This window comes from Carettochelys insculpta, chromosome 1 (assembly GCF_033958435.1).
Source record: "Carettochelys insculpta isolate YL-2023 chromosome 1, ASM3395843v1, whole genome shotgun sequence".
Taxonomy (NCBI): Eukaryota; Metazoa; Chordata; order Testudines; family Carettochelyidae; genus Carettochelys; species Carettochelys insculpta.
This window is the reverse complement of record NC_134137.1, coordinates 266,868,231-266,999,949: the sequence shown is the minus strand read 5'-3', so window position 1 is coordinate 266,999,949 and position 131,719 is coordinate 266,868,231. Positions and strand designations below refer to the sequence as shown.

General features: G+C 44.7%; 2 protein-coding genes across 2 annotated transcripts; one reads left to right on the top strand and one right to left on the bottom strand.

The window, feature by feature from the left end:
* Positions 1–20,019: 20,019 nt before the first annotated feature.
* Positions 20,020–73,299, top strand: SLC13A4 (solute carrier family 13 member 4). The gene is made up of 15 exons (XM_075001168.1): positions 20,020–20,178; positions 32,091–32,227; positions 33,190–33,371; positions 37,147–37,198; positions 39,585–39,624; positions 40,191–40,268; positions 44,244–44,434; positions 48,391–48,510; positions 56,371–56,472; positions 58,382–58,483; positions 60,475–60,572; positions 65,888–66,018; positions 68,884–69,045; positions 72,061–72,198; positions 73,162–73,299. The coding sequence occupies exons 1-15, from the start codon at positions 20,020–20,022 to the stop codon at positions 73,297–73,299; spliced, it is 1,830 nt and encodes a 609-aa protein (XP_074857269.1).
* Positions 73,300–86,149: 12,850 nt separating this feature from the next.
* STMP1 (short transmembrane mitochondrial protein 1) lies at positions 86,150–99,389 on the bottom strand. Its single transcript, XM_075006776.1, has 3 exons — positions 99,270–99,389; positions 91,623–91,676; positions 86,150–86,834 (listed from the first exon to the last, which is right to left on the bottom strand). The coding sequence occupies exons 1-3, from the start codon at positions 99,282–99,284 to the stop codon at positions 86,754–86,756; spliced, it is 150 nt and encodes a 49-aa protein (XP_074862877.1). The 5' UTR covers positions 99,285–99,389; the 3' UTR covers positions 86,150–86,753.
* Between the last annotated feature and the right edge of the window lie 32,330 nt (positions 99,390–131,719).

Below are 131,719 nucleotides of genomic sequence, written 5' to 3'. Positions count from 1 at the left end.
CCAGTTATTGGCACCCTATCTTAATCTTTTGTTCACATGCATTTGATTAAGCCAGTTTTTATTCACAAGAATGCTGGTTTGTGAAAGGTCACATTGTTATTTGTTTGGGCATTCTCCCCAGAAGAACTCTCACCACCAGTCTATAAAGCTCCTTCTATTATTTGTTGATGGCCCTGAACAGGCAAATGTCTATGTAGAACTGCACGATGAGAGCTTAAATTAATTTAACTATTATACATTTTTCAGTTTATACATGTAACACGTGGCTAAACCAAGCTCCTCTTTCAGAACGTCCCTGAACTTCATAAAGAGTGGAAAAAATCCATATTCGGAGCATTACTTTGCAGCTTGGCTCATTTTTGCTTGTAAATTACTGTGTGTTGTGTAGCGTGTGTCTTCAAGATAATCTTTGCTCATTCAATCAGGGACCAGTCATGACATTCTGTATGAGTTAAGAGATCAGCCCTCAAGTAATGGCTTTGCTGCACCATTCTGGGAACCCATGCTCACACACTGCACAATCTTGCGGTTTACTCTATATTTTCTAGGGGGCATGGGATGGGAGGAAAGGGGAGCACCCATTTATGCCTCCTTAAAAGCAAACACAAACCTAGGTTTTTTTTTTCCCCTTTAATTACACAACTAGGTAATTTTATAATTTGCTCAGAGGGTGCAGGGTGGGGAGGGTGGGAGGAGGGTAATTACCATGAGTGTTCACCCTGCTTTTATTCTATGCTCCTATTCCATTCCCTAGAGTGACATCTATGGGGGGAGACTGGAACTAGAGCATTCAGGAGTGCTTTCCACAGTCAGTGATCCTATCTTCTCCCAACTCCATCTCATCCCCCATAAAAACAACAAGGACTGGGGTAGCAGGTTTTACGCAGAACTGACTTCACAAAAAGGTCTCCCCCTGCCCAGGTGGTACTTTACTGCACACCGAGATTGTCTGCCCAAAGCATCATAAGACTCTTGGAAAATCATCCATAACTACATTGCTCAGAACATCCTGCCACGCCCTGGGGAGTACTATACTTTACATATGATGTGTTATTTCTTTACTGTTCAATTGTTTTCTTGCTTTTATCCCCTGTCCCTGCCCCAATTTCTGTGGATAATGCAGCAAAAGAGAAATACTGTTGTGTCACTCAGACTGCCCTTTTATTTAATATAGAATCATCAATAAAGTAATAAAATTATAACTGAGAACAACTTGACTGTCAGTTGTATTTGCTGAAGGAAGAAACTCCACTGTGGGTATGTGGCAACTTGCAGATGTAACATGCCCCTTTGTCAGGAGCTGCTTTGTTATTTAACAACCCTGCACCATGCCGTCAGTCCAGGATACCTTTTAGTTTGTGGAGCTCCATTTGCACAAAGCATTACCATTAGAGATGGGCAGGAAATACTGTTTTTATTGAGCAACCTATTCCAACACTTGGAAATTCATTTTCATTTTCCATTGTTTCAAAAAGGTAAAAAATATTCATTTTCATGATGCAATGTTGTAATATACAATATATATAATGCATGTAAAATAGTATTAAAATTAATATAATAGACAAAATGAGACAAAATATTTTGCCTTAATGAAATTAAATATTTCGACATTGCCACAATGAAATGAATCATCTGAATGTTCTTCCATCAGAATTGTTGTTAATTAACGTGTTTTGACCAAATATTTTGATTTTGATCAAACTGCATTTTCTGATGGAAAATATTTCTGTGGAAAATATTTCAACCAGCTTTGATATCCACACTGCCAGGACATCTGGATAAGTGGCTGGGTCTCTATCCCTGTAGAATAGCAACAGCCAAGTGATCAGCCTCACAAGTGGTCAGCAGCTCACATAGTTTCACTAAAAATGGATGTTTGTGGCCTGTTGGAGTTAAATAATACATTTGACAATCACCATGCTCTGGCTGTGTAGAGGCACAACCTCCTCTGGAGGAGTGGAAAGCATGAAGCAAATGGCTCAAAAGCCCCATGTGGTATGTGTCCTCCCCCTAACCAGAGGACAAAGAACTATGCTTAGAAACAAAGGTAGAACACAGAAGAGGATAGAGTGCCTCATTTTGGAAGAGAAGTAAGAAATGAGAAGTACAGTTCCCTCACCTTTCCTTCAGCTGAGAGGGAGGGAGGGGCCTGAAATTAGTACACTGGAGCACTCTGACTCCAGAGAGTCCTCCCCTCACAACACCTCTCCTAGACTTGCTCAGACACGTGCTCAGAAGTTCATCTGACCTTCCAGGGGAGAGAAGTGAGCATTATTGTCATCATTATTCCTATAGCTCTCTTCTAGCATCACTTGGGTAAAGCATGGAATATTTTGGCTCTCTCTATCTTGGTGTTCCACCCACTGACTGTGACTTACAAACAAATTTACTGCTCTTCTCCAGTGTGACAAAGATCCATTGTCTTGAGAGACTTCTGTGCCATCTCCTCAGTCATGCAATGGACTGAAACACTGCTCCCTTGTGGAAGTATCATGGCCCAATTGTATTAAATATACATACGGCATCTTCAGAGGTCTCCTTAGCCCATGGAGCAGAGCAGGAACATATGAATATTTCACTGCAGCATCATTTCTCATTCTGGATTTACCCCAGAAAGCTGACCTGCATTATGTGCAGCCATTTGCCTCTGGGAAAAGTGGCTGTAAAAGTCCTGCCTTGTGAGAATGGTGGCCTTTTACATCCTCCGGCACAAGTGTGGTTGACAACACAGGTGCAAGGCAGTGGAGCACATGTCCCTCTCTCTTTAGTTCTTGACCAGAGTGTGCGTGGCTCTCAGATTCTGTAAAGTGTGGGGGTAAGAGGGGATAACTGACCTCAAAGGGGTACAAAGAGAAAGCGAGTTTTTTTCTTTCCACTGTTGTGTTCAAATATCAAATAGCAAAATATCAGATATGTTATCTTTGATGTGCAGTCTCCCTTTACAAGCCCACCTCTCTTCATTGCTGCTGCCCTGTGTCCTTCATCTCCATTCCCTTACTCATTAACTTCTTCAGACATCTGTGGAAGAGGGCTGCAGCCGTGGGGAACGGAGTAATGCCAAGCCTATGGGTGCTCATAGGAGCGCACAGGAGGAAAAATAATTTGTCTTCATTATTGGTTGAGCTAAGCCCCTCTGGCCTGCCAACAGGAGCTCACACCCAGCCTCCCACTAGTAGAGGTGCAGAGACAGCCGGCTGGGTTCTGCATGTTCATTTTTGGCACAGGCTGCCAGTAGGCCTGTCTGGCATCCAGAGGGCATGGGGCAGATGATGAATAATTTGCACCTTTTTTTTGGAACTGCATTTACTGTGTGGTTCCCCAGGAAATCCTGGATACTTGAGATGTGAACAGTCCCACAGACACCTACAGGCTACGGAGGCAGCATCCAGTGGATTCAACGTGCTTCTTACATCTCAAGTACTGTCAGCCCATTCCTCATTAATGATATCAAGCTTAAGGCTAAAAGGCTGAGCTCATGGAGGTCCTCCTAGAGCTGAACCATTAGACCCCTGTGGCTGGGGAACATTAAGTTCTGAATTTGCGTCTGATTTCCAGGGACTTTGGCTGATGTTAGTGTGTACATAGGCACAGATTGGATCACATCCCTTATGAATTAATAACCCCCATGAATGAAACAACAATGATTATGGAAGAGAAAGTATGTTCTATATAAAACAATGTTTGTTTACTTAGCAGCGGTGCCTGGGCCTTGAAATAATCACACGGCTCAGCAACTAAAAAAAATCTTTTCTTTGTGAGAGGAGGTTATTCATCTTCTCAAGCAACCTGATTGGCTTTTGGATGGTGGGCGGAGGCTATACCATTTTCCATCCTCCTTACTGGTGAACTGTAGTTGGACAAGACTTTTTCACAATTTTGTTTTTTTTTAGCTTGAGACTGAGGCTTATCTTTGCAAGAACCACTGCCCTATGAATTCCAAGCTGAAGAAAAAGTAGGGGAAAGGTAAACTCAAAGTTGAAAAGAAAATTATAAGTGGGAAATCTGAACTGACAGCATCACCAAAAGCAGGAAGAGGAGAAAAACTTTAAAAAGACTACTGCATGTTTCCATCCGTGCTGCAAACTGTTGCTACTAACAATTTCCGAGCAAGAAAAGAAAGCCAGTGTGGGAAAACTCAGGCAATAACATTAATGAACAGAGAGAAGAGAGACTTTAGAGCATAACCATAGTGGGAGGAGGGCTGTGCAGGTATCAGACTTGGCTTACCAAAACCAAGACTTACGTCACTGAAAACCAGATGATGGAAGGAACAGGGGCTTTATAAAACAGCAATGAGAAGGCAATGCAGAAACTTCCCTGATTCTGAATAAAATCAATCAGTACGAAAAAGACCACTATGCTCCAGCTTGCATACTTCTGTAGGTTATGGTGTGACAATCACAAGGATATACTCATAAGCCCTACATAAACCTGAAAAAAGGTCAGCAAATTTGACAGCATTTCTTTAAAATTAAAGAAACAGAACAAATCTCTTAACAAAGAAATTTCCAGGGTTGGGAGGTAGGGAAAAGAATTGGCAGGTCAAAGCTGAAGAAGGACCTGGAGCAAAAGTAGGAGCTTCCGCGGAAACCAGACAACTCCAAGGAGGAGAGCAACCAGGGAGTGAAGCATTATGGCACTGGTGAAAGAGCTCCTCAGGGCCAGAAACCTGCTGCTGGTTGTCCTCATTCCACTTTTGCTGCTTCCTCTACCACTCTTATACCCCAGTAGTGTAAGTACACTATTGTTTCTTTTTTTAATATAGCCTGTGCAGAAGATGGATAAGGAGAGTGAGAGTGAATTGCTAACCCTCCTGGACAGTTGCTCTCCAATTAGTGCTGCAGGAAAGTGGGGAGCAGGGGAGGGGAGGCAGGAAAAGGAAGGGACTTAGCAATTATTCCTCCAGGGCAAGGAGCTGATGTCCCTTGGTAGAACGTTCAACATATGCTTTATTTAGAATCAAGAGTAATAGTCTCCATAGCAACAAAATGTGATGTCACAAGCAATGGTGAGGAATCAGGACTGAAGCTGAAAAACTTCTGTTTTCAGGCAAATGTTTTATCAAATACAGTTTTTTAAAACATGACAAAAATTCAGACTATATATGGCAGATACACAGAATTATTTTTAACAAGAATTCTTTAAAAAATTGTATCAGGTATCATGAGGCTCAGGGACTTTCAAATGAGACTGAGTTTTTAATAGGGCAGCTGTAAAAATGCTGTAAAAATTGGAGCCAGGATTCAGTGATAGAAATGTAGGAATGTGCCCAGCATTTACTGTTACATATCAGATCTTGGTTTCTCTAGTCCAGCATTACACTTCTGGCAGTAGTTAACAGCTGAAGGCTCAGAGAAAGGCACAACAGCACAAAATGGAGGAATTGTGGCCGGGGGCAGGGGTGAAGACTCTGGTTTTTATTTGTGACATGGCCATGTACTCCATGCCCTTGGTCAAGTCATTTTAAGTCTCTCTGCCTGTGTTTCCCCATTTGTAAGCTGGAGGATTATAATGCTTCTCTGCCTCATAGGCGTTGTCGAGGATTGATTTGTTAACAATTGTGAGGTACTGAAAAATCTATGGTGATGAACCCCATAGAGATGCCTATAAATAAATAGACATCTGGCCAGTGGTGCAGAACCTTATGTTGGGAGAAATATTCCTTCCTGACTCCTGCTAATGACTAACTCTTCCCCCACAGAATCAGGAGAATTTATTACTATAGGCATAATATTACCGAGCCCTTTTTGTAACAGAGCCATAGCATTGTATGATAAAGAAGATCAGGATTCACCAAATGGGACCATTCCAACACCAGACAGCTTAGTCACTTTTATTGCTCCAGATTTCAAGGCAGAACACTGATAAACTTAGTCAACAAGATACTATTCAAGTATTGTAATGTAGTTTTCATCTGTTGCCCTCTACTGAGTGTAATTCCTCCTTAAAACTCTAAGATTCAATTAGTCCTTCGCTGACTTTTGTCCTGCTCCATTAACCAATGATCTTCTTCTTCTTCTTTTCTGTGGCTATTGTAGTTAACACAGGATTTATGTCTCTATCAGCTGCTGGCCAAATTGACAATATCAGTCCAACACTGGAAATAACATTGGGTTATATAAATTACACAACCCTGCCTAATGCTGCCAGACTCACTGCCACACTCATTCCATTCACTCACTCATGGCCTTTTTCTCTAAGAGGAGGAGGCAGTGCTGGATGCTCTAAACAGACAGCTCAACACAGGGTGCTGATAGGACGCACTAGGATCCAAAGGACATGTTCTAAAGGCCAAAGCTTGTGTGCTTTGGTTCGTATTAGTTCCATCTGTCATGAATTAAAGAAAGGAAACAGACGGGGGATGGGTGAAGCAGGGGAATGATGGTCAAGATGTGGTTTTCATTCCTAGCACCAATCACTGTGATCTTGTGTAAGTCCAAGATCATCAAGAGTCTCTCAAGTTTAGGTACACAGATGGAGAGAGACCTATCTGCCAGCTAGTGCTGAGCACCCAACCTTTGGCAAATGGGCCTCTCAAGCTCTCTCAAACCAGGCTCTCAAAAATCCTGCCCACCCTCAAATTTCACTGTCACTTCTAAAAATCTTGCCTTATGCTCCCCATCTGCAGAAAAGGGTAATGCCTTCTTACTGCCTTGGTCTGGTGGGAGGCACCTTCATTCATGTTTGTAAAACGCTTTGCCATCTTAGAAGATTCTATAATGCTGAACAATGTAATCATCATCTTTAGACAGGAATTGTAACATGACTGCCCACAGTCCTGCCTCTCTTCTTCCACAGGGATAATGGAAGTGGTGCGATCGCCAAAGACTTCTCTCTCTCTCTCTCTATCTATCCATATAAAGACATATAAAATACCACTCCACTGTATTCTCTTCCATGCCTCTCTGCAGCTATGGATTTAACAGCCTCTTTGTGCTCTATGAGGAGAAAAGAGAGGGTGGAAAGAGTTAATACTATTAACACAATCCCACTTCAGTATTACTCACTCTGGTTACCAGTAAATAAATAAATAGAAGTTAAATTGAAAAGATTAGCATGGTTTCTCATAGAAACAAACTATGTGAAAGCATCTGCAGAATAAATAGCCCAAGCTCCTAAGAAGCTGATTAAGTCTTCAGCAGAGATTATCATGCAGCATTTATTGTGAATACTTTTCTCCCCAAGCACCTACTACTCAATTCTTTGTGTTTTTTAAAATAGGTTTTATTCTTTGTTTGGAAATGGAGGACAAACTTGTTTTTAGGAACCAAAAAGCATCCCCACTCACCTCTCCCTCTACCCTGTAACAGATTCAACTTTTTCTCCATCCCAAGCGAATTTTTACTCTTACATGTTTCTTACTTGTTTAGAGACCATAAGCAATGTACTTGTAGCTGTCTTGGTTCCAGGATAGGAGAGAGGCAAGGTTAGGGATGTAATATTTTTTATTGTGACAACTTTTATTTGTGAGAAAGACAGAGGTCTGCTTTATGCCCTGAACATTATATGTTTTTGAAAGAAGTAGTTTAGAATCAACATATCAAATTAAGATTATTTTGGTAAAGACCATCCTTAAGCTTTTACTTATTTACTATAAGCAAAACAAAACACTCCTCCACCAAGATGCTCACTGTTTCTCCCATAGGACTTTGCAAAGTTGACTCCATCAACCAAGGATTAAACAGAGACCGGGAGTGGCTCGCCCCTTACAAAAGCAGCTTCTCTGTCCGGGGTCTTGATATCTCCACATTAGACTCTGACAATGGGCCCACATCCCCCTGTCTGAACAGATCTTGTCAGCTTTGGCCCTCCCTTTTACTGGGACCCCACTTTTTAAATACCCCCCTGGAAACCCCTTCACAACTCAGGCACCTGATGCAGCGGGTCTTTGCCCACAGAAGCTTATGCTCCAAAATATCTGTTAGTCTATAAGACGCCACAGGGCTTCTTGTTGTTCTCATAACCTCTAGGTCCCTTTCCACTGTACTGCTGTTTAGCCAGTCAGTCCCCAGCCTATGACAGTCCTTGGGATTCTTCCGCCTCAAGTGCAGGATTCTACACTTCTCCTTGTTGCACTGAATCAGATTTCTTTTGGCCCAATCCTCCAATTTATCCAGGTCACTCCGGATCATATCTCTACCCTTCAATATGTTTACCTCTCCCCCTAGCTTTGTGTCATCCACAAACTTGCTGAGGGTGCAATCCAGTCCCTCATCCATGTCATTAATAAAGATGTTGAGCAACACCAGCCCCAGAACTGAGCCTTGCAGCACTCCACTTGAAACCAACTTCCATCCAGGTATTGAGCCATTGACCACTACCCAGAAGTTAACTAATAAACATTTCAGAACTACGTTAAATGTCTCCTGGGTGTTACACAGGTTCATACATTATATTATATAAGTGTACAGTGTTCTTGTTGTCAATAATGGGGCTGCACTAACGAAGGAGTAAACAGAGTTGTATTAATTTTAATGGAAAGAGATTGGAAAGATCCAATACGTGTTAAATGTAAAGGGGGAAATTTGCCAACAGATATTTTTTTAAGCTTCTAAATATAATTGTGAGCAATGGAGACAATAACAAAGAAAACTATAAAAATGTGTTTAGTGTTTAAGTATTTTGCATTACTTTTTCCTTGTACATACAAGAGATCCTTTTTCATTTTTTGCCCCACATTTTTGCTGCTGTCACGGCCACATCATAGGTGTAAATCAGTATCAACATGCAGATCAACCTGGCATCTTGATTTATGACTTGTGAACAGTTCCCATTTTTTCCAAGGCTGCCCCACTCAATCTATAGGACTGATCCAAAGCACTTTGAAGTCACTGAAAGTCTTTGGATCAGGACATATATTAGCCTTTCCATGAGATTATAACAGAGAGGTAGCCATGTTAGTCTGTATCCTAACAAAAGCAGCCCTGTAGCACTTTAAAGACTAACAAAATAATTTATTAGGTGATGAGGTTTTGTGGGGCAAACCCACTTAGAATCATAGAATCATACAACAATAGAGCTGGAAGAGACCTAAAACAGCCATCAAGTCCAGCCCCCTGCCCTAGACAGGACCAAACCCATCAGAGCAGCCTAGCCAGGGCTTTGTCAAGGCGAGACTTAAGCACCTGCAGGGATGGAGACTCCACTACTTCCCTGGGTAGACCATTCCAATGCTTCACCCCCCTCCTAGTGAAAAAGTTTTTCCTAATGTTCAACCTGGACCTTCCCAATCGCAACTTGATACCATTGTTCCATGTTCTGCCATCCGTGACCACTGTGAACAGCCTCTCTCCAGCCTCTTTGCAACCTCCCTTCAGTAAGTTGAAGGCTGTTATCAAGTCCCCCCTCTGTCTTCTCTTCTGTAGACTAAAAACAGTCCCAATTCCCTCAACCTTTCTTCATAGGTCATATGCTCCAGCCCCCTAATTATTTTGGTCGCCCTCCGCTGGACCCTCTCCAGTGTATCCACATCCTTCCTATAATTGGGGGCCCAGAACTGGACACAGTACTCCAGATGTGGCCTCACCAAAGCCAAATAAAAAGAAACAATCACTTCTCTGGATCTACTGGCAGCGCTCCTCTTGATGCAACCTAATATGCCATTAGCTTTCTTGGCTACAACGGCACACTGTTGACTCATGTCCAGCTTCTCGTCCACTACAACTCCTAGGTCCTTTTCTACAGAACTACTACTGAGCCAGTCGGACCCCAGCGTGTAACAATGCTTGGGATTCTTCCAGCATGAGTGTAGAACTCTGCACTTGTCCTTACTGAACCTCATCAGATTTCTTGCAGCCCAGTCTTTCAATTTGTCTAAATCACTCTGGACGCAAGCCCTACCTTCCAGCATATCTACCTCTCGTAGCTTAGCGTCATCCGCAAACTTGCTGAGGGTGCAATCCAACCCCTCATCCAAGTCATTGATAAATAAGTTGAACAGAACAGGACTCAGAACTGAACCTTGGGGCACTCCACTAGAAACTGACCGCCATCCCAACATCGAGCCATTGATCACTACCCGCTGGGCCCAACCTTCTAGCCAGCTTTCTATCCATCTTACCGTCCATTTGTCCAATCCACATTCCTTTAACTTGCTGACAAGAATATTGTGGGAGACCATATCACAAGCTTTGCTAAAGTCAAGATAAATCACATCAATTGATTTTCCCCTATCCACAGAGCCAGTTATCTCATCGTAGAAACTAATCAGATTGGTCAGGCATGACTTGCCCTTCATGAATCCATGCTGACTATTCCTGATCACTTTCCCCTCCTCCAGGTGCCTCAAAATGACTTCCTTGAGGAGCCCTTCCATGATTTTTCCAGGGACTGATATAAGACTGACTGCACTATAGTTCTCTGGATCATCCTTCTTTCCTTTTTTAAAGATGGGCACTACATTTGCCTTTTTCCAGTCATCCAGGATCTTTCCTGATCTCCATGACTTTTCAAAGATAATGGCCAAGGACTTGTCAACGGCATATGCCAACTCCTTCAGAACCCTCGGATGAATTAGGTCCAGGCCCATGGATTTATGTACGTTTAGCTTTTTTAGATAGCTCCTAACCTGTTCTTTCCCCACCAAAGGCTGTCCACCTTCATCCCACAGTGCATCACTTATCGCATTAGTCTGGGAGCTGTCTTTGTCCGTGAAGACAGAGGCAAAGAAAGCATTAAGTACTTCAGCTTTCCCTACATCATCTGTCACTGGGTTACCTCCCTCATCCAGCAGGAGCCCCACGCCCTCTCTGATCACCTTCTCCTTGCTAACATGCCTGTAGAAACTTTTGTTGTTATCCTTCACATTCCTCACGAGTCGCAATTCCGGTTGCACTTTCACCTTCCTGATAACTGCCCTACATTCTTGAGCCATACATTTATACCCCTCCCTAGACATCTGTCCAAGTTTCCACATTTTGTAAGCTTCCTTTTTGTGCCTAAGTTTTCCAAGGATTTCCCCAGTAAGCCAGTCTGGTCTCCTACCATATTTTCTTCTCTTGCTGCGCATTGGGACAGTTTCTTTCTGCACCTTCAATAGGGCTTCCTTAAAATACTGCCAGTTTTCCTGGACTCCTTTTTCCCTTCATGGTAGCATCCCAGGGGATTCTGCCCATCAGGTTCCTGAAGGAGTCAAAATTGCTTTTCAGAAGTCCAAGGTGTGTAATTTACTGCTCTCTTTCCTTTCTTTGGTCAGGATCCTGAAGTCTACCATCTCATGATCACTGCTTCCGAGGTTGTCACCCACCTCTACCTTCCCTATTAGTTCCTCCCTGTTTGTGAGCAGCAGGTCAAGCCACGCACGACCTCTGTTCGGGTCCTTCAGCGCTTGTACCAAGAAGTGATCCCCAATATTCTCCAGAAACTTCCTGGACCGCTTGTGTACCTCCATATTAGTCTCCCAACACATGTCAGGGTAATTAAAGTCCCCCATGATAACGAGAGCCTGTGATCCAGAAACTTCTCTCAGTTGTCCAAAAAAAGCCTCATCATCCTGATTTGGCGGCCTGTAGCAGACATCAATCACCACATCTCCAGTGCTGCCTACACCACTAAGCTTGACCCATAGATTCTCAACAGGCTTTTCTCCCTCTATATACTGGAGTTCCAAGCAATCATAGTTCTCTCTTACATACAGTGCAACTCCTCCTCCTTTTCTCCCTTGCCTGTTCTTCCTGAACAGTTTATACCCTTTCATGACAGGGCTCCAGTCATACAAGTCATCCCACCAAGTCTCTGTTATCCCAGTCAAGTCATAGTTCTTGGACTGGGCCAGGGCTTCTAATTCCTCCTGCTTGTTCCTCAGGCTTCTGGCATTGGTGTACACTCCTTGAGATCTGGAAATAGTGCTGTACTGGAAATGGTGCTGAAAGTGAATTGACATAACAATTATATAACAGAGACATACAGAAAAAAAAACTTGAAATGAACACTGACAAATCAGATACATAGGACAGAAGAGAGGTGAAGGGTGGGATGGAGGGGTGAGAGAAAATTACTTACTGCAATAGTAAATTACATAACTTGCCTGAGATCAGTGTGAATATCAAAGGTGGGGAAGCTGTCTTTGTAATGTGGAAGGTAATTGCTATCTCTATTAAGACTGAGTCACAAAGTATTGAATTTGAACATAAACTCTAGTTCACGTTTCCCTTTGAATTCTGGTGGTAAAGCTCTGTTCTTTTAAAATTCATATTATCATGGGATTGTGTCAAAGGGTGACTGATCTTTCAATTGGTGCTGGGTCTAGCCCCAGCTATGGCACTCTTAGGTTTGAGAGAGCTGACAGCTTCAGTGGGCTGCCCAAGAAGGTGGAGGGGGGGGCATCTTTGCAGCCCCAAAAGGGGTGGGGCCTCAGTGGAGGGATTGGGGCCAGAGCAGCCAGTCCACAGTAGCAGCAGCAGTGTCTGGAGCCCAGGGGTCCTTTGAATTGATGGGCCCTGAGGCAACCACCTTCTTTGCCCCCCTCCTCCCCGTCCCTCAGTGGGCCTGCTGAGCTCACCTCCCTAGCTGTAGAAAATCAGCAGTCAGCAGAGAGGCAGAGTGTGGTGGTAAAATGAGGCTTTGGCGGTGATAAAAACAGAACTCTTGGAATAGCCAGGGGACATGAGGCACCACAGCAGCAGCACTAGAACCTGCTTGCTGTGGGGTGGGAGAAGCTGACTTGAACCATGGCAGGGCAGCTGTGAGGTCCCTTAACAAGGGAGAAACACTGCATATGCTACAAATCATAGAATACTAGGACTGGAAGGGATCCTGAGAGGTCATTGAGTCATGGCAGGAGCAAGTACTGTCTAGACCATCCCTGAGAGACATCTATCTAACCTGCTCTTAAATATCTCCAGCGATGGAGATTCCACTGCCTCCCTAGCCAATTTATCCACTGTTTGACCGCCCTGACAGTTAGGAACTTTTTCCTAATGTCCAACCTAAACCTCCCTTGCTGCTGTTTAAGCCCATTGCTTCTTGTTCTACCCTCAGAGGCCAAGAAGAATGAGTTTTCTCCCTCCTCCTTATGACACCCTTTTAGATACCTGAAAACCACTATCATGTCCCCTCTTAATCTTCTTTTTTCCAAACTAAACAAGCCCAATTCTTTCAGCCTTTCTTCATAGGTCATGTTCTCTAGACCTTCGATCATTCTTGTTGCTCTTTCCTGGACCCTTTCCAATTTCTTCACTTCTTTCTTGAAATGCAGTGCCCTGAACTGGACACGATACTCCAACTGAGGCCTAACCAGCGCAGAGTAGAGTGGAAGAATGAATTCTCGTGTCTTGTTCACAACACATCGGTTAATGCATCCCAGAATCAAGTTTGCTTTTTTTGCAACAGCACCACACTGTTGACTCATATTTAACCTGTGGTCCACTATAACCCCTAGATCCCTTTCTGCCATACTTCTTCCTAGACAGTCACTTCCCATTCTCTATGTGTGAAACTGATTGTTCCTTCCTAAGTGGAGCACTTTGCATTTGTCCTTGTTAAACTTCATCCTGTTCACTTCAGACCATTTCTCCATTTTGTCCAGATCATTTTGAATTTTGACCCTATCCACAAAGTTGGGGCAGGGCTGTCCAGTAATTTACCCGGGGGAAAGGATATGAGCCTGAGAAGCCAAAGAAAACCTTGTATTTATAAAGCCTCAAGCAACTGGCCACCAGGAAAGGGCCCATGACTTCAGGGTGTGAACGATCTCGATGGGAAAAGCAAAACGGAGCTGAGAATGACAAGGGCTGCCACTTCTGAGGTACAAAAAGAGACATCTGAGCTGAGCCTGAGCCCATGAAACTGGATAGCTGCAACTCTCCCAAAGACTGACTGTAAAGTCTAAGTACATTTGGTGATAGGTCTGACAAACCGTTGACTTCTAGGTTAATATCATTACATGGATTGAGCATGTGACTCTGGCCTAGACTACATTTAGCTTGTCTCCATGGATTACAGAAAGTGGGTTAATTCTCGGTTCCACACAATGTCTTCTGTCTGTTCACTCTTCATTTTGTGTAGGATTAAGTGGTTACATAACTTTTTTAACTTGAAGCTAATCAAAAATTTCTACTTATTGTGTGATCATTTCAAAGTCATTCACAGGTACAACAAATAATTCAAATGCGTGTTTCCCTGGGGTTTCTAGGTTTGTACCTCATTGCTCATGTTTTAGGTTTGAAAAGAGAGACAAGGAAGAGGATTGCCATGTGAACAAAGGACAGTTTCCATCTGTCTACATAGCTAATAATTGCAGTGAGCCATCTCCCAGGGTGCATACTTCATTAACATCAGTGAAACTTTGTCTGACTCTGGCACAGTCTGAAAAAGAAAACTTTAGGCTAGCTCCAATCTGTAGCCTTTTCAGTGCATGACTATGAATAATAAATGCTATGAATATCATTCACTATATGCTGCCCTTTCTTCATTCCCAAGTATCCTCCCTTCCCCCTTCTGCATCCCAACTTTTCTTTTCTAGAGTTAATCCTAGGTTTCCTGCTCTTGTCCTGCCCATCAGAATTTTAACAAACAAAAATAACAAATGGTCCACCTTAACTATACTGTCACTGGGAAATGTACAGTTAAGGATGACATCATTTATAGCTTATTTTGTGGCCTCCTACCAGGTATTTAAGAACTACATGTCAGGAGACAGAGAAAGAGCGCTTTTGAGATCAGTCTGTGTTTTTCTGACATTCCAACAAGTTTGTAAGGGAGAGATTTTTGAGATCAATGAGTGTGTGGCAAGAGGCAGTTGCTCAAATCAGTGTTTGAGAATCTGCATGATGGCTGCCTCTAGCCAAAACTATCACGCTCATGAGCCACAAACTCACACTTGTTACAGATTTCTGTTTTAATTATTGTGTAGCGCTACCAAGGAAAAGGGAAAAAAATGGTACCATCCCTTAATCTTGTAGAACTCATTGTTGTCTTGCATTCTGGGGTACAGAGAATTGGCAAGACTTTGATAACAGTAGATTGTAGCATTGGAGATAGCTGGTCTATCACCAGGTAAGTACCTTTCCTGGGCAACCCAGATGGTTTACCACAGTCTTCCAGTTTATTTTGCAAACAGATAGCGCGGTGGCAGGTTTGTATAATTTTGGTGGTGCATAGAAGGGATCCAAGTCCTGTGCCTCCTCCATACTTGTCTTGTAAGCTGATGCAGGGGTGAGGACTCTGGGTGGAGCTCAGCTGAGGAGTTTGTGGTATAGGTGGGGTGTAGCGCAGATGAGGAGTTGGTGGTAGAGGAGTGGGATTAGTCTGTAACACAGGGTTGGGAGGTACGGGATCTGGCTGGAGGTACGGGCTTTGGGGTGGGGCTGATGGATGTCGGCGGGGACTTAAGGCTAGGACAGAGGACTGAGGTGTGGGGGGAGGGCTGCAGGTTGGAGTGGGGTTTGAGGAGTTCATGGTGCAGGAGGGTGCACAGGGCTGACGCACACAGCTGGTGTGTGTGGGGCGGTGAGGGATGAGTTTGGGATGCAGGTTGCCCCAGGGCTGGAACCACAAGAGGATTTCTCCCAGCCCTCTTCCCACCAGCAGGAACAAGCTCCAGGGGAGGAGACCCCTCTACACTCTGGCCAGACCCCTAGATGGAAGAGGAAAAAAGGCAATTGCCTAAGGAGCCAGGCTATTTAAAAGAGCCCAAGGTCCCTGGCCACTCTTGAAATAGCTCTGCTTGCCACATGGAAAAGCATCTCTTGATTCAAAGATGCTTTTGATGTGCCACATGCAGGTTCTGGGGTGGCTGAAGCACCAGAGTCGTTCCCCTCTGAGTAGAGGCATATCAAAAGTGTCTTTCAACCAAGAGACACTGTGGTTTTGCAGACCAGGTTGGGTCAGCCTGGGTGCATCTGCCCTGGGCCTCCTCTGTCAAGTGGGGGTGGGGGAATTCCAGGGCTTTTCTAGGTAGAGGGACTTGTGATCATGATCGAGGGAGGGGGTTGAGAGTGGCAGCCAGCCACTGTCCAGGGTGCACCTGTGGGGGAGGTGTACAGGGTGGCAGGTGGGGCTGAGGGAGAGGCCCAGCCCTAAACATTGGGGGATCCAGGTCTCCATGCTCTGAATATTGATGGAGTACGGGCACCACAGGCTCACATAACTCACCACTTGTGAATAGATGTGCTCGTCTTTAATTTCTGTGACATTCAGCAGAGTTTGCCTTAGTCTCAGTGAGATCTGCTTAGAGTTCTGGGACTATCTCCTGAGGACAGCTGAACCAGTTTAGCCCCTTTTCTCTGCTCATGCACTAGCTTCAAAAATAGATGGCAATTTTGACAAATGGGAGACCAGACCCCTAGCTGGTCTGAGCTGATAACGCTATGGAAATTAAAAGATCTCTAATTGTTTACACCAGTTACAAATCCTGCCATGTTAATTATTAAAAATTAATCAGTGGCTGATTTATATGAGACTACAGTAAACCCTCAAAATCTCTTCCCCACCCACCCTGGCTCAACCCCCCAGCCTCACACGACCCACTCAGCATCCGCCCAGCCCTGCTCACCACCCACATGCGGTTCCAGCTCAACTGCCCCCCGCCAGCTTCAACCCCCTAAGTAGGACGACCATATCCCTCTGTCCCAAATAAGTGACAGGGAGATATGGGGGGGAGGGGCAACTCTTCCCAGCTGCACCAAGCCCTGGGGAAGCAGCAGCCGCTGACGCTCCTGGCCCTGAGTCCTAGGGAGGTGGCAGCCCTGGGCGCTCCCACCCCCAGCTCCCAAGGGCCTAAATATGGGACAATTCATCCCCTTTAAAAAGTAAGTAAGGCCTCTTTTTGGCATCCCAAGTACAGGACCATCCCACCCAATACGGGTAGGGGTCCACCCTAACCCTCACGAGCACACCCCCATGGTGGCGCTGGCTCAACCCCACCACACACATGTGGCTCTGGTTCAGCAGCCCCCCCCGCCCCAATGGTACAAACCCTCTACACATGGCCCCAGTTTGACTCTCCACCACTCTGGTTCAACCCCCATCGCCCCCCGCCCTGGTTTCAAACCCCTGTGGCTCAGCTCACCACTCTCATGTGTGGCTCTGGCTCAACCTCCTCCCCCAGTTCAACTGCCCCCCCCGCCTGCAACTCTGGCTCACCTCCACCCCGCACACCCCTGCAGCCCTCACCCATCCATCCCATGGCCCTAACCCACCACCAGGCTTAACCGTCCCCAGCTGCCCCACCAACCCCAAGACTTACCGTTCAAAAAACTGGGGAAAGAGCCACCCAATGACTTATCCGAAATTCAGGGTATGCGAGGGTGTGTGGGAACGGAACCTTCACATAACGTGAGGGTCTGCTGTATTTCATCCTATGGATTTTTATATAATAACCACAGACTACGGCTTTGCGTATTCACGATTCATAATCTCCTATGCAATTTGTCACCAAAGTTACATTGCATTATTTCTGCTCCTGGACAAGATGACTCCCGAAACAGCAAAGAATTTTCAGGAGGTTCCATACACTCTTCCAGCCTAAATTATTGTGTGAGTTGGTGGATATCTGTAACACTTTCTTTTTTTACAATAATTATTGTACGTAATAAATCCCTGGTGGAAAAAGTAATAGAAAGTAAAGCTAATGTGACTTGAATACTCTTTAAATGAACTAGCAGTTTTCAGTCAAATCAAGGTTAGTGAATATTTGTTGACAGTACTCCCTGGGCTCTAGTTATGAGCCACACGCAAGTGTTTCTTTTCTGTAGTTCAGCATATCATACCATCCAGACTTCAGCCCAAAGAAAATGTTTACACAGATTAGTATCTGTCATTGCTTCTATTTGTTTAAAAATTTCTGCCAGAGCTTATTTGGCTGCCTTGGTTTAAATTCTCTCAGAGGGGTAGTCGTGATAATTTGTAGCTTTACAAATAACATGCCATCCTCTAGCATCTTAGAAGCTAACAAATGTATTAGGTCATGAGCTTTCATAGGCAAGACCCACTTATGAATGGAGTAGAAAAATAGAATCCAGGGTTCATACAGCAGGTATGGAAGGGGTGGAGAAAGGAAGAGGGTGTTGGAGAAGGGCTACCTGTCACTAGTAGGACCAGTTGTTGAGGCAAATTAAGTACGTTGTGTCCCATTCTTGTGAACATCAAAGGTGGGGAAATTGTCCTTGTAATGCAGAAGATAGTTAAGATCTCTGTTCAGGCCTAGGTTAAATGTATCAAATTTGCCAACAAATTCTAATGTCTCCCTCTGTAATCTTGTGGTAAAATCCTTTTGTAGACAAACGGCTACTTTTAAATCCTTTATTGAATGTGGTTAACGTGTTCCCCTATAGTTTTATGTGTATTCCAATTCCTGAGGTCAGATTTATGTCCATTCATCCTTTAGTGCAGAGACTGCCCAGTCTGGCCCATGTATATGGCAGAGAGGCATAGCTGGCACATGACGGCATATATCACACTAGTGGATGTGCAGGTGTATCAAATCCTCATTGCGTTGCTGATGTGGTTAAGCCATGTGAGCATGTCACTTGTATAGATACATGGACAGAATTGGCAAAGGGGTTTGTTGCACAGATAGGTTTCTGGGTTAGTGTTCCTGTTGTATGGTGTATAGCTGCTGGTGAGTATTGTCTTGAGGTTGGGTGGCTGTCTCTAGGAGAGGACTGGCCTGTCACCCCAGGCCTGTGAGAGTGAGGGTTTGTGTTCCAGCATAAGCTGTAGGTTGTCAATGATGCGCTGGATGGTTTTAAGCTGGGGGCTATTAAGTGGCGTTCTGTTAATTTCCTTATTGGGTTTATTATGAATTAGGTGACTTCTGGGTACTTGTCTGGCTCCGTCAATGAGTTTCTTGATTTCCCTGGGTGGACAATTAAGTTTTAAGAATGCTTGATAAAGATCTTGTAGGTTTTTGTCTCTGTCAGTGGCATTGGAGCAGATATGGTTGAATAATGTAAACTAGTAGTACCAAGCTGCCATTAGACTGAGTCAAATTCAGATTGCTCTGCTACAGTTGTCTATTGTCATTGGAAATTCTGGATCACATGGGAACTAGTACACTGGAATAACATGTGTATGTTTTATTTGGTTCTTAACCTTAACATAATACTGACTTGTGGTAAACTCTCTATTGTAAGGTTTCACTATTCCATAGCCTGGGACTGGGTTGAATTAGAAAAGAGACGTTTTCTCAAATTCCAATGCAGAATTTATCAAAGTTGCAATATCACTACTGGCAAGAAAAAAAAACAAAACAAAACCAAAAAAAACATAAACAAAAGCAATTGGGTTGTCTGCACTAGACTGGGTAAGAATGGATGAGATTACAAATTAATTATAATACTCATGGCTTATGAATCAGACATCTGAGTAATGGAAATACTGACTTGAGACTCAGCAGACTGTAGATTAAATGGCAGCAATTTGAAGTGATCATTCAGTAAATAACAGATTTTTGATTTGGCTTCAAAATTATATATTTAAAATTGAAATGCTTTAAGAAACTGAACAACCTCTTTCATAGTTACTTTTTATGCTCCCCTTTTTACTCCAGAGTTGTTTTCCTAATCCTTTGACATCGCTATAGTCCAGGGGTCAGCAACTTTTATGAGGCGGAACGCTGAAATTTGACCTCTATGTATTGTCCGAGTGCTGGTGATACTTTGTAAAGTTACTAATAGTTCTATTTACAACAGCTTCATTAACAAATAAATTAAGAGGCGGAGATTTACTGTTAAGGAGGTGGTGGCATGGCTTTGAGCAAGCTCCTGGCTGCAGGGGGGAAGAGGGGTGGGGCTGAGCTCCCACCATGCATGCTGATGAAAATCAGCTTGCATGCCACTCTTGGCACCCATGCTGGGGTTGTGAACCCTGCATTAGTCCATAAACTCTTACTAACATCCTGCTCCCTTTTGGAATTTCCCCAGTCCCCCAGTGGTAGCACACCATTTAGTTCCAGCTAACTGGCTATTTGGGAAGTCTCCATGATGCAGTCCCCATAAACTACGCTGAAATCTAGTCATCAGGAGCTGGGCCCAGTCTCTGGACACATTTGCAAAGGCTGATAGAATTGTGATTTGAGCGATGTTTATCCTTGGTGATTTCTCCCCACAGGAAGCCTCCTGTGCCTATGTGCTGATAGTGACGGCTGTGTACTGGGTCTCAGAAGCGGTACCACTCGGAGCTGCAGCCCTGGTTCCTGCTTTCCTCTACCCACTCTTTGGAGTCATGAAGTCCAGTGAGGTAGTCCAAAGTATACTTTCTATCACTTCTTACTCTCCTGGTCATTTGCAGCTAATAACTCTTAGGGGAGCAAGAGGGCTAAGTGCCCTACACATGTGAAAGGTAGGTCAACCATTCAGCTGTAGAAGTGTAACCCGTTGTCGCTCCTCCCTGGGTTACCCAGGAGCACGCAGCGCTCCGTTGTGTGTCTATGCGCCTGACAGGTTCAATAAGAAAAGAGATCCTGAGTGTCCCAGTGCTGATGTTGGATAGTTGGGAATCCCCCTTTCCACCCCTGATTTCTAAAGCTCTGTAAAATAGTGGGGCCTCCACCTGGCTGGCCTCTGTACACACTTAATGGTGTGCCTTGGGAACTGCCAGGAAACTTATTTCAGTTATAATCTGGATTTAACTCCCAAACAGCAATTATGAGAAGTATATGACTAACAGACCACATAAGAACCAACTTACACCTTTACTTAGCAACTTAAGGAGACAGGGTTGCAGATTACAAATGAATGAAATGAATTACCAGTATACACAGAAATGAATGAAACATAACTAGCATGTGCACTACCATCCCACCCCAGAGTGTACACTCTTTAGTTAGCAAAGTTACGGTTACTGGCTTGCATTGGCTTGCAGCTGTTGCATTGGCATTGGCATGCAGCTGTTGTTTACTGGATTACATACACCTTGGCGAGGGTTCTGCGTGTCAGTCCAGGCAAATCAACAAGCAGACCAGGCCCTCTGTCCTTGAGCTGGCCTCTGCAGCACTTGAACAGACACAGATAAAGTTCCTTCTCTGCAGTGTCTCTCATCAGTAGGCTGTAGCTCCCCAGCGCAGTTTCTGGCTGGAAGAAAACTTCGCGCTTGCCCTGAAGCAGTCTGTTCCATCAGCCTTAACTCTCCAACAACAGGAGACAACCGTCTTCCTTTTCAGCCTCTCCAAAAAGCCCCCTTTCCTTTCCAAAGCCTCATGGGAGTTGTAGTTTCTAGAGCCAGATTGCCACACACAGCGGCAGCTAGAGGCTCCCACATACTGATGGGCCTACAGAGAGAACACAGTATGATATTCCAGAGTGCAGTCCAGACCCATGAAGTGCTGTGGCAACCCTGCCCTGCACCCTTGTATGTCTCACGTTGCTACTGTAGTTTCCAAGATGGATCACTCACAATTAGTTGGCCAGTGTGCCGGTCATAACCAAAGTGTCTATGTGTAGTCAGAGCCCTGCTCCATCAGCTCTGATGCCAGCAGTTTCTCAGCAAACACCAGTCACGTACTGGTTTCCACCAGCTTTGGTTACTATGCACAGAGTGAACCACTACATACTCTGAATTTTCCCACAAAACTCTGCCACTGTCCACTGTCCAGCCTTCTCCTGGATGGTTCAGATATCCTAGGCCTGTTGCTCCTTGAAGGGAATCAATACACAACAATTTGCTACCTTAAATGGAGTCACCCATCCAATTCACAGTACTGGGTTAATTTTAATTAAAGAATAAAACAAGTTTATCTATCTATCTATCTATCTATCTTAGAGTGTCTGTGTGTCTGTCTGTGTTACATTTCTTCAAGAACTCCCCTTAAGCCATAAGAGCTATGATCACAAAACTTGGCATGCAGCTTCCTCTTACCCTAACTTAAACCAAACTCAGGGTTTGGTTGCACCAGGGAAATGAGAAATGCCTGAAGTCCCAGGATTTCCCGGGGCATTGAAAGGGAGGGGGAAGAAGGAGGAGAGAGACAAAAGGGAGGGTCGCAGGCAGGAGGGCTGTGATACTGAAAGGGATCACTGGGGGCAGCTGGAGCACCAACAGAGAGGCCAGCAGGGCTGGGGCTCTGCCATCTTGCCTGCCACAAAGACCAGGTAAGTAGCTCTCTTGCCCCAAACCCAGAGCCTGTCACCCTCCATGGAAAGCCTACAGGCTGCAGAGAGGGCTGCTGGAGTGGGGGATTGATGGAGACCAGAGCCAGCCTCCAGTACCCCAGCCCCCTCTCAGCTAACATGCAGCCCCAGATCCTTCCTGTCCAAGAGGAGTCACTGGCAGGGAACACTGCCCTGGCCCCCTGGGAAGACCAGATTCTGTAGCAGTGTCACCTTCACTGTCACAGGTGGCCCTGGTAACCCCGCTCCCACCCTCCTGCCCCCTGTCATGAGACCTCTGCCCTAATTTCTGCACCTCCCACCTGCCTTGACTTCTCCACCCCACCACCTGCCTTGAGCCTCGTCACCTTGAGCTCCCACCAGCACTCTGCCCTGAGCCAACCGCCCCACTTCTTCTTACCACTGGAGCCTCACTCCAGCCTTCATTTTTCTTGTTTTTTTTTTTTTAAAAATACTATCATTGAAAAAAGCCTGTACACTTTCATTTATTTTCAAAAAATGCGTTAGCTGAAGAGCTGAGCAATGCTGGGCAGCTCTGCTATTCTGACTACAAAAATACATTTTGAGTACAAGTGAAGATGCATTAAAGTCAGAAACAGTTACAAGAAAAGTAAAAATAAAAAGGAGACTTTGTTCAAAGTGAAGTTCTTACATGTTTTCCGAACATCGCTGGCACAGCTCTAAAGCTAGGATCTGTTCCCAGAGTCTACAGGATGTTTCTTTTATCTCCTTCGATGGCGCAGAGAGCTGGATAGGGACAGAGAACTTGGGATGCTTTTCTCCTCACTTTTATAGTTGTTACCCTTTGAAATGCACCTTCCTGAGAGTAACTCCAAGATTGTTATTTCCAGCTGAGAGCAAGGAGACTGATAATATAAATTCCCCTTAAACCTGCATGGGAGCCCAGGGCTGCAATGCAGAGAGGTCTCTCTCTAAGTCCTGACTGCCGCTGCTGGTGGAGGAGAGCCCCACCCTGCCAGCCCCAGCATTGAGCTATTATGGACAGGGGAAGGAAGCCCTCATTGTCATCCACAGAAAGGAGCTGCCCAGATAAGCCCAAGCCCCAGCCCCCTGTCAATCCCTCAGCCCCTCCCCAAACCTAGAGCCCCCATCCTGCAGCCTAGACCTCTCATTCCCAGACAGAACCCTCGCCTCCCAGCTCTGAGCCCCTCAAACCCAGCTCCACCATACAGCCTGCAAGCCTAGTCAGAGCCCTCACACTCTTGTACCCAAACCCTCTGTCTCAGCCCTGAGCTCCCTCCCCCACTCAGAGCTCCTTGGCACCATAAAACAACTTCTTTTTTATGTGCACCAATATGATGATGATGCATTTCACATCACCTGCTTGTTGTACATCACCTCTACATTGCTGTACATAAGAAAATTCATTCACTCGGGGTGGAAAAAATTAAAGGGAACTCTGCTGGCAGGGATGTGGCACTTTGCTGCCATTTGCTAAGATGCAGACCTGTGTTCCTGCCAGCTTTCCTCGCTATGGCTCATCAGCTTTGACAACAGCTGGCTGGGGGTTCAATTTCTTCCTTGAGAAATAAGTTTACCTGCTTGCCAGATTTGCCTGGTAAACACACTTCAGTCATGATTTCAGGTTGTGTTCCTAACTGTGTATATAATGTTGTTAAGTGCACTTGATCATGATAACATGGATGGGCAACTGATTAATTTTCAAATGATACCTTACATGAAATATTTTGTACAAATATTATTACACCTATTGTGCAAATACAGGGGTGCATTGCTTCATACAGAGAAACACAGGAATGTCCAAACAGAAGCAAATGATTGCTCCATGTAGTCCAGTGCTGTATATTACCAACATTTTTTAGAACCATCTGCTTCAGGGGAAGGTGGAAAAAGCTTTGTGGTAGGTAAATTTGGGATAATGCCCTAGGAAAATTGCCTCCTAAACCTCAATGCCTAGAGGCCGTCTGATCCCTGAAGTAGGAGGACACCTATGCCTTCCAAAACTGATATTAATATTTACTATTAAAACTCCCTATTCTTGTGACTTATATAAATGTCAAATTTGTTTGAAAAGTCCCTCTAACTTCAACTTCAGGGATATCTTGTGTCAATGAGTTCCACAAGCGAAGTGTGTGTTGTGAGGGGGAAAAAAGGTATTCTCTTGGGGTAGGTCTACACAGCAAAGGTATTTTGAAATAACAGCCGTTATTGCAAAATAACTATTCTAACAGATGCATAACACAACCACTGTTTTGAAATAATTTTGAAATAGCAGATACCTTATTCTGAAGTTGGTAAACCTCATTGTATGAGGAAGAGCACCTATTCTGAAATAGCTATTTCAGAATGGGGGCTATGTTGACAGGGAATAGCACCTATTTCGAAATAAACTGTAGTGTGTCCAGTGGATCTATTTCAAAATAGGCTCTGTGTATGTAGATGCCGTATTCCCAAATAGCTAAGCGCTATTTCAAAATGCATTTTTGCGCGTAGCAGCGTGATTTCAAAATAAGCTGTTCTAGAACAACTCTTCCAGAATAGCTTATTTTGGAATAAGGCTACTGTAAAGACATATCCTTAGATCCATTTTAAATTTTCTTCCTTTAATCTTCATGAGTCATCTTGTTCTCATATTGGCTACGTCTACACTAGCACACTACGTCGAAGTAGCCTATTTCGAAGTAAGAACATCGAAATAGGCTACTGCGACACGTATCGTCTACGCATCCTCCAGGGCTGGTGCCGTCGATGTTCAACGTTGAAGTAGCGACAGAGAATGTCAAAAGGAGCCACCCCGGAAGGAAATGCGGAGCGTCCACACACACAAGCACCCTCTTTCGAAGTAGGGGGCCAGGAAAGCCGGCAGACCGGGTCACAGACTGGAATAGCCCTTCCAGGGCAACAGCAAGCCGCTCCTTTAAAGGGCCCCTCCCAGACACACCTGGCCTGCACAGCACGAGGTCTGCGGAGCAGTAGCCACTCTCTCGCAGACCAAGTCCCCGCAGATATGGACACCCAGCAGCAGCAGCAGCAGCAGCAGCAGCAGCAGCAGGAAGAGGAGGCCCTCCAGGTAGTCATCCAGGGGGCAAGCGCCCTGCTAGGTGCTGCCCGGGAGGCCGCCCAGTGGTTCCTGCCAGAGGAGCCCTCCCCGGAGGCAGACGGGGATGCCCCTGACCACCAGCGTCCCCTCTTCCTCCCCCGCCGGCTGCTCCCCCACCTCTGGAGCCACACCAGCAGCTCCGAGTGGTGGGAGCAGCTGGTCATGCAGGAGTGGGACAACGATATGTGGCTCCGGAACTTCCACATGCGCCGGCAGACCTTTCTTGAGCTCTGCCAGTGGCTCACCCCTGCATTGAGACACCACGACACCCAGATGCAGCACGCCCTCCCCGTCAAGAGGAGGGTCGCAATAGCCATCTGAAAGCTGGCCACTCCAGACAGCTATTGCTCCATGGGACACCAGTTTGGAGTGGGAAAGGCCACGGTCGGGGCCATCGTCATGGAGGTAAGGAGGCCCGGGCATGCACCCACTGGGGGGGGAGGGGGGCCAGGTATGGGGTTGGGGAGGGAGAGAGGGGCCGGGTATGTGTCTGGGGAGGGAGGGGCTGGATGTGGGTCTGGGGAGGGAGGGGCACTGAGGAGCGAGAGTCTGGGCAGGTGGGGTACCAGGGAGGTGCCCGGGAGTGGGGCCTGGGGGAAGGGCCCTGGGGCACCCTGCACAGCCTCATGGGAGCCTGTGTTCCATCCCCACAGGTGGTCCGTGCGCTTAACACCATGTTGCTCCAGAGGGTCGTCCGACTCGGAGACCTGGATGCAGCCGTTGCCGGATTCACCTCCATGGGGTTCCCGAACTGCTTCGGGGCCCTGGGTGGGGCCCACATCCCCATCCGTGCCCCAGACCACAGCAGAGGAAGATACATAAACCACAGGAGCTACCATTCCGTGGTCCTGCAGGCCATGGTGGACAGTTGGGGCCGCTTCCAGGACGTGTACGTGGGCTGGCCCAGCTGCACACACGATGCCCATGTTTTTAGGAACTCAGGCCTGTGCAGCCAGCTGGAGGCAGGGAACTACATCCACCAGAGGGAGATCCCGCTGGGGGACACCATCGTGCCCCTCTGCCTCGTGGCGGACGCGGCCTACCCCCTTCAGTCCTGGCTCATGCGCCCGTACACCGGCCACCTCAATGCCAGCCAGGAACGGTTCAACGCCTGCTTGAACCACGCCCGCCAGGTGGTGGAGAGGACATTTGGCTGTCTGAAGGGCTGCTGGCGGTGCCTCCTTGCCTGACTGGACTTCAGCCTCCAAAACATCCCCCAGCTTGTGGGCGTGTGCTGCACGCTCCACAACATCGTTGAGAGCAAGGGGGAGGCTTTCATCCAGGGGTGGGCGGTCAACACCAGCATGGGCTTCCCCCAGCCGGCCACCGCACCCAGCCGCCAGGCCCACCATGAGGGGGTACATGTCCATGAGGCCCTGTGGGCCCACTTCGATGAGGGAAACCCCTGAGCACCTCCCTGGCCTTCCCCAGAAGACCCCCCACACACACAGCCCACACACCACCCCCAACACCTGCACGCTACCCCCCCAACAAGCACATGCCTCCAGCTTTTTGCAAAATAAAACCTTTTTTTCCTGAAACCTGAAAACTTGTTTTGTTCACAACAGAAACTGCAACCACTATACGAAAAGGGGGACAAATATGTACATGGGGGACAACTATATACATGGGGGCCCAACGGATGGCTCGGCCGTTGGCCCATCAGTCCGGGGTGGGGGTAGAGGGGTGTGACCCCCGGCAGGTATGGCTCGCGACCCCATCCCCCTGTCCGCGATCCCTGGCGTGGCCGTCTGGGGGCTGAGAGGACCAGCAAGTACGGCCGGGATGCCTCCACTGGCCGGTATTCAGCCCCAGTGGGCTCTGTGGAACTTGCAGGTGGCGAAGCAGATGGGGCGGCAGGCGGGGCAGCAGGCAGCGAGGCCAGTCGGGTGGCAGGCGGTACGGCAGGGGGTGCCTTGGGTGGAGCAGCAGGGAGGGCAGCCCGGGAGGCAGAAGTGGGTGGGAGCCAGGCGACAGCCTCCCAGATCGACCCGGCTATGTCCCGAAAGAACCCCATAAAGTCCTCCCATGCCGCCCACTGCTGGGTGGACTCCTCCCGGTCAAAGCGGAGTCTCTCCTCCGCCACCTCTGTCTGCCGCTGGAGAGCTGCCAGGAGCTAGGGATCCACAGGGGCCATCCCCAGAGTCTGGCGGTGGTGGGACCATCTTGCTGCCCTTGGGGGTGTCTCCGGGTGCTGGTGATGGCTGACCTCTGGCGGGCTGTCGGGGACGACGGAGGGTGCCTGGCTGCCTGGGGTGTTGGATGCTGCAGCTGGAGAGAGGGAGAGAGGGAGGGGAAGGCTGTTAGTCCAGTGCCCTGGCCCGTGGCCCGTTCCCCCACCCCCTCTTGGATGCTGGGTCTCCATCCCTGTCAGTGGGTTTGATGTCCCTGTTGGCTGTCGCCATGGCATTGTCACCCTGCCCCCGGGGTTAAGGCTGAGTGCTGTCCATGGGTGTGGGTGCTGATGGGTGCTGATGGCCGTGCCACCATCCTGGGACCGTACTGTGGCTGGGCGTTTGTGGGATGGGGTCCGCTGGGGGGGTGTGAGGCTTCCGGTTGTGTCTGCTGCCCCCGCCCTGTGGCCCATGGGTGTGTGCTCTGTGGGGTACGTACCTGACCATCCATTGCCGTGGTGCTCTGGGAGGGGAGGTTGATGAGGAACCCCCCCCTCACTGCTGGACCCCTCCTCCGCTGTCCCGAGGTGGGGCTCCTCGGGTGGGCCCCGGGGTGTGGGGCTGGCCTCTGGGCCAGACACTGGCTCCAAGGCCTGCTGGGGCTTGTCAGCCATGGTATCAAGGGTGGCCAGGGGGAAGGAGGTGTTCTGGGGGTCCAGGATGGCCCTGAGCTCCCTGTAATAGGAGCAAGCAGTGGGGGCAGCCCCAGACTGGCTGGCAAAGTCCTGGGCCCGGGCATAACCCTGCCGCAACTCCTTCACCTTACTCTGGATGTGATTCGGAGTGCGGGCAGCGTGACCCAGGGTGGCCAGGCCCTCGGCCAGTCGGGCAAACGCTTCTGTGTTCCTCCGCTTGCTCCCCATCACGTGGAGCACCTCCTCTTCACCCCAGAGCCCTAGCAGGTCTTGGAGCTCGGCCTCCGACCAGGAGGGGCCCTGCCTCTTTTTGGCCCCTCACTTGACTGCTGGGGGTGCCTGGGTCCCCTCAGAAGGGGAGCCCTGGGGGCGCTCTGGGGGCTGGCTGGGTGCCATGGCACTGGGTAGTCGGGTCGGGGTCTGTAGAGGGCATGCAGGGCTAACACGTGCATGTGCTGCTGCCTGCACGCTCTCAGCTTCCTGCCACAGGAAATCCAGGTCTGTGGTGCTTTAAAGGCTACTGCACATGGGGACCATAGAGCCCCGCAGGGGCTGGACAGAGTGTCTCAACCCCTCAGCTGATGGCCACCATGGAGGACCCCGCTATTTTGAAGTAGCGGGACGTGGATCGTCTATGCACACCCTACTTCAATGTTCAACGTCGAAGCAGGGCGCCATTCCTTATCTTCAGATGGGAATAGCGACTTCGACGTCTCGCCTCCTAATGTCAATTTCAACGTCGAAATAACGCACAGCGCGTGCAGACATGATGGGTGCTATTTCGAAGTTGTGCTGGCTACTTTGAAGTAGCCGGCTAGTGTAGATGCACCCATTGAGACTGCGGACTTCCATTCAGGTGATCTACACGCTATATAGGGTTTTTCCTTTGCTCTTGTTCTCAGTGAGTCAGCTTATTAAAACACAAAGCACAGGCTTGTCTACATGAACTATGCGTACAGAAGCAAGAGAGCCATATCCCTCACTCATAGCATAGATGTAATCTAAATGCAGTACAAGGCCTGAATGTAAATTGCTACAGTGAAGCATACAGATAGCCTGAAACTGCTCTTCAAGTGTGAGTGGCCCTAGAGATCTCAGTGATGTAATAACCTTGTAATCAGCAGAGAAATGGTTAACCCTGTTGACATGGAAAATTAATTAATTAAACTGTGAGGTTGTTTTGCTCTTGTTATACAAACTCTTTCTGCTGCTTACTCCTTTCCAAGGGCCAAAAGCCCCAGCTGTACCCTATGCAATTGCAAAGCCCCTCAGTTTTGCCTGACTTCTAAATGGCTGCGCATTTTCAAAACAAAATTCTGCGGCATGCTGGCGATTCAAATATGTATGAGCAATATACTACACATCAAATTTAATATTTCATTCAAATTAGATAACTACAGGAAAACTCAAAAGACTGCTTTATTCATTTCTCAAAAACAAAAAGAAAAACTAACTTAAAATAAAACAGATTAGCTGAGGCCATTGAAAAATTTCCAGTCTGTTGCACTGGCGTGACAGGGAACCCAGGTTCTTGCAACACAGTTTACACCATATACCACTCCAGGGCTGTTTATGCATGTGTATTTTATTAATTTCTCCAGAATGCTTTTAAAGGGATAAAGGGAAACTATTGAGTCTTTGTTTCACTGGCTCACTAGATCCCCTTTCATTCAGTCTAAGAATATTTTTATTTAAAAAAAAATGATGGGCAAGGTGTTAATGAGGGAGAAAGTCATGAAAGAGAGTCAAAAAGGTGATATTGAAAAGTTTTTGGCATACCCTTCACCACGATGGTCAAGTCCCTTTCTGTCACCATGTGAATTTCTTGCAAAACTAAAAATACAAAATTATTTTATAACTTAATGTAGCACTTTTCATGAACAAAAATACACAAAAGTGATTGATGATTATTATCATGAGATAATCACTAGTGTAAAGAGGTAAAGGACAATGAGAGAAATCTTGGTCCTTTTGAAGTCAGTGGCCATGCTGCCATGCATTTCAATGGGCTAGGATTTAACCAGGTGTTTTCAAACCCTAACCCTCCATTTTGTGAAAGCCAGAGTTGGGCTTTGGGATAAATACTGACCCATTCTTTTAACTATCATGTCTTTGGGATCATTCCTACAAGAAAAGAATGATTTTAGAGTGTAATTGCTGGCACGTGATTGCTAGCACCTTTTAAAATCCCAGTGTAGGCAGGGGAAGTTGTAATATTAATTGTTATTAATTAATATTAATTAATTGGTTCTTGTAAACCTTTTACTGTGACTCATGCACCTCATCTAGCTAACACAGGGCTCAGCAACTGCCGGCACAGGTGCCAAGAGTGGCATGCAAGCAGATTTTCATCGTCATACAAGGCAGGAGCCCAGCCCCGCTCATCCTTCCCCATGCAGCCAGGAGCTTGCTCAAAGCCAGGGTGCCTGTGGGTTAACAAAAGACCAGCTAATGGTACCACCCACCACCTAAACAGTAAAGCTCTGCATCTTCATTTATTTGTTAATGAAGCCATTGTAAGTAGGACTATTAGTGACTTAAAAAAGTATCACCAGCACTCAAACTGTACATAGAGGCCAAAAGGTCAAATTTTGTCCCTCCTCCTCAGAAAGGTTGCTGACCCCTGAGCTAACATGTTAAACCACAACTTGCTCTGCCTGCATTAACTGTCACATTTTTATAATACACCCTTTTCTCTACTGTGGAAGATTCCTTTGACTTTGTTGAACTAGCAATGGGAGCTGCAGCTGCATAGCATATCTGAAAACCATACTATCTACAATAAATTCTTTCATATCCAGCAGTCCCAGGACTGGGAGGTTGCTGGATATTCAAATATTTTGGATAATAGAGAAGTATATCTAGCAATGCATAACACTAGACAAAAACAAGATTAGATATTAAGAAATAAACAGAAAAGTATGCAGAGTACTTGATTTACAAATAACAGTATAATTGTACACTGTGAACTTATACTGTATTTGCTGTATTTATTTGTAAATAAACATTATTAGTTAGAACATGTAACTAAAATTTACTGATGGTTAAAATGCTGGTTGTTTGAGAGTTCTAGATGATAGAATGCAGGATATGAAAGAGTTTACTGTATTTATATGAGGCAATATGAATTTAGATGCCTAACTTCAGATAACTAATTCTAAAACATTAGACTGTAGGGACTTAATACAGCAAATCTGTAGCTGAGTAAAGAATTAAACTTAGGTATCTTTGCTATCATTTGTTGTAATTATGGGGAGGCAGGATGGACCAGTGGTTAGGGTACTAGTTTGGCACTCTAGAGACATCGACACAGTTTCATACTTTTCCACAAGCTTCCTTTGTGACCTTTCAAGGAGAAATGAGGCCACAGTTTAACTCTAAATATCTTTTACCTAAAGCCGCTGAGAGAGTCTGTGACAGAGTAGAAAGTTGAGGATTATTGTAGAAGCGTTGGTAGCAACGCCATAGTTACATTTGCTTGGAGATTTGCTCTTAAATCATGATTCAAACCAGCTTTGTTTGGTGATGGACATTTGTCCCCAAAATGTCCAGAAAACTCTTCAAAGAGCAAAGGCATTTCCTGTGTAACTGTTTTTATAAAATAGCTGCTGATTTTTATGCATGCTTCTTTTCACTCCCACACACACAGGGGCATGATCTGTGATCATTCCGTACCGATATGTCAACCTATACTTGGTTGGGTAGAGTCAGTACATCTCTGAGGGCTTTCTGTGATTGAATTTTAGCCTTAGCTTTCCTTATGCTTAAACAGGATACGAGGACTTAAGAGTTAAGTGGGTAGGTGTAGAATTCCCAGCAGAATGAGCACTTGAGAAGTTTTAGTAGGTAGAAATCAGAAGGAAATATGTCAGTTTGGGCCTAATCTAAACATTTAACAGATGACAAACTAAACCTCGTTCACAGAAGTAAAAGAAAATCACACAGCATCTCTCAACTTCCCTCAGGCTCTCCAAAACTGAGACACCTCGCTGACTGGCGGCCTGATACATTTTAATTTATCAACACCAGAAGAAAAGGACTTAAGATATGGTGTTTTGACTCATAGTTTCTCCATTAACTCCACTTCCCAGAATGCTCTCTGCAAGTAACATTCCCTCTGTGATTGCTTATCTTCCACTTGTCTTTCCTGCAGGTGGCTGCTGAGTATTTCAAGAACACAACTTTGCTCCTCATGGGGGTGATTTGTGTGGCAGCTTCTGTTGAAAAGTGGAATTTACACAAGCGGATTGCTTTGCGTATGGTCATGATGGCTGGAGCAAAGCCCGGCATGTGAGTGAATCCTTTATGATGCTTTAGAGTATTAAAGGATATACTTATCAAGTTTGAAAATAAATAAGCAAATATTTGTTAAATCTAACTTTGTACATGCTTCGAAAGCAAATGCTGTCATTGCCTGCACTGCATTGTACTTTCACAATCAGGGCCATGTCTACACTAGCACAAAACTGCAAAATGCCCATGCAAATAGCCATTTTGAAGATTACTAATGAAGTGCTGAAATGCATATTCAGCACCTTATTAGCATGTCGCCAGCCACGTCTCTTCGAAATTGCTGCATTTTGCTACTGTGCAGCTCATCTAGATGGGGGTCATTTTTGAAAGGACCCTGCCAACTTCGAAATCCCCTTATTCCTATCTGCTGAGTGTGAAAAGCAGCAATTTCGAAGAGCCGCCGCCAGTGGCATGCTAATGAGGCACTGAATATGCATTTCAGCGCCTTATTAGTAATCTTCAAAATGGCTATTTGCATAGCCATTTTGAAGTTTTGTGCTAGTGTAAACATAGGCCAGGTGTTCTAAATCAATCCTTGATGATCTTTTCATGATCTGAAAGTTTATGAATTTCCCCATCTTTCTGCCTCTTTTGTCTTTTTTAGTCTCTCATCCCTTGACATAATACTCTCTGTTCATTGTGTTCTAACACTTACTTGGTTCTTTGGTCCCCTCTCTTCCCTCCTTGACTGTTGTTTGATGTGTACAAAATACACAAGATGACCTTCAGAATTTCCTGTTTTAATATTATGAGTTTGTAGTCAAGACTGAAATGATGTAGTGTACTGTACAGGTCTCCTGCACTGGAGAGGGATTTCAACTGGATGAAATAGAATATATTTTTAAGTAACAAGGATATATAATAAGTAAATAACAATTAATTAATTAAAATATTAGAAAATGGGTCACATGAGAAGTTGTGAAAGTGCACCCAGAGGGCTGTTCTCGCCTATGTTCTAGGTTACTACTCTGCTTTATGTGCTGTACAACCATTTTATCCATGTGGCTTTCCAACACCTCCACCACAGCCATGGTGATGCCAATAGTGGAGGCAGTACTACAGGAGTTAGTGAAAGCTGAGGAGGAGCATGAAGTCATCGATACTGAAGGCAACACCATTTCTGAAGAGCGGGATCCAATAGGTATTGGATGATATCAGTAATTCTCCTTACATTCTGAAATACTGGAGATCTAATCCTGGTTCTGGAAATCAGCATAGATCCCTGGAAACGAGTGAAGCTACATAATTTATACCAGCTGAGAATTTGGCCTTGCTATCTATTTTCAAGTATTGTATACAGCAATATTTATTTTATAGCCTGAGGGTTGCCATTCAGGAGAAGTGGAGTTGGGAGCCCGTATAGCTGGAAGGGAAGCTGAGTTGAGGGCCTCACTTCAGGGCAGATTTAAGCTGTAGTTTATGTGCAAGATAATTGTAGTTCTAATTAGTTCTAATTAGATGGAAAGTTTGAAGGGTCTGTGACAGGACTCAGGCCAGGTTGTGTGGTGCCTTTAAATGTACATTTCTAGATATTCACATTTGGATTTCTTTTGCATTTGAACTGTGAACTTCCTCGACTTACAGTTCTTAGTTTTGAAATGTTTATAACATCCCTCTGATGTACTTTATTTACTAGATTTATTTTCAGCATAATGTTTGCCTGTGAATGTCCTCATTTTAAAATGAAAAAATTTGTGCATGAACCACACTAAACAAGTAACTCCAACCCAGTGTCTACACGTGCCCCTTCCTTTCGAAAGGGGCATGTTAATGAGCAGGTTCAAAAGATGCTAATGAGGCACTGCAATGAATATGCAGCATCTCATTAGCATAATGGCGGCCATGGCAATTTGAAAGTGCGGCTTTTCGAATTGCGCACCGCCCGTGGAGATGGGACCTTCTGAAAGGACCCCCCCCCCAGTTTTCAAAAGCCCTTCTTCCTGTCTGGTGATTGGAAGAAGGGCTTTTGAAAACTGGTGGGGGTCCTTTCGGAAGGTCCCATCTCCACGGGTGGTGTGCAATTCAAAAAGCTGCACTTTTGAATGGCCGTGGCCACCATTATGCTAATGAGGTGCTGCATATTCAGTGCAGCACCACATTAGCATCTTTCAAACCCTCTCATTAACATGCCCCTTTCAAAAGGAATGGGCTTGTGTAGACCCAGCCAAAGAGAATGTTCCCAGGTGATATTTCTGTTGATTTCAATATATGAAGTAATGACCTTAGATGTGGTATTTAATTCTAACCTTTGAAGGGGTCAGATTCTTTGCTAGTCTATGGCTACTTTACTTGACTTGAAAATGGCCCAAAACAACCAGAGCATACAGGCCATTTAACCTGCATGTACAGCTGCTTTGTTTCACTGGAGCTGTACAAAAGTGTTTCAATTTACCTCTCCCTTTTAGCTTGCAAGTATCACTGCCTTTTCCGCCTCCCTACACACACACATCTATTTCCCGTACTCCTCTACATTTCCTGGATACAGACTTGTATAGACCCTAATTTCTCCACCCTCCTGGTCTACCTGTTTAGTAGATCCGGTGCAACGTATTCTTTTGAATATTTAGACCTAATGATCATTTTGTGCCATTACTTTTCATAACTGAATGTTTAGCTGTGACAAAGAAATCCCCCCTTTTCAATATGGCCCCTGTCTCTTACTGCTGTCAATGAAACTTAAGCCAAAACTGCTCTCAGAGCAGACAGTGGCCACATATGCTTTCTGGAGGCAGAGGGACTCGATGCCATTAAGAACAGTGACAGAGAGGGAGAGATGGTGTTTTTTTCAAAATGGCCAGCCACTGCGGACAGCTGTCTCTTCAGTTCTACCTAGAATAATGAGATATGGAAGAAATTTTGAATGAGGGCCAACTTTTGTAGACTTTCTGAGCTGAACATTGTGTCTCTCAGCCCCTGCTGAAGGAGAAATGTTCAGTTATAAAAAATATGAAGGGAAATGACCACAATCTTAGAGCATCAAATAAATAATAAAATTGAATATTTAAAAATAATAATCAAGTGTAGCTTGTGCACAAGATTTCAGTACATTTTAACAGTATGGGAAGTTCAAAGAGTGGGTTGTTCTGATATGAAAGTAAGTAAGAAAAATAAAAAGTCTAATATTGGGTGCTGACTTTTTAAAGATCCCACTTTTACTTTCTAAACTAAGATATTTACTTTGAAGTTCTTACCACTTACTGTAATTTGGGGCAGGAAACAATGGCTGTGTCTACACTTACCACCAACTTTACTCCTCAAAAAGGGAATTCGAAGTAGCACGGGCACTTTGAAGTGCCCATGGCTACACGCATGCCAGCACTTTGAAGTTTGATGCTTCGAAGCTGTCGCAGAGGAAAATTAGCCTAATGAAGTGCTGCGTATTCACTGCAGCACTTTGTTAGTAATCTCCCATGGCCCTGATTACCTGGCCCCCTTCGAAGTTGGGGGCAAGTTTAGACACAGCCAATGTGTTTCAAATGAGGAGCAAAGAGGGTGAATTTTTGCTTTAAGTGCAAGTGTTAATATTAATAATGGCAGCCCCCATCCATGCTTCTATAACACATTACCTAAAGTTCTGGATCATCTGCATCAGAAAGAAGATAACTAATTATGCCACATCTGTGGGAGTGGAGGAGGACAAAAATAGACAGGGCATAGCACTCTCTTTCACTACAGGGCATACTTAAGTTTGTTGGGTCTCTTAACTGCTTTTCCAAACCTTGACATGTTTGGATTTTTTGTAAGTGTAACTCTAACTCTGAACTTCCTGGGTTTGTAATGTTTGGTCCTGGGCTAATTTACATCATAGCACTAGTTTTTTTTTAACACTTAAGTTACTGAAACATATTTTCAACCTCAAGTCCCTGTTGATATAGTATTTTGTCTGGCTATTAATAATGGAACATGCTTATTCAGCACTGACATACTTCCAGCACACAGAGGCAGGAAACTAAAGGTGGAGATACACATCTCACAGAACTGGAAGGGATCTCAAGAGGTCAGGGAGTCCAGGCCCCTGCCCTGTTGGCAGGACCAAGCACCATCCCATTTTCTTTTTAATCTATTTGCCTCAGGTCCCTAAACAGCACCCTCAGGGATTGAGCTCATAACCCTGGGTTTAGCAGGCCAATGCTCAAACCAGGTGTATTTAAGCTGTTTTGGTATGAAACAACCTCCCTTCCCCATGCCACCACTATAAGTAGACAGCCAAGGGAGTTGATCAAAAGTACAACAATAAAGTCCCTGCGGCCTATGGGCAGCTACACAGTACCTCCATGATGCTGTGTTAAAGCCCCCATCCCATTCTGGCATGACCCTTGTGCAATTCTCCACTTATCAGCTGAGGTCTATTTCACCCCATGTGCCACTTGAGGGAATGTATGGGGACTGAAAATCCCTTCTTTTGATTTTTGGATTTGGGGGTCTTCCATCTTAGTACTGACTATATCCAACCTGGCTTAGCCTCCCAGATCTAAGACTGAGGCTGTACACATGTGGTCACATAAGGTATGTTACTGTTGGGTCTTTATTAGCCAAAGTTAAATAAACAATAAAATATGGAGTAATCATAGCGCTATAGAAGACTAGGTTTGGAACACATCTCAGAGGACATCCAGTCTAACCACTCACTCAAAGCAGGAGCAACCCCAACTAAATTTTTTAGTCAGCACTTTGTCAAGCCTAGCCATAGAAACCTCTAAGGATGGAGATTCCACCACCTTCCTAGGTAATTCCAGTGCTTCACCACCCTTCAGTAATAAGATGATGAATTAGGTCTGGAAGTAGAAGAAAGTGTTTATGGAAACAGTTCTAAACTGAAGCCAAGGAAAACAGCTCAGCTTCCATCTCTGACACTCTCTCTCTGTCTCTCTCTCTCTCTGTCTCTCTCTCTTTCTTCCCTCTACCCATTACTTTAGGTCTCAGTGAAAAACATGGCCAAGTTTCAGTGGAGCTCATCTTCACCAATGAGTAAGAATGAATCCTGGGCATCACTACTGGAGATTTGAACCTATGCAAGTCGCAATGAGATGAACACAGGATTGGCAAAAAGAAAGGGCAAACAGAAACTCACAAAAGAACATTTTAGATGTGCTTGAAGGGAAAACATTATGTGAGGAGTGGGGTTTGGGTGATAAATGTCCCTATTTTATAAGTGTATTCTCTATGCCATTATCTAAATCATTGGTACAGATACTGAACAGAACCCATTCCCAAGTTGATCCCTGCCAAACCCCACTCAATATACCCTTACAGCATGACTGTGAAGCACTGATAACCACTCTCTGGAAATGGTTATCCAGCCAGTTATGCACCCACCTTATAGTAGCTTATAATAGCTCCATGTAGGTTGTACTTCTTTAGTTTGTTAGTGAGAGGGATATAAGAAATGGTGCTCTCTGCTCAACATTCTACTCCTAGAACAGATTTGATACTAGACTGAAATAGCTCAGATGCCACTCTCAGGCTACGTCTACACAAGCCCCAAACTTCAAAATGGCCACGCAAATGGCCATTTCGAAGTTTACTAATGAAGCACGGAAATGCATATTCAGCGCTTCATTAGCATGCGGGCAGCCGCGGCACTTCAAAATTGACGCGCCTCGCCGCCGCGCGGCTCGTCCTGACGGGGCTCCTTTTCGAAAGGACCCCGCCTACTTCGAAGTTCCCTTATTCCCATCAGCTCATGGGAATAAGGGGACTTCAAAGTAGGTGGGGTCCTTTCGAAAAGGAGCCCCGTTGGGACGAGCCGCGCGGCGGCGAGGCGCGTCAATTTCAAAGTGCCGCAGCCGCCCGCATGCTAATGAAGCGCTGAATATGCATTTCCGCGCTTCATTAGTAAACTTCGAAATGGCCTTTTGCGTGGCCATTTCAAAGTTTGGGGCTAGTGTAGACACGGCCTTATTGTTATTGGACTGATTTCCCCGAACTCCCTCTCCTGCCTTTTTCTTTTTACTTTATTGTTATCTGACATGCAGCTGTGCTGTAAAGCATCAAGCTCCAAATGGGACATTATCCAATTAACTTTAATTTATCCAATTTTCCAATATTATCCAATATCCAACATTATCCAGTTTATGCCATATTAGCCGTGTCTACACGTGCATGCTACTTCGAAGTAGTGGCACTAACTTCGAAATAGCGCCCGTCATGGCTACACGTGTTGGGCGCTATTTCGATGTTAACATCGACGTTAGGCGGCGAGACGTCGAAGCCGCTAACCCTATGAGGGGATGGGAATAGCGCCCTACTTCGAAGTTGAACGTCGAAGTAGGGACCGTGTAGTCGTTGCGTGTCCCGCAACATCGAAATAGCGGGGTTCGCCATGGCGGCCATCAGCTGAGGGGTTGAGAGATGCTCTCTCTCCAGCCCCTGCGGGGCTCTATGGTCACCGTGTGCAGCAGCCCTTAGCCCAAGGCTTCTGGCTGCTGCTGCGGCAGCTGGGGATCCATGCTGCATGCACAGGGTCTGCAACCAGTTGTCGGCTCTGTGGATCTTGTGTTGTGTAGTGCACCTGTGTCTGGGAGGGGCCCTTTAAGGGAGCGGCTTGCTGTTGAGTCCGCCCTGTGACCCTGTCTGCAGCTGTGCCTGGCACCCTTATTTCGACGTGTGCTACTTTGGCGTGTAGACGTTCCCTCGCAGCGCCTATTTCGATGTGGTGCTGCACAACGTCGATGTTGAACATCGACGTTGCCAGCCCTGGAGGACGTGTAGATGTTATTCATTGAAATAGCCTATTTCGATGTGGCGACATCAAAATAGGCTACTTCGATGTAGGCTTCACGTGTAGACGTAGCCATTGAAAATGATAACCTAGTAGTATATTTTGTAATGGAAAAACTAGAAAAGTAAGATGAACTTAGAATGTATTGGAAAGGTAAAGCTACAAAACTAATTGGAAATAAAATATTATTCCCCTGTATAAAATTAAAGTGTTGTTCAGTGGAGGAAGTGACCAAGACTGTTATTCCATGAGCCAGAAGCCACATAAAACAGATGTTGGTCACATTTCTTTAAGGAGCTACTGGAAGATACCCAGATGCTATGATAATGAGGAAGGTATAAAAATAGACATGTTGGGTGTTTTCAGTGATTTGCTCCACTGTGATAATGACATTAAAAGTTTAGTTCCATGGAGGTGGAACCCCATCATCATAGTGCTAGAGATAGACGTTTGGAACAAAGTGACTCTTCCCATGTAGCCAGCTGAGAGGTCACTTGAGACATCAGAATAAGTAGAACTTTTCACAGATTCAGCAGATCCTAGTTCTTATTCAGGTGCTCCATCACCTGCTCTGAACATGTGCCTTTTGGGATAGCAGAGAAAACATAACTAATTTTTTTTCTTTGTTTTCAGTGCTGCGACCACAGATTTCAGCTCCCTGGTGCACACTAAGGTATTGTGATAGGCAGAACCTATGCCATGTGAACAACACTCACTTTAAAGCAGGAGTGATCAAAATGTGGCTCACAGAGTTCTCCAGTGTGTATGGCACACTCTTCTATCTTTAGCGGGAGGTTGTCCTTGTAGAGTCCATACATTACAGCATACCGTGTGTTAGCTTCAGCCTATCAGCCTGGCTCCAGAGATCCGGATTTGGGCACTCCTACAGTAAGGGATGGTCAGTCAGCTAGAGCACTCTACTGGCTGGCTATTCTACACCTCATAAAAGCAAGGTTCAGGTGCCTTTTGTTAGGTTTATGCTGGATTCTACTGTCAAAAAGTTGCCATGTTGCCAGAGTGAGGTGAGCTAAGCTGACAATTTAAATTCTAAGATTTTTTAAAATAAAAATACCTACTTTTATTTGATCTGCTTTAGTACATAGAATAAGTGTTCAGACAAATCACAGGTGATTTACTGGATGAGTTTCTGCCTGAAATATTTACAAAGCACCCTTGAATGTGCCTCCTGGAATGAGAGAGAGATTATTGTCTAATCAAGGGGCATTTGCCTTCCTATAGAATATGAATGGTGTCCACATGATAGCCAACCCAATCGGAACTGTAAATCCCAAAAACAAGGGGCAGCATCTACCTCAGGTAAGAGGTGGTAGTTTTCTGGAGGAAACAAGTCTGACACATTATTCCAGCTTTCAGGTGCTTATCTTCTCAGCAGCTTCCCATGCAATCTTTGCCCCTACACGCTTAGAACATTCGACAGTTAGATCTATGCTGGTTCCTGAGATGGCTTCCACTTTTGGTTTCTCCCTTTACTGCCCTGTTACATCTTCTGTGTTTCTTTGGCATAGCTAAAAGTTGAGAGGAACCCTTTTCATAGAGGTGTGCCTGCAAGGTTATTTCCATAGGCATTTAGAATCATATATTCCACAACGTAGCTGTATAGTTTCCATTTCTGTTTTGCTTTTCCACTTAGTTTCCCCAAATATCCCTCTGAAGGTAACTCTATAGTTTTGGCATAGATCACTGACTAGAGTCAAATGTAAAGCAGCAGAAACAGTTGAAGCATCTTGTAGACAGCCTTACTGTCAGTCTTCACTCCCAATATCCCTGAACTTCCTTTCTTTTGACAACCCACTACACACACACTCTCCCTCCCACACACATGCATATAACAGACACTTCTGCCAATACACCTCAATCCTGATCTGCATTTCCTACTTCTGATCTGGGGCATGCCTGTGTTTGGACTTTGGCTCCATGTATGTCCTGCTTTTATGCCCAAACAGGTCCCAGCAGAGGTTAGTCACCAATTAACACATTTCCTTGTATGTATGGTTTGAAATAGATTTTGACACAGATCTTTAGAAAAGCTACTGCGTGTCCCATGCAATTCAGCTTCTTCTCAACTCAAGGCCACATTCAGTGGTCACGACCAAACTCGTTTCAGTTTTAAATGGGGGTTTTCATGAGATAGGCTACAGGAAGATTGATTAAACCCATAGCAGCACCACATGCCTTAGGAGAACACAAGCCCATTACAAGCCAACAGAATTTTACTGTTGCAAAAGAATCCAGATTCTGTGCTGCTGGTGCCTTTTTCCTGGGCCTACAGTAGTCTTTTCTCTTTCTCCCTTCCCTGTTCTGTAAGTGTTAGGAATCTGGGAGTGATAGCTTATCTTTTCTTTTTTAATTTAATACCTTGATTTCTCAGAATCAACCACTAGTATTGAATCTTCTTTGTATCACTCTGCTTTTTGTGGCCACATTTTCATCTACCTTTTTTTTTTTCTGGCACATATGCTAACAGCTGTGCAGTAGGTATCATAGCTAACTATCTTGCACCTTCCCTGCTCCTAATATTAGATTTCAAATAAAGGGTACCATACATTGCCTGGAGACTTCTAACATGCATCAAGAACTGTATGTTCTAAACACTAAAATAATAGCATTTGCTCCTCCAAGCTCATAAAGATTTCCTGGTATTCAGATGAGATCCCACTGAGGGCTGGAACAGAGCCAAACTCTGCTCAGAAGTCTGATTATGGTTTATCCTGCATTTTGGTTTCTGATCAAGCAGTTTGGAGTTACTGTACAGGTCTCTAGTTCTGATCCCAGTTAAGTCCCATGAGATTAAGAGTTGCCTGCTCTTACACAGGCAGGCTATTTATTTATAACCTACTGGAAGATTTACCCAGCATTGCTTGGGTTCTTTACTCATTTTTATTTATTTAAATCATTGCCCAGGGGTGGGTCTGGGGCTGAGGGTTTCAGTATGCAGGATACCCCAGGAAGAGAAGGCTGCAGCAACTCGGGGCCAGGTCAGAATCACAGAATCGTAGGGCTGAAGGGACCTCAGGAAGTCATCTAGTCCAGCTCCCTGCTTCAAGCAGGATCAACCCCCACTAAGTCATCCCAGACAGGACCTTGTCAAGCCAGGACTTAAAAACCTCCAGGGATGGAGAATCCACCACCTCTCTAGGCAACACATTCCAATTCTTCACCACCCTCCTGGTGAAATATTTTTTCCTAGTATCTAACCTACACCTCTCCCTCTTCAGCTTCAGACCATTACTCCTTGTTCTGCCATCTGACACCACTGGGAACAGTTTCTCACCCTCCTTTTTAGACTTCCCCTTCAGGAAGTTGAAGGCTGTTATTAAATAACCCCTTTCTGTAAACTAAACAAGCCCAAATCCCTCAGCCTATCCTCATAGGTCTTGTGCTCCAGCCCCTTAATCATTTTTGTTGCCCTCCGCTGAACCTGCTCCAATACATCCACATCCTTTTTATACAGGGGGGCCACAAATGGACACAAAATTCCAGATGTGGCCTCATCATTGCCGAATAGAGGGGAACCACTACTTCTCTAGATCTGCTCGAAATGCTCCTCCTAATGCACCCTACTATCCTGTTAGTCTTCTTGGCTATAAGGGCACACTATTTACTCTTATCCAGCCTTTCATCCACCATAACTCCTTGGTCCCTTTTCATCATACTGCTGCTAAGCCAGTCGGTCCCCAGCCTATAGCAATGCTTGGGATTCTTCCATCCCAGGTGCAAGACTCTATACTTCTCCTTGTTGAACCTCATCAGATTTCTTTTGGCCCAGTCCTCCAATTTATCCAGGTCACTCTGGATTCTCTCTCTACCTCCAATGTATCTACCTCTCCCGCTAGTTTTGTGTCATCTGCAATCTTGCTGAGGGTGCAATCCAGTCCCTTATGCAGGTCATTAATAAAGATGTTGAACAACACTGGCCCCAGAACCAGTCAGTGGCACTCCTCTTGAAACTGACCGCCATCCAGGTATTGAGCCATTGACCAGTACCTGTTGGGCCTGACCATCAAGCCAGCTTTGTATCTATCTTATAGTCCAAGGATCCAATCCATATTTCATTAATTTATGAGCAAGAATGTTGTGGGAGACCATATCAGAAGGTTTGCTGAAGTCAAGGTATATCACATCCAGTGACTCCCCAAGTCCACAGAGCCTGTTACCTCATCATAGAAGCTAATCAGATTGGTCAGGGAGGACTTGCCCCTGGTGAATCCATGTTGGCTACTTTTGATCACTTTCCCCTCTTCCAAGTGCTCCAAAATGGATTCCTTGAGGATTCCCTCCATTATTTTCCCAGGGATTGAGGTAAGACTGACTGATCTATAGTTTGTTTGCCTTTTTCCAGTCATCCACTATCTCCCCCGATCTCCAAGAGTCTTCAAAGATAATGGCCAAAGGTTCATCAATGACATCTGCCAGTTCCCTCAGTACCCTTGGATTTGTGTACATCTAGTTTTTTTCTAGATAGCTCGGAACTTGTTTCTTCCCAACAGATGGCTGCCCTCCACCTTCCTATACTGCATGTCTAGGACCGACGTGTGGAAGTTGACTTTGTCCATGAAGACTGAGGCAAAAAAAAAAGCATTGAGTACTTCAGCTTTTCCTACATCATCTTGTTACTCTTCACATCCCTTGCCAGCTGCAGTTCCAATTGTGCTTTTGCTTTCCTGATTACTCCCTGACATTCTCCAGCTGTGTGTTTATACTCCTCTTTAGTCAACTGTCCACATTTCCATTTTTTGTATGCATCGTTTTTGAGTATAAGTTAAGGATTTCTCTGTTAAGCCAAGAATCACCTCTCCATGGCCACTGAAGCTTCAGCAGGCACAGATATGGGAAAAGTGCATGTCCTCTGGCTGGGAAACAGACAGACTCTTTCAAATATATAGTAGATAGCTGTTCGTTTCTCCGTCCCTGCCCTCTGCTGCACCAATTGTGTTGTAGTTGTCCTGGTCCCCGTCTCTGGCCCCTTGCTCTTTTCCATCCCATATCCTCTGCTGCCCCACATGTGGTCATTATATAGCAGAGAATTCCAGGCACATCCCATTTTTCTGGTACAACTAAACCTTTACTTTACGTTGCGTTAAGAGGAAGCTGTATACCAAATTTGATGGTCCTATCCCTTACTGTTTAGGAGGGGTTCTTGAACAAACAGACAGGCAGATTATCCCATATATAGCAGATAGACATATTGGCACTTAGATTTTCCCTCTCTGGCCCAGGCAAGACTGATGATAACGTCTAATACTCCTTGTGGCATATTTTTTATTTTTACAGGCTCAGTTACTTGTCCTGCCTCCTAATCCCAGAGATTTGGATTTGAACAGTAAATATCAGTATCAGTCCAGGCATGATCACATGGTCTGCAAGTGCCTCTCATTGAGCATCTCATATGCTGCATCCATTGGGGGACTGACCACCATCATAGGGACCTCCACTAGCCTCATCTTCTTGGAGTACTTCAATAAGTAAGTGATATTGCACAATCTCTACTACTAGATTAGGGACTTGTTTGCAACTACCATCACCTTGCAGACTCTGAGTTACTGAGGTCTAGCAGAACCCCTGCAAGATATTTCATGAAGAGGTTTTTTTTTATTTTATCTCATATACTTTCTCTTTATGTATATATACTTTCTTCACCAGATCTTTATTACCAAGAGTATTTGACTGAAATCAGGATCTTTATTTTTATGTGCCCATGCCTCCATGGTAGATGACCTCTTTTGAAATGATCTGGCATTCTTTTATACTGTATACATATATTGACATAGACCGATGTTTGTCTGCTTCTTTTATTAGAAAAATGCAATGTATTTGAGGGTCAGAGATAATTTCCCAGAGTAACTTCTGAAATGGCATATAAGATTCTTGTGAAACTGATTTTTGGGGTGAACTCTTGTTGGAAGGTTTTGGTTTTCAAGTATCCAGAAAGAAGATGTGTTAGTGTATCTTGCTGTCAGTTGTTTATTTATTTATTTAATTAATTTAAAATATTTTTACCCCACCTCTCTATTTAAAATACTTGAAAATATAGAAACAAATTAAAAATACAAAACTACAAAGAGACATAAAACCTACTAAAACATCTCAAAAGAAGGAGCACGCACATAAACTCAAACATCAATTAAAGCATGAGTGAAAAAGAGCGGCTTTAGCCTGGAGCTGAAACAATGGTAACATTGGCTCCATACAAATATCCAGGGAAGATAATTCCACAGCCTGGAAAGCAAAAGCCATGAAGCCCCTGTTCTGCAAGATATCAGTCTTGTCTCCCGAAGGGGAGGAACACTGAGCAGAGCCTCCCCAGCTGACCTCAGTCCCAGAACAGGTTCATTTGGGAGAAGATGGTCCTTCAGATACCATGGATCCAATCCATTCAAGGCTTTATAAATCATAGCCAAGCCCTTAAATTGTGCCCGGAAACATATTGGGAGCCAGTTCAGCTGCCAGAGCACTGGCATAATGAGTGTGAGTTAAAACTCGAGCAGCCGCATTCTGGGCCATTTGAAGTTTCCAAAGACTCTTAATGGCAGTCCCATGTAAAGTTCATTACAATAATCCAGTCAACATGTAACAAAAGCATGGATCACTGCGGCCAAGTCATGCTTGTTCAGGAAGGGTGGCAGCTGGCAGATCAGGAGAAGCTGCCCAAAAGCACTCTGAGCCACCAAAGAAATTTGATTTTCAAATATTCAAAAAGGGTCCAGGAGGACTCCCAAGCTGCATACCTCTTCTTTCAGGGGAAGAGTGACCCCATCTAAAACAGGTACCATACTACATTCTTGACCACATGGTTTCCTGATCCACAGGACCTCAGTCTTATCTAGATTCAACTTTGGCTTATTAGACTTCATCCGGTCCATCACCACCTCCAGACACAGGTTTAGATCCGTTGCCACCATACCTGGTTCTGGTGTGACAGGTAAATAGATTTGGGTATTGTGGCAAGGGCCCTTCTTACCCAGACCACAATCCAGTTTAGTTTCTTCAGTCTTTCCAGTCTCTTGCTCCTTTTCCCCCCAGGGGTTGGGGTTTAGAATAGGTCTCCAAGGCAGGGAGCCCGGCCACTGCTCCCAGGGCTCCCTCCTCTGCTGCTCTGTCCCAAAGCTGGTCTGCCTTGTTCTCACTTTAAGCTCTCTGTCTTTTCTATGCCTCTCCTCCTGTCCTCCTTCCCTCTCCTCCCCTCCTTCCACCTTAGGAGTTTTTAAAGGCCTCTTATCAAGCCAGTAGTGGAGTCAGCTGGCCCCAGTTTGGCTGAGCCAGCTCCCACCCTGCTGCTTGTAACTGCCCTCCTTGTATTTAGCAGGTCCTTCTGCCTGCTTGGGCTGCCTTCCTCCCTTTATGGAGGAGCCCTCTGCCCTGGCCCAGCCATAGTATCACTTGCATACTGGTGGCAACACCTTCCAAAACTCCTTACAACCTCTCCCAGTGGCTTCATGTAGATGTTAAACAGCATAGGAGAAAAGATGGAACCTTGTGGGACCCCATAGCATTATTGCCATGGGGTTGAATAATAGCCTCCTAGTTCTACCATCTGAAAATGTCCCAATAGGTAAGACGGGAACCACTGCAAAACAGTGTCTCCAATACCAACTCCACCAGGTGTTCCAGGGGGATACCATCGTCAATGGTATCAAAAGCCACTGAGAGGTCCAGGAGGATTAACAGGGCCGCACTCCCGCTGTCCATCTCCCAGTGTAGGTCATCCACCAGGGTGACCAAGACAGTTTCAGTTCCAAAACCTGGCCTAAAGGCAGACTGAAATGGATCTAAATAGTCTCTTTCCTCCAAGAATGCTGGAAGTTGCTATGTCACCACGCACTTGAGCACCTTGCCCAAGAATGGACTATTAGCAAATGGGTGATAGCTATTCAAGTCATGTGGGTCCAGAGAAAGCTTTTTGAATAGCAGTTTTATCACTGCCTCTTTCAAGGCAGCGGAAACAATTCCAGATCTGAAACACACATTAATAATCTTCTGGACCCAACCAGTGATCCCTTTCTGGCTTGATTTAATAAGCAGGGAGCAAGCGAGCATGTAGTCAGACGCACTCCTCCAAGCACTTTGTCCACATCCTCGGTCTGCCATAACTGACGCTGTTCCAAGGGAGAATGACTGGATGGTGCCCTCAACACATTGTGTGCCCCACTTACATAGCAGCCAGAGTCCAAGTCAGAATGAATGAGAGCGATCTTATCGCACCTCCAGCACTTTTTGGTTCTCGCAAGGTGCACTCCTAAACAAAGTGGGGAAAGTCTGGTGTCAAGACAAACCAGCAGTCCTGTAGCACTTTAAAGACTAACACAATCATTTATTAGGTGATGAGCTTTCGCGGAACAGACCCACTTCTTCATGTCTGGCCCACAAAAACTCATCACCTAATAAATGATTTTGTTAGTCTTTAAAGTGCTACATGACTGCTTTTTTGTTTTGTTAGAATACACACGAACACGGCTACCTCTCTGTCACCATTCAAAGTCTGCTGTATTACTCTTTTTATCTTTTGTGGCCCAAGACAACAAGTGCACAGAAATTGTGGGTGAAGTCCTTGTGTTACTGAAGTCAGCAGAAGTTTCAGTAGAGCCAGGATTTCATCCCTTGGACTTGCCTGTACCTCTGAAGTTATCTCTACCCTTGCTATCATTTTATTAACGAGTGAGTGAAATCCTGGTGTTATTTAAGTCAATGGAAGTTTCAGAAGGGCCAGGATTTCATCCCTTGGTCTTGCTGTACCTCTGAAATTATCTCTACCCTTGCTATCATTTTATTAAAAAGCAATTAACTGGATTGAAGCAGTTTGGCACACAGCTGGGATGAAAGCCTCTTCAAAACAATTGTATTATAATGGCCATTTGATGATAAATTTAAATTCTATCCTCAAACTAACCTGTTATTTCCATAGCCATTGTAATTTTTGCATATCACCTAGATTACCCCAACTATGCAGCAGTGTATTTTCATCACAAAATCCTTGGAACAAAGACTTAGTTTACAGAGATGCTGATTTCTCTTGAGGCTGAAGATATATTGATCTGTGAGCTTTCTGACTGAGGTTAATCTAGGTCAATATTAATGTCTTGTGATACAGAAACTGTTTTTCGCTGAAAAATGAAGTTGATACATATGTTGTGGCATGCATTTTGAATCTCTGTTATGCTAGGTCAACTTAATCCCCACTGTTGTAGCAATAAAAATATGTATCATCAAACATTTCTAAAAAGTGGTAAACTGAACACATGCTGGTCTATGGTGTGATGTTGATATAAAAACTAATCTGGCATTCATTCAGGAGAGACTTTGCCATGCACTTGTAATTCAGACTGCAGTTAGCACAAACTCATGCTAATACACCTTTTACAATACCACATATGTGTGCGTAGCTGCATGTTGCTTGTATGGCCTTTTTTTTTTCCCTTTACAGTCACTATCCAAATGCTGACGTGGTGAATTTTGGAACTTGGTTTTTGTTCAGCTTCCCCATCTGCCTCATCATGCTGGTCCTGACTTGGTTCTGGATGCACTGGCTGTTCCTGGGATGCAAGTGAGTGCAGGTTGCTAGAGGTGTGTGAGAATCCCAGGGCTAAAACAGCAGGAAGGGTGGCAGCTTCCTCCCAGTCCTGCTGTTAGCCCACTGGGAGCCTTAAGCGGAATATCCTCCCCACAACACATATTAATAGGGAGACCCCCCTGGAACTGCTCAGTGCCCTAATTAATAGCTTACTCTACTTATGCCAATGGCCTCTGCTTCAACAAGTAGGAGTAGAAGAGGCGTACTTAGTACTTTTCTGCTTCTGTCTATCACCATCTCTGCTGGGAACCACCATCTGAGGATACACAAAAGTACTCACTAACAGTCATACAGGGCAAATGCTGAGTCACTATTTGTCCCCTTTACCAGGCCATGGGTCCCATCCATTCCCTAGAGAAAGTCTCCTTTCCAAGTAGCACTGGATGTGCAACGATGAACTTTATTGATGCTTGAGTGCAGTGGTTGAGTACGGCTGATGAAAAGCTATGCCTCACATTTTGTTTGTTTGATGGGAAGAGTTTTAACACAACCCTGCCTTGATCAAGCCCATTAGCCAGTCCTCTGCTCAGAAGGTGCATCTGAAGAAACAAAAAAAAGCCAATTAGCAAAAACATGCCTGATTCTCTTCTCCCACTGCTGTATACCAGGAGAGATGCCACTGAAGTCACTGGGCTTACTTTGGTTTCAGACCAATGTAAATGATGGGGAAATCAGGCTCACTGTATCTTTTGTTCTTTTATGATTGTTGTACCTATATAAAGTGCCATACACACAGTCCCAGAGACAAAGGCCTATTTTTATCAACAGTACAGAACAGACAGGCAGTGGAGTGAAAGGTTTCCCTCACACCCACGTTGAAGGGATGTGAAGGTGTTCGGTCACCGTGATCCTGTAGACAATAGCCTCTCTGAGGAACAAATAAGAGCCAGTTGTGAAGTCTAGAGGGAGTTTGGTTGACATCCCTAATGTATTTCATGTAGGAAAATGAATAGGTGTTAAATGATGATTGCTGCTGGTTGTTATTGATCTTGAGTGCATTTAAAGAGGTAGATAGCTCTGTGTCCTTCTCGCAGTCAGTCCCCTAAGTCTTCTAGTTTCCATATAAAAGGCTATAATAAATTCGATTATTTTTTAATCCTGAGAGAAACAGGCCCTAACATGACCCTCAATTCCTTTATTTTTTAAATAAACAGCATTGGAATTCCACATTGCTTCCAAAAACTCACCCTGAAAAATGTTATTCTAAAGAACACCAGTGAACTGACATATTTTTGACCTTTGTGAAGTGTTGGTCAATCCCAAGCCTTTTTAATCTAGGACCCCGGTTCTTTGCAGTTCATTAGGGCAGGGGAGTGCAAAGTGGCCAGTGGGCCCCATCGGCGGATGTGAAATTTCATAAGGGTGTGCAGCACGATTGGATGCTGGGTGTCAGGCACATCCATCTCATTAAAACTGTTGAAATAGGTTACTGTTTTTAAGCATCTGTATTTACGTTTATATACCGATTCACAAAGTTTTTTACATTCCACAGACTTATTTTCTTACATGTGCTGAAAGTTTTTTTTCATATGAACGTAAACAAAATTTCTATCAGTTTTGGATTACATTAGACAGGTTGTTGGGAGGGGAGGCGGAACTGCTAAATGCAGGGATGAAAAGTGGAGATGGACGTAAAAAGTTTACTCCTTTAGGTTACCAGTTTGACTACAATCCGTTTCCTCCTGAGCCTTGGCAAGAGCTATTGATAACATGTTGAAGCAGTGTCTAATGTAGTGCTGGCTGATCAACATCTATGGGATTCCTGGTAATGTGCATGCCTTTCTAATAGAACACCTGCTATCAATCTTCTGCCCCAAGTGCAGTGTCTGGAGAAACTTTCCAGGTTTTCTTTCAAACCTAGAACACTGAAGTTCTGCAGTCAGAATAAAGTAGGGTGATGAGACAGCAAGTGTGGAATAAGGGATGTAATAGATACCTATATAGAGCCCTGAATTATTGGGACTGTCCCTATAAAATCAGGATATGTAGTTACCCTAGAACGTAAGATATAGTCTTCTTGTAGGTCAAAGAGGGAGGGAAAATGGGCCTATAAAATTATTCATACCTGAAAATCGGGGCAAAAAAGTACTGTGACAACTTGGAACAGGGGAATGGGCAGTTTCCAGGGACATAGTTTTCACTTCTGCTAGAGCTAAGCAGAGTAAGTATTGCTGCAAATATCTATGGGTCCATTTTACAAAAAGTATTTTGGTACCTAGCATTGCAGATAGACTCCTAGGGCAATTTACAGAAACACCTCAGCGGGTTAAGTTGCTGTCTCCCTCTGGAACAGAAGAGCAGAATGTTGCTGCAGCAGTTGAGGTATAATCAAGTAACACTACCAGAAGCAACACAGAGAATACGGTGAAAAAAAGCTTACAAGCATCTCAGTTTAAACGAATGAGCCCAGACTTTGTGACACCCAGAGGCAATTTTCCATGAGCCTGAGGGCTTCACCTAATTAGCATATAAATGTATGTGCAATTTAAGTGCATTCAGCCATAAAATGTGTTTGCTTTCGTTTCTCTTTGATATAAGTATAGGAATTGTTCACTGGCAGAACAGTATGATCATCTGCTTTGACATTACCCTTCAGTTACAGAAAGAGTGGTATCTTGTAAGAATAATCCTGGTTTCAACAGTTAGCAGCGTCCACCCTAGCTGACTACTTCGAAGTAGCTGGATCAACTTCAAAATCGTGTGCGTCGCATCTACACACACTGTGCGTTACTTTAAAGTTGAAATCAAAGTTAGGCAGCAAGACGTCGAAATCGCTATCCCCATCAGAAGATGAGAATAGCGCCCTACTTAGACGTTTAATGTTTAACGTTGAAGTAAGGTGTGTGTAGACGATCCGCGTCCCACTGCTTCAAGATAGTGGGGTCCTCCATAGCAGCAATCAGCTGAAGGGTTGAGACGTGCTGTGCAGCCCCTGCGGGGCTCTATGGTCGCCATGTGCAGCAGCCTTAAAGCACCACGGACCTGGATATCCTGTGGCAGGAAGCTGAGAGCGTGAAGGCAGAAGCACAGACACGTGTTCACCCTGCAAACCCTCCAGAGGCCCCTATCCACCACCCAGCACCCATGGCAGCCAGCCAGCCCCCTGAGCGTCCCCAGGGCACACCTCCCAGGGGGACCCAGGGCTTGCAGTCATCCAGCTGGAAGGGGGGGAAGAGGTGGCAGGACCCCTCCTGGACAGACACTGAGCTGTTAGACCTGCTGGGGCTCTGGGGTGAGGAGGAGGTGCTACGGGTAATGGAGAGCAAGTGGCAGAATGTAAAAGTGTTCACCCAGCTGGCTGAAGGCATGGCCACCCAGGGTCACCCTGCCCACACTCCTGACCACATCAGGAGTAAATTCAATGATCTGCAGCCAGTGTGGGGCCACCCCAGCTGCTTACCTCAATTGCAGGGAGCTCAGAGAAATCCTGGGCCCCGGTACACCTCCTCTCCCCCGGCCACCCTTGACACCATGGCCAAGGAGCCCCAGCAGGCCTTGGAGCTGGAATCCATCCCGGAGGCCAGCCCTGCACCCCAGGGGCCCCTGGAGGAGCCTGCCCCTGGGACAGCGGAGAAGGGGGTCCAAAGACAGGGAGCTCCTCATCAACCTCCCCTCCCACAGCTCCAGCAGGGCATCTGCCCGACAGGTGTCCCCCAGTCGTGGGAGTGGATTGTCAGGTATGTATCCCACAGGCGCACACCCCCAGGTTATGTGGTGGGGGCACGGGACATGACCAGGGCCCCCACACACACCCAGCCAACCCCAGCCCACCACGGCCCAGCCAGACCGCAGCTCTGAGACAGTGGCACAGCCTCCAGGGACCATCAGCACCCACCCCCACAGACAGCACCACACCCCATCCCCAGAAGGGATGGGGGGACCTGAACCCCTGAAGGAGGCTGCCCATGGGGATGATGCGCCATGGGCAAGAGGCCAGGGGACGGGCACCTGACGCCCATGGGGGGAACAAGGGGGGTGGAGGGTGGGGGGCATGGGCCCAGTACTAACGGCTGTCCTGTCTCTTTCCTGCTCTTTCCGCAGTTGCACCATCTTAAGGCCATGACAGCACTGTGGTGTCTGTGGTGCCAGACAGCCCGCCGGGGACACAGCACCGTGGCAGCTGGCCTGGGCAGGGACCAGTGCTGGGACCAGCCCACCACCACCAGCGCCAGCCACAGGTGGCTGCCGACCCCCAGGTCCTCGCTACCCTCCAGCACCAGATTGAGGTGGCAGAGTGCCGGCTCCAATTGGAGGAGCGGGCACTAGCCTGGCACCAGGAGGCCTGGGGCCCCTTCATGAAGACATTTGACCTCATCGCAGGAACCCTTGAGCGGATTGTGGACCAGCTGCTGGCTCCCACTGTTCCAGTTACCATCCCTCCCAGAGGCCCTCCTGCGCTGGAGCCCACCAAAGCGGACCACGGTCCTCCAGAGCCAGCCTGGCTGTATCTACAGGTCCTCCCAGCCCCAACCCAGCCTCAATGGGGACTCTGGACCAGGCATGGGTCAGGCCCCTCCACGTCGAATGAGGGGCTATGAGGGGCCAAGGACTGGACCACTCAGGCCCCCCTCTATTGTACATAGCTCCCCACCCACCTCTGTTGTAAATAGTTGTGTCCCATGCCCCTTTAGGTAGCTGTCCCCCCCATGAATATAGTTCCCCCATGGATGTTCGTTTCTGTAAATAATTGGTCAACACGTTTGGGTTCGTAAATATTATTTCACGGGTTTATTTTTAGAAACATGTGTCTTGTGCTCTTTAGGGGTGCAGTGTGTGGGCGGTGGGGGCAGTGTGAGAGAGGCCTGCCGGGGATGGCCGTGATGGCACTCACCCCTCAGTCCAGTCAAAATGGGCCCGCAGGGCTTCCCAGACCCACATCCCTTCATGGTGTGCCTGGCAGCTCGGGGCATCAGCCCCTTATCTGTGCTGGCCTCCACAGCCCACCCCTGCACAAAGGCCTCCCCCTTGCTCTCCACCAGGTTGTGGAGCATGCAACATGTGCCCACAACCTGGGGGATGTTGAGGAGACCCACGTCCAGGCAAGTGAGGAGACAGTGCCAGCAGCCTTTGAGGCAGCTGAAAGCCTGCTCCACCACCTGGTGCGCCTGGTTCAGGAGAGTGTTGAACCCCTCCTGGCTGGCATCGAGGTGGCCCATGTACAACTGCATAAGCCAGGCCTGGAGGGGGTAGACTCCATCTGCCACGAGGCAGAGGGGCACAGTGGTGTCCCCCAATGGGATCTCCCTCTGGGTGATGTAGGTCCCCACCTCCAGCCGGCGGCACAGGCCCTAGTTCCTGAAAATGAGGGTGTAGTGGGTACTGCCAGGCCAGCCAATATACATGTCCTGGAAGTGGCCCTGGCTGTCCACCATGGCCTGGAGGACCACCAAGTGGTAGCCCTTCCTGTTTATGAGGCGTCCTCCACTGTGGTCCAGGGCGCGGATGGGGATGTGGGTCCCTTCCAGTGCCCTAAAGCACTTGGGGAAGCATATGCCAGCAAACCCCGTGATGGCCGCATCCAGGTCCCTGAGCTGCACAAGCCTGTGGAGCAGAAGGACATTCAGCACGTGGACCACCTGTGGGGGGAGGACATGGGCACCCATGAGGGTGTGCAGGCTGTGCCTGCCCCCCCCCATCCCTCACCCCCGGTCCCTGACCCTGGCCCCCACCCCTGGGGTCCCCTCCTGGTCCCCTTCCCAGGCCCCTAACCCCCCAGGGTCCCCTCCTGGGCCTCCTTACCTCCATGACAATGTCCCCAACAGTGGCCTTGCCCACACCGAACTGGTGTCCTGCAGATCGGTAGCTGTCTGGAGTGGCCAGCTTCCAGACATCAATGCCGATCCGTTTCTTGACGGTGAGGGCGCACCGCATACAGGTATCGTGGTGTCTCAGGGCAGGGGTGAGCCACTGGCAGAGCTCAAGGAACGTCTGCTATATCATCCGGAAATTCCAAAGCCAGTAGTCATCGTCCCACTCCTCCAGGACCAGGCGCTCCCACCACTCCGTGGTGGTGGGGTATCTCCATAGGTGCAGGAGCACCCGGCGGGGGGGAGGGACCAGGTAGAGCCCCATGAAGGTCTGGGGCAGCCCCTTCATCCCCCTAGGAAGGCTTGCCTTCAAGGAGGTTCTGGGCAGCCTCCTGCACAGAACTGAACAGGGCAGCCCCTGCCTTGGTGACAGCCCTGAGAGCTTCTGGCTGCTGCTGCTGGGGGTCCATAGCTGCATGCATGGGGTCTGCAACCCTGGTATCAGCTCTACAGACCTTGTGCTGTGCGACTTGCTGTTGCCCCGGAAGGGCTAGTCTGCCCTATGACCCCATCCACAGGCTTTCCTGGACCCTTATTTTGAACGGGGCCAATTTTGTGTGTAGATGCTGTCCTGAGGGGCCCCTTTCGACATTGTGCATCACTGCATTGACATTGAATGTCGATGGCACCAGCCCTGGAGGATGTGTGGACGCAATGACTGTGGCCACACTTGGCCAAAACTTCAAAATGGCCATGCAAATGGCCATTTCGAAGATTACTAATGAGGAACTAAATTGAATATTCAGTGCCTCATTAGCATTAGGACACTTCCAGCTGCGGGGCTTCAAAAGCGCCGCTTTCGAGTGATCACAGCTCGGCACAGCTACACGGGTCTTCTTTTCGAAAGGACCCTGCACCTTTTGAAATCCCCTTATTCCCCTCAGCAGAGAGAACTGTATTTCAGCGCCTCATTAGTAATCTTCGAAATGGCCATTTGCATGACCATTTCAAAGTTTTGGGCTAGTGTAGACACAGCCCTTGTGTGTAGCAGCAATCTGTCGACAGAGTTTCCGTCGAGGTTTCTCTGTCTGCAGTGGCTCTGCCGACAAATGCTTCTAGTGTAGATATGGCCATGCACCACTCTGTCGACAGAGACCTACCCGACTGCACTGCCCTCTGGTGACAGAAAGCAGAATGGCAACTCTGCAAACAGGGCTGCCGGGCAACCGGAAGCCCTCTCTAATGACAGAATAGTAACAAAGAGGAAGCCGTTTTTACTATTTTGTTTGTCACTATTTATTTGTCACTATTACTTTGTTACTATTCAACATGCAAGGCACTACATTTAGCCGTTTCTAATGACAGAAGTGTGTACGCTACAGTTCTGTCGATACTCTGTCGACAGACTGTTATGCCTCAGATTTTTGAGGGATAATTCTGTCGAGGCAGAAGTCCAGTTCTGTCCAGATACTGTCAACAGAAGGCTTTATGAGTGTAGATGCTCCCTGAGTTCTGTCGACAGAACTCTCCAGTGTAAACACAGCCTGTATGTTCTGGGACACAGACTACCAATGATGTGCTGTGTGGTTTTAAGCTTCCCAAAACAGGCACAGTCAGAAGACTGGATAATGGGCTCAATGGAGCTTTGGGTCTGATTGGCATGGCCATTCTTATGTTTTTAGGGATTGCCTGGCATTGGGGCCACCTGGATGCTGCAGGCTTGGTGAAGCTGGCTGGTGAGGGGAGTGGTGGATCTGGGTAAAGAGGAAGTAGCATGGCTGGAATACTATTATGGCCCCCGCTGGTTGTTATCTAGGGGTATTGTTTAGGACAGTCCTGAGACTGCTCATGCTGTGGGTTGAAGTAGACCCTAGTAATCCTTGGAAATGGGATGAGTGCAAAGGTGCCATACAACAGCAACCTTCCCCACTTTTGTTCTCATGCTGTGCACTAAGCACATCCCTGCCAGCCCCCAGGATTAGATCCACTGCTATCTTATCTACTGCATGATTTGCTTATTAGGCTCATCTTCTTCTGAAATCTGACACCTGTCTCTCACTTTGCTGTGCCACATTATCCTTCTCAGTTTTAAAGAAACATGTTCTGTGAGCAAGAAGAAGAAGACCAAACGAGAAGAGATGTCAGAGAGGAGAATTCAGGAGGAATATGAGAAACTGGGAGATATCACGTAAGACTAACATATATTCCTGCAGAATTTGCCTTTCATTTTTTGGAACTACTCTTTGTTTTGTCTTCCAAGCTGAATTTGTCTTACATATGTTTGACTTCATCTTTCAGTTCTTTCTTCCTATTGAATCAGTCCCTGTATTTTGGAACTTGTTTCATTTTCTTTTCAGGATAGGTGTTGGATCTACTATAAAAGTAAGTCAAAAACAGAGAGTTGAATTAAAAACACCTTTTTATTTATTTACTTTACTTTACTTTTATTTTATTTTAAGGGGACACAGAGAGGGAGATGGGAAAGGCTGACACAGAGGTGGAGGTTGGCTTCAAACTCAATTCTACAGACCTGAGGGATAGCTCAGTGGTTTGAGCATTGGCCTGTTAAATCACAGATTGTGAGCTCAATCCTTGAGGGGGCCATTTAGGAACTGGGGCAAATAGATGTCATGGATGATGCCTGGTCCTGCCCTGAGGGCAGGGGACTGGACTAGATGATCTCCCAAGGTCCCTTCCAATTCTAGGAGATATGTATCTCCAATCTAAAACTTGAGTTCCAAAGAAGCAACTGCCCTATTTTCCAATTCCATACCTAATCTGGCAAAGAAAAGCTAATTCTGCCAGATGTCCACCTTTCAGGATGGGAGCTCTCTTCTGAGATGGGTTCTTCTTCAAAGAATACTCAGTGTTTAAGTGAAAGTTCATGCGATCAACTTTCAAGAGCTTTACACAATCAACTTCAGTCTAAATCCTGCTCTTATCCAGTTTCTGAACTCCAAACACTGATTTAGTTTAAATCAAATGCCAGATCAGAATGCCAACTGCTCATCCCAGCTTTCAAGTAGGTCTACACAGCAAAGTTATTTCAGCATAAAAGCTGTTATTTGAAAGTAACTATCCTACCATCTACACAATGCAACTGCTATTTTGAAATAATTTCAAACCAGAGCTGGCGTATTCCAAAATTGGTAAACCTCATTCTACAAGGAATAGTTCCTATTTCAAAATAGCTACTTAGAAATAGATGCTATTATGACAGGGAATAGTGCCTATTTCGAAATAAGCCACAGTGCATCCAATGGGTCTATTTCGAAATAGACTCTATGGCTGTGTTTACACTAAAGAGGAATGCAAATGAGGGAAATTGACACTGCAAACAAGGCACCGATTTGAAAGTGCCCTGTCTACTCTGCTTTTTTTCTTTTTGAAAGAATCTCTTCTGAAAACAGATTATGCAAATGAAGCATGAAATATGTAAATCAGTGCCATATTTGCATTTTTGATTTCCCTCATTTGCATTTCCCTTTTGAAAGCGGAATGCAAGTGTGGACACAGCATATGTGTGTAAACTGTGTTTCAAAATAGCGAAGTGCTGTTTTGAAATGCATTTTTTGTGTGTAGCTGTGTTATTTCGGAATAGCTCTTCTGGAATAGTTTACTTTGAAATAAAGCTACTGTATAGACATACCCTTAGTCTAGTATCTGTGTTGTGCTTAAAGTAATGGTTTATTTTAGTATTTGTACTTATATTTTTGTCTGATTTTTAAAATCACATAGAAAGCCATTTACAGTGCAGAAATAATGGTAGATCTTGTTGCCATAGGTCAGTTCCAAAATCATAGAAATACCGTAAGAAGACAAGATTTTGTGTTTGCTTGGGTTCACAAATGTCTCCTGTCAAAACAAAAGTATAATACTAACAATGAGATACTCAGCTTTATTCTTTTCAGAGGTAGCAGCAACGACACAAACGTAAAACTCTCGTTCAAAGTGATATATTTTAGTTTCTCTGTGTATTTTTAACTTGTGTATTGAAACCAATCTCTAATTTCTTTCCCTTTGTGGAATTTGTACCTGGATTTTGATATTAATCTCAGGTTATATTCTTTCTTTTTCTTCCCACCTCTCCTCCCTAGCTATCCTGAGATGGTGACTGGGTTTTTCTTCATCCTGATGACCTTGCTTTGGTTTACACGGGAGCCTGGCTTTGTTCCAGGCTGGTCATCTTTCTTTGAGAAGTGAGTAAGGTTCCCCCTTAATTAGCTGCTAAGGGAGGGTTCAGCAACAATTTGGACTTCCTGGGATTTTTGGTTTTTGATTTTGCTTGGTTTCTAAAATAATTTGTTTGATTGCTTTTTGGCTGTGTTATCTCAGGATGCCAGCAGAAATTTTGACAGAGACTGGACCAAATGAAATCTTAATTTTAAACTGAGGGTATTCACTCTTTTAGCTACACCTGTTCCCATAACCAAAACAACACCCCTTTCTCCAGATAACAGGGTGGCTCCATTAGGCTATGAGAAACAACATGAGAAACATATTCCTGGCAGAAACAGTGAGAGGGCCAAATTCTGAAGTCCGAAGCAAACAAGTTTTAAAAAAAGAAGTTCCAAAAATCTTGTTTGCTGCTAGGTTTGATTGTTGTTATAATTTACATGCCTGGGGTATCAGGCTTGGTTTTGTTTATTAGCACAGGGAGCATCAGATAACCCACAGACTGTTTTTAAAGTTGTCATCATTTCCAGCTAATCCATACAGATAAACAGTTGGATTTTCTCTCAGAATTTGTTTACTGATACTCAGTTCTTGTAAACATAACTCTTTCTGTCACTTGTAGTTTTACCAGGAATGCTACAGATGGTTTAGTACTTAAATCCTGAACAGATTTATTAGGATGATTCACAGACTTCAAGAGTTGAACAGACCATTATTAGTTATTAGAGTGCTAATAATTCTTGAATAATGACAGCATCTAGCTAGAGTACACAGACTCAAATCAAGGGAAAATACCGATTTATTCCCTTCATATTTGGAGGTAAATTTTCTATAGGGCATCTACTCAGTTTTCAGGATTTGCAAAATTGCGTTTGTTGAGCCCTGTGTGCATATCCAATCTGCAACCTACATAAATGACCCACAGATATTCTCATTTGTGGATCTGGATATCTGTAGATATAAAGTGGATATGTATGGATTTCCAGGGCTCTATGCATGTGCACTGATATATTTCCGTACATAAAAACTGCAAACATATGGGCTTGTGACTATAAATCTTGCAAATCTTGTGACTTGTAAATCTCTAACCACTTCATTACGGATATATAGCTACATTTGTGCAAGCGTTAAGAACTTTTCAATGCACACTGGACCAGATTCACAGTGGCTGGGTCTACACCTGCCCCTTCCTTTCGAAAGGGGCATGTTAATGAGCGGGTTCGAAAGATGCTAATGAGGCGCTGCTATGAATATGCAGCACCTCATTAGCATAATGGCAGCCACGGCGATTCGAAAGTGCGGCTTTTCGAATTGCATGCCGCCTGTGGAGATGGAACCTTCCGAAAGGACCCCTCCCCAGTTTTTGGAAGCCCTTCTTCTAATCACCAGATAGGAAGAAGGGCTTTTGAAAACTGGGGGGTCCTTTCAGAAGGTCTCATCTCCATGGGCGGCACGCAATTGGAAAAGCCGCATTTTCGAATCGCCTCAGCCGCGATTATGCTAATGAGGCACTGCATATTAATTGCACCACCTCATTAGCATCTTTTGAACCAGCTATTAACATGCCCCTTTTGAAAGGAAGGGGCACATGTAGACACAGGGAGTGAGATTAAATCAGTGTCAATTATTCACATCAGTGAAGTATATTGACTTGCATCATCTGAGGTGCCCGCCCAGTGTCACCATTAGGTTACTTGCAAAATGTTAAAGTGGTTGTCAATAAAGCAGAGTTTAGATGGCAAAGTTAGAGAGCAAAACAAACGTCACATGCAGGAAGGAGCTGAAATTATGTTCAGAGTATTTTTCTCTATCATATATAGGATAAATGTACAGCATGATGTGGGAAGGAAAGGTACCTCAAACCTAACAACACCAACAAGCTTGAGTAGCATGTTTAGCTCCCCATGCCTGCTGTTGAAAACATGGGGTTTTATACACAAACTTCACTATGGAAAACTTTTAGTATATCATTTAGTATATGTACATTTAGTATATCACAATGTTTCTTTCCTAGGAAAGGCTACCGGACTGATGCTACTGTCTCTGTCTTCCTTGGTTTTCTGTTGTTCTTGATTCCAGCAAAGAGACCATGTTTTGGAAAGAAGGATGAAGGTAAGAAGGATTCACCTACAATGAGACAACACACTTTTTGATAAGAGGCTTATTTTATGGCTAGTCTCTTATTTTTATGGCTAAATTAAGGTCCTGAAACTTTTCTGTTATAGTATTGGATCATGGTTTGGCAAAGGTTGTGAACTTCAGCCTTCAAAATTGCTGTCAAGTGTTACAATAGTGGAGGGAAATTAGAATTTGTAAAGAATTCAATCCTTGCTAAATTCAGAGTTAGAAGAACTGGAGATCTGGTTGGTACAAACAAAAGTCTCCAATGTTGTATGATAATGTGGATAGGTACAGACCCACTCTAAGTTAACATTATTGTTAGCATAGTCTTCTTGATAGTGATTAATATTATTAGTTATTATTAACTATTTTAATGGTAGTCCATCGATCCGATGATGACAAATCTGTGCAGATCATCTGTTATTGGTCTCATGGTGTGCCCTCTGGTGACTGTATAAGCCAATTCTAGAGGTGCACATTTTGCCGCAGATGGTGCATGGGAAGTTTGCAGACTGTGGGTTGTGCATTGCTGATGCTTTGTGACGTCGTTCGCGTGCCTCTTGGAGACGCCGGCAGCGGTCTTCTTCAAAGGCAATGCAGGTATTTCTGACTGTTGCATGCCACTGTGTTCTGTCACCGGTGGCATCCTCAAGGTCCCTAGGTTTGATACTGCTGTACTGCAGATTGGCTTTGATGGTATCCTTGTAGCGTTTCCGTGGACGACCTATATGCCGGATGCCCTGGGAGAGTTCACCATACAGAAGCTGGTGAGGGATTCTGTTGGCATCCATGCGGCTGACATGACCAGTCCAACATAGTTGTGACTTCATAATCATCATTTCGATGCTTGTCATCTGGGCTCTCTCAAGGACCTCAAGATTGGGCACTTTGTCTTGCCAGTGGATCTTCACGATGTTATGGAGGCAGCACATGTGGAGTGCTTCGAGCTGCTTGATGTGACACCTATATAGCGTCCATTTTTCGCACCGATATTAAAGAGAGGAGAGAACAACAGCTCTGTACACAAGCATGGAAAAGGTGTATAATCTGGACAAATTTTCTTGGGCAGCCAAGTCGTATTAGAATGGTCCAAAGGACTTCCCTGTTGACGGTACCAAAAGCCTTTGTCAGATCTATGAAGACAGCATACAGGTGCATGTTCTGTTCAATGCACTTCTCTTGTATTTGTCTGACAGCAAACACCATATCGGCTGTGCTCCAGCCAGGTCGAAAACCGCATTGACTTTCAGGTAGATTTGCCTTGGAAATACTGGCTATTAGGCTGTTCGAGATGATGTGGGCGATGATCTTCCCTCCAACGGAGAGGAGGGATATGCTTCTGTAGTTTCCACATTCCGCTTTGCTGCCTTTATGCTTGAAAAGGGAGACAATAATAGCATCGCGGAAGTCCTGTGGTATGTTTTCATCCTCCCAGATGCTGATGATCACGCTATGGAACGCTGCTAGTGCTGCTGGACTTGCCGCTTTATATATCTTTGCTGGTATCCCATCTTTTTCAGGAGCTTTTCCTGAACTCATCTGGCTAACAGCTTCCTTAATCTCATCTATAGTGGGCAGAAAGTCAAGATCTGTCAGGATGGGTTGTTGTGGAATTTCATTGAGGACGTTATTATTCATGGTCGATGGTCTGTTAAGGAGCTTGCTAAAGTGTTCTCGCCGTCCTTCGTTGATGCCCTCTTTGTCTTTGACCAGCGTTGTGTTGTCTGATGAGAGCAATGGGGTAGTCCTTGGTTTAGAAGGTCCATAGACAGTCTTAATAGCACTAAAGAACATCTTTGAGTTGTGGGTCTCAGCATAGTGCTCAATTTCTTTGGCTTTGCTCTCCCACCAGCTGTCTTGTATCTAACAGAGGTCTTTCTATGTTTTGCTCTGAAGGTGCTTGAAAGGGTCCCGTTGGGAGGCTGAGGAGGGGTCACTCTGCCATTCAATAAAGGCTTTTCTCTTTACTTCCAGTGCTGAACATATTTCTTCTTGGTTCTCATTGAACCAATCCTGATGTATTCTTTTCTTTGGTCCAAGCGATGTTATTGCTGTGTCAGTCACTATCTGCTTGAACTGATCCCACTTTTCAGTTACAGTACCGATCAGTTGACCGTGGGATGTTAACTTGTCATTGAGACTCTTCTGAAAATTGTTGAAACATTGGGCATCCTTCAGTTTGGCTATGCTAAAAGCAGGTCGCACATGCTTAAGGCATTTGTGTCGAGAGGGAGCGATGTAAAGTTGAAGAGACATCCTGACTAATCCGTGATCTGTCCAGCACTCTGCACCATGCATTACTCTGGTGATCGTAGGTCTCGGATGTCTCACCTTCTGACAATGGCATAATCTATCAGATGCCACTGTTTAGACCTAGGGTGCATCCATGTCATTTTGTATTTATCCGCTTGTCGGAACAGAGTGTTGGTAATAGTCAGGTCATTTTCAGAACAAAGGCTCAAAAGGAGTAGTCCATTGTTGTTCTTTTTGCCTACACCATGTGGCCCGGTTACTCCTTTCCAGTTCTCATTGTCAGCCCCGACTCAGGCACTGAAATCTCCAAGTAGGAGTAGTTTGTCTGTTGCAGGTGTGGCCTTGATCAGTCTGTCAAGATCTTCATAGACTTGTTCCTTTGAATTGTCAGGGCATGTTAGAGTGGGTGCATATGCACTGGTGATGGTGGCATGATGTTTGGCATTTAGTGGGAAGCGTAGTTTCAGTAATCTTTCATTGATACCCACTGGAAGATCTGGGAGTTGACGCATCAATGAGGTTTTTATTGCCAGACCGACTCCATGTATTCTATCCTCTCTCTCAGTCTTACCCTTCCAGAAGAAGGTACAACCACTTCCTGGTTCACTCAAGAAACCTTCCCCAGCCAATCTTGTTTCACTTGATGCTGCTATATCGATGTTATAGCGGGCTAGTTCACGAGCAATGAGAGCTGTCCTTCTCTCAGGTCTTGCAACAGCTTCTCGATCCATGAGAGTATGAGCATTCCACACACCAATGGTAAGTTTTCTCAAATTTTTCTTTTGGTTTTGACCAAAAGTAGGGTTGAACTGCCAGCCACAGCTTGCTGGCCAGTTATTGTTGTAGGGCAGGCAATTTTTAGGCCACCTTTTCTAGGCCCTTTCCTTACTAGGGTGAGCAGTGCTGTCCTAAAGAGGACTGCTCAGATGCCTGGGATGCTGCCGGGCAACTCTGCTGCCTCAGGTACAGAGCTGGACGACCACTTGTCCACAGGCCGCCTATGTGCGGGATTGGGACTATGACTCCCAGTGGTAACCTCCACCTGTCACTTCGCCCCTCCCCCGTCGCCACAGGACTTGGGTGATGTGATATGATATGATGATTTGCACAGGACCTGTACGTGAAAGCTTTTTAAGTGGTAGAGCCGTTGCATGGGAGCAATCCCACTCTCTCAAACTTGGAAGCCGGGCACCAGTGGTACACAGAATCGTCACGACTGGTAACTTCTTTGGTTGCAGTGGATGGCCTTGACGTCTTTCATGCCTTGTCAAGCCCTTCATTTTCCACACAGCGTTGCTGAACCGCCCTCTTGGCCATTGGCTCTAAATGATCTCTTCCGCCCAGTCTGCCGGAACTGATTTCACATACTGGGTAGGCACATCCGAAAATTCACCGAGGGTTTGAGTCCCATCGGTTACACTCACCTGGTTCGGCCAGCCTGTCGAAGCCGTTGCCCAGGGTGTGGCCGCTGCGCATGCTGCAGCTACTTGGAGCCACAAGCTGAGTGACAGGCGGGGACCGAAGTGGATGGACTACCCCCAAAGGGGTAGGACAAGTCCCTCCAACAGAGGTACTATCCCTCCCTGTACACCCCATACACCCCTATTAATAATTAATTATGTTTTATTAACACACAGAGGCTTCTGTCAGGATCAGGGCCTCTCTTTGCTAAGCATTATACAAACATATGAAAACATGCACTTTAACTTTTGTTTCCATATTTTTATTGGAAATTGCATGTATGCATTTTTATATTACAAATCACCCTACAGGTATATACAGAATTTAGGGGCAAAAAATGAGTTAATAAGTCCAATTCAGCTAAAGATTCGGACCTCTATAAACAAATACTACCCTCAGAAAAAGCCCAAGCAAGATGGGACTTGTATACTGCCCTAACATGAAACATACTGGGGTTCTGATGGGCCAAGAGAAATGAAGTCTGCAAGTAAACACCCTCTTCTGAGAATGTCCAGCCCCAAACCCCAAATTGCTTGTACATACAGAGGGTGCGTCTACGCTAACTGGCTACTTTGAAGTAGCTGGCACAACGTCAAAATAGTACGTGTCGCGTCTACACGTGCAGTGAGCTATTTTGATGTTGAAATCAATGTTAGATGGCGAGGCGTCGAAATTGCTATTCCTATCTGAAGATGGGAATAGCGCCCTACTTCGACGTTCAATGTCGAAATAGGGTGTATGTAGACGATACGCGTCGCACTACATCGAAATAACGGGGTCCTCCATGGCGGCCACCAGCTGAGGGGTTGAGAGATGCTCTGTCCAGCCCCTGCGGGGCTCTATGGTCACTGCATGCAGCAACCCTTAGCCCAGGGTTTCTGGCGGCTGCTGCTGCTGCTGCAGCTGGGGGTCCATGCTGCGTGCATGGGGTCTGCAACTGGTTGTTGGCTCTGTGTATCTCGTGCTGTGCAGGGCGAGTGTGTCTGGGAGAGGCCCTTTCAGGGAGCAGCTTGGGGCTTTGCTGGCCCCTTTTTTCGACAGGGAGCGCTTGTGTGTGTGGATGCTCCGCATTTCCTTCCAGGGCGGCTCCTTTCAATGTTCTCCGTCGCTATTTCGATGTTGAACGTCGATGGTACCAGCCCTGGAGGACGTGTAGATGATACGCGTCGAAGTAGCCTATTTCGATGTTCTAATGCTGAAATAGGCTACTTCGACATAGTGTGCTCGTGTAGATGTAGCTAGAGAGTCATATCTCACATACACATACCTGTACACACCTGCACACACTTCTCTAATAACAATTCCCTAAACCATAAGGCTATATAACCTCAATGCCAGCGCCAGAAGCCAAATGGGAAATAAGTTCAGCCTTCAGAAGATTTAGGTACTATGCTTCCTGAATTGAGACCACCAAGGAGGATGCCAGCTGCATTCTGCACTAGATTTATCTTACTGATGTTACTTTAGAGTGCATTGGAGTAATTCAACCTACAGGTCACCAAGTCCGAGGTCAGGGCAGAATGCATCCTAATCTTAGGGAAATGTCTGGTTTAGCACTAGCTACGGCATACCTTTGCTTTGCTTTGACATAGGAGATGGTGGAAATGCTACAGACATTAACTCAACGGAGCCAATTATTACATGGAAGGACTTCCAGAAGACCATGCCCTGGGAGATTGTGGTGCTGGTTGGAGGGGGTTATGCTCTGGCAGCCGGATGTAAGGTACCGAGTTAGATTTTCTGCTCTTCTCCCACTGGGGACTTGAGTATTTAAAGCGCTTACAAGCCTGAACCTTTATTTTAACCTGTGGTGTTCTGACTATGACACTTTCAAATGGGTACATCACCTAAATCTGTGGGATGCTCTTCCAAAAGTTGGTCACCCAGAACAATTCAGGAACTTGCTGTGCAGTCTCTTTAATGATGACTGGGAAACAGCAAGCAAAAGTCACAAAACAAAACAAAATAAAACAAAAACGGAGTCAGCTACTTTGTTACAATGTTAACATTGAAAACGCTGCTTCAGCCTTCATGCCTACATGGGGGTATGTGCTGCTTTTGGTGATGGCAGGGACTAAAATAAAATGAGTCAGAATGCATCAAATTAGACACTAGGAACCTTGATTTGCAGAACTACAGCACATGAAAGGGCATTACCATTATTTTTCTAATAGCTCCCACAAGCCCCATTCAGGGTTAGGGTCCCATTATACTATGTGCTGTAAAAACATGTATGTAGACAAGGTCCCTATAAACCTCCCCAACCCATTCAGTTCTGACCTGAAAGGACAATCTCTACAAGAGAGGGGAAAGTACAGTCCTTCTGTCCATTCTGGTTTGGTCTCTCTGCTAACCAGCTAGCTGTGCCATTTAGTGCCAAACAGGGCTGCCAATGGAACTGCCATGCCCCTGGGCAAGGGTGAGAGGATGCCGGCCCAGGGGTCCCAGAAGGAGCAGGTCTGAGAGGTAGCCTCCCTCAGCCAGCCCTTCAGCGCTGCCTGGCCTGTGCTGCCTGGGGCTCTGGCACTGATGTAAAGGGCCGAGGGTCTGGCCACTGTTGCAGGAGCAGTGGCGGCCAGGAGCCCCAGGCCTTTGTAAATCACTGGGTCCTGGAGTAGTTGCCCCTTTTGCCCCCCCTCCCCTCCACCAGCGGCTCTGATGCCAAATGAGGGGGTTTTATATTATGGAGACCTTGCTACAGTAGAACCTCAGAGTTATGAACTGACCACTTAACCACACACCTCCTTTGGAACTGGAAGTATGAAATCAGAGAGCTGCAGAGACCAAAAAGACAAAAAAAGTAGGGGGAGGCAAATAGGGGTGAATAGAATATAGTACAGGTTGAACCTCTCTTGTCTGACACCCTTGGGACCTGACTGGTGCCAGATGAGAGAATTTGCCAGACCATGGGAGCTCAATATTGTCTAGCACAGTAACATATATATATATGTATATATGTGTGTGTGTGTGTGTGTGTGTGTGTGTGTGTGTGTGTGTGTGTATATATAAGTATCCACAGAATTCTCTCACGTACCCCCAAGGGTACACATACCACCCACTGAAAAACATGGTCCTCAGGTAATCTGAGGTCTTGCAACAAGTGCCATCCCACCCTTCCAGATCACTGTAACCTCTTCAGGATTTGTTTTGCATACCACCAAGTTACACCTCACTTAAAAACTACTGACTCACAAAAACATACAAATATGTCACAGAAGACCATCCCTGAAAATCTGCTGACTTTCTAACATCTTGACTGTGTCTACACTAGCTCCCACCTTTCGAATGGGGGATGCTAATGAGAAACTCTGGGATAAGCTCATGAGGGACTGCAATGAATATGCAGGACATCATTAACATAATGATGGCCGCAGCACTTCAAAAGAGCCACCTTCGATCGCGCATGGCTCAGCCATACAGGGACCTTTTCAAAAGGACCCCACAGACGTCAACATCCCCTTACTCCTATAGCCAAATAGGAATAAGGGGATTTTGAAGTGCGCACAGTCCTTTTGAAAAGGACTCCATGTAGACAAGCCACACTCGATCGAAAGCAGCACTTCTGAAGTGCCGCAGCTGCCATTATGCTAATTAGGTGCTGCATATTCATTGCTACCCCTTATTAGCATAGCCCAAAGTTTCTCATTAGCACCCCCCTTTCAAAAGTGGGGGGCTAGTGTAGGCATAGCCCTTATTTTCAAATAAATCAATTGGAATAGAAATATGGTACTTACATTTCAGCGTAAGGCATATGAAGCAGTAGAAACAAGTCGTTGTCTGAATGAACTTTTAGATTGTTCTGACTTTACTGGTGTTTTTAGGTGGCCTGTTGTAGAACTAGGCAAATATCTAGATGAGTTGAGGTATCCCCTGGAAAACCTCAGCGTACCCTCAAAGGTACACATATTTCTGGTTGAGAAATAGTAGTCTAGCACATTACCAACACTTCCACTGTTTTCTGGTCTCTTAGGAGGCACTTAGGGGTAAATTACAGCTAAGTAACAGCCCAGAACACTGTCAGGACTAGTGGCTGTAAACAAACTTTACGAGGCCAAGAGCAAGTTGGCCACACCCATGGTAAATGTTTGTCCAGCTAACTAAAATAATGCTGGATTAGGGACACTGCCAGACTAGAGTGGTTCAACCTGACTGGGTTAAATGCAAACTTCTAAAAATAAAGGGAAAGGTTAAAAATTTTTTTGAGAAGGAAAATGTTTCTGTTCTAGTTTCACTTAATTAACATGGTTAAAAGCAGCATTTTTCTTTGGCACAGTAACGTTTCAAAGCTGTCGTAAATTAAAGTTCAGTTATAAAATTTTAGAAGAATCACTTACCTTGCATGCAGAGTTTCAAACATTTCAGAGAGACAAACAACTGTGTTCATAATTCTGAGGTTCTACTTTACTAGCAACTGGAGTGAAAGCACTAATTTATTGAACATAGGCTACGAAATAGGAGACTGCCCAATGTATGGAACAAAAGTTCTTTGCTAGTGGGATACTCCATTGCAAACTCCCAGATCCAAGGATCTGGGATGGAACCATATCTTATATCCTGCTATTCTCTCATTTGTGTATGTTTCTGCTAGACCTCTGGCCTTTCAACATGGATTGGGCGCCAGATGTTGTCCCTGAGCAGCCTTCCCTACTGGGCCGTCACTTTGCTGGCTTGCATCTTGGTCTCCATGGTAACAGAGTTTGTTAGTAACCCAGCAACCATAACTATCTTTCTCCCTATTTTATGCAGTATGGTGAGTAAAAACAATGGATTTTATGTTTCCTCCCTCCCCATTACGCTTTGTGGAATATCATGAGGTTTCAGGCTATTATAGTGCTGTGAGCCAGGATAGATATCTGCTTCATTTTGGGTGCCATTGCCTTGCTCTTTTGTTTACAGAGCATTAATAAGCATGGTCAGCCAACAGGCCTAAGTGCAGTATATTTTTGAACACCCAAAAATGTGCTCAGCACTTCTCAAATGACATAAAAGTATATTCCCTGCCTTGAGGGGCACACAGCTTAACTGTGACAGAAAAAAAGGGGAGGGAAACGAGAAAAGCAAACACAAGACTGACAATAATGCTATCATATGATTACTTGGCAAAGCATGTACACGTCTTGAATCGTTTGTAAATCCTATTTTGTATTAATGGTTCATTAGTTGACAGTTCTCTTCTTCAGTTATTTGTAGCAGAAACATCAGAACTGAGTATCATAGGGGCTTTAATTGAGGGATGGGAGGCAGCTTGGTAAACAGGTTGGCAGGCCAAGTATTAAGGATAGCACGGAAGAATGAACAGAGACACTTGAGAGAGAGGAAGACATTGCTGGTATAGAAGCTTGTGTCACTGGCGGGGGGCAGGAGGGACAGATAAAATTATATCCTATATTAGTATTTATAAGCTACATTAAACAGCAGTTCTCGAACTGAACCAACAAGGAGTGCTGTTGTTTTTTGCTGAAACAGACCAACACAGCTACTCTGAAAGCTGTTCTCAAACTGTGGCTCATGACACCAAAATAAGTTGTGACCCATTTTAATGTGATTGCCAGCACTGGTGTTAAACTGGCTGGATCTGCTGCGGCCAAAATCAGAGCCCCACTGCCTTGGGCCAAAGCCCAAGGGGTTGGGCCCTGGACAACAAAGCTCAGGTTTGCCCCCTCATACCCACTCAGGGACAGGTAGTAATTTTCAGTGTCAGAAGCGGGTTACAGTACAATGAAGTTTGTAAACCCCTGAACTGTTATGTTCATAACAAATACAGAAACCTGCCTTCATTTTGTTTCTTATGTAATGAGAAGCTCTTTTCAAAAGGGGCATAACCGGTGGCACATATCTGAAAAGTGCATGCTAGCTATTTTCACATTTCTCCATAAAAACCATCCTAGTGCTTATATTCACTTTCTCCACACCATTCATGATTTTATATACCTCTATCATATCGCCCCTCAATCGCCTTTTTTCCAAACTGAAAAGTCCCAGTCTCTCTAGCCTCTCCCCATATGGGACCCTTTCCAAGCCCCTAATCATCTTAGTCGCCCTTTTCTGAACCTTTTCTAATGCCAATATATCTTTTTTGAGGTGAGGAGACCACATCTGCACGCAGTACTCAAGATGTGGGCATACCATAGTTTTATATAGGGGAAGTATGATATCTTTTGTCTTATTATCGATCCCTTTTTTAATAATTCCTAACATCCTATTTGCCTTACTAACTGCCGCTGCACACTGCGTGGATGTCTTCAGAGAACTATCCACTATAACTCCAAGATCCCTTTCCTGATCTGTCGTAGCTAAATTTGACCCCATCATGTAGTACGTGTAATTTGGGTTATTTTTTCCAACATGCATTACCTTACACTTACCCACATTAAATTTCATTTGCCATTTTGCTGCCCAATCACTCAGTTTGCTGAGATCTTTTTGTAGTTCTTCACAATCCCTTTTGCTTTTGACTGTCCTGAACAACTTGGTGTCATCTGCAAACTTTGCCACCTCACTGCTTACCTCATTTTCTAGATCATTGATGAACAAGTTGAACAGGATCGGTCCCAGGACTGACCCCTGGGGAACACCACTAGTTACCCTCCTCCATTGTGAAAATTTACCATTTATTCCCACCCTTTGTTTTCTGTCTTTTAACCAATTCCCGATCCATGAAAGGACCTTTCCTCCTATCCCATGACCACCTAATTTACATAAAAGCCTTTGGTGTGGGACCGTGTCAAAGGCTTTCTGGAAATCTAGGTATATTATGTTCACTGGGTGCCCCTTGTCCGCATGTTTATTAACCCCTTCAAAGAATTCTAATAGATTACACAGTGAAATGCCATGGGGGCAATGTATAGTTTCATCAGACATCCTGATATTATTGGAACAGTCCTGATATTCAGGGCATTATCTTATAGAGGTGCATAGTACGCCCCACCTCCATCCTGATTTTTCACACTGTCTGGTTGCCCTAGTAATGTGAATATAGACCAACAGCCCAGGTCCTCATTCCCTAGACCAGGGTTTCCCAAACTTATATAGTTGGGACCGGGTTTTTCTCAGTACCTTTTTTTTTGCAGCCCAAAAATATAAATGCATATAAATAAAAAAGAATGAAAAATGTGTAAACTGTCACTGTTTATTGTTTATTCACAATAATAATAGTACATGGCGATAAGTTTTATATTTTCTGAGGACAAGTATTTTTTTCCAAGGACCAGTACTGGGCCACGGACCACACTTTGGGAAACTCTGCCTTAGACCATGCATGCTAAGGGTGCGGTGGAAGTGACATGTTCAGCTGCTGTGGGAAGGGAACTCATTCTGTCAGTTTATAGTGGCTTCCTCTGTACAATGTTTGGAACAGCATTTGTTAGATCTACAACAAGCAACCTGAAGTACAGCCCTCCCGGGTAATGGAAAGGGATTAGGGAAGAAAATGGGAGAAAGAAAACAGTGGAATGCCTGTGAGCGAGTCCCTCACTTCTTTAAAAATATGTTAATGGCTAAACAAAAGGTCCTGGCTAAAGAATATCAAAAGTTCTAAGTCATTTCCAATTTCTACAACCATCCCACTGCACTCTGTTTTCAAAGCATGAGGGGAAAAGGATAATAAGTTTACAATTAGGACTTAGAATTTAGGGAATAGCTGGTATGTTCACCATCTTGTGGGATGGTTGGGAGAAGTAGATAGGCATCTTTTGTCTGTAATTATAGCCAAAAACCTACAGGCGACGTGAAAGTTCTCTTTCCCACCCAATCTTTCTCTTTGCAGTCAGAAGCCTTGCATATCAACCCTTTATACACCCTGATTCCTGTCACAATGTGTATTTCCTTTGCGGTGATGCTGCCAGTGGGCAATCCCCCAAATGCTATTGTCTTCAATTATAGGCACTGCCAGATCAAAGACATGGTAAGTCTTGAGAACAGTCGCATTGTCCCAAGCTTCATGCAAATGGAACTCATTATCATACGTGGGGTCTGGAAATAATCACAGGAGACAGCACTACAACAATTTCACCGTAACTGTCATTTTAAGAACTTTGGATGCAGGACATGAGATATGTGTGCACTTTTTTTATTTAAATGAATGTAATTCCTGTGAAACTTACAAGAGAATGACCACCCAAGATGCCCCCAGTTCTCTTGTAATACAACTACAATAGCAGTCTTGGTCAAGAGAGATGAGGATATGCGTATGGCTGGAGCTAGAGATGTACATTTCAGCTCAAGACGTCATACCTGAGCTTGCTCTGATCAAGCTAATGCACTAAAACTAGGCTATAACTTCAATGGTATAAGGAGCAGGAGGGGCTAGCTGCCATAAGTTTGTATTCATCTGAAACCTTAGGTACGTCTTCAGTGTGGCTAACCCCTTCTGCCACTCATGCTGCTGTGGCCACAGTTTATCTTCAGCATGCTAACATGTATTCTTGCTCTTGAATTTACACCATTCAAGTCCAGTGTGGACATAACCTGTGTTAGCAAAGTGCACGTGAGGAAGCTGGAGGGGTATGACAAATGAGATTTATCTATACCTAAAATTAAACTATAGCTATCCCCAGGCATATATGGTATAAATATATGGTGGAGATGTCCATGTGACAAATTGTAGTCATGGGATGAACTGCATTTATTGTGACCTTTGACCACATCTCCTGCACTTTTCTTACTGATGTACACACTCTCCCACACAGCTATTCATTAAGCTTTTTCTTACATAATAGTCTGCAAATTTACTTTGTTCTTTATATAACAGCGAGAGTTAGGAAATTGACTGTTCTCCACCACGCACCCTACCACCTTCTGTGTTTATTAATTAATGCGTTCTAATCTGTTGGACATTCATTGTGATCATTTTTCCCCTTTTCCTTAGGTGAAAGCTGGCTTAGGTGTAAATCTCATCGGTCTAGTGGTTGTCATGGTGGCGATCAACACTTGGGGAATTAGCCTCTTCCACCTGGATACCTTTCCAGATTGGGCAATGGTCAGCAATGTAACCAGTAAATCATAATCAGCCATGATAAAATTTGCAGAACCAAAGCTGATAGGGTTAAAATATTTAGTTTAAATTGCACAAATAAAAGAAAGGAAGAAACTTGAGTGTATATAGATTCAGTACCCTTGGCCAAAACCATGACACAAGTCCACAGGAAGTTCTCCCATGAAAGGTACTATGCTCTTTATTTCCTAAAGTGAAAATTTACTGTGCCTTTTTCAATGTTCAAAATCAACATGAGGAAAAAAGTCAGATTTGCTTTGATTTATTGCTGCTCACCCTGGGCTACCATGATTCCAAGAGAAGCCGGCTTATTGCTTTCTTCTTGCTGCATCACACTTACATAGAACCTTTTCCTTTAAGATACAGAATACGTGATTCAATGAGTGAACTCAAGAATGGATGCCACTCCGATTTCCGAAGCTGATATTATTCCCAACTTGTATGTTTTTAAGCCTAATTCCTTCCGGAGCAAAATTCATGCACCGCAGAACTTGTGGTCTCTCTTGGAGAAAGGAATTTCAGAACCTCCTCCAGATCTCAGCTGTAAAGTATTTGGCAGGCCTTACGTTGCTTTTTATTCCGCCGAGATGGTGAGAGCTTCCTCTAGCAGCTGCTCAGTGAAAGCAGCTCCCAGCAAACCTTTATGCACCATGGGCACACATTCTCTAAGCGAAGAAGGGACAGTCTCATCCAAGATCACAAACAATGCTTCACCAAAAGTAAGAAGGAAGAGGACTGAAGAAGAGTGGCATTCGCATATCTCACCATCAGCATGTTCACTCCAAGAGTGCACTTACCTGCTTTGCAGTAGCCCAGTGAACGGAAGCTCCAAACTAAGCTACATCCAAGATACTGTGACTAAGAGATCCACCAAGAGTATGTCTTCATTGTAATGTAAACCCAGGGTTTGGACTCATGCTCAAGCTAATTTCACTTGCTATGAATACACAAATTCTGCTGATCTTGGGGGCCCAGGACCACACAGCAGTGGAAGTTCCAAGCCTGTGTCAAGCGAGGAGCTAGGGTTCAAGGCCAACTTCTTTGCAGAGTAGTCACGGCCCCACTGGACTTGCGCACTGGGACTCAGCCAGAGGTATTCCACAATTCAATGGGTTGACTTTCCTTGTCCACTCGACAGTCAAGTTTGGTGAAGAGTGAAGTTTGCCCACAATGTACCACAGAAAGCTAGAGCAGCCACATTGTGGGATGGTGCTAGGAAGTCTGGGGTACAGGTGGTTGGACTCGGGACCACATAATGCAGTGTAGACTTGGGACAAAGGGTTCAATAATTCCTAACCTGGGGTTTCAAATGTGAGGTAGACACCTTACCTAACTAGAGTTCTATAGCTTTGGGCTTACATTGCAGTGTGATGATACCCATAGAGGGCAGTCTCTTTCACCCTGATAAAGGTGGATGATCTGCATTACTGACTGGATCCCAATGATCCTGGTAGGCTTCTCTTATGCAACGTATTTTTAACCACTGATTTAATGTCAGTCTTTGACCTTTTAGGAAAATTGGCTCCCACACAATCACTATCTATATATTTTAATGAGTTTTTATAGCATTCATTCAGTAGACTTCCTGCTTGTAAACTAGCATCTCTCACTGTTAACGTGACATGTCTGGCATGCACCAATAAGATGTCAATAAAATATTCAGTGTGTCATGGTCTAATGCTCTGTAAGCCTATAAATGAGACTCATGCCTACTTTTCTCCACTGCAGCTCAGGGTGGCAATTTTCCAAGGAGATGTTAATATTGGATGTAGTGATTACATTTTAACAAGCACTTTCCTGTAACATAATCTATATAATTAGGGATGTATGTATTGGCAGATAGGAGAATCTCTCAGTTCCCCTCCTATTTAACAAAAACACTCCTTTCCAGTGTAACAAAAGACAAAAGCAACACCACTTGGCAGAACAATTTATGTTGAATGTATTTGGTGGAAATCTGTTCCTGAAAAATCTCATGAGTCCTGTGTATTGGCAACATAAAAACAAAAAAGCAGTCAAGTAGCACTTTAAAGTCTAACAAAATAATTTATTTTTGCATACTTGGCTTAATCTAATTCCTGACTCCTCACCTCCACGCCTCCTGCCCCTCTACTCTCTGATTTGCTCACCTTGATAATTTTTTTCTGATTTGTCAACCTTGATTACTTTTTTGGTTCTCTGTGCCTTAAATATTGAGTCTGTTCTGGTCTGGCTATGGTCTGAAGAACTGGGTCTGTCTCACAAAAGCTCACCTAATAAATTATTTTGTTATTCTTTAAAGTGCTACTTGACTGCTTTTTTGTTTTGATAGTATACAGACTAACCTGGCTTTCTGTCTGTTACTATTGGCAATATAATGTAACCCACTGTTCATATACGGTTCATATATGCTATACATCCCGTCTTTAGCTGTCACACAGATAATAACTGCCAGCTTCTTCTCCCAATGAGGGCCTCAGTCCTTTCACTCAAGGGGTGAGATTTTGGCCTGGAGATCTTGAGTTCAAATCCAGATCATTCATGCAGCAGGAAACAGTAGGATAACGTCCCACCTGCATGCATTTAAATATGGATGAGTAGATACACACTCTTTGTAAATGGGTCCAGGATATTGTTGCCCCGGCCAGTTGTCACCGTTCGGAGAAGAGATTACTGACTGGGTCTAGTTTTTGGTCAAATATGGTATATTTAAAATGGTTGCAGAAAGCCCTGTTTCCTTGAATGCAGTAGCAACTCATTTTCCTTGCTCTGAAACCCATATCTGACTTTCCAGTCAATACTATGTCCAAAACGCAGCTCTCTGCTTCCTTCCAGGGCTGCATTCAGGGTGCTTCTCTCACTGTCTGCTCACTTTCTTGTTCCTTTGTGCCACTTTGTCAACCACATCCACATCACTCCCAATATTTGCAATCTAATTCTAAGAAAACCCCTTGGGCAACATGGTTTGACTTATATTTAGGCCATGCCATACTGATGCATACTTTGGCCACTGGCTTCTATACTTCAGCTCTCATCAAACCTAGTGGGATTGAATTGCACCTTCATTTAGCAAAAATCAAAGGTGTCTTGCATATGCATCAGCTTGAATGAGGTCTGTGATTGTCTAGAGCCCAGATGCCTGTATTGGCAGCCACCAACATCCACTAGCAGAATAATGTATGCTTGGAAATTATTTGATGTAGCTTGATGCATCCCAAAAGCAAAAATGTAAGTCTTGAGAAGTATTTTTCTAAAGTCATTTCTGACAGGGTTGATGTAAAGTCATCTAGAGAAGGGTGAATTGAAAGAGTTTCTACAAAACCCTCTCCTAGCACATCAGTGGATGCAGCACATGTTGTTCTCTTCAGCTGCTGGCAGCCAAAACTACTACATTGTGCTAATTTGGCATATTTGGCTCCATACATAAGGTGGGTATATTGAAAAAGCATTGTTCCCTACAAGCAACACAACCAGCTATCTTCTGCCCATAGACACATATGCAGGTATGCTCTTAGTTTCAGTGGGAGGCATGAGAAAATATCTGAGGGCAGAAAGTGGACCATAACCTATGCTTTGGTATGCCCAATAGGTGCATATTTCTCCAGCAATGGTCTCCAAGTGGCCACTCTTTGGACGTGTAGCTTATGCCTACATTGCAATTCAAATTAGTTAGCTGACCCATGCTAGCTGACTCAGGCTTAGCTCTGGCTAAGGGGCTGCTTAATCACAGTGTAGATGTTCAAGCTTGGCTGAAGCCTCGGTTTTAGGACCCTGTGTGGTGGTAAGGTCCCAGAGCTCAGGCTCCAGCTTGAGCCTTAATAGCTACACGGCAATTAAATATCCCCTTAGCCTGAACTCCACGAGTCCACATCAGCTCAGACAGGCCAGCCACACGTGTCTTATTGCTGTGTAGACATAGCCTAGAAATAAACTAGAAATGATAAATGAACAAAGGGGGAAATCTTTTAAAAGAGCTATATACCGTTATAACATACTGTCATTTAATTACATGTTTCTCTTGTCCAATAATCTAATAATAAGTCTTTTCTTCAGAAAGGATATACTTCTCTCTATATGCTTTGACTCATTCACACATAAATAAATGTAGTCAAGCTTACTAAAAGTTCTCTCTCTGTCTGACATTTAACATGAAAATGCCCAGGTTCTTCTACTCAAAAATCACTTATACAAGTGAAACCTCTCTAGTGTGGCATCCTTGTGCCCTGACAGGTGCTGAACTGGAGAATTTGCCAAATTACAGGAGGTCAGTGTTGTCTAGCACATTACCAACACTTCCACTGCTTACTGGGTTCTTAGAAGACATTTAGGGGTAAACTACAGCTAAATAACAGCACCAAACACTGAGAGCCAGGACTGGTGGCTGGAAACAAACTTTATGGGACAGTAGGAAACTTAGCCTAATACCTAATTATTAAGTATGTGGCCAACTAAAATCATGCCTGGTCACGTATGTTGTTGTACCAGACTCAACCCCTAGTTCTACTATACTGTTTACTAACCCCCCTTATAATCCTACAAGCAAATATAAGTTGTAGTAGGGTCAATACCACTCCTGGGCCCTAGACCACTGTTCAGTCCAGAGTTTCATAGGATGGGACCCCCTTGCTGGTGTTGAGGCTTCAGTCCCTTGGCTCAAAGGGCAGTGGATAGGAGCCCTCTGGTCCTTCCCAGCCTCCAGCTGAGCCTTGCGGTTGCTAGGGGCAAGGAGCCCCAAACACTCCCTGCAGGAGCTCCTCCCCTCTCCAATGTTGTTGGAGGACCAACTGGCCCTAATTAACTTATTGCAGCCTCTTCCCCACTGCTCCCACTCTGCTTGTGACAATACCCAAGTACCCAGGGCTGTTTTTGCTTTTTAGAGCTGCCTCTCTCCCCTTGCAAGCTAGCCCTCTGGCCTGACCCTGTCACAAAGGTAAAATAGTGCCCCCTTTAAGGACAAACATATAATACTGTTACACTGAACAACACTGTTGAAGTTAATGAGTTACTCTGCATTTACACTGACTAAATTTTCACTCTATAGTGGCTAAAGCGATATTTTCTTTCTTGGGGCAGAAATCCTTTTGTGCAAGGAATAGCTGTGTCAACACATACAATAGTTGTTTGTTTCTCTGTGGCATGGAAAGTATAAATCGTAACATTTAAGAATGGATTTCAAACAGTCAGGTTTTTTCCATCCTTCTGCACAAAGGACCGTACTCAGCAAGACATTCCATAAATCTTAACATTGTGACTTGAAGGGTAAGGCATGACTCATTGAAGTAAAACATGGTAGATTTTGGCACTCAGCCCTTAAGATCCTCAGAGGTATGTAATCTCCGAGCAAAACAAAAAGCAGTCAAGTAGCACTTTAAAGACTAGCAAAATAGTTTATTAGGTGAGCTTTCGTGGGACAGACCCACTTCTTCAGACCATATGGGTACCAAAAGACGATTTTGCTAGTCTTTAAAGTGCTACTTGACTGCTTTTTGTTTTGATAGTGTATAGACTAGCACGGCTTCCTCTCTGTAATCTCCTAGCGTATGACTGAAATCAACCCCTCTGTGCCTCAGTCCTGTGCCTAGCAGGCCGCTGAACATTCTCTACAGATACGAGGTTGTGTTTGAGGGTTCAAAATTCTTTTAGAAACAGATTACACAGAGGAAAGAACAGGGGCCTTTTACAGGGATGGGACACAAAGTAGTGTTTGCAAACTGGATTTATACACAGAGACTAGGGTTACACTACAGAGACTACTACCAACAAAAGCCCAGGTTTTGCACACAAAGCTGGTGGAAAGTTCCCATGCAAAATGTGTTTTGTCAACAGTTTGTCTAGCGACAGCATTCTGCCTCTTAGCATTGAGGCATAACGCTGCTCTCAAAAGACATTGTCAACAAACAATGTGAACATTCTGGGGGGCCTTCTCTTGACAGACGGGGCATCCAGAAGAATGGGCAGCCCTGTCTGCCGACAAAGCTCTTCCAAGTGGCTTTTGTGTGTGGCCGCACTCTGTCAACAGAAGTTTTGTCGGGAAATCTCTTCCAGCAGCAACTTCTGTCGACAGAGTGCTGCCATGTAACCATAGCCAGGCTGTTTAACGGGAGGTGGAGAAAGTAGGGACACATTGGTGCTGAAAGACTGGAGCAGACTTGCTTGTGATAGAGTCTTAAAGTCGATTTAAAGGGAGACCTTTTGGGGTTTTCTGAACAGAAGATGAATGCTGCTCCATAAATATGAATGGCAAGAAGGAATTCCTAGTGTGACACATAATGGAACATGCTGAGGGAGACTTTTGTTCTGTGTATAGCTAGTACCCTTCAAGAGCCATAAAACCAAAAGCTGTATCTTTAAGTGAATATTTTTATTGAACTAACAAAGTCAATATAGCACATGTCCTGACCGAAAGTAAAACCAAGTGAGGTATCAAAGTGTTTATTACAACAGCAATAGTTGTGGCAACCGTGCTCTTTCACAAAGTGCTAATCTTTCAGGATATACCATATGATTAGATTAGCTAGCTTCTCTTGTCTTTTTAGAGAGGGATGCTATAAAAGTTGAGTAAACAAATTTACAAATGATACAAGTATTTTTAAATAGATAAGTGTGTGCGCAAGCGTATAGGTGACCATGTGTCATACATAAGTATATAGGAAGCTGGTGCAGAGTTTGTTCCATATAAATACAAATTTTGTTGCTTGTTTTTGGGGCAGGACTATGTTCAGTGCTAGTTGGAAGCCTTCTAATGTTAGTTGAAAAGCTATTGATTGAAATAAGTCTTGAAGAAAATTTGCCTTACCCCTAGGGACAGTCTGCACAGGTGAGCTGTGACGCATCCCTATAAGGATGTGATTGGACATTGGACATGAAGCTCTGTTTATTAATAGCTGAAATTGAGCTCAGACATCCTAGACCGTTATTGACATTTGAAACCTTAAAACACAGTAGAAAAAAAAAAAGACTAACAAGATGGAATATGAAATAAGGGAGCATGGGTGGCTTGCACAGTGGTTATGGCTTCAACCAATGGCATACAGTCACTTCTTTTTGTGGGCCACAAGACTCTCCAACAGGAAAAAATAAAGCACAGCTCCATCTTCATCGACAGCTGTTCTGAGGATGTTTTACAACTTTCTCTGTTCTTGGAAGAAGCAAGCATGAGCATTCATGATGACTATTTACATTTTAATACCCATTTCAAGAGAACTAGTGAACATCATGTCTTATCTTGTACTGCTATGCATTCAGTAAACAGGACCCACTTCTTGGGAGTCCTTAAAGACTAGCAAATACTACTTTCAAACTTAATACTTTTTTTTTCCATTCCACCCTCCTGAGAAAGATGTAAAAAGAGCAGTACAGGGAAATTTGTCTCTACACAATTTAACAGCCTACCTCATTGCACAAGCTACCAGTTTCTAAGTCAGAAAAGTAACAGCATCACACAGCCATGATATACACTTCATACAGAAATAGCAAGACCTAAACACATTTCTACATGTGTGCAAATGAAATTAAGCCTACATCACTTGAACATATTGCACAAATGTGTGTCTTTGTCCTGTGCGTGCACTGTGGCCAATTGAAATGTATAGGCCCAGCAGACAAAGGGAGGGAAGGGCCTAAGCACCTTTATGAATCATGGCTATAGTGAAACCAACTTGGCATGACCAATGCAAGAGGTTACTGCTGGGCCAGCACACAATACCCCCTTTAAAAATCAGACATGGAGAGCAATGTTCCCTCTACTCATTTCCATCCATGTGCAGAATATATTTTTATGTGCACCGAGGAATGTGTACCACTTGTAGAAACAAAAACAAAAACAAAAACAAAAAAAATCTAACTGTGAGCACTCTGTTAGTCAGCCAGACGGTATTAAAATCTGTCCTGAGTGGCTGTGCAAGTGCACAGCTTACAGTAAACACTGGTGGAGAGGTCAATGTAGTATTGAGAGGCTTGGTGTAAGGCTAAAGGCCGAGGACAAGTCAATGCTTTGTTAACATACAGAAAAGCTAAAGGCCTTAAGTTTGAACAATAGTGGGTTAAACCAAAAACTCTGCTAGGTAGATTCTGCCCACAGGAATGCAGCAAGAGACAGAGCTCATAAGTCACAGGGCCTAAAAGCACAATAAAAACATCTAAAAGCACCCAGTGCCAGGCACTTAGTGATACACATAAACACATCCTGTTCAGTGCCTGGCACTCCCCATACCCCTCCCCATATATAACAGCTTAACACCAGGTACATTCCGACCCAAGTTCAGAAACAGGTCGTAATGAGAGCAATGGATAGTGTTTTGAAGGTACCACCATTATTCCCCAAGTTAATGGTTAGAGCTAGTTATATTAAGGGGTGTCAATGTATTACAATGACGGGGTTGTACTTGGATACGTAACTTGTTTATACCTGTTTATAAAAGTATTCGTAACGGGCTGTGTAGAGTGACCTAGGAGATGATGGAGCCCCCTTGCCGTCAATTGAGTCGCATCCATTGTCACAGCATATGTATGTACCAATGCAAACTGCTGAGTCATATTAGAGACTCATGAAGGTATTGGAGACCATATGTCAACAACAATAAACCTGGCTCCAGTGCCTTCGTAACTCACTTGATTTGTGGTTCTTGGGGGCTCTCTGAGGACTACAGTGTCTCCACTGTTGTCCAAAGACAGCACACACAACACAGCCAAAGATTAACATCAAAGGGAGCAGACTGGATGTCTGAGCACCATTCAGGTAGAGATGCCTGATTAATGAACCTGTTGGGAGACGTGACTAACACGGTAGGAGAGGGAAGTCTAAATCCCCACAGAAAGCAGTAAGAGTGTTACCATCTACTTCACCTGGACTGGGAGTTTACATTATGTCATTTCATACACAGAGAAAAGCTCCTTTCCTATTAGGCCACCAGGAATTGCTTCCTATCAAGATTCATCAGTACTCAAAGTTATGCTAAACGACAGTCCCCAGAAAAGCACGTGCAGCTTTCCTTAACCAGAAGGAAGACCTCCATTGTTGAGCTGTCTTGGGGCAGGACAGAAAAAGGATTAGTGAAAACAACTGAAGGGGAGAGGGAATGACAGATTCTAAAAAGGCAATTGAGGCAACCAGAACTTTGAGATTTTTTCCTTCATGGCCATGTCTACACTAGCCCAAAACTTTGAAATGGCCAGGCAAATACATATTCAGTGCCTCATTAGCATGCTGGCAGCCGCAGCACTTCGAAATTGATGTGGCTCGCTGCCCTGAGGCTCGTGCAGATGGGACTCCTTTTCGAAAGGACCACGGCAACTTCGAAATCCCCTTATTCCTAAGAACTCATAGGACACCACAGACACATTTATACAAATAAAGGAAAAAAAGCTCAAAGCTCTGGTTGTCTCAATAGCCTTCTTAGAATAGCTCATAGGAATAAGGGGATTTTGATGTTGGTGGGGTGAACCGCAGCACTTTTTAAGTGACATGGCCAGCAGCATGCTAATGAGGCACTGAATATGCATTTGAGCACCTCATTAGCATTTTTCGATCTGGCCATTAGCAAAGCCATTTTGAAGTTTTTTAGAAGTGCAGATGTAGCCACAGAATCAGCCAAGTGACTCCAGTAGCATGTGACTGGATTAAAAGTGGGTCAGAGAAAACACTAAACTTGAGCTACAAACTTGGTTTGTAGCATTCAATGATTTTTTTTTCTTGTTTTTATTAAGGGGGAGAGAGGTTAAGGCTGCACTTTTGTTATTTAAGCACCTGCAATGCAGCCTTTCTGTGGTAGTCACAGAGAGGTCGCCATGTTAGTCTGTTATCTTCGCAAAAGAAAAAAGCAGTCCTGTAGCATTTTAAAGAGTAACAAAATGATTTATTAGTGGATGAGCTTTCATGGGACAGCCACTTCCTCAGACTTTCCAGATCTGAAGAAGTGGGTCTCTCCCATGAAAACTTGTCACCCAATAAATCATTTTGTTAGTCTTTAAAGTGCTACAGGACTGCTGTTTTGTTTCCTGTGGCAGTGTTTTGTATCTCTCCTTCCCCCAACTCAGAAACAGGCTGTGCTCTGTTCTCGCTCATTACTGTGCTCCCATGAAAGATTCAATCCTAGAAAGTGGAGCTAGTACTTGCACCCAAGATTATCCTAGGTGCATTTGCAGGGAAGGGGAGTTTAAAGAGTCCAGCTGGGGATTCAGATACGGTTGCTGAATGCAATGAAGAACTTGCTTCCAGATGATGTCTCAAAAATGCTCTAAATCAGTCTATGCTCAGTTTGACTTGCTATAACCTCCCTGGGGCCAAAACAATTCTGAGCCATACTGCAGCAGGCATCACAGGGACTATGCATCATGCATTCTTTATACAACAAAGAATTTCTGTTGTGGATTATAAATCATTATAATGTGGTATAGGCCATGGTGGCCTATTACATTTAATGCAATTTACTGTATAGTATTTGCAAAATTTTCAAGAATTATTGCCTTCTAAAATGCTATCAAGCTCTCCAGTTTTTCAGGTGGAGGAAAAATAATTTTGGGCTAAAATGCAAAGTGTTGCAAACATCGTGAAGCACTTGAAATCTTAAATCCTTATTAATAATTCTGTTGTTTATATAGCAGCACAGATGTGCTGGTTCTCTTTATTTGGAAAGTTTTATAGCCTGATGGAAACTTTGCTGACATCTGCCGTGAATTGTCAGATGAGCATTTGAGATATAAATTGCACCTTTAATATTAAAGCAGCTTCTGTAGTCACTAATTATAGAGAAACCCAAAACGGTCATTCCCTCCTCATCTCTCTATGATGTGCGGGAAGAGCATAATACACTCCTCCAGAACAAACCAAAATTCACATTTAGCTTTCAAACAATTGGAAGCGGTAACTGAAGAAATGTGAACAGTTTTAAGAAAAATAAGTCATGTTGTTGACAGAACTCAGCATTTTGACGACAGCCTTCTGCCTCTCTCCTCATGAGGGAGAACCTGTTTTCAACATAATCAGTCAACAAATGAGCAATATGGACCCTCTGGGGGGCCTTCTGTTGGCAGAGGCATTTGCGTAGCTAGAATTGGTGTATCAGAATCAACTTATTTCCCTGGTAAAGACCTAGCCTCTATACTCTTGCATCAAGCTCCAGTACTCTGTGCAATAGTACAGAGTACAGGGGTTGACTGCTGACCCTGGAGAGATGGATTGTGCTGCATGTCCATCAGATGCACAAAATCAAACTCCAGAAGATCAGCCCTGACCAGGTCGGTCTTCTGCTCAGTAAAGACAAGCCCATAAGCTGCTGTAAAATCTCAGCTGAAACTAGCTAGTTTGGCAACTACTTGCTCGTAAGGTTCTGACTGCTCTGAGCATGCTTCAGCCCCAGGGTTCAAGACTGAGCAAGAATTTCCCTGCACTTGTTCCTCTGGGTCTCAGTGCTCTCCCTGCTGTCACGCAACAACAGAACGACACCCTGATTTGAATGAAAGGGAGGGGCCTGGTGGAGAAAAAGTAGTCACAGAAGCTGAAAGATGGTGGGGGAAAGACAAGGTATACAAGAGGTGGATAGCAGTGTTTGTGGGGAAGGAGGAGGGGTTGCTGGAGGGCATGCTGATGCTACAGAACAAGGGCTCTGCACTGATGGAGGCTATTGTTCTTAGCAACCCTAGCTCATTTGTTGCAATAGCTAGAAGGTGCATAGTGACTGAGAAAGTTTCAGGGGGATAAAAACGATGGTTTTAAGTTAATGCCCCCCTACAAAATTGGAGTCTGCCCTAGCCTGAGCCATGTGCTGTGTGAGGTTGAGAAAATCATCTCAACCAAACTTTTCATTAGGGTCTCTAATTGTATACTCCACATATACTGGGTGTCCAGTCTAAATGTCAGGGCTCCATTTATAGAAGTACTGAGCACTCACTCCAGCTGCAACTAGAGTCAACTGGAGTTGTGTTCTGAACATATACAGTGCTATAAAATGCTCAGTACTCTGAAAAAAAAATAAAGCCTTGAGGGTCTCAAGTTGGGTGCTCAAACATTGGGGTCACCTCTCACAATGTTAACGTTCACCTCTCTGTGCCTCACTTTATCATCTGTAAAATGGGGATAATTCCACCACTTTACCTCATACAGCTGTTCTAAAATTAATTAATTCTTGTTATATTTGTTGCAGCAGACCTGACAGATATCTGATAGGTCCATTTATTTAGATGTATACTTCTAAAATCATGCATGAAATGTAAAGGATGGGCACTTCTTTAGAGGAGAACAGTATAAACCAAGTAACTGATGGGCTGTTGCACTTCATGCCATTTAAGTTAATTTAGCTAATAAACTTACATCTCTTTTTGCATGACAGCATGCATCTCATTGACAGTTCAGGCAAAAGAGTCCAGTGCTTGTAACAGCATGAGTCAGTGCTTCACACTACAGGGTCTGCATTTCGATGTAGTATATTGTGGCTAAGAGAAAGAGTTTTACCTTTTTTTTTTCCCCTTTTTAATTACTGATTTAGGCTACCACCAGAAGATGGTTAGCGTATCAGTAAGATGAGCCTATCTACATACTCAAATTATTGTCTAATTGCAAAAGAAAAGCTCTGTAGGCAACGCAGGGCATTGAAGGACTGGTAGGGAACATGCAACACTACACTCAATGAGCTAATGGTGCATTCAAGGGAAGAGACCTGCTAGGGGCTGCAGGGAGAGGATGCATTTAAGCCATCTTTAGAAGATGACTCCAAGATGACTTGTCAATTTCTGATACCTTAAGCTGGCAATGACGAATGTAACCCAAAAAGACCCAGGAAGGGGACAGGAGTGAAAATTACACAGGAGAAGACTAGAACAGAGCCAAGAAAGAGAAAAAACCAAACAAGGTAAAAATGTAGTTTGAAGTCGGTAGCCATTTACATCCTTTTAAGTCAGCCATGGTTTGGCTCGCTTTATGTAAAGAATAAAGATGGCCAACACTAAAGTACTATCAACAGCAGAACTACACAACTTTACAGATAAATTCACTGGACACAGAGAGCTTTCAGTCCATCTCCAGCACAGAACTGAAGCTAGCCATGATTCAGTCCTAAACAGAAGGATTAAAAAGAGCACAATGAAGTAACATAGCTTAGAATAAAAATCATCCTCAGAAGTGACTGCCAGATACATTTAATTTCTTTAGGGGCATTTTAAGAATTAGTATAAAGCATCAGGGTGGGATAATTGTAGGGTTTGCAGTGATCTCCGTCTCAGACTTATAAAAATTGGTAGTAAAATATTAGGAAACAGAGTGAAATCCAAACTCTCTTTTCAATCACATCAGCTCAGAATTAGGTTTCCTGAAACTCTGGATGCTCGTCTCACCGCCCATTCATGCCTGCTCTTCAGCGCAAAGACTGCCAGATTCTGGGAGACTGGAGGTGGAGGAAATCCTCAAAAGCCACATGTCTACTTGGAACTTGTAGCTTGAAGGGGTATTACATCCTTGATGTTTGTATGGAGATAATGCAGACAACATCAGTGTTTTAGGATTTGTCACTGGGAGGTTTCTTCTTGGCTTCCACATCTCTTTTAATATCTTCAAGTTTCTTTGCAAGGTCTGGAATCTATATTTTTTAGAAAAAAAAAGTTAGACAGCAGCAGTAGCTGTTTGGCTGACTAGTGAGGGAATCCAAGAAAGAATGCTTGATATAAAAGTTTAACACTAGCATCGAAGAGCTTGCTTCTAGTACCCACGCCACAAGACTAGCACAGACAGAAAACGGATACTCAGTGCCATGATGGGTGGCAAGGAACAAATGGCTTGCAGATGTTTTGAGCAACCCCTTCTAGCCAACTCAGCAGTGGTACTGATGCGCTCTATATGGACTCTCATTCAGACCTTTTTGAATGGAAGGACAGACTTACTCTAGTAATTTTTCTTTTGTGCTGGGAATAGGAGAAGAGGAAAGATATGAAAAGGAGTTGAATGGGACATTTGGAGGACTTGCCTGCCTATCTCACTGGAAGAAAAATGATTGGTCAAGGAGTAGGTCACAGAAAACACTAACTCAATAATATTAACACATTGATCCAGAAATGCTGACAACGTATAATAAGGATGTCTATGACCTGTGTAATGTAGGATGTCAGAGTGGATGATCGTATTGGTTCCTTCTAGTCTGAGTTAAAAACCTGTAAAGGGGGCTGTGCAAAAGTATTTTTCTGAGATGTCAAAAATATTCCACTCTGTTTTGTGGCCCCCAAAATGTCTGCTACTTTTTCCACTGAAATCTGCAAGCTTTCGAAAAAAAAAAATCAGTCAAAAAAGATTTGTTCTAACAATCAAGTTGAGATGCAAAACTCCAGCATGCTGCCAATTCTTTAATTCAGCACCAATCATGCACAATCTTTTCTTTTTCCCTTCAAAGCCGCAGCTTCTCACATTTACTGATTACATGAAAATCTTAACCTTTTCTTTAAAAAAATATAAATAAATAAAAATCTAGTCCTCATGGTTAGAGAAGTGCTTGAAGAGCAGACCCAACTGGTTTGTAAACTGTCTAATACTAAAGGCAAAAACAACATACCTTGAAGTGCATATTGTAATCATGATTTTAAAGCCAAAATTTCACGACCGGTGGGGGGCTGGGAGGTTCTACACTTGTGACTTTTGAGTGCTAAAGTTAGCCATATGAAAAATGTCAGAGATAGAGATGAGGGGAAGGGTTGTGTGTGTGGTCCAATGCTACACCTCCCCCTTGCAAAACTGAAACTACGACCCCAAAACAGCAAATATTTATACATGTACTTCAGTGTAAGCAAGATCACTGATGTCAATAGGGCTACTGACAGGCCTGAAGATATGCACATGCTTAAGCATTTGTAGGAATGCGGCCAACATGTGGAAAGCAGAATGCCGAAACAGGAATTTTGTTAAAAAAAGTTAGAGCTAAATTACCCTTATATTCCCTTGCAACCTCTGCAGGGGTAAGAGTACTTCTTAAAAACTCCTTGTTTAATTTACTCTTGGGCCTATCCCTAAAATAAATTTTGCACACATGGCACACACTCTTGCAGAGAAAAGGAAACCCTATATTTTAATTCCATCGCCCTGTTTGCATAATTGTGTCTTTTATGATCAACCATGTAGAAAATCATCTTAGACAGTGTAACAATCAAACACTTGCTTCATAATGGGGAATTAGTTTTACACCACCAAGGGAGAACTTTCTATGAGTTAAAAGCAAAAGGTGCCCTCTTGTGGTGACTCTTCAATTGTGCTGCAGGAAAACACTTACACTCTGCTTTCATTACTTATGTATGCTGTATATATGCAGGTGAATTTAGATCTATTCTACAGGTTTTGTAAAAACAAACTTTAACATAACTTAGCCTAATAAAATTTCCCTGATTTAAAAACAAAACCAAACCAATTTACTCTTAAAAGCAATACCATTCCCTTACAGGGTTTGCAACCCAATGACTACAGGATTCTGCTACCGTATGAGAGAAATGAAACTGCCTGGATGCTTTTCATTCTCCAAAATGACTGAAAAGCAAAAGTATATGGAACACAAATGATGAAGAGGAATTAGGATGGGGTTGACAAAGGGATGTGTGTGTTGTAATGCTGAGCAAAGGCAGCCAATGAAACACACTATAATTCATCAAGCTGAGTTAGGCACTCAGGTTCTCTATACAGTGCATGGGAAAAGACAGGTGTCTTAAGGCTGGTCCATGCTTCAGAAATGGACCTAGCCACAATTGCTTAGGGGTATGAAAACATTAACGTGTGAGAGACAAACTGACCTAAGCTCTAGATCATGGAAGAATTTTTCTGTCAACCTAGTTACAAGGTCTCGAAAAGCATAGGTTTACCTCAGCAATGGGAGAGGCTCTTCCATGGCTGTAGTAAGTATCTATACTCAGTGATCTTTCAGCTGTACTCACTGATGTAACGTTTCCAATGCAGACATGCTATTAGACTGTGATCCACTCAAAGGAAAAGGACTCTAGGCAGGCAGCCACCTATACTGGTCAATACAAGATGTGGACAAAGGGAGGTTACTAAGCCCAGCCCTTCTCGATAAGCACCTAAGACCAAGCTATAAGGAGGCAACATCTACTAAACGAACCAGGAATGGAAACCTGCTGCCTGGAGTCAGCTGGCTTAGGGTTCGTCTACACTTGCGGGAAGATCAACCCCATCAGGGTCGATCTTCTGGTGTTCAATTTTGCACGTCTGGTAAAATAGTGTAAAACTGATCTCTCTGGCATCTGCAGTTGACCCCCTGTACTCCTGCCCTCCTGAGGAGTAAGAGAGGTCGATGGGAGAAGTGCTCCGATTGACCTCCCTCAGTGAAGACAGATCTTACAGTTGACTGCAGATAGATTGATTCTAGCTACACAATCACCGTAGCTAGAATTGCATATCTGCAGTCAACCGAAAGGTCTAGTGTAGATGAAGCCTAAGATGCCTAAACCGCTTCTTGAGGGAATGAGTCAGGTGCCTGCTTCATTCCACATGAAATGGCCAGGAGGACAAAATGGTTGTCGTGGATAAATACTTAAACAGTCACCATCACCACTTGTTATTATTATTATTATTAAGCCAAATGGAACAGCTTCACTAGGAAAGATGGAGACAGCTCCATAACAGCAAAACCCAAAAGCCTGCACTTAGGTCACTCAGAAGAAGGAGACTGCTGTTAAATTTTGTACCCCTTTGATGGAGAGGGGGAAAACAAAGCTGTACCTCACACATTCCAAGTGAGCGCAATAAGCACTGGAGTGGTAGCACCACCCCCACTTCCTCCATCAGCTGGATTCAGAATGGGACCCAAGCTGGTAGGCAGTCTTTGAGGACGTCTACACAATCTAGTACCTTAAACAAGTTAAACGTCTGAACAACTATTATCCTCTAGTTTGTGAATCACTCTGGGGCTTAGGTGTCTTTGTGTCTAGGACTCACCTGTCACCACGTTCAGAGGCAGAAATGTAAGTTCCTGAGGTTTTGCAATAAAATATTCCTCTGGCACAATAAGGGTGTGTCTACATGGGCACAAATCTTTGAAATAGCCACGCTAATGGCCATTTCGAAGATTACTAATGAGCTGCTGAACTGAATATTCAGCACCTCATTAGCATTAGGACGCTTCCGGCCACAGTGCTTCCAAAGCCCCACTTTCGAAAGCGTGCGGCTCGGTACGGCTACACGGGGGTCCTTTCGAAAAGGACCTCCGTGTAGCCGTGCCGAGCCGCGCTTTCGAAAGCGCCGCTGCCGGAAGTGTCCTAATGCTAATGAGGCGCTCAATATTCAATTTAGCGTCTCATTAGTAATCTTCGAAATATGGCTATTTCGAAGATTTGTGCCTGTGTAGACACAGCTTAAGAGTTTAAGTGACTGCAGAATTCAGCAGGAGTTCTGTGCATTGTAACGGAGCCAATACTGGAATTTAGTTGCTTAAATCTGAGGTTTAGGAACCTACACATCTTTGTGGATATCACCCTCGGATACCTTTAATTTTAAGGCAACATTAGTTACACGTCAGGAATGTTTTAAATATATGATTTCTAATTGGATAGTAAGTTTTTAATTTTAGATTGAATAAATCCTCAAGCATGCAAGTAGCTCTACTGATGCTACTGAAGTTTGGATGCTCAGTCCCAAGGTTTTTGCTCCAAATTCTTGGAAGACAAAATCCCCCTCAAATAATATCCAGAAAAACCTCAACTCTGAGGAGAAAAGGAAGAGTTCAGGCATACACAAAATGGAACTCAACTGGTTGAGCCCTCCTAAAGCACTCCTGACAGCTCCACTTTCATTGTTCATAGACGAGAAAAAATAAAGTCACTGCAAAACTTTCATGCATAAAACAAGTAGAACCACATGACAGCTAATGTAGCCTATAGGGCAGGGCACTAAACTAGAAATTAAGAAAGCTGGTTCTAATCCTTGCTGTGACATTGATGACCTGTATGAACTTGGGCAAGTCTTTTCACTCTTCTGGGCTCTCTGTTTCTTCAGTTTAAACTATAAGCTCTTCTTTAGGACAGAGACTGTATTGATCTTGATCTGTTTGTGCAACATCTGTGTAACAGGGTACAAATCTCAAGTGGGAATTCTAAGCATTCCTGTAATACAAATAAATGATGGACACTTCCAGGTATGGCCAAACTGGTTGTCCGTGTCCATGGGGCACCATACAGGGTTTTCTTTTTCCTGCTTTATTCTGATTGGCTGGTCATTGTTACTGTAGTTATATGCCAGCATTTCTCTTCCCTCTTGGCCAGCCTTGTTGTTTATTTTAGCTCAGCTATTTGGGGAAGGAACCCTGAGAAGAGTTTCCACTCTTGCAAGTAAAACAGGTAGGAACACTTCTGTAAAAGTAAAACTACTACTTTATACTTACATCATAATTCTGAGCCAGATACATCCCAACCACATTGCCGAGAGCAAAACCAAGCTTAAGAGAAAAAAAGAAAAAGAAAAGATGAATGACAAGGAGTTTAACCTTTCCCCCCCTCCCCACTAGCACAGAATGTATGAACAGAGGACAGTCGAGAAGGCTGAAGAATGGTGGTGGTAATAGGGAAATCATGAACACTTATGAAACTGTTTTAATTTTGGAAGCTTCAAAAAGGGAGTTATTCTCCCAAATCGTTTTCTGAAATCTTGTTTTCATTGAGAGAATGCAGATGGTATTGGTGGGGAGGGTGGAAACAAATAACTATTTCAAAAAAAGGTTTTGGCAAAAACATTGATTAAAAACACGATAAAACTTTGCAACAAACAGAATCATTTAAAATACAAAAAGATTTTTCATGCACAAAACTTAATGCAGTTCTTCTCATAAGATGTTTTATATTTCTCTCCATGAAGCTCTCTCTCTCCCTTCCATAATCTACGCATTGCTGCCTCACTTTCCTTCCATACGAACATCATGTCCAAAATATGAGACTTTTCGCTCACAGGTCCAAGAAATCTTTGGTGCAGACCTTTGTCTTTTGTTCCATAAAGTTCTTTGAACTCCCATTACCATATAAAAATAGTGAGTGCATTAAAACCTGAGGCATAAAATGGCACAGGGAAGCCTGTTTGTTCAATATTCGGACAGCTCTTAGCACAAGGAGTGTCCTGGTCTAGGACTGAGGCTCACAGGAGCTATCGCAATAGAAATACTTACAACAACAGATGCTGAGGGGTGGTGGGAGGGGAGAAGAATCACAGGACACAGACAAAGGAAGCATGTTACAAAACACATGGGATCAGCCAGGGATGATCAAACTTTTTACTTCAGGCCCTGCCTTTGGTCCCTGCAACTAGCAGCCCCCACCACCATCTAATGTAATCCAAACCAATGGACATTTTGGTTATGTTCATATGAAAGCAAAACACTTCCAGCATGTGAAAGAAAGTAAGTCTGCAGAATGTTAAAACTCTATTAATTGGTATACAACTGTGAATGCACACACACAAAAACAGAGAGGAAGCCGTGCTAGTCTATACACTATCAAAACAAAAAGCAGTCAGGTAGCACTTTAAAGACTAGCAAAACAGTTTATTAGGTGAGCTTTCGTGGGACAGACCCACTTCTTCAGACCAAAACAGAAACACATTTCAACATTTTAATGAGATGGATGAGCCTGAGACCCAGCAACCAAACATGCTGTGCCCCCATTATGAAATTTCATGTCCCTCCCACTTTCCCCATGAGAGTGGTTGCCCCCACTTTGCACACCCCTGGGATAAGGCATTGTAAGGAAACAGTGCATCAGATTTCTGGGCTGTCCTAGTTATGTGACTTAGCAAAGACTGTAAATGTAGGTCCCAGGCTTGGGACAGCAGTTGCTGGGTGCTAAAGAAACAGGTCACGTCAGGGCATGAGGTTTAAAGTAAGAGGAAAGGAACTGGAGTGCCTACTCCTGTCACTTGCAGACTGAGGAGAAACCTCAGGTCTCAACCACAAGAAAAAGAAAAAAATCCTTAGCTTCCTCAGAAAAATACATCCAGATTTTCCAAAGTGCTTAGCACCCAGCGCTTGCAAGTAAAATGGTGGTCCTTATAATCATTAAATTTCACATCAAGCTTGCTTGATGCACAAATCCTACTAAGATTTTTCTGACTATCAATATTGCAAATTTAGCCTTATTTCTGAAAATCTATACACTGCTTTTTATTAACACTAATCAAAACCTAGCTAGAAATGATATTTTGTTCTGGTCTGCTTTGGGCATTGAATACAACTCACTATTCCAGCAGCATAAACACAGCACGTCACTGGTTGGGGGCCGGGGGGCCGGGACCTTGAATGCATCTTATTAGGAAGCTATGGCCATTAACAGAACTGACTGCACATTTTTCACAGGCTGATGCAATCATTAACTAAATGTCTGAACTGTAAGGGAACCAGAACACATAAATTATATTTACTTTATTTTTAAAGCTTCGGGCTTTTTGGCTTTGTTAATGTAATGGTCTCTGTGTGTATTAGATATAAAACCTATATAACAACTGTAACTTAATGAAGCTTTTTAATTGGATATTATTAATGCATGCCACACTGAGATAAAAAGAATCTTAAATCCTGCTTAATGCTGAAAGTCAATCAAGCAGAGGGGCCTTTCCTATATCTTGGCAGTGTGCATAAACTCATCAAAAAGGTCAAGCCGAACTCCTGAGACTCTTTGCAAAAATGAGCTTTTACTGCTAGTCACTGAGGTAACCCTTCAGTCTATCCCCAACAAAGCAGTTCTACAAGCTCTCTTGATTTCTTCTAAAAGAGGACAAACTCACCTTCATTCTCCTGTTATTAGCCTAAAAAGATTTTCAGAGTCCAAAGCTGGGAGCAGTACATTATCATGCAATCAGCCTTATTGTGTAGTGTAATACACAACACCCACATCAAACACAAGAACATAAGTCATATCCCATTAGTTGAAGTCCGAACTCAACACACACCATGCATGTTTAATCCAGATTTGATGTGCTATTTCCTCCCTTACTAGGGTTTCAAAAATGCCACTTAATTAAGATGGGTAAAGTCTCACAGTTTAATCTTTATCATTTTTGACAACTAAAAACACTGCCAATTAATGGGCACATGCCAATTAAGGACAATAAGAACTAATGGGAGTTTAAGGGGCTTCCAACAGACACCCAACATGCTAAGATACATGTTAAATGTAAAACAAGCAATTAATTAACTCTGAAAGGCAAAAAACACAGTTTGTAAGATCATCCCTTTATCTCCCTGCTGCAGCTCTGGCTAGAGTGAAGGAGAGACAGACACTATTTCTATCCACAGAAAAGGAGAGGCAGGAACCCAGATTTAATATGCCCTTCCCCTTCCCTTTCACCAGCTTTCAGACACTAATCAGAACGTCTTAATTAAACTGATTTTTATCAGACATTTGCAATACAAAGGCTTCAAGCAGCACTTGGGCTTAGAAACCCAATAATTCCAAAAATCTGCTGAGCGTATTACTACTATTGCCCACTGTTTTCACTGGAACAAACAGAAATAAATGGTCCATTCTGGAGAAATATGTATGCATTTACAACTTTTTTTAATCTTGTGTTGGAGTAGGGGTAGGATACAGAGGCTTATTTTTAACAAACACCCAAAAGCTAAAGTGATTTAGAAAAGGATTTCTGCTAAGATTATCAACACACAGCTAGCTATTTCAAATCTGGTAACTTAAAAATATTTTGAAAAAGATCAAGCCTGAAGTTTTAATTTTCTAATAAATATGCAATGTATTATTAGGACTTACAGGCACCAAGTCTGAACATAGTTAAAAAGCAAGAGAGAGAATTAGATTAGCCACACCTATGAGAAATGAGAAACTGCTGCTCCTGTGCTCGGTTATTGGCATGGAGCATGCTGTTCTTTCTAGGTTATTTACTTTTAATAGGTGCCAGTTATTAGAGGTATTAGGATCAGTTAAGGATTTAATTAGAATTGGAAATAAATCTTGTGGTTCAGCATCTGGCATTAGACATCTGCCAGAGTTTGCAGACACACACAGAAAAAAATAAGTTTGACTAGCTGAAAATTCTTTAATGAGGCAAAACAGCAATATTAACACATACTTAGGATCAGTAACAGAGAGAAAGCCCTGCTAGTCTATACACTATCAAAACAAAAAAAACAGTCAAGTAGCCCTTATTTTGTTAGTCTTTAAAGTGCTGCTTGACTGCTTTTTTTGTTTTGATACTTAGGATCAACGTTCCCTGTAAGCTGAGTGTTTGGAAGGCCACCCACAAGAGATTCAAATGCCACCCAGATGATTAGCAGAGTGCCCAGAGCATGTGTTTCCATGGGTGGTGCACCTCTGTGCATGTAACAAAATTTATTCAACACAGGATGGAAAAAAATGATGAGAAAATGGCTTAGGATGGGTTTCAGAGAAGCAGCCATGTGCGTCTATTTCAGCAAAAACAACAAGGAGTCCAGTGGTACCTTAGAGACTAACAATTTTATTATGACATAAGCTTTTGTAAGTTGGAGCAAAAGCACCCTCTAAATTTTCCATCCATGTGCAGAATGAATTTTGTTATATGCACCCAGGCACATGCAGATGTGCACTACCAGAAGAAACATGTTGTGGGCACTCTGCTAATCAGCTGGGTGGCATGTGAATCTCTCCTGGGTGGCCTTCCACACACCCAGCTCACAGGCAACACTGGTTGCAACTTACTTCATCGGATGCATGAAGTGAAAGAAACAGGTGGTAGGGGTGTACACCTGGGAATGTTACATCAGAGCTAATTCAATGAGAGTGGATGTGACCCACTTCTAACTGTGATAAGGTGAGAATACTTAAAGGGGAACGTTACTTACTGTAATGAGACGGTTATCCCCAGATTCTATTCAGACCTATTCTGATGGTAGGTATGGGCAATAATTTGAGATGGAAGAGAGGGACATGCTGGCTACGTTTACACTAGTGAGCTTTTTTTTTTAAAAAGCTGGCTCTCTTTTGAAAAATCCCACCAAGCGTCTGTGCACAAAATGTGTTCTTCTGATTTAATATCAAAAGAACGCTGCACTTTTTCTGGTGTCTCTCTTCCTCTCCCAGGTAAGGAAGAGCATCTTTTTTCCAAAATATTTTTGGGAAAAAAGGTTTGTAGATGCCCCGGGGGCCCTTTCTTCGAAAGGACACTTCTCATGGTACTCGGTTTTTCGATCCCCGGCCCTTTCTTTTGAAAGAGCAGGGGCTGTGTGTCCAATCTCTATAAAAAGAGCAGATCAAGTGGACGTGCTCTTTTGAAAGAAGTTTTTTTTCGGAAGAGACCTTCCAGAAGAACTTCTTTCAAAGAATCACTGCGGTGTAGACATAGCCTCTGAGATTCTAGTAAGTGGTCACTGGTCACCCTTTCTACAATGTTAATGGGTGTGTGTGTGTATGGGATGGAGGTTGGAGTCTGGGAGGGAATCTATAAGCAGGGAGGGGGTTTTGACCTTGCACAGGGGCAAAGAAGGGGGCACAGAGGGTTGGGTGCAGGAGGGGGTTATGACCTGGGGCACGAGGTTGCGATGCAGGAGGGAATGGGGTGACAGGTTCAGGCTCTGGCCAGGAGGCACTTATCACAGGAGACTCCCACTCAGCAGTCCCGTGGGACCCTTGGGCAGGCTCCCTAGCTGCCATGGCACCACACACCACTCTAAGGGGCCTGCTGTGTGTCACTGACAGTGCTCCCATGAGGGGGAAGAGGGATAGCAGATCTCCATGTGCTGCATGCATCTGCAAGCACTTCTCCTGCATTCCAGTTGGCCAGTTTGTAGCCAATGGGAACTGTGAAGGACCGAAGTGTAGAACCCCCCTTCCTCAAAGGGGGGCATTGCACAGTCACACACGTGCTTGTTCCCACAGCCAGCCGCCTTGAGTGGAATGTGGGACCGCAGCAGACAAGGAGCCTGTCAATGTAACTCTTCACTGTGGAGCAGCACTTAGCTTCCAGACTGCCTAAGATCTCACCTACACCCTAAAAAGTAGATCAGCCTAGCTGCATCACTCAGGGATGCAAAAAAATTCCACACAGTGCATCGTAAGTAGGTTGATCAACCCACCACTTTGCATGCAGATATGTCTACAGAAGAATTCTTCCCTTGACCTAGCTACTGCCTGTGGCAGAGGTGGATTGAACACTATGGGTGCATCTACACTAGGCACTAACTTCGAAGTTAAGTTAGGCACTGCTTCGAAGTAGCCTGCCGAGAGTCTACATGCATTTTTCCTTACTTCAAAGTTAACTTCGAAGTAGGGAGCTCAAGTTCAAAGTCCTTCCTCCATTCCCGGAAATGGAGTAGTGCCCTACTTCGAAGCTGAAATTCAAGCTCGGGTGCGTGTAGATGCTCATCTTAGAAATCTGTTTCTTTGAAGTTGTACTTCAAAGTTATTTGTGTAGTGTAGACACAGACTACATGAGAGGAAAACTACAACAACATCTACATTATGGCACCACAGCACTATAGCTAGCTCTACAGTGAGTCAATTTTGCAAATGGGAATTTCACGCAAAGTTCCTCATGTGTTGGTGTTAACCACCTGATTCGCTGCGAGATTGTGATAACTTTCACACATTGCTCAGCACCTCACACCAACAGACTTCAAAGGAACTAAATGGGGTGAAAGGGCATCACTGTCTGACCGTAAAATAATTCTTTTTGCACGTGTGTATAACATTTACTGGGGAGCAAAAACCCACTTGATATAGTTAATAATACTTAACAGGTGGCACAGAACAGAACTGGCATATCCAATTCCGAGGCAGTCCACCTGACAGGCAGCTGAGAGTTAGACAGATGAACTGGCAGGAAATTAAACAGGCTCAGCTCAGCTTAATGCAGAGTAAAATAACCTCAGATGTGCTGCCAGACATCTTAATGCCACAAAGGAGTGCAGCACTGGTGGGGACTCAGCAGCCTTAGAGTTATATTGCAGTTTCGTTATGGCCACTCAAGAGACCCAACTTGAGTGCAGATAACTTGAATTAGTTTTCCAATGAGGACATATCCCAAGTCTTAATGACAGGACTGAAATGCCAGAGCAATTTGATCTCCATGGCTTGGAAGCAGGGACACCCTTAGAAGTGTACCTACGCTAACGTACAAGGGGTTAAAAACCACCACTAATCATTCAGCTAATATATTTTGATGACCAAGTTTAGGACAGAAGCCCAACAAGAAACTTAGAGAACTTCAGGCCTAGTTGTATAGTAGACCCCCAACTTACGCAAAGGTTGTGTTCTCTGCAACCTTGCATTAACTGAATTTTCAGGTAACTTGGGGAGTTACCCTTGAGTGGCAGGAAGCTGGGAACCAGGTGGCAGCCTAGTTCCCCTCTGCTGGCAGGGCCCAGAAAACTGACCAGGGAAGTTCTGGTCAGTTTCCCAGGTTCCACCAACAGAGAGGAGCCAGGAACCAGGCTACTGCCTGGTTCCCAGCTCCCTGCCACTCTCAAGGACTGGGAAACTGCTCCTGTCAGGAGCAGCAGCCAAAAGTAAGGCCTGACTCTAGGCTTCCACCCCTGGGGTAGCATCTCCATTCCGCTCAGGGATGGCAGTGGTGTTAACCCAAGACAGGCACAATTTGGTGGTGCGTATCTCGGGGGTTTGCTGCATTTTAACTGGCTGATCCCTTTTACAACCTTGGCTTCATCTCCCCCAGCTAGCCCGTTAAGCAAATACAACCTGCCCTGCCTCAAGGGTGACAACGCGCTAGTTAACCCTGACAGGCTCTTTATCCTAGTCCAGCCCGACCCTCAAAGAAAGGTCATGGACAGGACTTGCAAACAAGGCCCCAGGCCGATCGATGCCCCGCCTCTGGGGGCTGCCCTCGGAAACTCACGGTACCAAGTCAGGCGTGCACTTCCCTGGGCCCGACAGCCAGCCCCCGTGCAGCCACGGCCGGATGACCAGAGCTGGGCAGGGGGCGGCTGGGCGAAGGAGGGGCTCCCCTTTCCGGGCCCGGAGGTGCCTCCTGCTGCGGGAGGCGCTGCGCGGCGAGTCCCAGTGAGCGGAGGTCAGACCCCGGGGGGGCTGCGGACACTCACCAGGAACTGGAACATAGCGTCGGCGGGCTGCTGCGGGCGGGGGAGTCTGCACCTCCCCGGCCAGCCGCGGCTTCTCTTCCGGGTCCCCGCCGGGGTCTGACGGACTGCCGAGGGGGCCTATCGTCTCTTGGCCTGCACGCCCGGCCGCCTTCCCCGCCCCCTGGGCTGCCTCCAATGAGCCGCGCGGGCTGCCTGCCAGCCGTGGGGGGATTGCAGCGGCCTCGCCCACGCCCCGATCTCTCGCCAGAGCCGCCGCGGCCCGGCCCCGCTGGGACAAGTGCCCCAAGCTCCGCCTGCTGCTGCGAGAGCTGCCGCAGAAGAGGGGTCCTGCTTTGTGGAGTCCTAGCACCGCACCGCCATCTCCTCCTACCTGCCTGGGATTGCCAGCTCCCCAATAGCGCACAACCAGACACCCCGACCGCACCCGACCGCCCTACCGCTTACTCTAGTCCTTTCTGCTGGCTCTTGCTCTTCCACCTGTAAGCCACACACCTGCCTGGGTCTTTGCCCACCAAGCTTGGGCTCCAGAATATCGGCTAGTCTCTGTAGGGTGTCACAGGGCTTCTTGTCTGAGAGAGAAGAACGAGTCTCTTCTCCAGCCGTAGCTGACAGCCAGGGGGCCTTTAGCTCACACTGCTCCTGCAGGGAGCTCCAGTGTCACTTGCTCATTTCCATAGGTTGGGTGTGGGAGCAGAGAAGGTCTCTGAGTCTGGTGACCATCTGTCCCATTTGCGGCGGGACAGCCCTGTATTTCGGGTGCCATTCTGGTATCCCAACTTATTTTGCAAAAGGGGCTAATTGCTCTGTATTGGACAGTGGTTCAGTGGCTTCCGCCACGTGGGGGAGTCAGCAGCCAGACCATGTGGCGGCTCAGCTGCCGCCCGGCCTCCCCCAGTGGGAGCTGGAGCTGAGCCAGGGCTGCGGGGGCCGACTGGGGAGCCCAGGTGGTTGAACAGGGCTGCAGGGGTTGGGGCTGGAGCAGCAGGATGGGGGTGAAGCAGGGCTTCGGGGGGGTGGGGGTGAATCCAGGGCCTGGGCAACGGGGTTTGGAGCGGGAGCTGGAACTGGTTCAGCAGCTGGGGCTCGGGGGGGGGGGGAGTGGGAGCAGGGCCACCGGAGCTGGATCCAGAGCATGGGGGGGCTGGAGCCACAGCCATGAGGGGTTTGAGCGGGGTGTGTGTGTGAACCCTGGTCACAGTGGGGTTGGAGCTGGAGCTGCGCAGCTTCCCCCAGCTGGGGCAGCTGGGAGCTCGACCTGTGTGGCAACATGGGCTGCCACCCACAGCTTGGGGAAGCCAGGCACTTCGCTGGCAGAGAGGCAGCCCTGTTGCTGGCACCCCATGTCCAGTGACCATCTGTCCCGTTTTGGCCGGGATGCGGATCATTCTCTATATCCCATATTTTGCCCCGGGAGATATGGTCACCCCTGCTCTGGCTGGGAAGTGTGGGGTTGTTGATGTGGTATTGAAAGTGTAAGAGGGAGTTCTGGGGTGGGGGTGAGGTCGGGGGCTCAGAGTCAGGGAGAAGGGGCCTCTGGGGAGAGGCAGGGGGTTTGGAATGTGAGAGCTCTAGCTGCGGATGTGGGTGCTGGGGTGGTGCCAGAAATAAGTGGTTCAGGGTGGGGCTCTGAGCTGGCACGGGGCTTGCCATAGGGGAGGAGGTGCAGGAGCAGTAACTTGGAGCATGGGAAGAGGCTTGAGGGGGGCAGGCTTTTGTGGGGCAAAAGGCATAACAGCAGACTGCATTATCTTTGGGACAGGGATTCTGTGCATTCTCAGTGGCACAGAATGCCCCCAGGAGTGAAAGTCAGGCAGCCGGCCAGCACTCACAGCTACCTCATGGCAAACGTGTAAAGTTGACACATCTAGCAAGTCTGGGAATATGGCTTTCAGTCTAACCCCCACAATGCGCCACAGCATTCCCCTTCTAGATCCTCCTACAATTCCTGCAATCTGCTCCACACCTGTCTCTTCTGCACACTTGATATTCTAGTTTTGGTATCTGTCATCTGGTCACACAGAATGTAGTCATTTGATGAAATTCAGTAAGAAACAGTAAAACAAACAAACCAAAAAAAAACCCCTATTTCACTCTATGTTAATAGTCACAGGAAGTCTAATGTCAAGTAGTAAGGGTAGATTTTAAAAAGGGTTGAATAATAACTTGCTCTGGGAATAAGTAAATAATTTTTCCTTATTCACTTTTTCCACACCAGTTGCTATCATATACCCCGATCCTCCTTTTTTCTAAGTGGAAAAGTTCTAGTATTTTTAATCTTTCTTCCTATGGGAACCATTCCAAATCCACCTAATCATTTTAGTTGCCCTTTTCTGAACCTTTTCCAATGCCAATATATCTTTTTTTTTGAGAAGAAGGGACCACATCTGTTGGCAACATTCAAGATGTGGGTATACTATGGATTTGGCATTATAAGAGTCAAAAAGAAATATTACTCCTTCTAGAGACTCCCGTGATGAAAAATAAAGTGGTTACAAGATGGCAAGGAAGAAAGTTATTTCCTTTTATTTAAAAATGTACTGAGCTTTAGCATAAAATGAAGACCTGTGTGAAGTTTAAATGTGTGACTTTGGGGATTTTTGCCATAAGGACCCATGAAACTGACACCTCTATGAAAGTTTCAATAAAGGAAGGACTTCAGGCTGGAAGTTTCAAGACTCTGAAAACTGCACATTTAAATATCACTGATGTTCAATGGGACTTGGCCACCATACTCTCTGCTTTGAAAAGTCCAGGTTTACATTGTACAGTATTTGAAAAGAAGCCTCAGAACAGTGAAAAGTAGCTAGAAAAGAGAGCTGGAGTAAGGTTTTTTTTCTTTTTTTTTTTAATTTCAACGAAGCAGGTCTTTGCCCATGAAAGCTTGTGCTCCAAAATATCTGTTAGTCTATAAGGTGCCACAATACTTCAGACTAATATGGCTATGTCTCTGATACTCATCAAAACTGTGTATTTTCACCCCAAATTTCCCCAGAAGCTTTGGGCAGCAGAGGGAGGCAGGGTTACTACCTTTACTAGAAAATTAAGCTGTCCTCCTTCCAATGGTCTATGCCTCAGATAAATTTCTGTGACTGATCATGCTCAGTTAAGGGATTTATGGGTACATTTCCAAAAGCATAGCTGGCAGTTAGATGTAAGCTGCCCTTAAAAATCTATGGGAGTTAGATACATAACTGTTATGCCTCAGAAAACCTCCCATTTACACCGCAGAACACCTCCCATTGAAAGTTAATGTGCCCTTGCTACAGGCCTGCTGGGGAACTCACATAAGACAATCTACTCCAACTTCATAGCTCTGATTTCCAGAGACTGCTGCCACAGCAGAGTACATGGTGCCTTCTATCTTGGCTAGCCTTGCCTCTCCCTGCCAACATCTGTCCTGTGAGATACAAAAGCATTATCCCCATTTTTCAGTCTGTGGCAGAGCAGGGGACTAAACTGGATTTCCTAAATCCCATGCTAGCACTCTGGCCACTGGCCCATCCTCCCTCAGTAGTTGGGATCAGGAACTGGTAAGCTGTCAGTCCTGGTAGAAATGTGTCACCCTTTATTCTTTCCACTTCCCAATAAGAAGCAAGTTTGTCTACTTTTAGGCACAGCATTTCCCATGGCTGTCAGAAACCTTGGAAAAGTCACAGGTCTCAGGGATAGGTGCCTGAAAATAGACAGATTTTCCCAGTGGTCAATTGTTACTTACATATGAGATCAGGGCACTGAAAAAACTCAGTTCTGAGGATGTAGATTAGTGCTCAGAACCTTTGGTGACAAGCACAGTATAAGAACCTCTATAGCACAGAAATAAAATCCAGCTTAACTCATGGCAGTCCCTGGGGAGCTTTCATCTGACAAAAATGTTGCGACCATCTTAGTACTGGGTGGTGGGATTTCCATGTGTTTCCTGTTCATTAACATCCCCGTTCTATAGCTGAGAATATGACAAAGAATGTAACATATCAGAAATTCTTGGCTCTCTAGTGCTGCAGACCAGGCCTGCTGACAGCAGTTACTAGCTGCAGGGAAGAACATTCCCCCATATGCAGAAATAGCAGCGTGACATTTGAGCAGTGCTGCACCTGTGCTGAGTCTGCACAGCCGGCAGCTGGCTGGGTACCATTCTTCCAGCACAGTCATGGTTATCACAGGCCCACATGGTAAGCTTGCCAGCTCTCTACAAGTCAAACCCAAATACCCTTGACACTTCTCTGAGACCAAGTCCCTGTTGTGCCCCTTCTCTGAAGCCCCCTGCTCACTCCATCCCCCCTTCCTCTGCTTACTTGCTAACTCCCTACCATCATTCATTTTCAAGAGGCTGGGGGAGGGGTGGAGTATGGTGGGGGAAATGGGACAGGATCTGGGAGGTTCAGGAGAAGATGAAGGCTCTTGGTCTGGGACAGCAGGCTGTGGAGGTCTGAAGTAATCAAGGCGTCGGTACCTACATCAGGCAGTTCCCATATACAACTGGCACATCCCTCTGGCAGTGGGTTCTAGATGCAGTGGGGTAAGGGGGCACTCAGCTGACTGTAGGCATTGTCCTTGAAGCTCCCATTTGCCACATTTCCTGGCCAACAGGAGTTATGGAGTCAGTGCTTGGCGCATGGACAGTGCATAGAGAAATCCTCACCTAGGGGCTGCAGGGATGCGCAGTGAAGATGTGTGGGACAGTTTTTGTTCTTCTCCGCCTCTCCTCATCTGCACTGCGATCGGACCTCTCCTTGTGCCACCCCCTCACGGATTACCATTCTCCATTGGAGATAGTGTCGGGCATGGTTCTCCCAAGTGTTGATACCAATGCTGCACTTTTTCTTGTGCACCTTCAGCATGTCCTTTTATTGCTTTCGCTATCCCCAGTGCTCCTCTGTCCTTCCTCCAGTTCAGAAAACAGAATCTGTTTTGGAAGGCATTGAACAGACATCCTAACCACGTGACCAGCCCAATGAATGCTAATGGCTTCAATGCTGGTCATGTTCGACTCTTCCAGGACACTAGTGTCTGTGTGCCTGTCCTCCCAAGAGATATTCAGGCTTCTCCTGAGGCAGCGCTGATGATATTGTTCAAGTGCCTTCAGAACACTTGTATGCTGTCCAGATTTCACATGTACATAGTAGTGTTGGAACAACCACTGCACAGTATGCAAGGATCTTTGTCTTGGGATAGATGTGCTGGTTCTTGAAGACCGTTTGCCTCAGGTAGGTGAAAGCAGAGCTAGCACAGCTCAGACAATGCTGGATTTCCTCATCAATGTCAACTTTAGCGGAAAGATGACTTCCAAGATATGGGAAGTGCTCCACATTTTCCAGCAGTTCTCCCTTGACTTCAATAGAAGGTGCATGAGATTGTGCCGTCAGTGAAGGTTGGTGGAGCACCTTGGTCTTTTTGATGTTCAGTGTGAGGCCAAGATTCTCATATGCTTCAGCGAAAGCACTTAAGATGGTCTGAAGGGCTGTAGGAGAAAGAGCAACAACCATATGGTCATCTGCGTACTGGAGGTACACGGTTGAGGTTGTGGAGGTCTTGCTTTTAGCCTTCAGTCTCCTGAGATTGAAAAGCTTCCCATTCATTCTATAGACAATCTTCACATCATCTGGAAGCTTGCTCCCAAGAGAATAATCTTGTCTTCTTTGGGTATGTCTTTCAGGACTGTGTCCAGTTGGGTGTAGAACTTCTCCTTTGCATCATTGTTGGCATCGAGAGTTGGTTCATAACATTGATGACAGTTGCCTGTTGTTTGGCAAGCTTCAAGCAGAGAGTCATGAGATGCTCACTGATGCTGACAGGGACTTCAGACAGGATCTTTGTCAGTTTGTTTTTGATGGCAAATCCTACTACATAAATTTGTTTTTCTTCCTTTGAAGTTCCTTTCTAGAAACAATGGTTATGTCTACACTAGCCAAAAACTTTGAAATGGCCATGCAAATGGCCAGTTCGAAGTTTAATAATGAAGCACTGAAGAAGTGGGTCTGTCCCACGAAAGCTCACCTAATAAATTATTTTGTTAGTCTTTAAAGGGCTACTTGACTGCTTTTTTGTTTTAAATCTCGGTGTCCTTTTACTAACCTGTCCTTGCTTCCATTGTGAAGCTGGAAAATGCATCTCAAAATATTTGTTCTTACATTAGAAATTCTATGGAATGAACACCAGATGGTGCCATAAAACCACCTGAAAAAGTTAAAATTTAAAATTTCTCCCATGCAAACCTTTTCCTTTTAAAAAACAACAAGAAGTTCTGTGGCACCTTATAGACTAACAGATTCTTTGGATCTTAAGCTTTCATGGGCAAAGACCCTCTTTGTCAGATGTATCCTTTTTAACAGTCAGCATTCTCTCTTGCTTTCTCTGGGAAATATAATTGTACAAAGTTCATCACGCTGTGCTTGATCTATTTTTTAAGGCACCCTACTTACTGTGGGGTCCCTTCCTTGTCTCATGCCTTGGCATATCTCACAGTATTATCAGTGGAGGATGATCAAGCCTATTTACAAGCCTAAACAAAGAGAGACTCATGGGGAAAATTGCAAACACACCCGGCAGTGGTACCAATGGGACTCAGCAGAGGACAAGGAGCCAAAAAGTTCTATTGATGTTTATCATTGATGCACTGTGTGATGTTGAGAAAGCTGCTTAAAGCCAAGCTTTGAGAAGTGGCCTCTAGTTGAGTGCTTCAGGTTCTGAGTGGCCAGTGCTGAAGGACCTAAGGTCTCATCTCCCGCTCCTCCCAAACAAGTGAGTACTGGCAGCTGGGAGGGGCAGGTGGGGGAAGGTGATGTGGGCCTGAATGGGACAAAGGGGGCAGTTGCACCAGGGCTTGGCATTTCAAAGGAGCTTGGGGATCTGCCCACCCCTGTTGCTACTTTGTCAGTAATGGCAGCTGGAGCTCCAGGATCCTTTAAAGTGCCACATCAGCACTGCTCTGTCATTCCACACAGCTCTCAGGCAAGGCAGGGGGAGGCTCTGGAATCCTGGCCCACCCCTTCTTCCCCTGGCCACAGCCGTTCTAGGTGGTGGAGCTGGGCCCCCCTCCCACCTTACCCCAGGGCCTTCAGTGTCTCTCTGCTCCGCTGATCTTGTTACATGCATGGAGTCCCCACATCTCACTCTTAAGTCTGACCTCCCTGTAACAACAATACATTTCAGCCCTGCCACCAATCCACACACAACTAATGCAGGCTTTCCCCACGTACAGTTAACATTAGCCCCTGTCCCCACACCCAGCAGTTAACTGTGGGATCCCTCTAACTTTGAGATGATCCTGCCAGGTTGCTCATCCTGCTGTTCTCTGAGGCTAGGGTTGCCTTTTTTCCTAGTTGCTAAACACCAGGCACACTTGCCCAGCCCCCTACTCCTCCTCTTCCCACGAAGCGCCCTACTTGCTCCTCCGTCCCGGTGTTTGCTTTTCTTCCTGCTCCTATCACTACCACTTTGACTCCAGTGACTCCCCTGCTGCCTGCAGAGCTGGGCTGGGAGGAGATGTCTTGGAGTCTGCTGACTCAGCTAGGGCATAGAGATCAGCCATGGCTCAGAAAAGGAGCAATGGGTCGGAGACAAACAAGGCACAGAGGGCTGGAGTGGGGGGCTTTCACATGAAAAGCAAATGAATCAGATGTGTAGCTAAATTCAATGGCTGACTTCCTCAAATTAACTCAAGCAATATTGCTTTTTACCAGAGAAATAAAGGAAACTAAAAAGGGTGTTGCCATCTGTGAAGGAAAAGTCGGCAACTTCAGAGTGGCTATAAAAAGAAGGCTCCTGGGGCAATACCTGAAGGAATATAATTAGAACACAGCTAGCAGAACACCTGAATAATGACCTGTGGTTTAAATGCTATTCCGCTGAAGAATGTTTACGGTATCGGGTTAATGTGACATCATCACCATAGCTGAATACCTTTATTTAAATCCCTTCTGGAAGAAAGTCAATCAGGGAAAAAATGCTTAAAAAATGAGACTGGCTTTGGACTTGTATGTTCTCTTTTGTACACTAACGTTATAATGTCCTGTTCTTCAGGGCATGTTGCAAGACTCATTCATGTGGACAGAGCAGCAAAGTGACACAAATGAAATTAAGTGGCAGGCTGTAACTTTTTAATAAACTTTAACCCAGGGAGGAAGTGGTACCCATTCATCACCCAGACTCTCCAATATCAGATATTTAGCTGGTTCCAGTGCAGGGGTTATATGGCATACAGCCCTGTAAAGCATAACTTGGTGTGGCTTTCCCAGCCCACTCCCCAGAACTCAGTGATCTCTAAGTCCTAGCACCTTCTCCCCTCATGAGGGGAACAGAGGGGCAGGGTGGAGACCTCTACCCGTGAAGGCCACAAGGTCTGATCTCTGCCTATGAAGGCCACAAGGTCTCACCTATCAGATAAGCCCCAGGCCAGACTGACAGGTCATTGACCTTAGAGAACTCCTCATTCTAGTCTTTTAACTGCACTGGACACTCTACAAATTGCAACAAATAAATCAAAGCATCCCACTAACTCAGCCAGGTCCCTGCCCATTCCTGTTTAACATTTTATGGCTTGAATGTGCTGCAAGGATGGCAAAAACCTCTTGGTCCTCTGCAAATTGGCCCACGGGAGAAAAAAATCCTTCCTGACTCTTAAACAGTCAATTGGCTAGGTCTGCAGCACCTGTCAACCTCTGTTACCAGACCTGGTTTGGGCTGCTCAAATGAATTTGAAAGAAACTACATAGAGCTTCAGCCCAAGGCTAGGGAGCTGTGGAATGCTGGTGGCTGGGGAATGCTGGCCAATCGGCCCCTCTTCCAACCAGCTGGCCAACTGGTGTTAGAGACTCCAAGGGGACAAGCTATGTTTTGACCCTTTGGAAGTGTCTTCCTTCCTTGGTACTTGGACTGTTCCCCTTGCAGTGTACCACACCATTGATGTGGAGGGCGTCACTCTTGCTTTAGCTGCAAGGGAAGCAGAAGGCTTAGTGGCAGAGCCTAAAATCCTAAATATTGCCCTGGGATACTGTTGAGTCTCCTGGAAATGTTTATCAGTGGTTCAGTGGGTATCAAGGAATGGTCTGTTTTATGACTCTATGGCTACGTCTACACTAGCCCCAAACTTCGAAATGGCCATTCAAATGGCCATTTCGAAGTTTACTAATGAAGCGCTGAAATGCATATTCAGCGCCTCATTAGCATGCGGGTAGCCGCGGCACTTCGAAATTGACACGGCTCGCCGCCGCGCGGCTCATCCCAACGGGGCTCCTTTTTGAAAGGACCCCAGCTACTTTGAAGTCCCCTTATTCCCATCTGCTCATAGGAATAAGGGGACGTCGAAGTAGGCGGGGTCCTTTCGAAAAGGAGCCCCGTCGGGACGAGCCGCGTCAATTTCGAAGTGCCATGGCCACCCACAGGCTAATGAGGCGCTGAATATACATTTCAGCGCTTCATTAGTAAACTTCAAAATGGCCATTTGCATGGCCATTTCGAAGTTTGGGGCTAGTGTAGACACAGCCCATGTATTCAATATTTGTCAGGAGCAATTAGGCCTTGTTTTAGGAGTTCCTTTTTTAATGGATAGGTTTATACATTTAAATAAATAAAATGTGCTGGGATTTTTGGGTGATGATCACTAGATGGTGCTGTTTTCTTTCACAAAAAGTTTTAAAAAATTAAAAATATTAAAAAGCAATGTAATATTTAACCTTACTTTGAGAGGAAGGCAGACTTTATTAAAAACCTGGGCTTGGGCCTGCTCCAATATTGTCATTCCTTTGTGCCTAGGTAGTGGTGCATAATAAGCAAGCTAGGTAACACAGGTCAAATTTTCTCTTGGCAAGAGGTGTTCCAAGGCAGCTCATTCATCTGGCTTTGAGATTGACGGTCCTGTTTTTCCTAAGGTTTGTTTCTGTCCAGTAATGGAACAAAAACAGACTTAGTTTCAGCTGGTATTGTGGACAGGAGAAGCTCCATCCTTCTGGCATGATGTTGTATGCACCATATACGTGAGGTCACGCTAGTGAGGACAGGGCAATGTGTTCTTCAAAATGGCGTTCTTTGTACAACAACCTCACATGGCATATGCAGGTCATATTGGAGTGTTCTGGGGTCACACCATACCTGAAAGTTCTGGAATGACCAGTATTCTGGGGCTGTGTGAGCTGCCACTGCTGGTGTGATGCTTTGAGGGTTACACTGGGTTGAGACACCTAAATACCACTTGTCCTTAATCTGAGGGAGCCTTGTGTATGCACAAGTTTCCCACTTCCACCAGCCAGAGGCAGCACAAACATTCCCTCTCAGTTTATGCATGCTAGCAATAACACTTAACACTTGAGCCCCCTGAGCTTCTCCCTAGAGTGTCTGCTGGACACTCCCAGTAGTCAGATATTGATCATTTCCAAAGAAACAGTACAGGGCAGCTTATGCATTCCACCTCAGATCATTGTTCTACTTAACATACTGCACTTAAACACATTTATAGAGAAATCAAATATAAGTTTCTTTAACAAAGCATAGAGACACAAGTAGAAATAGTGGAGAAGAAGGGTGTGTATAAATTCATAACACCCATCCAGGAGCCTAGGCTTAATTGTTAATATACTCAAGACTTATAGGCTGAAGCTTAGCCAAAATCCTTGCATGCTTTACTCTCAGGCTGTCTGTGACTGCTCTTTCATGAGTCAAGCATTCAGTCAGTTGCCTCTTACATGAAGGATCCCACATGTTTTTTCCACACCAAGATATCCTAGACCAATCCTTTGTCTTTACTTGCAAACCGAACCCCCCTTGCTATTTCTTTCAATTTGTACATACCCGCTCTCGTAGATTTTCAAGGCTTTTTTTTTCATCACCTGGATCACTGCAAATAGGCCTACATCTGTCGTGCATTCAATACACAAATTACTGGCCAGGGAGTTATGTGTCTGTTACTTCCTGCTTGCAAAGAACAGATTTTGAGCTTTGTCACCTCCTTGTGGCCTGTCTTAACTCGAAGCCCTTAAGAACACAATTTTCGGTAGAGATATTCCTTAAATGTTATTTGCACATATATTTTGCAATGCTTATGAACACCAGTGGACTAATGGCTCTCAAGGGATGTCACGTCACCTGTCCATAATAGCTAATCCGGAGGATCTCTATAAAATCCTATCAACCCTGGTGACCTCTGCCAACGAACACCAAAGGGTCACAGGGTCATGCCAGGTAATTGATGTCAATGGAGTTCAATCAGAAGAGAGTTTGACCCTATTACTACCGGTTCTTCTCTTTCCAGTGCATATTTAAATCCAGAATGTTGCTTACAATTTTTAAAGTTATTACATTAAAGCAAAAGTCATCTTGTAGAGATAAGAGGTGGTGTTTGTTATTGATAAAGAGCAGCTTGACATGCAGCAAGTGGCTTGTCGCTTTGTCTAAATGAAACCATGTCTCACCTAATCAACCAAGGAAAAGAGGTGCCTTCAACCTCCATTTCAGAGTGATTATTAATAAACAATATTATAGTTAATGAGGACTGAGACTTGAATAGCAGGTATAGAAAGCACATTCTGTTGTCTTAGAAACCATTCATTCCCCACTGAGGATATAATTTAACACAGAGTTCAATGTAAATGTAATCCTCAGCAACAGCTGATATTTTGTTCTTTTAACAAATGGAAACAATCTTCCATTCCCAGAGCCTGAACAACTGCAATGTTAAAATTTACTCTAATTTGTAACATTGTCTTATGTCTTTTTCTCTGTTCACTAGTAATGCCTTAGGGACAAGGTACTTTACACCAATGTTTCTTGAACTTTTGGAGCCCACGGAACACAAAACATTTTTTTTAATACGGAACACCTATGAAAATTGTCTTCATAAATTTTTATTGGACCCCAAAAAACAAAAACCAGCAACATGGACAGCGAAACCAAAATGAAGCAATTTAATCAGGTATCACAGCAATGAAGGAGTAACATCGTATCTGGTTTTAATAGCACACAACATATACCATCAGTGTATTTTTCCAAACACTTGCAGCAGAGCTGCGTTCCATGGAACATAGTTTCAGAAACACTGCTCTACACCATCTTTTAGAGCATTCTTGCACATATGGTACAAAGTGACTCAGAAAAAATCAGGTTAAACCTGAAGATGGGCTTCTGTGGATGTTCAAGAGTAGAATAAATATTTTCCCAAAAGCACTGAGGCGCATAGCTAGCAAAGGACTCACAGAAAGCAACTAAGAAGAAGATGTTGCTACTCCACTCAGGGTGTTGAGTAGCAACTTGCACTTTGTGTCATCCAATTTGCATACTCATCACGAGTAAGAATATTGTCCATATGATCTTCCCAGTATCCTCTCCCATGGTAATCTACAGCATGTAATAGAGATCTCTGGAAGCACAGAACTTGTGGTAAAAATGTACAAAGCAAGTTTACCCCTCAACAGTTCTAATATTTTGTTCTTTTAGCAAATGGAAACAGTCCCTTAGAGCCCAAAAACCTGCAAGAGAAAAAATTGCTGTCTTTATTTAAAAAGTTACATGTATTCTTAAGTACATTCTTGGTCAGCCAAACACTAAGGCTACATCTACATTAGAGACTGGCGTTTTGTTGACAAAACTCGTGGCACGTCCACATTATAAATGCATTCTGTTGACAATAAAATGACAGAACTCAGCACTTTTGTTGGCAGTATTTTGCCATTCCCCAGGAGGTAGAATGCCTTTCTGGTCAGTATCTGTTGACAGAGAACAAGAGTGGATGCTCTGGGTGGGCTCTCTGTTAACAGGCAGGGCTTCTGGAACAGTGGACAGCCCAGTCTGCTGTGCTTCTGGTTGACCATTTTGTCAAGAGAGAGCAGCCAAGCAGTCCGACCACTCTCTGTCGACAGAGCAGATCATTTTTTTGATCCACCTTGCTTTGTGGCCACAGTCTATTGACGCAAGTTTTGTGAGAAGATATCTTCTGAAAATAAGTTCTGTCAACAGATTGCTGTACTGTAGACATAGCCTAAAACTGGAGCATGTGCAAGTTGAAGTCTGTGGGACTTAAGCAGGTGCTTAAATACTTAGTTGAACAGGGATGAACATAGAGCTCTAACTAAAATACAGATATATGCTATTATCTACATAGTTACATGTGGTGCTTCTATCCTTCAGAGATTTCCACAGCATGTGGCAGATGATATTTTCATGGACCAATGAGAGGCGGTACTGTGGAAGGCTACTGTCCCTTTACATGCCTTCCACAGTCCATCTTCCCTGTTTTGCAGAATCAGGGTCTAAAAGAGTGGGTACCTGACATAAGATAAGGAAATAATAGAGAAGCAGAGGCAATATTAATTATTTGAAGTATGCAAAATATATAGTTAAAATCATACCAATGAATTAATAAATTCTGTTTTGGAATTGAAGCAGGCACTATTTTCACTGTTCCTATGACCCATATTAATAAAGATATTTAGGTGTTACTATACTCAGCAACACAATGTCTAAGTGATGTAGGCTCTAGAGAGCCTAAATTCTACTGACAATCAGTGAGATTTAGGCTCTGAAATCAATTAGGCACCTGTAAAAAACCTGGACACTAAAACAACAACAAAAACACTTTCACACAGAAGAAGAGGTAGTGTGGTACAGTCAGTTAAGACTGGTAATGTGAAGTACAATAACAAGCTTATGTTGATTGATTTTACTGAGTTGATGGACTTGATTCCTAATGAGAACAATTAAAATTAGTCTTCAGAGGTAGAGGTAGCCTTGATAATTTTTTAAAAGATATGTGTCTGGGGGGTGGCATGAGGGGGGAATAGTATGTAAATGCGGAAGACTTAGAGACTGTAAGATAATGTATACAAACAAGGGGTAGAATTAAGATTGTTAAAGGCATCCTTAATTCCAGTATTAGCTTGTGAGAGTGCGACAGTGCAACCTTAATAATTCTCTTTTTGCTATAGCTATTTTATTATCTACATTATGGAAGCACCAACATGTGCTTGTTGCTTTCCAAAATATAATAAGAGGCCATCCCCATAGACCAGCCAGAGAAGTGAAATGTTTCTGGAAGGTTTGTTTTTATTTATTTATTTTGCAAGTCCTCAGTTCTTTCTCCTTCCCTCTACACCAAACGTTCCACCCCTTACAAAAATGTCAACCATCCTGCTCTGCCTTTTCTTCTCCAATGTGTTTTCTTTTCATCTTGTTCTTTCCATGGCACAGATTAAAGCCTGAAAAATGTACACAGAAATCTTTTGTGACTTTGTTGTTATGCACTGAGGTTTTGCAGTCTGTACAGATCAAGCAAACATGCTCAAACCTATTTCCACTGCCACTCAGTAAGTATCACGATCCCCTCTAAGTCTTAGCTGATATTTGGATGGTCACTGTCAGGGCCACAGGGTGAAAAAGATACATGGACTAAGTCAGAGGTGCTTTACACTGTATTCCATGTATGGATGGCAGTAATAACGGTAAGATTTTCTATTTGCTGTGGAGCCCCTTTGATTCCTTCAGGCAGGCTAGTATCCACTAGTACTTGAAATTCCCATCAGAAACATCAGAACTGTCAGCGTGATCCTGCCAGGTGCTAATCAGCCCCGCCCCAGTCTAGTAAAGCACTGAAGCTGGTGTTTAAGCAGAGGAATTTAAGCACGTTGTTGTATGTGTGTCAGAGTGGTCAGTATCTTGAATGAGTTAGACCTCAGGGTTTAAGAAAATAAAAAAATCCTTCATTTGAATAATTTTCTTTCAGCCCCACATTTCACAGCTGCAAATAACACCAGGTGCAAGATCCTGGTGAATCAGCTCTTCATTTCCTAGGATTTTGGGTTATTAAAAAGAGGATCCATTCTCTGTGTATGTTCTTGTTCCTTTGCCATTTCCACCTGCCAGCAGGAAAAAATTGTGCTGTTGTCAGGACACAGATGTTAACAGTAGGTAGAGCTTCAAAATGCCTTTGTGCCTCTAAACTCTGCCTTTGTTGGCTTTGCTGAAGTGTAAGCCTTTTACTATTCTTTACTTTTTGTTTTTGTTTTTTTAATTCTGACACACACATCCATCAAATAGCCATGAAGGGTGTGCACGGCCTTTGTTAAGATGGGTGGGAAAATGATGGGACAAGCACTGGAAGATAAAAGGCAAAGGCAGTAATGAAAAGGACTCTGAAGGGAAAGGGAAATGTTTTCTCTTAGTCTCCTCCCCTTTCCTTAGAACTTCCGGATGGAGAATGATAAAACCATAAGGGCTAGCAACATGGTAATTGTCACATTCACATATAGAGGGTAGGTTCTTTGAGGGCAGAGATTTTTCACTGTATATCTACAAGCTATATCTACACTAGAGAGTTTTGTTGACAAAACTCATGGAGCGTCAACACTAAAAATGCATTCTGTTAACATAATGTCCACAGAACATGGTCCTTTTGTTGACAGCCTTCTGACTGTCCTCCGTGAGGCAGAATGCCTTTTTCGACAGAATCTGTTGACAAAAAAGCCATGTGGATGCTCTAGGGGGGGGCTCTCTTCCAACAGAGAGGGCTTCCGGGTCACCGTGCAGCCCTGTCTGCTACGCTTCCAGTTGGCCATTCTGTTGAGAGAGTGGCCAGGAAGTCCAGCTGCTCTCTGTTGACAGAGCAGATCACTTTTTCGATCTGCTTTCCTGTGTGGCTGTGATCTGTGGACAGACGTTTTGTTGTAAGATATCTTAGGCAGTAATTTCTGTCGACATATTGCTGTAATGTAAACATGGTCACAGCGTGTAGTTAATGAGGCTTTCTAGGTCCTAGCACAATGCAGATAATCAGAAAATAAGAACTTTTAAAAGACCTATTAAAAGCAGCATGTTAATTAGTGTATAAAATGATGTTTATAGAAACTTACTTTGAAACAAAGATTGAATACATACACATACTTGCAGCTCTAATGCTGTATAGTTGTAAGCCATTTTCTGCCAGTAATAGTAATAATCAGGCTTTTTTTTTTCTAAAAAAACAGGAGCTGGTATGCTCCTCACCTTCACTCCCCTCCCCCGCCCCCCGCCTCCAGGATCCCATGGCTAGGGCTTCTGCTCTGCCACAGGGCCAGCAGACCTCTGGTTCCCGGTCCTGCTCTGCCATGAGTGCTCTGGCTTTGGGGTCCGTCTCCCAGCCCTGCAGCAGGGGGGCTTTGGCTCCCGTCCCTGGACTTCTGCAGGGCTAGTGTGGGCTCCAGTGGCCCTCTGGCTGGAGCCACCTGTGGCACCTAGACCTGTTGGCAGCCCCAGCTGCAGGATCCCCAGCTGGGGGGAAGATTGGTGCAGAGGTGCTGGTACTGCATACCAGCACGTACCGCTCCCCCCCAAAAACCATGGTAATAGTAACAATAATACCTAGTTTTTATGCAGTGTTCTTCATCCACAGGTCTCAAATCAGTTTACAAAGGGGGTCCATATCATCATCACTATTTTAGAGACAGGGAAGCTGAGGCACAGAGGGGGATGTGACTAGCTTAAGGTCATCTGGCAGGCCAGTAGCTGATCTGGGAATAAAATTCAGCCATAGCTAGTGCTCTGTCCACTAGGCAACACTGCCTTAAGTACGAATTCTTAAGAAAACAATTTTAGTGGCTATCAAAACAAAAAGCAGTCAAGTAGCACTTTAAAGACTAGCAAAATAGTTTATTAGGTGAGCTTTCGTGGGACAGACCCACTTCTTCAGACCATAGCCAGACAAATTTTAGTGGCTATGTAAGAAGACTGTGCAAACACTCACAGACACACACATCTCTTAAATAGTCATTCAAATTAGTTTAGATTGCTAAATAAGTAAATTGGCAATATTTGCTCAGCTCTAGCGATGTTGCCTGGCTGACCTTCCCAAGAAGACAAGGTCTAACACCACATTCCAGAGGGAGTTCAGAATAATCTGTTCCCTAATCACTCAGTCTTGTGGTGATCCATTAGGAGATACATTTCCTATCTCTGTTTTCAGGACACCCTACTCAACTGACATACATTGATCTGCCTTGTCTTCTGGATTGTTAATTTGTTTGTTTTCCTAAGTGGCTGTAACTGGTTTTCTGTCAGGATGCTTCTAGGATCTGATAGAGCCTCGCTCGTTCGATGAATATTCTTGCGGTATAACTTTTATAATAATATTTGATTATAGCTAGTCATGTCTTTACAAACTACTGTAATACAGCAAAGGACAACAACAGCCCGAGGATAGTCTGCCGTCTTTTACAAATGTCATAGCTTATTTTTTCAGTGAATCCATTTAGATATATTGCAGTCAGCTTGCTTCAAATTGCCCCAAAAGGGCAATGCAGTTTATTTTTTTTTTCAAAAGATACATTTCCATTGCTGCGAAACCTGGAAATTGGAGTGACATTAGTCACTGTATTGAAATAATGAGGTAAGTATCAAATGCAAAGTATGGACAAAATTTGTTCTTAAAACTGCTGCATCCATTTCAAGCACAGCAGTAAATGTGGGTATGAAACAAACAAATAAAAACCTAAACAATGTTATCAAGATTTGTTTGTTACTTGCGTATTGGCTTGGATCATAGCAAACCAGACTTGTTTGCAGTCATACAGTCAAAATTCTTGGACACTTGGCTCTGATTTTAATGGCAGAGTTGATATCAGTGTTCCCTCTTTTTTTTTTATTTCCACCCATGGGTGGAATAAATTTTGTTATGTGCACCAAGGCATGTGCCTATGTGCACCACTAATAGAAACACATACTGCCCACTGTGGGTGGCTGAGGGTGCTCTGCTAATCAGCTGGGCAGCACCTGACTGTCTCCTGGGTAGCTGTCCAAACACTCAACTTACAGAGAACACTGGTTGATATACAATTTGGTAGCAGTATTTACACCTGATTTTTGTTGTTTGTTTGTTTGCATCAGACTGCTAGTCATGATTTCATTGTAACTGTCCACACAATGACTCCATGCTGGCATTTAAAGTAGTCAGGTATTTCTAATTGGGGTGGGGGAGGAAGACCAATATTTAGTTCAGAGACACTTTGCCAAATTAAGTAATTAATGACCAGAGGGTGCACTGGAGGTGCTCAATAGACAAATTGGATCCTACTGGGCATAAGAGGCAGTCAAAGCAATGTGGAACCTACTTTTTAAGACCATGATTAGTAGCAAACAGGATTTTCAGCCAAGTAAAATCCACAGGCTGCTGGCAGTGATGTCTGCAATGCCATGGGTGGCATTCTTCCGTCTGAGTCAACACTGATTTAATGACTTGGTATAGTGGAAGGGGAACTGAGCTGCTGGAGTTGGTGTGCTTTGAAAAGAGTCCAGGAGCATTGGCTGACATTAAAATCAGCATGCTTCTCTAAGGGTGTTGCCCTCAGTGTCCTGGCTAAGTTCCAACTCATATCCTTTGCCCAGAAAGTTCCCATCACTTTCTGAGTCACTATAGGGGCTCGTCTGCATACTTGGCTCAGTCTAATTCTTGACCTTCCCCCCGACCCTTCCACTCTCTGACTTGCTCACCTTGATTATCTTTTTCTGATTTGTCCTCCTTGCTTACTGTTTTCGGTTCTCTGTGTCTTAAATATTGAGTCTGTTCTGGTCTGGCTATGGTCTGAAGAAGTGGGTCTGTCCCACGAAAGCTCACCTAATAAACTATTTTGCTAGTCTTTAAAGTGCTACTTGACTGCTCTTTGTTTTGATAGTATATAGACTAGCATGGCTTCCTCTCTGTTACTATTCAACATTTTGTTTAAAGATCTGGATATGTGAGACTGTAGCTTTCCCAGTGGCATCTCATGTTTGGAATTGTAAGTAGAACACAGCACAATAGCTCCCTAGCACTTTTTTTTTTTGTCCAAGCGTGCCACTCCAGACATATGCTGGGGCTGCTGGCTATTTTTTGGAGCTCCAACATGCTTTTGGAAGTCATGTTGCTAAAGATTTGCCTATCAAGAAGGTTTATCTGACAGGGTGCCCAAACTGGCACAAGTCTCCAGGACCTTCTCCATGCTAGGGCTCCCACCAGCACAGCTTCCCAGTAGTAGTATCGCACCGGGCCATCTGAACCACAAAAGCCCTTGCACAGACCAGGCTTAATGTTATACAACTCTGGTTGTGTTCACTACACAGACAGGGAAGTCTGTGAACCACCTTCCTCCATGCAATTTCCATGGAGAAATTGTATATTCTTCTTAGATTATTGAGGCTATATTGTAGAACATTGTCATGAATGAGAGACAGGAAACGATTAAGCTATTTTAGGCAAGCAAAGCAGTGGGGCAGGGAGGGAAGGGGGAAAGGGGTTTGGGCCTTGGAATGCGCAAGGGCAGTGGAACACAGCTAAGGAGATTCAAAACTGAAAATGTCACAGCTGGCAGGCTCCCTTTGTGTTACAGTCACACAGAGCTGTCCCAAGCAGATGGTAGGGACATGAGTTCCCTGGAAAAAAACTTTTCAAACACTATGACTAAGGCTATGTCTACACTACAAGATAAATTCAAATTTATTAAAATTGATTTTAGAATACCTTTTTTTTAAAATTCAACTTTGAGTATCCTCACTTCCCACAGGCTTCCAACAAATTTGACACATTGCTGAAACCACCAAACATCAACTGTTGCAGCAGTGCATTGTGGGAACCTATCCCACAGTTCCTTCAGCCCTGCATTCCGAGCCAGGAGCCAGGTGCAGCAACACTGTCCATTTCCTGGGTCTCTGCAGCTTGGGGCGTCTGGGAAACTGACAGTGCAGAAGCCCTGGTCAATTTCCTGGCTTCCCCAAATGGTGGGACTGGGGAAATTAACAGCGCAGGGAGCAGGGAGCTGGGACATATCCCAGGTGCAGCACATAGCTTTGTGGGATACATACATGACACTTGTGGAGGCTCATAAATTTGATTTAAGATGTGAAGATTCCATACTGGCCTTTACTGGAACTTCTGAATTCGAGCTTGACACTATACCAGTCAGGTAACTGTGGTATCGTACTCTAGATATTAGTGCTCCCAAAATCAAGCTAATGGTATTTGCAGCGAAGACAGTGATGTGGTAATATCGAGCTAACTGCCTTAAATTCAAATTTATCTCACAGTGTAGCCTCAGTCTCTTCACCAAGAACTACAATCTCTGTGATATACTTTGGTTATTAGAGGATTCTAACACACCTGTCAATTAAGTATGCTTTCAAATATATCTTTTTTTTTGTTTAATAAAGTACTTTTTCTTTGTTGAACACTGCTATAATCCACTTATGGGGGGCAGAGGGGAAGGGATGGAGAAGTCTTAAGCCTTGAGTGCTTAGCTCAGCCCACTGTCTATCAGAGAACATTGTTTCCTTTGTTCACCCACTCCTTGGGGTGAGCAGTTTGGGGCACCCTCATAAAAAATAGTAACAGAGAGGGAGCCGTGCTAGTCTATACACTGTCAAAACAAAAAGCAGTCAAGTAGCACTTCAAAGCCTAGCAAAATAATTTATTAGGTGAGCTTTCGTGGGACAGACCCACTTCTTCAGACAAAGTAGATCTGTCCCACGAAAGCTCACCTAATAAATTATTTTGCTAGGCTTTAAAGTGCTACTTGACTGCTTTTTGTTGTCCTCAGAAAAAAGATTCTCAAGTGATTTCTTTACTGGAAACGGGTTTTTGCCCTTGGGTGGTGGCAGCTACTGAGTGACTCCACAGAAACTGGAATCAGGGAGAATTTTCTGTCTTTATGGGATGTTCAGAGGTAGGGTTTAGCTGTTTATGTTAAGCCAGCTGGCCCCCATTACCTGCACTCAGAGTGCCGGAGTGGAATCAGCCATGACAGAGTTTGATGCCAAAAAGGAACTTTCCAGGTCGCTTGTCCGGTGGTGTCCTACTTCTACACTAACTCCCAGTGGTGCACAGCTAGGGTCTCACTTCAGAAAAAACAAATTCCTGCTGCCATTATGTTAATGAAGTGTATTTGCTGAAGGTGGGGGTGGATGGCATGGTAGAATTAATAGGGCAAGAAAGATTTCTTTTATTTATTTATGTAAATATGCATCAAAGATTGGGCTGTAGAAGCCTTGATGTTGATAAAACATACCTTGTAGAACATCGTTGCAAAATATGAACAGCAGCATGTTCCCCTTCATATTTACAACCATGAAGCAGATAATACATATTAAAACAACCTAATTCCACTCACCAGGCTGTGAAAAGAAGGCCTGCCCAGCCACCTAAAGCCCTCTTCAATTTCTAATTTAAAAACGGTGTCACTGGGTGCACTCCTCACTCCTCATGCCTCCTGTTAGTGGAGTTGGGGAACTAGCTGTGGTCAGGCATTGTGCCCTTTGCTGCTGCTGGTCACTCTCCCATAGTCCTCGTGCCCTGCAGAGCCTTCTCATTTCAGCAATTGCAGCTACTCTTTGAGGTTCATCCTTCTGGCCAGGTCACCAGACATATCCCCCTTGTCAGGTGATATAACAATGTCCCCAGTATCAGGTGGTGTAACAAAGTCTTTCCAGGACAAACCATCTAAGACAGTCTGTTGTCCTTTACCTAGCCTGTGCCATATCACAAATACTTGGTAGAGGAATCTGGGACCACCTTCTACCCCGCGTTCCAGCTTGGGACCCTCCAGTCAGTACTCAAGGCCTGCACTGTTCTTGCTTACTGCTTTCTCCCTAAGCTTTTTCCTACCTTCCTGGCTTCTTCTCTCTCTGCATTTGCCAACCTTCCAATTCTTTTCTTTCAGAGAATTACTGATAGAAAATATCCCGGGCCTTTTAGCTCAAATAGAGCAAGAGACCTACTTTGTCCAGAAACCTGTGTGGTGGAAGAAGGAGTGAAAAGAGAGGCAGTCCTGAGTAAGAAAGACAGAGAAGAGTAGGGCAGAAGAGAGAAAAAAGTATTTTAAAGAGTGGTTTGCAAGGGTGTAACAATCTGCTCTTTCCTCAGCAGTGTGGCTCCAGCCATTTTTAAGCCAGAATCCTGTCTAAAACTCTGGCTAGCCTGTAGAAGAGGGAGGAAAGTAAATGTAAGCTGAGTGACTGTGAAGGGTGAAAAATTTTTACGCACTGCTTGGCAGGAAGAGCTTTTAACACACACTTCGACAGTGCGCCTCCACAGCAGAGGAAAGACTAAAACCATGTGCCCTTTGCACAAGAATGGACGTGGGAATGGGAAGCTGAGTTGGCACATGGACCCAGCTGTCAGGGTAACTATGCAATTGCTACTGGAGAGAGGCACGTTGTTGAGTTGTGGGGTGGGAGGCTCTGAAAGGGTGAGGAAAAGGTAGTCATCTTGCTACCACATTCAGAATTTTGAATTCTTTGCTTTCAAGCAATCTCCATTTCCCATTCTAGCTAGAGAAATTTTGTTTATTTTGAACAAAGCTCTGGAGTTGGGGGAAGCTTATTTTTTAAGTTTTCACTTTACTTTCTAATCCTTGAAGCCTGATGAAAAACCCTCTAGCATCCTTCCACAGACCTGTTTTTGGATCAGAGTGAGCCCTTCTCCTTAGAGTCCCAGTGGTGAAACCAGATTCTTATCTCAATCACATTCAGAGGTGATTTGCTTTTTTTAAAGATATTTTTCTATTATTTAATCCACAGCCAGAATATTACTAAGGGCCCAAGTGAGTGCTAAGCAAATCACAGAATAAATTGAAAAGCAAATTGGTGTTAAGACTCCTGGATAAGGTACTGTATCTATGCAGGTGATTTGCTACTGCATACCATCTTCCGAAATGTTGTTGTCTGAAATATCACTGCTAGAGAGTCATGTCTTACAAATGTGATGCAGCTGGTTTCAGAAGCATTTACAGAAATGTTTTCCTGATTTTTTTTTCAGAGTTATTTTCATAACAAGGTACATTTTCAATGTGAAATATTTTCATTTTTTTACTGCAAATTTATTTTCAACAAAAAACATATTCAAATGTTCCCATTCCAAATTTAGATAACGATATGGAGGCTAGAGGTTTTTTATACTAAATGAGTCCATTTTTAGCGAAAAATGAGCCTATGAATGTTTTTTCACAAAGTTGGTTCATTTTCATAATAATATGAAACATTCCAGTTTCAGTGTCTTGTCAACTTTATAAAAGACAATTTTGATAAATGTCTAATTACATGAAAACCCCAAAACCGTGGTAGTGCCTCTGAACCAAAAGCACTGGAGAAAATATATATAGGGTATCTAGGCACATCTTGGTACCTCTCTAGCCTCATCCTAAGGACCCTGCTCTACTCTCCTAGACAAACTTCCCATGGAACCAAGAATGTTCAGATTGTAATATGTCTGGTGCAAGGAGTGCAGGAAAAGATTTTTGATAGGCCCGAAACCAGGCTTAAACCACTGCCAACGACTGGAATACCAAATGTTCTGTTTATTGCAGAAAGCAGCTAAAAGACGACTTTCAGAAACTTCAGTACAACTAACAGACCAGGAGGGAAAGGTGAAATGAGAGATCACAAGGAGTAAATATGCCCTCCTGCCCTCTTGACTTTAGTCGTTTTTCTGAAGCATGCAGCCTTGAAAGGTGGAAAGTCTGGCAACAGACAGCTATGGCCATGCGGCTGGTCAGCTGATGGAAAGTTCTCCCACCTGACAAAAATCAACAAGCTGGAACTTTCCACACTTAATTGAGCTTCTGCTCAATTCGGTTTTTGTTTTTCTTTCAATGAACAAACTATGTAATATTAATATTAATATTAATATTAACAAATTTGGTATAAAAAGGAAGAAATTTGAGCTCATTTTAACTTAAACATCTCTCAAGTTCCTCTGCCACTGGAAAGCCATGCACTGTATGTTTGCAGTTATTCACTCAAGACCTCATGGAAATATAAATCTGGGGGGTTTAGGGTATTTTACTAACCTGTTGTGGATGTGTGGAGGTGCTGGAGACTAAATAAAGGAAAGCTTAAAGGGAAAGCACTTTTGTGTGGTGCTGTTTGTGCCAGCTACCTATCAGTCGGATGGCTATGTTTCCATTGCACCTCACCAAGAGTAAAAGTTACCAAGATCGTTGGGTGCAAAACCTCAAGGTAAAGGGCACTATATTTTGTTTGTACAGGACCTAGCACAATTGGGTCCTGGTCCATGACTGTGGCTCCTAGCTGCTATCACACCACAAATAATAAATAGGATCTGCATGTCCTGGTAGGAGAGGATACCGCTGTTCCTTTCTCTGCCGATATTCTCTCTCCTCTCCATGACTTGGCAGAACGGTGCACCCTCACATCTCTCCACTTCCTCTCAGCAGTTGCTGGGAGAATTCACCCTTCCGTTTCTGTCTTCTTTAATCATAGAATGTAAGCCTGTGGGAGTTTTCTGTGAACAAGGACTGCTTAATTTTGCCTTTGCCCCAGGCCCCCATCAAATTGTTTAGGTACTGCAGGCAGGTCGGAGACTAGTCTAATGGTCTAATCCAGACTGGTCTGGATTAGCAGACAAGCTCTTCCAAATTATTTTAGGCACGTGACTTGCCCATAAGATTTTTTTTTCTTTTCCTGAGTCCATGCTTTAGAAGAAAATCAGCCAATTATTTTTTATATACTTCAGCCTGAGTGATGGGGATGGGAAAGAGCATCAAGCAGTAATGATGGGCCTTGTGTTGCCATCCATTCTGACATCTCAATTCAGAACTATTGGTAGCATAGTGACAGGCTGCAGTGCTTCATTTTCATAAGCTGCTAACTTTTAATATAGTATTTGACATTTCGGTCAGAGGAAGCTTTGTTCCCAAGTTGGCCACTGCTTTGTGCTTCCCACCCAAGCATATGGCCATGTAGGGAATGTGTACCATACCAGATGTACACAAGCTGTGTTTAAATACTAATGTCAAATTAGAGCAGGTCTACACTAGACCTGAAAGTCACTCTTAGGTACGCAACTCCAGCTATGACAATTGTGTAGTTGGAATGGATGTACCTAAAATCAATTTTTCTGGCTGTCCTCAATGAGGGAGGCTGAAGGGAGAAACTCTCCCATCGACCTCCCTTACTTCTCATGAGAATGTGGAGCCCTGATGTTTTGATATAGCATATCCCTACGAGTGAGCTAAATTGAACCCCATAAGATTGACCCTAACCAAATCAATCTTCCAGTAAGTATATCAAAACAAAAAGTCTTTTTTTTAAATAGTAATGATGAAGAATTGAGTACTCCATGAACATTGGCCAACTCAACCTCCATCTTTGTTATAATGGGCAAAATTCCATGATTTGCTCTTTTCAGTAACAGACTGTGCAAAATTTCTGATTATGAAAAATATCATTCACGTTTAGTGGTGTTGGGCAGAACCTTATTTCTTGAGTAGTTTCTTTAAAATCACTGGAATTACTTGCAGAATAAGGTATTACTCAGTGTGAATCAACACAGCAGAATCTGTCTTCAAGGGAATTGCACAATTTTAGACCTCGCTTTGGGCCTGATTTGTCCTCTTATTTACAATGGTGCAAGTCAGAAGTAACTCCATTAGAAGTTACTGAGTTGCCTCTGTGTGAAACTGGGGTTCTAGGTAGTGTTAAAAGCTTAGTTGTATGGCAGTGATGGTTGAAAGGAGTTGTGCATGTAGATTGTAAAAGATCTTTTGTGATGCTGTCTGAAAGATTTTTATCCATATCCATGTTTTAGCAGAAATACCTAATATAAGAAAATCTAAGATCAAAGCTTAACATCATCTCATTTTGATCTAAGCTGATTTCACCACTAGCAACAGAATAAGTACATAAATCAAAGCATTATTGGAAATAGTCTTGGCTGGAATATATTCTCTCAGTAATTCATGTATCAAGTCTTTCTTTTATTAAGGATAAACTATTTTCTCTACTGCTAGATTTAAAATACCACATAAGGTACCTCTATGGGATCTGTGAATTGAACTGTTTACAATATTTTCCCCTCTTATAGAGCTGTTAATCAGGAAGTTGATCGTGAGGAACAAAAGCATGAAGCCTGTGGTTATATTGTCATGTGAAGCCCAACGCCTGGAAGGGATCAAAGTTAAAAGATTTTTGTCAGAGAATCAAACAAACCACACATATCCTGATAATATTTTGGGTAAATTCCTGAAGGCTTGGATTTAGAGACCTTCAGTAGGCTCTTTTTAATCAGTCACTGTTAGAACCAGCTTCAGCATGTGAAATAGTTTTCATGCTCATTCAGCATGGAACCAATTTGCAGTCCACCATGGTTTATTTATAATAGTTACAGTTTGAGGAATTTCCTTTTTGGCTGAGATTAAGATACTAATGTACATTGTTCAGAGAGAAAATTACTGTTGCTCCAGATTATTCTTCTTCTTCTCAGGAACCAGGTGATAAATCAGCTCTGGTCACAAGGACTAGGTGAAATCTTGGCTTCACAGGAGTTGGTGGCAAAACTCCCATTGACCTTACTAGCACCAGGATTGCACACTGAAATAGGGTGACCACGTTGCCCTGTGGCAAATATGGGACACCATCATCCAGGGATAAAGGCGCCGCTGTCCCATGTCAGGGGTCCTTAGTGATGAAGGCTGCTGCTCTACAGTGAGGCTTTGGGGATGGGGACACTTCAACCTCCTGATGAGGGAAAGAGAGGATAGGAGCTCTACCACCTCCTGGCAAGGGGATGTTGAGAACAGGGGCTTTGTAGCCTTCTGGCAAGTGGGGTCAGGGAATGGGGCAGCCTCCCCACAGAGAAGAGTTCCCGCAACAGGAGCTGCTTCCCCAAGGGGCAGAGTGCCAGGGAACAGGGCAGCCACCCAGTGGAGGAGTTCCCTGGCAGTGGGGGCTGCTCCCCAAGACACTGGGTGCTGGGGAACAGGAGCCCTGCAAAATAGAGAACAAATTGCCTATTCTCTTAAAAAAGTTTGGACACCTGTGAGACAGCTTAAAGAAGGGACGGTCCTAGTGAAAACAAGACGGATGGTCACCCGGTGCTGAAATTACTGTGAAGTGCAGGTCTTCCCTGAAAAGCATTTCAGTACAAATGGTTTTGTAGGTCCCAAATCCATTTGTCTTACAAAATGAGAAAAAAGTATTAGACAACCTGTAAGTAAACTGATGCCTGTACTCATTGTCAGTCTCATGTCCAACCCACGCCATTAGGTTTGCTTAATGAGCAAAGGACGTGCATCTCTGAGGGCATCATTTGGCCTATAGCCTTCTTTAGTTCTGGTGATTGTGTGAGAGCCCAAGGGTGACAAGAACAAACACCTTTATTCATGCAAACTGTAGAAAAATACGCTGCTCAGGTGAGTCAGACACAATCGATGTGGAAGTCAACAATGCTATTATTATTTTTTACAAAAGCACTTTTTAGTTAAATTGCTCCATGCATAAGTTCCTCTGCAATGCTTCATAATATTGCAAACAGATGAAGCCTTTAACAAAACCTTTCCAAAGTGTGACATCCCCACAGTGGCAGCAGCTATATTTACAAAGCATTTTTTCTCCTAATAGTTCTCCGTTTGTTTAAACGGAGCCTGTTACTATCACTGAGTATTTTAAGCCAAATATAAATGTTAGTGTGAGTCTGATTTGGTTTACTAGAATAACAGTTTATGCTCTGTTGCTGTTTTTCTCAGTCAAAGAGCCTTGATGCGTCTATTATGTTTATTCAGATCACATTTTCTACACAACAGTAATGCCCTACTCTTAATTTTTGAAAAAATAAGATTAGTTTTTCCATCCATTTTTAATTAAAATCCTTGATTCCCTGTGTCATTTCTATTGCCTTGGGCACTATGCATATTTTTACCCTATGGAGCTGCTGAAAGCACTTTGCCTTATCAGGATTCTCTTTGTTTTTTTTTCAATTAACTTACAAATACTCATAGTTTAATTCAATATTTTACATTTATCCTTATAAACGATTTTTTGGTAAAGTGATAATGGAAGAATGAAAGCCACAGCATGACTACAGTTGGATCAGAACAGAGAAGCTTTGCATATGAATGACTGAGACACCTCTAGGATGATCATAGGCTGGACAATCATCCCTGATATATCTTACAATAGGCACCATGTCGCTATTGAGCTTTGGTGAGTCTCTTATTTACCGTCTATGGAGTGAAAATGTACACGTTCCATGAAAGATCATTGTACAGCTGAATAGTAGCACGATGTCTTAAATCTTCCCAACTTGTAAATGGGAGTGAGAAGAATCAAAAATTAAAAAGTCAGTATTAATGTAACAAGCAAGAATAAGTAATAGACTTGAACAAACATGGAACAAGTTAAGGTAAAAAGAGACAAGCCGGGTATGCTATGAGCAAGTCACACATTGTTATCTCTCTGTGGAAAATACAGGAGTAGGTCTGGAACAAAGTGGATGTATGTACTGAATCTCAGAATTAGGTAGACAAAGCTACAGGATGGAGGATTTAAACACAAAACCTTTCTTTTTCAGTTGCCAAACAACGGAGCATCCCTGTGTATCTACAAGAGGAGATGAGAACAGACAAAGTCAATGGAAATATGAATCACAAACTGTTTATACTTCAGATAATAAAGGGTTATTATTTGAATAGATTTTTTCAGGAAACCGGAGAATAAATGAAACCATAAATATGCCATATCTGTAACTGAGGAGTGGCAAGATCACACTTGTGTACCTTTCTCAATAGCCTATTTGGAGCATAACTAAGTGAGGGAAATTTAGAGGTTAGCTAAAGTATTGATATTAATCCTCCCCCACACATACACCAATTGCTACTAGATTATTCTCTATTATCCCTTTTTGTGGTTCTGATATCTGTAACATATTTCCAACCTGCAAATGGGCTGATTCAACGCTACTTGAATTCGGTGGAAGTATTAACACTAACCGTTTTGATTACTATAGTTACTATAATGAATATTTAAGTAAATTATTCATCGTAGGTTCTAGCTAGAGGTGGTAAAATAAATGATAGAACAGTTTTCCATAGGGAAAAAAGTTGATTGAAGTTTAAATGCCTCATGAGAATGAATATTGTCCTGTCAAAAAATTCATTGAAAACTGACAAACAGTTTTGGCTGTTTCATTTTGTTTTGATGTCAATTTTTTTAGTTTCAGTAAAGTATAATTGTCTTATTTCAACTTCATCATTTCCATGCATTGCTTATAGACTTTTGGGCTGGGTCTACATGAGCTCTCTTTGCTGACAGAGTAAGCCTTTTGTCGACAAAATCACAGAGCATCCACACAGTTAAAGAGCTCTGTTGAGCTTTGTCGACAAACCTTGCCCTTCAGCCAGCAGTGCTATGCCTTTCCCCAAGCAGGCATAATAACTGTGTTCACTGTTCCGTCAACACAACTGGGGTGCAGATGCTCAGGGCTCCTTCTGTTGACACAATAAGTCCTCCATGGTGCCGGCCAGCCAGCAGTGGGAGGCAGCTTTCCCCCCTCCACATCTCTATTGCTCCTGCCTCCAGCTGTGCTTTAAGGGGCCAGCAGCCTCAGCAGCCCCAGGCAGGAAGCTGTCACTCCCTGTAAACAGAGGAGATGGCAAAGGCAGCTGCAGATCGTGCTGGGCCCTCCCGCAGCTCAGGGGAGGGATCCCAGGGCTGGAGGAGGCGGGCCCCATCCTGATCTGGCCTCAAAAGGAAGGACTTGCTGGCCCTCTGGGCGACAGAGGAGGTGGTCCTGGACCCCACTGCCAAATGCAGGAATGCCTTGGGCTATGAGCAGGTGGCCGAAGCCCTGGTGGAGCATGGCCATCCTGCCCGTACCCTCAAGCAGATGCAGCCAAAGGTGAAAGAGCTCCACCAGGGCTACATGCAGGCCCAGGATGCATGCCAGCAGTCAGGGTCAGGGCCTGCCACCTGCCTCTATTACATGGAGTTGGATCACCTCTGCAAGGGCAAGGATGGGGTCCCCAGCATTGCCCCCCTGGATACCAGGAAGTGGCCCCCCCACCAGAGGGTGCCTCCCTGGAGTTGCCCAGCTCACTGGAGCCACCCCAGCAGAAGCCAGCCTTGGACCCCGAGTCCAGCCAGGGCACACTGGTGATTGCCCTTGACTCCACCACCACCAGCATCGCCAGCTCCACACAGGCATCCCCAGAGCCGTTCTCCGGACCACCCAGAGAGTAACCCGGATGTCACATCCCCGAGGCCTTGGGGTTCGGGGAGGGGGCAGGCACCTTGAGGGCTCACCACCCATGCACATGGTCATGGCTGTGTGGAAGGGCCCTGGGGAGGCCCCAGCAACACCAGCCCCCTGCTACCCATGTCAGGATCCCCAGGAGCCTCCAGGGGTTGGGGACGTGTGGTCCAGCTCTTCCCCCTGATGGCACAGGCACGCTGCGCAGCATGGCCCACCTTGTGAGGGTGCAGACATGAGCACCCTGGACAGCACTACCCCTCAGCCTACACACAGGGCTGTGACCGCAGGGGTGAGATTGCAGGGGGAGGAATGGGGCCCAAGACTTGTGCTATGAGAAGGACGTACCCTTCCCATCTCTCTCTACAAGTGCAGCATCTGAGGGCCAGCGCAGCCCTGCCATGCACCCAGGCAGACCTTGGGAAGAGGCAGAGGTCAAGGTGAAGGCAGGGGACGAGCCCCCATAGCCCCCAAGGGGTGGCAGCCCACCGGCCCCAGCGCATCCGCATAATCAAAGGATCTGTTGCTGCCCTGAGGAGGACACCCTCCAGGCATACACCACTACCCTCCAGAGCCACAATGATCTCACAGAGGAGTGGATGTACCAGGAGGATGAGTGGCACAGGGGTCAGAGCAGTGGCTGACCCAGGTGGTCTGGCTCCTCAATATCGCTAAGGCCTGAGTAGCCTGGCCTGCCCCGCCAGCAAAGCCCGCTGCCCTCCCCGCCTTGCCAGGTGGGCCTCACCCTCCTGCCCTCTCCCCTGGACCCAATGCTGCATGTCATCGCACGTGCCATGTGGTGAGCAATGGACATGGTGGGGATCCACCCTATACAAGGTCCCTCTGGCTCTGCCACCCCACCCGCTGAGACCGAGGCTGCACCAGCCCCCCAGTCCCCTACCTCCCTGTCATCACAGCCCCAGCCCAGCCCCATGGTGGATGTCACCCAAGGGGCACAAGGGGCTCACATGGCTACCATGGGCTGCAGCCCACAACTTCCATCCCCAAGTGATCCCTCTCCCCCTGTTCTGATGCCCACCCCACAGTTCAGATGCCCCCTCCCTCCGGTTCAGGTGTCCTCCTCCCTCTTTGAAATCAGAAGGGCTGTATGTTAAAAGTTATATTTTTATTGCACAACTATATTTTTTGGCTAAAGGTTTGTTTCTCACACCCCTATGTCCCTCCTTGGGGGGATGATGGTGGGAGGATGCAGAGCTAGAGTGGCATGGCAGGATGGTGACCTACCCCACCCTAGGGTGGCCTGGGGATGGTCACAGGAGGCCATGGGCAACACCTCCTGCAAGGCCTCCCAAATGGTCATGTCATCAGCGTGCACCTGCCCATTATGGGCCACCCTGGGCTGCTCATAATGGCCCCCTTCCTCAGGCGCCCATAGCTGGAGGAACTTTCCCTCTCTCTCCCCTCCAGCACATTGTGGAGCACGCAACATGTGGCCACGACCACGGGGATGGCCTCCTCCCCCGCATCTAGTTGCATGAGTTGGCACCAGAACTTCCCCTTCAGATGGCTGAAGGCGAGCTATACAGTGTTTCTCGCTCACATGAAGCAGGGGTTGAAGGCTTCCTGCATGGTAGACAGATGACCCGTGTAGGGCGTCATGAGCCAGAGGAGGAGTGGATATACTTCATCCCCCACTAGACAGAGGGGCATCCATGTATCTCCTACAGCCAGCTCCTGGTGGGGGACACAGGTGCCCTCCTCCATCCTGTGAAATGGGATGGAATGCCACAGCACCCACACATCACGTGTTCGGCCCTACCACCTAACGTCTATGTCCAGGAATTGGCCTCAGTGGTCTACTTGAGCCTGCATGACCACCCAGTGGTACCACTTGCAGTTTATGAAGCTGCCCGCACTGTGTTCGGGGGCCCAGATGGGGATATGTGTGCCCTCCAGCGCTCTGACACAACTGGGGAAGCCCAGGTGCTGGAAGCTGGCCACGAGGGTGTCCATGTTGTGGATCTGGATGAACTGCCATAGCAGGGTCTCACTGATGGCATGCACCACCTGTGGGCAGAGGAGATAGGACACGGCTGTGAGTCACTCAGGGCGGGTGGCATATCTGGGACCCTGGGAGCTCCACAGCCCCTTCCACTCCTCTGTCCCCTGCTCCCCTGTCCCCCTGCATGCCTCCCCTGCAACCCCCTGTCCCACCTGTCTCCCCTGCCCCTCTGCCCACAGTCCCCCTGTGCCCTCATCCCCCTGCCCCCATGCAGACCAAGGCTGCTGTACCTGCATCAGGATAGCTCCAATGGTGGACTTCCCAACCCTGAATTGATGTCCCGCAGAGTGGTATCGGTCTGGTGTCTCCAGTTTCCATACCACTATAGCCACCCTGTTCTCGAGGGTGAGGGCAGGCCACATATTTGTCTTCTGTCTTCGCAGGTTAGGGCAAGCCACTGGCACAGCTCGAGGAAGGTGGCCTTCCACATTCAGAAATTCTGAAGCCAGTGGTGGTCATCCCATT

Excerpts from the sequence above, each read along its gene's own strand:
- SLC13A4 (XM_075001168.1), top strand. The coding sequence starts at position 20,020 with ATGTTTATCCTTGGTGATTTCTCCCCACAGGAAGCCTCCTGTGCCTAT. Across the intron at positions 32,228-33,189 it reads GCTGGAGCAAAGCCCGGCAT|GTTACTACTCTGCTTTATGT; the intron begins GTGAGTGAATCC and ends CCTATGTTCTAG. Across the intron at positions 58,484-60,474 it reads TGGTCATCTTTCTTTGAGAA|GAAAGGCTACCGGACTGATG; the intron begins GTGAGTAAGGTT and ends TTTCTTTCCTAG.
- STMP1 (XM_075006776.1), bottom strand. Across the intron at positions 86,835-91,622 it reads ATCTGGCTCAGAATTATGAT|ATTCCAGACCTTGCAAAGAA; the intron begins GTAAGTATAAAG and ends TAAAAAATATAG.